Consider the following 144,179-nt stretch of genomic DNA (forward strand, 5'->3'; position numbering starts at 1 on the left):
CGGCTTCAAGCGCTCCCGTAGGTGGCCGATTGGACTGTCACTCGAGAAGTTTAAATACATAACCTCTTTGCATAGAAATGACGGCATGATTGTTAACATCACTGCTCTCCAGACTGATCTTGATGAGCTAACTCATTGGTGCGGTAGGGCAGATGGTAATTAACGCAGACACAACTATACATCTCAAGTTTACTTCCGCTGCTAAGACGATTCCTAATGCCCACACAGTTAATAATACTATCATTGAAACTTCAGCGGCGGTAAAATACCTCGGTGTAAATTTTAGCTCTTATTTATCCTGGAGCACTCATATTGAACTGATTACTACCAAAGACTTAAAAAAACTTTGTCTTCTTAAACGCCGACTACGCCAAGCCAACCAGGATACAAAACTACACGCATACAACGCGCTAATCAAGCCTGTGATAGAATACGCACCCGTGATCTGAAACCCTCATTATATCTATCTTGTTAACATGTTGAAATCTATACAAAACAAGGCTGCTCGATTCATCCTTTTCCGTTACTCTCGGTATCAAAGTGTAACGGTACTCAAAATATCGCTCCGTCTCCCACCTCTGGTCATGCGCAGAAAACTCAGCCGTTTATCTTTTTTCCATACTCTCTACCACAGCAACACACCATTCGCAAGTTCACATCTTCTCCCGGTGCCGCACACACCGGCTCGTCTAGATCACATGAAGAAGACTAAACCCATTTTCGCTCGGACAGAATGACACAAATACTCACCTCTGGTCCTGGCTATTGAAGAGTGGGATTCGCTTCCTTCTAGCATTGCGGCTATCGCTGGAACATCATCATTTCAAACAGCTCTTTGGTACCCCCCCCCATACTTAGAACATTCCACTGTACAATGATGTGCGCTTTTTTTTCGTTTTTCTTGTTTGCAGTGTGTGCATGTGGGCCGTAACGTTCCGTGGAATGTTAGATGGCATGTTTTGTAACTTCTGAAGGTGCGATTTTTGTTTTGTTTTGTGGGATTTGCTACATGTGCATTTTTTCAGCACCTGTTCCTAGCCACTTCTTCCCCTGTCAACTTGTACCTGGCTTATTAACTTGTTTATTCCTGTCTTCAGCCATTTATATTCTGTGTTGTATATTGTTAAATTTCTTTTATGAATCCCCCCCCCCCTACGTAATGCCCGCATTGGGCCTTTAGGGTATTGAAATCAAATAAATATTGTTGGCTTGGATATGTTTGGCACGAGGCCCAAGTCGGTACCCTGTCTTCTAACGCGTTCTTTATTTTTGTCTCTGTCTTGAAGGGACGCGCACCGTAACATGCTGCAATGGTGATTGCGTTGCGCGTATGTAAGGTGAGAAACGCGGTTCTAAAATGTCTGTTCACTAACTTGTGTAGTAAACCCATGTTTATAGTATTCGCGCAATAGTAAGAGTCACGAGTATGGCAACCGTAACCGCAAGCGGCACGTTATAGTCGTAAGTTGTCGTGACAGCGTAGTTGAAATCCACTGACCCTGCCACTAAGAAATACGTGGCGAGGTATGTCTGATGAATAATTAATTGCGAAGATTGGTTTTCAGTAAACGTTTGTTACCAAGAACGGCGGGTGCTTATACTACCGCAAATGACGGATGCTCGGCGGTGACTCCAATCATTTACTCGCCACATCACAGATCTACACTAGAATTCAACTGGTTTCACCAACTCTTGCTTATATTCTCTCGCCCCTAAACTGCGACTTCGCCTACCACCCGGCCTCCAGCTTTTCCTCTTTGTCCCCCGCTTCTTTCCCAATCTGCTGAGACGTGCTTCCACTGATGCTTGGTCTTATTTTTTCTCAATAAATGAAGGCATTCATTCATGCTTTCATCTGTTACTGCAAAAAATAGCGTGTCTTTATCTACATAACCACCCTGTCTCTCACCTGAAAGTTGCGGTGTTGCAAATGACTGGGCGTCACATATACAATTTTCTAGGAATGGCCAGTAGCACGGCGGGCAATTTTCGGTGGGTGACGAGACAGTATATAGAACACTTTCTCTGCAATATCCACACTCAGTGCTCTGCTTCGTGAGCTACTTTTAGCCGCTACTACGAAGTACGAAATGAAAGAAACCTAGCTGGGCTGGTCACGGACAGCTCTTTTTGTATTCGTGATGCGTCAATATAAAATATATATATTTCGTATATAATCCTAAATGACAGCGATATAAGCGAGGTGAGTTACGCTAGCTCGTTGGTTTTGACTAACGACACTCTTCATGCAGCACTTTCGTCTTATGCGTGTTTGCGAACGGGAATGAAAGACAGGAGGGTAACACGCCTTCCTGAAATTAAACATTCGGAATAGCTCCTTGTTTGACGGTTAGACATATGTTGAGGGCCCCGATACGAACCACCTGCAAGTCTGTATCAGCTTGCAAAGAGGAACTCAGATTAAACGTTGTCAAGAGGATAGGCTTTTAATTACCATAAAGATATCTTTATTGAAATTCCTTACCATGAGGTGAAAGCCGACTAATAAGCATTCATATTTTCTGTGTTATTAAAACGTCCTGTTAATAAAAGGTTGCTGTGTTCTACAGCCTCCTAAATTAGGGCATAACAAATAAATTGATGCGGGAAGTGTGTAAACGCAGACGCAAGAAAAGGCCGTGTCCGTTTCCAAGTATTCACTCAATGAAGAAGGAGCGCCTCTATACTCTCACATTGTAGGGATGTCAAGAACAAAACACTTCCAAAGAGTGAGTCACGAATATAAGTCATTATAAGGTGAGCTTGCGCGGGAAAAGAAAACGCTCAAAGCGCAACGATGGCTGCGCGCAAAGTGCTTGCTCTGATTCCGATCTACTGATCAAGGCGTCAGTTCGTCAGACTGAAGTGGTCGTACATTACAGCGCAATCTCGGGTCCTCAAATGTGACGGCGAATGTAGGCCCGTATTCGCTTCACACTCGCAATCTGATAAGATAACGCTCTTTCGCTATTGAATCCGTGACAACATACTGGATGTTAGAAACACATGCAGGCGCATCTTGAGCTAACTGATAACTCTGGAACTGTGGTTAGACGCTAAAAAAAAGCCCCCCCCCCCTAAAAAAAGAATACAGTTGCTTTCAATATTAGCTGAAAAATAGTGCTTGTCGTTTAAAAAGGGCCTCCAACACTGCACAGCGGCACTGACATACAGGAAATTCAAGCGCGAACTATCAAACCAGCGTATCGTGGTTCAATGTATCCCAATAGTTCAGGGGCCAGTTCCACCACGGGTACTGTATCGGAGCTCATATTTCATGTCAGCATTAATTGTCACAAAATCACAGTATTTTTTCTTTAGATCTTATCATTACACAGCTAAAATACATCCAGCGAAATCCTCATCTTAATATTTCAGTACTTTTCGTTCTAACGTGCACATCCGTGCTGATTCATATGTTACAAAGTACTGAAAATGTACCCTATGCTTTCCTCCAGGCAGCAGTTTTTATTCCATATGATGCCAGGAAACCGAGCCTGATGCCACCAACATTCAGGAACCTAATCGGGAGCGCGCACAATGTTCTCGCACACCTTGTGTGATGTACCGTAACGCTGAGGTGCGTCTTGTATAATATATGAGAATCGGCTGTAAAGGCAGTCGTGCAAGGTTTGACACATGCGCTTAAGCTCATGAAGTTGATTTGTGTCAAGATAACCTGTCCAAGCTTTCACACTCACTTTATAAGAAGTCTACAACACCATCAATATGCCGGCTGCTTTTAACTGTATGAAACAAAACTATTGAAATGATACAAACAATGTTAACATCATTTTATCATTCGAGTGTTCAGATTGGTAATCTCTAGATGCGGACTAAGTTGAGAAGTTTTTTGCGTAATTAACAAAGCTACGTTAATTAAATTTTCAGTAATGGTTCTTACGTGGCTAAAGAAAGTGAGCAGTTTGGAGCCCGTCCACTACATTATGCAGCCAATCGAAAAACTTTCGACTAAACATGCTTCTGTAAGAGCCATGCGAACAAAAATTTTCCAAGTAAACACTCTTGGAAGGCGTAACTGACGCAGAAAAGGAAAATCTGTAAAGCGACAGAAAGAACAGCAGTTCACGACGGGACACAAAACAGGAACCACACACAAACTGCGCTAACCTTAAGCGCTGTTCTTTATGTGATAATGAAGCAACTAGACCGTCAGTCATTCCTTCCAAACCTGTAAAGTCAACCTGACCACATCTAGCCTTTCGGGATGCTGTCATCAATAGTATTGCCCCGCGAACATATTCCCCGTGGCCTTATAGTCGCGTTCCATTTTTATTCATGCTGTTTTCTCGAAAGCAAGCATTTTAAGTTTTGGTGGCAATGCGGCATTGTACGTGTGCCGCAGAAAGCTTGCTTGGTCGCAGGAGTGATGCATGACGCAATGATGGTGCAGATTTAGCGCGTCGCTGGCGTCAAGACAATGCGCTGCCGCCGAGGGAAGGAAGATAACGAAAGTGAACAGCTTGGTAGCTGCTCACGGAGCCGTGCCGATGGGGACGGTGCCATCATGACGAAATCTGAGCCGGCGATATTGATGGCTGCAGCGTTCTTGTTTTCTTTTATGCTTTTTTTTACAGCGAAGTCGTTAAGAGGAAGCTTTAACACGGGCCCTACTCCGACTCGGCCTATTCAAATAGATGTAAAACGCCGAAACGCTTTTCTTAGATAACCCCTGGACCGATTTTAATGAAATTTGTTGGATTCGGGAGAGAAAAGTAAATTGTAGTGACTATTGGAAGCGGAATTTCTATTTAGGGCCTGAATTTTGGTAAAAGATATTCAACAATTCGAAAGTGCGAAAAGTACACAAGCACGAAGTTTACAAATGATTAACTCCACATGAAGAACTGATATCGCGGTTCTGTAAACAGCATCCATTAGACAATTCCAATATGCCGAGTTATATCTTACGTGAAGTCGTTACGTTGTGAACTAGGGTTGTGGAAAAGCTGTATTTCCATATTACTAAATTTTTTGAGATTCATGCGTAATATATCAATTTTGTCTGCTTTAGATGTGCTGTTAGATCCAATGTACATAATTTTGATATCAGTTTTCATTGCCGAAAGAGAGTTGTAAACTTGATGGTTTCGTTTTCTGAAAATGTGCAATTTTTGACAATTTTGAATAAACAAATGATGACCTAATTCAAGAATTCGAAACCAACAGACACTAGATTTTAAGTTTTTGTTTTAAATGCAACAAACCTTGTCAAATTAGATGCAGTGGCTTTCGAGAAAAAAGAATTCTCCTTTTACATTTATTTAGATAGGACCACCAGAGCTAAAGCTTCCTCTTAAAGGCTACTTTCCCCACTATCGCGTCCGCGTGTAGAGCCAAATCCCGAAGATAGCGTAATACCGGCCCGACCCACAGTGGTGGTGAAGCATGCGTTCAGCGCTCCTCATATGTGGGCTGATCCCGAATGTAACGCCATGCCGGGGAGAACCGCGGCGGAGATGAAGCAGGCGTTAAGCACTCCCCATACGTCGGCCGATCCCGAAGACAGTGCAATGCGGGGCCGACATACGGTGGAGGTGCAGTTCGCCATTAAGGGACCCACATACACAGCTTTGCAGGTCATGTTTCTCCACAGAGTGGAAGGGCACTGAGATTTTTTAGTTATCCGCGTTTACCCTGCATGCGTCTGCGATGAAAACAAGAAGCAGGTATGCCTGGAAAATCTAAGGTGGTGGAAGCAGGTGGTAGCGGAGAGGTTAGCATACTCAGCCCCTGCACGTACTTATATCTGCATTGACATGGGTTCATGGTAGTGATAGCGACCAACGCTCTACTTTTTCTTCGTACTCTAGTCATTGTGAAAATAAGGATGTGCTTAGCATCCTTACGAGTGGTGAAATGTGAGTGGCATCCTTACGAGTTACGAGTGGTGAAATCCCACTGGGGCTGATTGTGAAGAAAGCTTCCTTCCTCTGTCCACTCTCGCGATGGTGAAGCTAAAAATGAGGAGGAGGCCTGACGGACACAACGTTGATCGTCACCATAACAGAATGGATGGACGACCTGCGGAAAGGACAAGGCACACCAAGTTTTTAGCACTTAATTTGTCCTACAGTAAAGCGCTACAATGGCTAGTATGCCCTCATGGGAATGGTAGACCGAACTGCTGCTTACTGCTAACACTGGACTGATACTAAGAAGATACTCCGTCCGCAGGCACCACGCTACACTGAAACTAGTAAAACAATGTCAGTTTATAAACTGATATTGCCAATTATCTGGTGTCCTTCTTGTGTGTGTGGAGGGCATAGAGGTCCTGGCAATGAAATGGTATTATTTTCGTTTTTGCTGCAGTTGCACACAAACAAAATTCTTTGAAGTAATCCGACAGCGATCTACCGGTGGAGAAGACCAACCCACAAATTAAAAATAATTGCTGGTTTCAGATCTTCCAATTTATTTCGCGCTTAGCTACCATCTGTTATATTCTTCTTTTTGTGCTCTTATAAAGAAGAAAACTCCACATTACTACAATATCAACAACCGTACATAAAATAGACTGGCTTTGAAGCTGTGACCACGCACCGCACTTTTCTACATTTAGCACATGTAGTATTGGGGCAACACGTTTGAGCAAAATGATTAGGTTTTCGGTCAAAGCACTGTAACAGGCGGGAAAAACTCGTTGTCATGCCCGGTCGAAACAATACCATCTGAAATATTATTTATTTATATTGATTTTTGAAAAATCACTATAACCGTTTATACATTTGCTTCGTATGATTTATATACTAGCTTGCCTCGTCAATCTCAAAAATGTATTCTCTTTTCGGGAGACGGCCTTCGTGAAAAACGACGCAACACGACAGTAAAACATCCAGCAAGGCTCTATCCAATGATTGGCGAAATAGTGCACTGAGAGCGTGTCGACTAGCGTGCAATGGAAAGTTGAATTATGATCGTTGTAGGCTTGTGTTACGTCTAGCACGCGCGAGTAGTGTTAACAATGACATTGGTGTGAAAATGGTCAGCTCTATCTGCGATTTGTTCTTGTGGATCTCCACATTGAACGTCGCAGTCGTCACGATGAGAGCACTCCTGTGACATTATTAGCTCAGTGGGCTGGGAAGGCTCGAGTGGTAGCTAACTTTGAGGGGTATTGGCTAACAATTATTAATGTACGTACTTTGCGATGATGAAAAAGATGCAGAAACACCACTGGTGTTGTCTAACTATTCGTAAACAGGCCCCCAAATTTCAATTGGCCCACCCCAAACATTAAGTAGGCTCACCCCCGAATTTCAAGTTGGCACACCCTCAAATTTAAATTGGCCCACCCCCCTCAAATTTAAATTCGGCCACGCTTGATTTTCTTTTCGCCCAGCCTTAGAGGAAGCTTTAGCTCGAGTGCTCCTATCTAAATGCATGTATAAGGAGAATTCGTTTTTTTCGGCAACCACTGCACCAAATTTGACGAGGTTTGTTGCATTTAAAAGAAAAACTTAAAATCTAGTGACTGTTGGTTTCGAATTCTTGAGTTAGGTTGTCAATTTTTCGTTAAAAATTGCCGAAATCGAAAATTTTCAAAAAACGAAACTATGAACTTTACAACTCTGTAACTCAACCACTAAATATGATAATACAATTCTGTGAATTGCATCTAGTAGTACATCGAAAGCGGACAAAATTGATATGTTACACATGAATATAAAAAAATTAATCATAGGGAAATACAACTTTGGCACAACCGTCGTAACCAACGTAACAATTCATGTAAGATGTAAAATGACATATGGAATTTGTCCGCTTTGAATGATCTAATGGATGCCGTTTACAGAACCGCGATATGAATTATTTATGCAGAGCTATGAATTTGTAAACTTCGTGCTTCTATTTTTTTCAAACGGTCAAATATTTGAAAATCGTTTTAAGAAAATTCAAGCCCTAAATAGAAATTCCGCTACAACAGTCACTAGAATTTAACTTTCTCTTTCAAATGCAACAAATTTCATCAAAATCGGTCCAGGGGTTATCTCATAAAAACGTTTTAGCGTTTTACATGTATTTGAAAACGCCGCGTCGGAGTTGGGCCCGAGCTAAAGCTTCCTCTTAAACTCAAATCGCAATCCCAAATTTCAATTGGGCCACCTCTAATTTTCAAGTTGGTGCATGCACGCACGAATTTCCGTAAATCGACGTCCAAATTTCGAGTCGGCGCACCCCAAAATTTAGGCTTGTCCACCCCCATATCGCCCCCAAATTCAGATTGGCCGACCTCGAGATTGCCCCCATATTTAGGTAGGACCAACCCCATATCACCCCCGAATACAAATTGTGCTGCCTCCACCACACCACCAAATTTAGGTTGGCCCACTCCAATACCACCTGCAAATCGAGGTTGGCCCACCCCCATATCCGCCCCAAACTAGCGCTGGCCCACCCCTCGATCACCTCAAATTTATGATGGCCCACTGCAAATCACACACCAATTAAGGTTAGTCCACCCATATATCACGCCCCAATTCAGCTTGGCGCCGCCGCACATCACCGCCGTGGTCAGGTTAGCCGGTCCCAATGTCACCCCAAATTTAGGTTGGCCCACCCCCATATCATCCCCGAATCCAGGTTGGCCCACCCCCATATCAGCCCCAAACTTAGCCTGGCCCACCCCTGTATCACCTCAAATTTAGGATGGCCCACCGCAAATCAATCCCACATTTAGGTTAGCCCATCCCCATTACACCCCCGATTCAGCTTCGCCCAGCCCCATGTCACCCCCATGGTTAAGGTGTCCCACTACCCATATCCCACCAAATTTAGGTTCTCCCACCCCCGTATCATCCCCAAATCCAGGCTGGCCCACCCCCCATATTCCCCCAAACTTAGACTTACCCACCCATATATCACCTCAAATTTAAGTTGGGCCACCGCCATATCAGGCTCAAATTCAGTTTGACTCATTACCATTTCACCCCAAATTTAGGTTGGGCCACTCCCATATCACTACCAAATTCAGCTTGGCCCATCCCTGTATCACGCCCAAATTGATGCTGATGGCACTTCCAATTTCAAGTTGGCCACCCCAACCCTTTTTATGAAGACCTATGTATTCAAATGGGAAATGCGTCAAGTTTTTTTGGCGTTACAGACACGATTTTGCACGATTTTGCTACCAAATTGCTGGGGTACTCGCCAACGAATGCTGCGCATTAAAAGCAACTGCACCGAACGAGTGACGCCATGTGTTGATCCTAAATACTGACGGCTAGCCAAGCTAGCTTCTCTGTAGAGCGACCGCGGCAGCCACAACACGGGACATTTATTCAAATGGATTTTTTACGGGCACACCGACACATTCATACCACTTGGCTGTAGGCAACACATTAACAGTAGCTATTAATCCACACGCTGCACGTCTTCTCCTAGTTGGCGCATTTTTTATTTGAATGAATCTTTAGAAATAGTTAACGTTCGGGCAGCGACTCAGCTTATCAGGCCCTTTGTTCCGCACGAATGTTGCATAGGAATGGCACTGGCCACCGGGTGGCATTGTGGCCCAGGTGGACCTAATTCGCTCGGAGTATGTGCCATTAAGGACAGGCGAAAGTCGTGAAAACGGACCTTCCAGAAGAACGCAATAAGAATAGCCATTTTGTTCTCCCAGGTTCCACGCTACAAAGCACTAAAGAGTTTTTTTTTTTTGCATAACACAAAGCTATGCGCAAGCTTCTAGTTATGATGTCCAATGAATAAAATATTCATAAATGCGGTGACCTAACTAATGAACACAACACTGCTATGTTTTAGCAAGGAAAATAGAAAACAATATTTCAAGAGAACCACTGGAAAACTAGAACCGAAAGCAAACCATGAGCTTTGTGTTTCTGCCATCTGTTGGGAGACTGTAAAACTAAGTCCTATGCGGCTTCTAAAAAAAAAAAGAAACTGCAACGCTGCAAAACCAGAACCGAAAGCAAATATTGGATTTTGTGTTTCTGCCATCTAGTGACAGACTATAGAACTAGGCCCTATGCGGCTTAAAAAAACAAGTGCGAAGCGGGAATCGAACCGCGGCCACCGCGAAGGGAGACGAAAGGTGCGCGCGATTCTACCGCTCGGCCACGGCTTCTGTGGCTTCGCCCAGTGTTACGCTCATGTTTTTATAGATACCACGTAAAATTTCACGACAGTGTTTCAAAAAACGCTTTTGGGAACAATGTTGCGCCATGTGTGGAGAGTCGAGATAGGCATCAATCGAAAGCTGAGTCTCCGGACTACATACGCTGCACTGCGTATTACGATAGACGTCGTAGGTTAATTACAGGCACCGTTCGTGCCTCGAAAATCGAGTACAAATTTTCGTCGTTTCCATAGGCTCCCATTGCTAAACCTTTAACCGCTGTGGGAACAAAATTCTTACGTGCCATAGCGTGATCACTGCATTTGGCTCGTGTGGATTGTCTTCCAGAACACGTCTGTCGCCTGCGTTTTTCAATAATCGACCTGCAGCTTTTGTTATTCGCGAAAAACCCGCTCGTTCCATTGAAAACGCGCTAGCTTCGTGCCGGGGCCGCTTGGGGCGCTAGTTGGTACGTGTCCAGAAAAGCTGGATATGAGGCCACGCGACGTTCTCCTGAGGAGCAGGCAGCTTTCGATCAGCAACGCCGCGAGCTGAACCGGGAACGACCTCGTCTGCGCCGTGCCGATGATGAAGACCGGGCACAAGAACGAATTCGTGCAGCCGAGCGCAAGCAGCAACTGCATACCGAGGATCCAACAGCGCAGCGAGCCGTCGACTAATGAACTGTTAGGATTAACCGAGTGATAAAAACCGGGACCGCACGTTTCAGCTTCACTGGTTCACCATCTGTACGGAGTGCCTGGGCAGTGATTTTTTATTTTTTTGGCAAGCTTGGGTGCACTATGTATCGAACCTAAGAAGTTGCGCTGTAGGAGGACTCGTAAAAAAAGAATTTGATCGCACAAACTGTATAACCAACTTAGCCAATATTTTAATGAATGCTCTTCTCACAATGAAAGTGGACTAGTCAGTCAACACATTCACTTTTGCTTGTGATGGGTCTTGAAAATCCGGTTCACACTGAAACTCAGTTGGGTGTCGCTTGACAACACCCACATCTTCCAGAATGTCTCAAGGTGCCCCCAAGCCTATGGTGCTGCCGGTATTCTGATCACCTGAAAGGGCCGTGTCGGTCGATTCACCGGGATCTCCAAACTGGTTTAGGCCAAAGAGGCAACCAGGCTGCACCACATCCAAGCCCAAGGCAGCTATGTCGTCCATGGACTGGAAGTGCTCTATTTCCGGAATGTCCATATCAACAGTGCTTTCTACGTCCACATGTATGTTTTCACTGCTTCCTTTGCTTTCGGTGGCACTGAAAATGAAAATAATGTCTTTGGTCAGGTGGGAAAGAAATGGCGCCATGTGAAAATAGCGTCAGACAGGAGGCAATAAATAAAATCAACTTGAACCGGAACAGTAACCCTCGCCTTTTGGCAAAGTACACTAATAAAAGATATATCAAAAGGATGCAATTTTCGTAATACGTGTCAACGATCCATATGCTATTCTGTTAAAATCTGGTTCTTTTATCCTTTAGCTCTACCTGTGCCTGTGCACACTATGTCAGTGTGCACTTTCCAGTGGGCCAAGATAAGCATATTTAGTTGCTTTAAATGTGCTTTCCTAAGGGCTCACACTAGTCTTGGTAGCACAGCTAAGGCAGGGGCGAATGTTGGTGAAAGTTGACCGAAGCCGCGAGTTATCTAGTTAAACGAGTAATCTAGTTAAAACTAGTTATCCATTTCAAAGTGCCATTAGCCTCCTACAATTCTTTAGACACTGCAATTAGCACTTCATATCATGCTGCACCTTAATGTGGCGTGGCCACCAAACGGCTGGCATGAATTTCTGTCTTTTAACTTTGTACATTCAAAACGATTTGTGAAGCACATACTAAAAAGTGCTGCAGAAGTGTCGCTCTTCTAATCACCCCCCCCCCCATTCTCTTCCTATGCAAGGAATGGCACTACAAGAAGCACATCACTCGACACTTCTTGAAATTTCATTGTAATTCTTGTAATTTTCTTTAACTATTCTTGTTTGTCTATTATGGCCAAATACACTCCTGCTAACCTAACAGCCTTTTGGTAATGATGGGTCTACGCAGCAGGACCGAGTGCTCAAACAATTCAATGAAATTTGCATAATACATCAAAAAAAGTGCTCTGCACACTTTTCGCGTGGGTATTAAATCGGTTTAGTGTCCATGGTTTAAACGATGTACGTATGTTTTTTTATGAAAGAGACTTGTATGTAACGAATGGCATGTCATTAACTACTTGTACCTTTCTGGGTAGCTTTTAACTGATTGATTACTTTAACACTTTTTGCAATTCAGTGTACTCTATTGACCAGACAAGCTGTAACCGGTGACGCAGCTTTCAGCACTAGGTTTTGGTGAAAACTGCACTAGAATGACCGCGGCTGTGCCGATCAGCAACCTTGTGGATGCGCATAGTCAAAAAGTAAACCCCAAGTTCTTGGTATTTGTTTCTTCATCTTCACGCTGCGCCAAATGCTGGCCGAAGAACTGAACCGGCACTGCAATGGCTTTGTAACGAAGTCCACATTCAATGCTGATGTCATGAAACCACATATGTGCAATTTTTTCTGATCTTAATTGGCCCTACTGGCTAGGAGCGCTTTCCCAGGGCCCAAACAACAAATAAGTGCCACACTCCATAGTGTATCCAGATTCTGGCATCACAGTGTTGAAGGAACGACAGCCTTGTATGCAATGCCGAGGGCAGCAAAATGCACATATTCCAACGCTCTATCAGCACGTGTATTGAGGTACACCTGTACAGGTGTGCATGAACCTCGAACGCGCTCTGCTTAAAAGATTCGAGCTCTCGCGAGTAGTGCGAGGAACAAGCAACAATTTAGCAACATGTGTTTTAATCAAGACATCGCGATTGTTTAGTATTGCTGCAGAGCGCGCGCATCCGAGCAGCCCCGTTGCGCGCAGCACGGCGCGCTTACGCGAGAAATGTAAACAAGAGACGAGAGCTGGCTCGGCCCGATAGGCGGAGCAACGCCATGAGCAACGCCAACTTCCGGTCTCACTTGGCTTCACAAAGATTGACGTCAGGGCCTCTCCTGAGTTTCCTTCCACCATGGCATAGAACCATAACAAAGCCGCCATTGTGGTCCGAAAGGCGCAGCCACTATAGCAGAGAAATAAAAAAAACAGCAAAACAAAGGAGAACCTACTACGTCATTTCCTCCACACTTTTCTCCTAATGCGCGGAGGGTGTAGGGCACGGAGGAAGACATTTAGGTGAAACTCCCGTTAGCGCGAGCGAGCGCGGGCAATCAGATAACGTCACAATTGTATGCGCCGACGGGGCCTTATGCAGTGGCGGCGCCATGATGCGCGTCGTAGTAGAGTCACTGGAAAAAATTTCAGAGTACCGCAAAGGTCGGGATTTGACTGGCAACACTGAGCGACCACCCCTATATACCTTCCAAGCCGACTGCGTCGAGGGAAGGCCGCCGTGTTGGAAGAGCTTGATATTCGGTGACACATCGGGTTGAGTGTTTACTGAAGTACAAATATTTTGTGCCCGGTGATAATGGTTGCTAAGAACGAAAATAAAATGCTATTTTGTGCGAAAAAATGCAGCCGGTGGTTGTTTTGCACGCCGATCGTGTTTACTGCTGGAACTGTGCTACGATTGTGGGCAGCAGCTTAGCGCTGCTATCGGAAGCTTATGCACGCGTTCTTTTTTTTTTCGCTTCCGCGGACCGAGCTACGAAAGGAACATTTCGTCACTTCGAACCGGAATGAGGCAACCTTGTGCTTTTGGGCATGAACATCATGGACCGCCGTCGGCTTCTATTGAATGTTTCCAAGCAGGACGAAACTGACACCTGACAGTGTCGCAGGCACGTACGTTCACTGTATAATTTCACAAGCTAAATCGGATACATCTAATTTAGTTTGTAAACGGATACCACGCATTCTCGATTCTGCAGGACGACTTTGTCCGCCGTATACGCACGACACACTGCGACTGCCGTGTGCGCACCGGTGTTTGGCCGTGATCGTAAGACGATCTGTGCACAGCAGGCGTAAAAACCAACTTTGATGACCATTTCGCGCACTAAATCTTGTGGAAAGCCAATATGAGCCATTTGCGTGATTAAAGCAACGTATATGTACTTCTGTACACTATAATGTGCGAGAGTTTGCTACATTGGGATTTATGAACGCGGCTGTCTAGTGCGTTCATGAGCGGCTACTATTCTCAACTTATTTATGACTGTTTTCTTAGACTGCCAAGATTTACTGCCTGTGTAAAAAAAAGCAGGAACGCCCGCTGGGGACGCTGCACATTTTTTTTCTAAGTTACATAGGCGATGTATGAAATTCTTGTGCTTTTAGAGCGGCTTATGTAACATGCATAGTGACAGAGTGAAACTAAAGCTACTGGGTGTTCTGTTGTTTTGTATTTCTTGTTATGCATCAAGCACAACATTATTTGGGTATGCACCGTAGCATTTCAACATAAAACATAATATGAATGCTGGCTTCAGTTCATTGCATATGTGCTCGGCTTACAAGCTCAAAATTTGAAGCATGTGTTGTGAATATCACCTAGCCATTGGTTTCAAGCTCGAAATGCGTATGTATAAATGAGCAAAGGATAAGTGGAAGAAAGGAAGTATCATGGGCCTCGTATTGACCCTGTATTTATTGACTACGATCGTCACGATCTGCGAAAAACAAGTGCCATATGGGTCGAGTGACTCGAGGCGAGAGCGCGCTCACGTGCGCGGAGAAATCATGCGAGTACCTGGTGCGCGTGAGGGCGCGGAATTCTCGCGCGACAAGTGTGCCTTCGCGTGCCGCGAGCACGGAACAACCGCGTGTGTTGAGCAACAAACACGTACACGTGTACCCGCGTCAAGCGTGCAAGACGCGAACGATCCCTGCAATGAACTCCTATTTTCCTAGCATCGCTAACACCGCGAGCACTTCGCTTAAATATCTTCTAAAACAGTACCGAAAAGCGCAAGCAAGGTGTAGTTACACCTCGCACACGCGGGTGTTTTTTGTAGGCTTGAAGTTCTCCCGGCCGATTCTGTGTAACCCCGCAGAACGACGCTCTCGGTCATTTTTCCCGGTCGGAATCTAGAAAAAGATCTTTCCAGACTCAGTTCGGTTGCTGCATCCGAAGGCGCAGCAGCCAGGCATGATTTCCTTGCAGTCAAATGCGAGCGCCGACAATCGGAACGAACACACACACGCACGCACGCACACACGCACGCACACAAGCCTGCGCTGCCTGCGCTCTAACTCAGCCGGCTCGCCCGGCGCTTGGAAGGTATATGGCACCCCAGAGGTCACATGGTACGATTGGGCCAATGAACGCGTCGGCGGCACGGGCAAAACGCATGCGGTACTCTGAAATTTTTTCCAGTGGCTCTACGTCGTAGAAGCCGTAGCGAAAAAAAAAATGCAGCGCCCGGGCACGCGGCTCCGGCGCGCTCTCCGGCCACTTCCCCCGTGCCTTCAATAGAAGTCGGGCGCGCGCGGCCGAACAGGAGCAACACGCTCGACCGGTTGCCCTGGCAACCGAAACGGCCGCCAGGTGCCGCCAGCATGATAGTGGCTCCGCGGGCTCGTGGCCTTTTCTGGTCGCCGCAAACAGCGGAGTTTCTACTCCTAAATGTTTCTTGCTCCGTGGTGTAGGGCCTCTCCACAATTTCCTTCCTCCATGTACCCTAACCGAGAGCTATCGAAGCAGCGTGCGTTGCGAGCATTTCGTTACTGCTACTGTGTGTGGTTGAGCTCTTTGTCACCAGGTGGCTGCACCATGCAGACCATTCACATTTGTGCTTCTGTTCATCCCGTGAAACGACACAGTCAAACGGCCAGGCCCTGTCCCCTTGCCCTTGCATTTACCCTAATAGCGGACTCGCGAAACGCTTTTGCGTTAGTAATCTTCCGGTGTAAAGTGACTGCCGCAAACGCGCAAATCCTCGCGCCGATCGGATAGCGGGAGTCCGATGCGCTGCAGCCAGTCCGCTCGTCTGCTCCCTTGTAGAAGGACACGATGTCGCAGCTTGACATATTGACAGCTGCTACGTTTGCAGTCCACAACGCGACAAAGTTGAATCATTGTGCTCGCGAAAAGACTGAGACCGATTCTGACCACGGAGCTCTCGTCAAAATGGAGCACGTTGTAACACAAGCAGACGACGCTTGCTGTGTGCCGGCAGTGCTTAAGAGGAAGCTTTAGCTCGGGCCCAACTCCGACGCGGCCTATTCAAATACATGTAAAAACGCAAAAACGTTTTTCTGAGATAACCCCTGGACCGATTTTGATGAAATTTGTTGCATTTGAGAGAGTAAGATAAATTCTAGTGACTGTTGGAAGCAGAATTTTGATTTAGGGCTTGGATTTTGTTAGAAAGATTTTCAAAAATTCAGAAGTTTGAAAAAAATAGAAGCATGAAGTTTACAAACTAATAGCTCTGCATAAAGAACAGATATCGCGGTTCCGTAAACGGCATCCGTTAGATCATTCAAAGCGGACAAATATTATATGTCATTTTACATCTTACGTGAATTTGTTACATTGTTTACGAGGGTTCTGCAAAAGTTGTAATTACTTATTATTACATTTTTTAAGGTTCACGTGTAACATATCAAATTTGTCCCCTTTAGATGTGCTATCAGATACAATTCACAGAATTGCGATATCATTTTTTCTTGTTGAGTTACAGAGTTGTAAACTTGATAGTTTCGTTTTCTGAAAATTTGCAATTTTTGTCAATTTTTTTATAAAATATTGACGGCCTAACTCAAAAATTCGAAACCAACAGTCACTAGATTTTAAGTTTTTCTTTTAAATGCAGCAAACCCAGTCAAATTTAGTGCAGTGGTTGCCGAGAAAAACGAATTCTCCTTTTACATGTATTTAGATAGGAGCACCCGAGCTAAAGCTTCCTCTTAAGAGGAAGCTTTAGCTCCTCTTAAGATAGGATAGGAGGAGCACCCTCCTCTTAAGATAGGATAGATAGGAGCACCCGAGCTAAAGCTTCCTCTTAAGAGGAAGCTTTAGCTCGGGTGCTCCTATCTAAATACATGTAAAAGGAGAATTCGTTTTTCTCGGCAACCACTGCACTAAATTTGACTGGGTTTGCTGCATTTAAAAGAAAAACTTAAAATCTAGTGACTGTTGGTTTCGAATTTTTGAGGTAGGCCGTCAATATTTTATAAAAAATTGACAAAAATTGCAAATTTTCAGAAAACGAAACTATCAAGTTTACAACTCTGTAACTCAACAAGAAAAAATGATATCGCAATTCTGTGAATTGTATCTGATAGCACATCTAAAGGGGACAAATTTGATATGTTACACGTGAACCTTAAAAAATGTAATAATAAGTAATTACAACTTTTGCAGAACCCTCGTAAACAATGTAACAAATTCACGTAAGATGTAAAATGACATATAATATTTGTCCGCTTTGAATGATCTAACGGATGCCGTTTACGGAACCGCGATATCTGTTCTTTATGCAGAGCTATTAGTTTGTAAACTTCATGCTTCTATTTTTTTCAAACTTCTGAATTTTCGAAAATCTTTCTAACAAAATTCAAGCCCTAAATCAAAATTCTGCTTCCAACAGTCACTAGAATTTATCTTACTCTCTCAAATGCAACAAATTTCATCAAAATCGGTCCAGGGGTTATCTCAGAAAAACGTTTTTGCGTTTTTACATGTATTTGAATAGGCCGCGTCGGAGTTGGGCCCGAGCTAAAGCTTCCTCTTAAGCGTAGTGAGAAATTGTTCTTGTGCATTTTCTTTCTTTTTATAGAAACAAATTAACTAACATTGCAAATATTACAAACATCATTTGTTCACCATAAAGGTGGAAAAATTATCCATGACGCGCCCTGGGCAGCCAATCGAATAGCTCGCCCTACTGACGTGAATTGGGTGGGCTATATCATATGGGTATAGGCGGCTGAAAATTCCGCAGAGCAGTGTCCTGCGATCGGCAGCGTTGTCCATTTTCATAGCCTTATAATAAATTACACGCTTTACGCGGCGCACTTAGATACGTCAATTAATGATCAGGACTTACTCTAACGACTCAGTACGTTTGTTCAAAATCGTCAATATCATCTCAGGGTCCCTTTATGTGATAAGTGCTATAACGACCGCGCTTCGTAATGCTCAATTTCATTGAAGTACCTTACCTTACAACCTTCGCCGAAGGCTTCACACGCATTTTCATGAGTGAGAATTGGACTCACCTGCAGCCCAAGGCCGGGCTGGGCGCGGCGTGAATGAGGCAGACGTCGCGCGGGCTGCGGACCTTTAACATAATAGTGCTGCAAGGCAGGCCATTGTTGCTGTCACCATCGCAGCGCTCAAACAGCTGTTGTTTGCGGTCGTTAAGGATGTGTGAGCGGCAGAATGTCGACAAGGGAATGACACGCTTGCTGCACCCTGCATGGCTGCAAGTCACGGGGATGCCATCACTCGAGCACTTCTGCTTGCGCTTGAACCGAGCCCTGAGAACAGCTTCGGCACCGTAGGTGCGATGGTACCGGTAATAAGCGCGGTACCGCTTGTAGAGCGCCTCCTCATGAGGCGAGGCGAAATCCTTGGACATAGGCGCTGACGAGGCTTTGTTCCGAAGGTACTGCGCACGCTTTTGCGTCAGGATGTCGGTAAGTCTTTTAAAATGGTTCAAGTACAGTCTCTGCAACCGCACCAGCTTATCTCGAGTGATTGACGCGGCTTCCTCGACGGTGAACACGCCGGCGTGCCGGAGCGGATCGTCCAGGTCGTTGTCGAGACTGTCGGCATCACTGTCGCCTTCAGAATACGGTCGGAACTCTCCGACCGTAGGAGGCTCTTCGTCACTTTCAACATCGTAAAACTTCACCGTGTTTCTCGCGGTATCCGATTGGTCTATGGAATGCTGCGGGTCTCGGCAGTAGTGCTCCAACGTTTCGATCACTTTCTGCGGCGTCTCGACGAGCTGCTGCTTTTTTCCGGACGAATGACGCTGCTGGAGAGCCTTCTGCGCGTGGAACTGGCAGAGAGACTCCCGCGTATCAGTTATCGGCGCCGCGTTGGCGCACCGGCGCCCGCTCTTGGCGTGGGTGTATGCACACTGGCGAAAAGGAGCAGTTTCATCCTCGAGAATATGCCGCATGCAGTACTCGTAGCCTTCGATTCTGGCTTGGAGGCACACGCGGTGCATGTAGTTGCATAGCTTGCGATCCGGGACGGCGACCGTCGTCTTTGGTTTTCGTCTCGCCATGACTCGCCTGGTCACGCTCACTTGCTGGTATTTACACTTCGGGCCGTTAGCACTGGCAGTCAAATTCAGCGCGAACTTGCCTTTGTTAGACGGCACGAACTTCGAACGCATCACCAGGAGGGCAGGCAGCCATTCCGCTTTTCTTCGCAAACAACGGGAACTACGACTATGACCAATGGCTCCTTTCGTCTTTCGAATGTTTCGCATGCGACGCAGGTGCCATCTACGCGGAAAACAAAGCGCTTGCGCAGGCCACGTACAGGCAGCGTTTAAGATAGGGGCGCTAGCTGACGAAACAAAACCTAGACGAGAAGATCACAACTCAGTGTCAGCCTCCGAGATTTGCGATGCTGAAGTTTACTGAATTCTTTTAGAGTCCTCCACCTGCCTCTAAAGGAGAACAGCGCGAAAGGACGAAAGACAAGAAGGGAAATACAGGTGTATGTGCGTTCACCCTCTTGTGCTTCGTCTTTTCACGCCGTTCCCTTGTAGAGTATGAACAATAAAGCCGGTCGTGGTATGAACCGACTAGCCCAAGCCATCCCGGTGCTGCAGTTTATTTGCACAAAGTTTATTTTAGAGGCCGCACGCAGCGCGTTCTTCAAAAGGTGGTGTGTAAATTCACATTGCGTAGAGTGGCGCTTTTAGGACTTAAAGTGCGGATCTTAAAGGCCATGTTTTCACTGGTTGAATGCGGCGGACGCTGTTTTGGGAGCCGGAAACACGTAAAACGTTGTGTTTGACAGAAACCTCTCTTATACATGGAGTGGAACGTATTAATTGTAGGCACTGCCGCTACGGTAATTATTCTAGTTTATACCACTGCTTTCACCTGAGCTTCCTTACTTTTTGGTCCTAGTTCATTTATCAGCCTAACGGGAACCTCGTCTAGCCCTGTGGCTGTGCGCTTAGGAATTTTCTCTTCCGCTTTCTTCCAGTTTAAATTTGTCAGCACCAGCTCCTTTTCCACTTGGGTCTCTTTCATGCTCTTTTTTTCTTCAAATACAACCTCGCCATTGCATTGGAAAGATTCGGCTGTTATTTTCGGATGTAATTTATTGCCGCTTCTCTTTCCAGTCTGTTTTCATCTTCGTCTAGGATATATTCTTGTATTTCTGTTGACTTCCTGCCTAGTAATTTTATGTGGTTCCGAAATATTTTAGGTGCGGCCTTCTTTTTCTCACGTATTTCTGACAACCAACGTTCACTTTCACCTTTTATCTTTGCTTGCACCACTATTTGAATCATAGACATTTTCTCCCGGTATATTTCCCATTTATACTGGTTACATTATCCTGCGGCTACTGCGCCTTCTTTGCCAGCCTGTGCTCTCGAGATGCTTTCTGTCGTTCGGCGATCGCTTCTCGTATCTCCTTGTTCCACCAGCTTTTCGGTTTCTTTTTTCCTTTCCAACGAACGTTTTGTTTCTCTTTCTCTATTTCTGTCGTTATTACACTGAGAAGCTCATCATATTCCCACTCTTGGCCATTTGCCAAGTTCTTCCTCAACTCTAGTGGCTATTGGCCTCGAGCTCCACCACTGGAAAAGCTGGCGCCACCGTCGGCGTGACGTGCTAGGAGGGATCACGTGGACATAGCGGCCGCGTCGGCTGCTTCGGGCGCGCCGAAGCGAGCTGAAAACGAGTTTAAATTCCCTCGTACGCTGCGGTTTTCATTTAGTGGCGAAATTTTCCCGCTTCGAGTGTCTCCTTTACAACGCTTGAAAGCACTACAGTAGGTAGTGGCTGCCTTTGAAGGCGCGCGACATGGTAGGCTACTGCTCGGTGCCGCAGGGCCGGACGCACGTAACGGAGGCCGGTGTCAGCCTTATTCACACGTAGCCGCAGGACAAGAAGCTGCGTGAAGCTTGGCTCGCGAAACATAAAACCGGCAAATAGTCATCGGCTACAACTCGGGTATGCAGCAAGCACAGACGCGAGGAACATTTCTACTACGGCGCCCGGTCTGCGATGTTCTGAAAACACGCACCGAGACGCACGCCCGAGTCCGCTGCCCGACTAATGTCATGACGGTTTGGTCTATGAACTTGTCGATACTATAGATACTGCCAAGTTCAGTGGAGTGGAAAGGCAGCGGTAAGAAGCACATTTAAAGAAAGCATGGCATATGGTCATGTTTATGCTATGAATTAATGCACAGGATTACAAAAAAGGAGAAGCGGGAAATTGCACGCTGAGAACGCCGATAAACATACAGTGCGACGTAACTCGAGAAATAGTATCGAAAGATCAAAGAATTTAGAAGAAAAAAAAAGATTGAATCGTCGCGACGGCACATCACAGTCCCCGTAGGCGTCGAAGTCTCTACAATTAAATTATTTTTGAACAGCTCTGATGGCGCCCACGCAACAATGGTTGCTTGTTTACTGTCAAATGCTCATATTCTGCGGCCTAAAGCTCATGGCAGGGTACGAAAACGCGCGCGCGGAGAAAGCGAAACAGTGGGCGGACAAGCATGCAGACGCGCAGTCGGTCGCTGCGAATCTGCGCGATCGCTGCATTGAGGCTTCGTTACATTACGCTCCATTTAGTTATACAAACACTATAAGAACATATTTCACATGGTTTGCTCTCAGCGTTTACCTACCTTTCACGCAAGAAGCTGGTTCGGGAGACTCCATCGCGGCGACCGCGCGCAGTGGCGTTCACTGTACGTATCGAGATAGCGGCTGTAAACGATTGTGTGCTTTCAGTTTGCCCAAGAATATTATTTAGACTGTAAGAAACTTCTCTTGCTTCGAAAGTACTTACAGAAATGTCCGGGAGAGCTCGCGCGTGGTGTTTTCAGTGAGCGCTGACAGCAAAACCTATGAGGAGCGCGCCACGTGATCCCTCATACTACGCCAGCGAGGCGCTTCCGATAGAGGGCGACTCCGTAACTCCTCGCCGCCAATATTTGCTATTTGTTCTGCGTTCAAATTTGGACTGGCCATTTTGCTTTCCTTGCTCTCTTTCCCAACTACATATCCCATTGTCCATATGATGCGTTTATGGTCACTCCCTGTGCTGCTAAACCATTCCTCATCGATGACCATTTCTCTCAACTTATCATGTATTCCTTCTGTCATCAGACAGTAATCAATGGTCGAATGCCGGTTTCCCACTTCCCACGTGATCTGTCCTTCACACTTAGGCCCTGTATTTACGATAACGAGGTTATGTTGCTCACAAATGTCTAGCATTGACTTCCCGTTGTTGTCGGTACAGCCATCTAAATCCTGGATGTGGGCATTCATGTCACCTAATAGGACAATTTCAGCACCATTCCCGAAACCCTTAATATCAGCGCTTATGCATTCCACTAACTCTTTATTCTTCTCTGCGCAATTTTTTTCCGGTCCACAAATATGTAACGTCCAGCCAAGTTTCTTTCCCACTCATCGTACCTGATAACCAAAGATGCTCTTGACACTGTGAATTAACTCTTTTCCATTTGGCTCCCTGATGGATGAGCATTCCGACTCCCCCTCCCTTTCTTTCCGACCTAGTTTTGTTGCACCCTTCCCAAACATAATTCTCAATAACGGGCGGCTCTTCTGAGTCGCTAAGGTGCGCTTCTGTAACCGCATACACCCCTATTTGTTCTCTATGTAACAGCTCCTCAATCTCTGCCCACTTTTCCTTTCTTCTGCCGCCCTGCATGTTTATGTAGCCTATTGCATGGCGAGCGCTTTTTCTTGCTTTCCTCCTTTTTCTGTTATAGACTGTGGTGCTCTTCTGATGCTCCCCTAGGGGACCTTCTTCATTACTATCTACTCTGACCTCCTGAGCGCCCGCGGGCCCCCTAAGAAAGCAGCAGCGCGACCGCCAAGTCGCCAGCCCACTTCTCGTGCCAGCCTATAATTGAAGTGGATCCCGTCTCGTTTAAAACCACCACAACTTCTCACTTCCCTGTTTACTTCGACAACCTCGAAGCCTTTCACTAGGCTCATTTTCCATATTGCCTCATTAGCAGCCACTACAGCTTTTTGTACGTGACTGTCACGTACAGGCAACTCCAGCACCACGATCTGCACCTGAGGGGATAGTACGCGCAAGTCGTCCACCCCCTTCGGCAAGCGCTGGGCTAGTCCTGGCCATTTCCTGTTTAGGATGTCATTTAGCCCACCTGCTGCTATGACAAGGTTGCGCACGTGGGCATTCCCTGCGAGCTTTTCTTTTGCTCGCTCCATGACAGAATTAACCCAGTGTCCGCCCTGGCAATGCCCATACCGCCACTCTTTTGTCGCCTTTCACCCTCTCCACAATTGCTTTTGAGCCCCCAGCCAGGTGTGCGTCGCCGGCGAGAATCACCCTTTCACTCTCTCCTATCTCGCCCTGCTTCCTTTTGTGCTTTTCCGCGTGATTCGGACTCGACAAGGGGCATTCTCCCTTGGGCTCCTGTTTTTCCGCGTGGCGGTTTCAAGGTAGGTGCCGCTCTTTCCAGCTAACCCTTCATCATGCTACATGCATTCCACGTATTCCGCTGACACTCCCTCGCCTGTCGCGTCGGGGGTCTGCGTTCCATTGTCATGCACATTCTCGTTCACTATGGCGGCCCTTTTCAGCTTTTCCTCGGCTGCTTCAAGTCTCTTTTCAACTACCTTCCGTGCATCACGCTCCCTGTTTAGCTCATTTTTGAGCTCTTGCACCTGTTTGAGAAGCTCTTCCTGGAAAGCCTCCATTTTCTGCAGCCTATCGACATCACATTGTGTGCCGGTTGATTCGATGCCCTCTCCATGCTCATCCGTCTCCTCACCTGCCTTGAGGGACCCCCCACCCACTGCTTGCTTTCCCATCTTTCTCGCCATGTATTGCACGGCTTTTTGCAAATACTACAATAGTATAATAATGCTGCTACTGATGCAAATACTATATTACTATATCAATGCAGAGCGCGTGCCTAAAGACCGATACGCACAGGATCCAAATCCTCAAAATGTCGCAAGGCAACTTCACCACTGTTTCAAAAACAGTCAGTGCTGCGGAGACCGAAGGTATGAGACGCTCTCGCACGCGCTCAACCACGCGGCCACGCTCTCACTTTCCTACCAAAACACGCACAGTAAAAGCACTACTGATAGCTATTTGTCTTTCCACTTCCAAGCTACCATTTAAAGACTACAAACACTCAACGTCCCACCCGGCTGCACGTGTTGGAGCAGGTGGCACGAAAGGACGCTCTAACCATACTGCAAAACAAATGTACATGAAGCACACCCACACACCCGAAATGCGAGAGACAAAAGAAGGAAAGAAAAAGAAAATCACCCAATTACTATTTAAAGGCAAAAAAAATCGGCAAATAAAAAACAGAAGCAAGCTCAAAGCATGAAAGGTGACAGATCATCCCCACGTAATTACCGACCCATTTCGTTAACCAGTGTATGCTCTAAGATCATGGAACACGTCATTTACTCTAATGTTGCCACATTCCTAACATCGGCCGACTTTTTTCATCCAAACCAACACGGATTCCGGAAAGACCACTCATGCGAAACCCAATTAGCTTTGTTCCTGCATGACATTCATTCCTATCTTGACCGCAATATCCCAATTGATGCGCTATTTCTAGATTTCGAGAAAGCTTTCGATAAAGTACCCCATTCCCGCCTTTTGCTTAAAATGTCCTTGTTAAACATTCATCCTAGTGTCTTGAACTGGATTCGAAGCTTTTTGACTGACCGCATGCAATTTGTCTCCGCTAATGGCTTCTCATCATCCTACTCACACGTTCTTTCAGGAGTACCTCAAGGCACGGTTCTTGGCCCCTTGCTCTTTCTAATATACATTAACGACTTGCCTTCCACAGTAACATCTAGTATCCACCTATTCGCGGATGATTGCGTACTCTACCGCCCCATAACTAACGCCGAGGATGCTTACATCCTCCAAAATGACCTGGATAACATAGAGCGGTGGTGCACTAAATGGCTAATGTCCATAAATACTACAAAGACCGCACAAATTTCTTTTCACCGCCGCCGAAATTATACTCCGCCTACTTATAAAATTACTACTATTATTTCCACTAACTCTTTTAAGTATCTTGGCATTAACCTTGCTAGTGACCTAACATGGTCTTGCCACATTAACCACATAATAAATTCATCTAATCGAGCAGTTGGGTATCTCCGACGTAACCAGCGCATGACACCTCCTTCCTTAAAATTACTAGCTTATAAAACATTTGTACGACCTAAACTTGAATACGCTTGCGCAATATTTGACCCCCATCAGTCTAACCTTATCTCAGCCCTTGAATCTGCTCAGAATCGTGCCACTCGCTTTATTCTTTCAAACTACTCTCGATACTCTAGCATATCCGCCTTGAAATTGCAACTAAAACTTCCTTCTCTCGCTTCCCGTCGCCGAATTTCACGTCTCTGCCTTTATCACAGGTTTTTCCATTGCTCGCCCCGTGACAGCAACCTCATCCTACCAGTACGTCGAACACCCCGCACCGGCCATTCAAACAGCCTCATCCCGCATCGTTCCCGAACAACTACATTTCAGAAATCATTTTTTGTCCACACAGCTCGCGACTGGAATGACCTTCCCTGTCACTTAGCACAAATCCCTGATCCAGTCCATTTCAAGACTGCCATCGAGGAAGCCATGTCATCGTCATGATTCTCATGTAACATTCATTGTTAACCGCCGTTCTTGCACCCACCCCTCATGTAATGTCCCGCCAGGGACCCTTGAGATTCAAATAAATAAATAAAAATAAATGCACAAAAACATGATTTCGTCGCCGCCACGGAGCCCCGAAAACACGTGCATTCGCCACAAAATTGAAACGAGAACTCTTGGTACTCATGGTACTTGGTACGAATGGATGGATGGATGTTATGAGCGTCCCCTTTGGAACGAAGTGGTGGGTTGTGCCTCCAAAACTCTTGCTATTATTATCGGCGAGGAGTTACGGAGTCGCCATCTATCGGAAGCGCCTCGCTGGCGTAGTATGAGGGATCACGCGGCGCGCTCCTCATAGGTTTTGCTGTCAGCGCTCACTGAAAACACCACGCGCGAGCTCTCCTGGACATTTCCGTAAGTACTTTCGAAACGAGAGAAGTTTTTTACTGTCTAAATAATAATCTTGGGCAAACTGAAAGCACAGAACCGTTTACAGACGCTATCTCTTTACCGAATACGTACAAACGCCACTGCGCGCGGTCGCCGCGATGGAGTCTCCTGAACCGGCTTCTTGCGTGAAAGGTAGGTAAACGCTGAGAGCAAACCATGTGAAATATGTTCTTATAGTGCTTGTATAACTAAATGGAGCGTAATCGAATGAATCCTCAATGCAGCGATCGCACAGATTCTCAGCGACCGAGTGCGCGTCTGCATGCCTGTCCCCGCAGTGTTTCGCTTTCGCCGCGTGCGCGTTTTCGCGCCGTGCCATGAGCTTTTGGCAGCAGAATATGAGCATTTGACAGTATGCAAGCAACCGTTGTTGCGTGGCTGTTATCAGAGCTGTTCAAAAATAATTTCATTGTAAAGACTTCGACGCCTACGGGGACTGTGATGTGCCGTCGCGACGATTCAATCTTTCTTTTTTGTCTAAATTCTTGGACGTTTCAATAATATTTCTCTAGTTGCGTCGCACTGTGTGTTTATCGGTGTTCTCAGCGTGCGGTTTCCCGCAGCTTCTTTATTGTAATCCAGTGCATTAATTCATAACACAAACATGACCATATGCCATGATTTTTTTTAATGTGCGCCTTACCGCTCCCTTTGCACTCCAGTGAACTTGCCAGTATCTATAGCATCGACAAGTTCATAGACCAAACCGTCATGACATTAGACGGGCGAGTGTCTCAGTGCGCGTTTTCCGAACATCGCAGACACGGCGCCGTAGCAGAAATCTTCCTCGCGTCTGTGCTTGCTGCGTACCTGAGTTGTAGCCGATGGCTGTTTGCCGGTTTTATGTTTCGCGAGCCAAGCTTTACGCAGCTTCTTGTCCTGCGGCTACGTGTGAATAAGGCTGACACCGGGCTCCGTTGCGTACGTCCGGCACTGCGGCACCGAACAGTAGCCTACCATGTAGCGCGCCTTCAAAGGCAGCCACCTATTGTGGTGCTTTCAAGAGTTGTAAAAGAAACACTCGAAGCGGGAAAATCTCGCCACTAAATGAGGACCGCAACGTACGAGGGAATTTAAACTCCCGTTTTCAGCTCGCTTCGGCGCTCCCGAAGCAGCCGACGCGGCCGCTATGTCCGCGTGATCCCTAATAGCACGTCACGCCGACGGTGGCGCCAGCTTTTCCAGTGGTGGAGCTCGAGGCCACTACTACGGATGAATGGATGGATGGATGGAAGGTAAGAGCATCCCCTTTGAAACGGGGTGATGGCAGTTGCCACCATGCTCACATTTTTTTATTTTGCCTTTTATTTTTATTTTTATCTGTGTTGTGTGTTATTGAATTTCTCCATTTTCTTTAAATACATCTTCCTACCCTTTTAACCTTACGTCACCTCTCTGCTTTTGAGCCACCAATCCTCCAATCGCCTTTTGCTAATTTCCACCGCATATTTGTTTACATGACTATTATTATCTCTGAACCCTAGGGCCTCTGGAAGGGTGACTGTGACCGCATCGACATCGGGCTTGATACCATCACATTTAGTATGAGGTGTTCCGTTGTTTCTACATATTTACCACACACAGTACATGTGTCTTCTTCGTCGTTAAATTTCTTTTTATAGCTCCGCGTTCTAAGACATCCTGATCTAGCTTCAAAGAGTAAGGCACTGCCTCATGCGTTATCATAAAACGCTTCCTTCCTGATTTGCTGTTTCCAGTATCGATATAGTTCCACACTATGCTTCTTTTCCATTGAATTTATCCAATTTTTACCTTCCGCATTTTTAACCTGTCGTTTAATGCTCTGTCTTTCTTCGTCCTCGTGTCTGGCATACTTACTGGTTAGCTTCCTACTTCTTTTCCGCCATTGTGAGTCAACGCTCTTTCTTTATAGGTATTTAAACACCTTAGCTGCCCATCTGTTATCGTCCAATTTGCTCAGACGTTTTTCGTATAGGATTTTACTCTGAGCTTCCCGTGCTTCGAACGATGCCCAGCCCATATCTCCCTGTACTGCTTCGTTTATGGTTCTCCCGTGGGCACCTAGTGCTAACCTTCCCACAGCTCTCTGATTTACTTCTGGTCTTGACTGAACCTCTGCCCTTAAACACAGGACCGTATTCCCGAAAGTAAGCCTCGGCACCATTACTCCCTTCCAAATACATCTCAGTACCTCATACCTGTTGTACCCCCACAATGCCTTATGTTTCATTATCCCGGCATCTCTTCGCCCTTTTGCTATGAGAGACTGTTCGTGCTTTTCCATGTACATCTGCCTTTGTTTGTCCATACTCCGAGATATTTGTATTCGGCCACTCGGGGTATTTCATGGCCTTGTATTGTAAGCTCCTGATCAGTTGTATCGTTGAAAAACATCCCATCGGACCAGGCACGTACCCAGGGGGGGGGGGGGGCCCGGGCCCCCCCCGAAATCAAGTGGCATACCCCCCCCCCCCCTCCCCATGTGCACCCACGCCACCACTCCTCACACATTCCTAAAGCGCCGCCAGACCAATGTTGAGACTTGGCAGCTGTTCATCGGTCAGCATTACGCTGCCTTTTTCACTCCTTTTAGATGGTGGTAGTTATAGGCCTCTCTTGTAATGTGAAGGACAGTTTTCTCATAGATTCTGCGTCCGCGCGATTAACTCGAGACGCGTTCAGTTGTCAGCATCTATTCAACCGTCACGCGCATAGCTGTTGCTTTTATTAGTTCAACCTTCTTTGTCTAGGCTGATCCTGGGACCAGGAGAGGGATGCGGCTGTTACTAAGCTGGTCTGTACTCTCATGGAACGAGTTGCGGCCGGAGAAAACGTCAGTTGCGTTTAACTTTTCCCTTTGCTTCATTATTTCCTTGAGTTACAGCTCGCCGCGACGCTGGCAGATGCCCGAAACCATATACACGTGATATGGGTTAGATAAGGTGGGAAATAAAATAATGTGAAAGAGCGTCCATCATGAAACCCTGCAATAACCCTTAAACCCATAAGCAAGATGGCTGTCGCCCATTACCTCGTCTGTTTTTCCCTAATTGTATAGCACTTTTCGTGCAAAATTGACAACTGGAAACAAAAATCGCAAGGAGTTGAGAAATTAAGCGATCTACTAAGGGAGAGAGTCAAGGCAACAACCAAACTGCAAGCAAAAGCGAATAATAAAAATGTTAACCAGTGTTTATGAGAATATTTATGGATCAACATCTTTTTATTTAAAAAGGAAGTAGGGAAAACGACGCCGGAAGTGGAGAACAATTACTTGTTTTGAATGACGCTTCTACAGTTATCGGTGGAACCGCCTCACGTAGCCACTTCTCTGCTGTGCTTATGTGGGTGTTTTTCTAACCTTTCGCGGTGAGCGCAGTACGTCTAGAATTGCAGAGTCCTGCGCTCTACGCGGTTGTATGGGACTGGCGGCCGCGCAGCGTTACGCAATTCGCGGAACTGTCAAAACTGATCAACAAGGCCAAAATAACTGATATTCGAAACTATAACATGAGAAAGACTGAAGAAGCAGTAAGAAATGAACGCAGCCTGAAATCAGTAGAAAAGAAACCTGGCATAGGACAAACCATGATGTATGGACTAAAAGATAAGAAGGATAATATTATCAGCAATCTCGAAGATACAGTAAAAGCAGGGGAAAAATTCTAAGCGGACCTGTATACAGTAACCAGAGGAGTCACGATACTTCAATTAGAAACAGTAGTGAACAGGATACAGAAACTCTCCTACAACTAGCGATGAGGTCAAAAGGGCCCTGCAAGACATGAAACGATGAAGAGCGGGAGGAGAAGGTGGAATAACAGTTGATTTAATCAAAGATGGAGAAGACATATTGCTTGGAAAACTGGCGGATCTTTATAGGAAGTGTCTATCGACTGCAAATGTCCCAGAAAACTGGAAGAATGCAGACATTATACTAATCCACAAAAGAGGAGACGTTAAATAATTGAAAAAATTATGGGACCATTAGCTTGCTCCTAGTATTTTATAAAATATTTACCAAAATAATATCCAATAGAATAAGGGCAACACTAGGTTTTTGACAACCAAGGGAACAGGCTGGCTTCAGGAAGAGATACTTTACAATGGATCACATCCATGTCATCAATCAGGTTATCGCGAAATCTGCAGAGTACAATAAGCCTCTCTATGTGGCTTATATAGATTACGAAAATGCATTTGATTCAGTAGAGATACCAGCAATCATAGAGGCACTACGTTATCAAGGAGTACAGAACGCTTACGTAAAAAGCTTGGAAAATATTGCTGCATGCATGTGGTATTTGTTTGTTTAAACGAGGCGCGTAGGCGCCATCACCCCAGAAAAGAGGAGGAAGAACGAACTGGGCTCGCGCTGTGAATCTAACCGGTCAGCGCTGCAACCGTTGTTGTAAATATATTCTGTAAATAGTTTCTCGTCTTACTGACTCGTCCTTCGCGTAAGAATATCTACAGAGGTTCTACAGCTACCTTAATTCTACACAAGAAAAGCAGGGAGATACCTATAGAGAAAAGGGTCAGACAGGGAGACAATTTCTCCAAAGCTATTCACTGCGTGCTTAGAAGAATTCAAGCTATTAAACTGGAAAGGCTTGGGAGGAAAGATCAACGGCAGATATCTCAGCAACCTTCGGTTTGCCGATGGCATTGTTCTACTGAACAACAATGCAGACGAGTTACAACAAATGATTGGAGACCTAACAGAGAGAGTGTAAGAGTGGGGTTGAATATTAATATGCAGAAGATGAAGATAAAGATAAATAGCCGGGCAAAGAAACAAGAGATCAGGATAGCCAGTTGGCCACTAGAGACTGTGAAGGAATACGTTTACCTAGGTCAATTAATCACGGGGAACCCTGGCCATGAGAAGGAAATTCTCAGAAGAATAAAAATAGGTTGGATCGCATACGGCAGACATTGCCAGCTCCTGACTGGACGCTTACCATTATTATTAAAAAGTAAGGTGTGCAATCAGTGAATTTTGCCAGTGCTGACATATGGGGCAGAGACTTGAGAGGAAGGTAAGGACCGCGCAAAGAGCGATCGAACGAAGATTGCTAGGCATAACGTTAAGAGAGAGAAAGAGAGCGGTTTCGATCAGAGAGCGAACGGGTATAGACGATATTCTCATTGACATCAAGAGGAAAAAATGTAGCTGGGCAGGTCATGTAATGCGCTGGTTAGATAACCGTTGGACCATTAGGGTTACAGAATGGGTACCAACAGAAGGGAAACGCAGTCGAGGACGACAAAACATTAGGTGGAGCGATGAAATTAGGAAATTCGTGGGCGCTAGTTGGAATCGGTTGGCGCAGGACAGGGGTAATTGGAGATCGCAGGGAGAGGCCTTCGTCCTGCAGTGGAAATAAAACCGGATGATGATGATGATGATAATGATGGAGGTGGTGGGCCCCCCCCCCCGAAAAAAAATCCTGGGTACGTGCCTGCATCGGACTTAGCTGCACTAAAACTGAAAGCTAAACTGTGTAAACTAAACCAGAGTTTGCAAATCTTCCTGGCTATCTGCTAACAGTAGAATATCGTCCGCATACATTAAACCCGATAGTCGCTGCTCAACCTTTTCGCCTAATCTGTACGACAGATTATACCCTAGATTGCTTCGTTGTAATCTTCTTTCCATGCTTATCATATAAAACATGAACAGCAGCGGTGATAGAGGACAACCTTGCCTTAATCCTTTGTGAACCTCGACAGTTGTCGTACTCTTAATTCCTTCCGATGTTATTTCAACGTTATTTTCTCGATATAGTTCCTGTACAAAATCAATTACCTCATGACCGATACCTTCAGCTTTTAATATGTTCCACAGGAGTTCCCTGTTCACGTTGTCGTATGCACCACTTATGTCCAGGAAGGCTAAATACAGAGGTCTATTTTCCGCCTTAGCTATTTCTATGCACCGGTAAGCACGAACAGGCTATCTTCTAAGCGCCTACCACTTCTGAACCCGTTCTGAAGTTCCCCGAATATTCTATCACTTTCTACCCATGACTGCATTTTAATTTCACCGCCTGCATCGCCAGCCCATATATAACTGATGTTATCGTAATTGGTCGGAAGGATTTTATGTTCTTCTTATCACATTTCTCTTTATAAATCAAAACCATTTTACTCTGTTTCCAGCTGTGCGGAATTTGCTTATTTGTTATGACTGCCTCCAATGCTTTTATCAGCGTTTCCTTGCTTCTTGGGCCAAGTTCATTAATTGATTGGAATTTCGTCTATCCCCGCGGACGTGCATATTGGAACCTTTGCTTCCGCCTTTTTCCAGTTAAGATTGGTGAGTTCTAAGCTGTTTTATATTATGCTATTCTCTGTTGCTCCCTCACTTGCGGCGATTACCCTATCGTCTTTCCTAAATGACTCTGCTATAACTGAACCAATGTAGTTCACAGCGTCATGTTCCTCTAAACAATTTCCTACGGCATCGTGAATCTGTTCCTGTTTTCTGTGATTAGCGTTACCCAGCGAGCTTATATGGTTCCAGAATTTTCTTGACCCCCATTTAGTTGCATCGCGAACTTCAGCCAGCCAGCGATCAGAGGACTGCTTTATTTTAGCCTGGACGAGGACCTGCACTTGTTGTTTCTTTTGTCGATAATATTCCCATTTTTGGCCTATTTCCTCTTCAGATAACCGCGCCCTCTTTGCTTCTCTGTGTTCCCGAGACGCCTACCGTCGTTGTTCGATGGCCTCTCTAATTTCCTTATTCCACCAACTTCGTGGCTTCCTCTTTCCTCTCCAGCGGTTTACTGCTTTTACCTCTTTTATTTTTGTACTAATGAGTAGGTCTAACTGATTATAATCCCACCTTTCCATGGGATGTTTCTCTATTGCTTCCTCTATGCCAGCCGCTATTTGCGCTATTTGCGCGCCGTTTAATTTTGCGTACTTTTTTTTACTTCCCTGCATTTCTCTTTTGAGTAGGGCTCCCAACTGTAGACTAATACGCTTATGATCACTTCCGAGGCTGTACTTCCCCTCTTCGTCTATTTCCATTATTGCGAGCTTGCTATACAACCCCTGCGACATTAAGCAGTAGTCAATGGTCGTTCGTCTGTTACGGGACTCCCACGTGATTTGTCCCTGACACTTAGTTTCTCTATTCACTATAACTAGGTTGTGTCGCTCACAGAAGTCTAGCATCAACTCCCCATTGCAATCTGTGTATCCATCCAGATCCTCCATGTGGCCATTCATGTCACCCAGAAGACAAATATCGGCACCTTCTCCAAACTGCTTTATGTCGTCATCGAGACACTTCACTAGATCTTTGTTCTCTTGCCTGCATTTGTCCCCTGTCCCTAAATAAACTACTCCTAGCCATGCCTTTTTACCGGCAATTGTACCTGATACCCAGACATGTTCTTTGCCAGTTAACTTTATTCTTTGCCAATTTGTTCCTTGGTGTATGAGCATACCTACTCCTCCTCCCTTCCTCTCCGTTGTTGTTCTATTGCTCCCTTCCCAGACGTAGCCTTCAACAAACGGTGGGTCTTCTAGATCCCTGAGATCAGTTTCGCATAGCGCGTATACACCCACTTCTTCGTCCTTTAACTGCTGTTCTATTTCTAACCACCTCGCTCTCTTTCTACCGCCTTGCATGTTTATGTACCTGATCCTGGTGTTAAATTTCTTTGTAGTTTTCTTCCTGGACCTCCTAGTGGCCATTTTATTGGCGTCAGCCTCTATTGTTGCACTTTCTACACTGTTTTTACCTACCCCTACGCCCTGAGGCGCAGTGGACCCCCTAAAGAAGCTACTGCCCGACCTGCCAGGCGCCAGCCGATCTCGGCTCCTAGCCTTCCATTAAAGTGGATGCCATCTCGCGTAAAGCATCCATCAAAGCCTGCTCTATGCACTTCTTTGTTTATGTCTGCCACTTCAAATCCTTTCTCCTGGCTTAGCTTTCTTATCTCACGATTAAGAGCCACAACGTCCTTGGCAATTGCCCCGTTCCTTCCTTGCACCTCCGGCACTGTGCATACCACGATCTGGACTTGCTGTGCTATCGCCCTTAAATCGTCAACTCCCTCCGCTAATCTTTCCACTACTTTTGCAGCTTCACCATTCAAGACATCATTTAGCCCCGCCGCTACCGCTACCAAATTGAGCTCTGCAACATTCTCAGAAAGCTCGCTTTTTGTTTCCCTCAGTACTGCGTCCATTGTCCTGCCTGGGAACGTCCCGACTGCTACCCGCTTATCACCCTTTGCACGCTCCATTATAGCTCTTTTGCACCTCCTCATATTTGAATCACCACCGATAAGTACTAGGGCATTCTCTCCCTCCCTCCTAACTTCCAGGTTATGTTTATCATTGGCTATGAGCTCATTCCTTAGGGTTAGCTTGTTCCCCTCCTCTCCTCGCGCTCGCTGGCGCCCCTGTGGCTGCAGCGTCGCCCCACTCGGGGCGTGTTGCGCTGCCTAACTATAACTATTGTAAGATTAGGCAGTCGTAGCTGTAGGAAGGAGCTTGACTCTTCGTCAGGACTTAGGAGAGCAGGAGTCATTGGCAGTATTTACATTTTGAACAAAACATACATCGACAGTCTAGCGTGACTCCCATACGGAGCCCGCAAGACTAACACAGCAAACAGCTTACGAGCAAACAGCTCACTAGTACGTTTCTAGCATGACAACGAGCACTCAGCTCCCGACGACGAGCACACCCTAGCAACCGGCAACCGCTGCTTATAAGCACTTGGTCCCCTCCTTGATTCCAAGCGAACGGAAACGTTCGTCCAGTCATCGTTCGACGTCACCGAAGATGACCCGCCCTTTTGGAGGAAGCGGGCTCACATACTCGTGTTGCACACACACAGGTGTAAAGGTCCGGAGCCGACGTCAGAGGGCTTCGTAGAACTCTGCTTTGTCCCGGGTGGCGCGGCCGAGTACCACATTCCTGAGCTGACCCCGCGCCACGTGGCTGCCGGTTTATTCGCAGTTCTCTGAAATGCGCCCCGTCTGGTTGGATTGGAACACGTGCAGCGGGCTGAAAGCTGGCACGTTGTCACCTTGTACGGCCATTCCTAACACTATGCCGATTCACCGGCGGCGAGCCGACTCCCGCTTGCTCCGGCTCCCTGCCTCCCACTTCGCCTGTAGGGTCTACCCTACTTTCTGTGCTTTTGCTACCGGCTTGGTGTCCCGACCCATCATTCTCCGCTGCCCGCGTCTCAAGCGCATCGATCCACCTATGCAGTTCTGCTCAGCTTTCCCTCTCTTCTCCAAGCTCGGCCACGGTTCTTACTAATTGCGCGGCCTGGACCGCTTCCACCTTGACCAACTCGGCGACTTTCGCCTGCAAAGCTACCCGCGCTTCTCCCTCACGTCTGCTTTCGGCTCTTTGAACTTGGCCGTCCAATTTCCTTCCAGTTTTTTTATGCTTCCCTGACCCCTTCGCACAGCCTGCACGTAAAGCTAGACTCCTCCGCGTCTGCTAAGCTCTGGAAACTGGTTTCGTCGAGGGAGCGCCAGCACAGGCGCTCGTCGCACTTTATCATATACACGAATAGGTTATAAAAGCGACACCAACGGCCAATGGTTGAGCGAGAGTGGGCGCAAGTAGCTCGGGGAACCAGCGCTGGAGTTTTCACGGCGCCTGCAGCGCCGCCCTGGCGGTCAGAACGTGCAATGCAACCGCCCCGCGGACGAAAATTGCGTTGCGTGCCCTTAAAGTCGAAGGAAAACAAAAGGGCGCCGACGATACTGTTGCGTATACAAGTGTCACAACTAAGTCGGGATGAGGGAGGATGCATCCTTCTGCGTCTTTCCATCTAAACCCTACGAACAAGAACGGAGGCGGCGTTGGATCCAAGCAGTCAGGCGAGCGAAGTAAGTTCCCGTCTTGTCGCCAAGCGGCGTCGGGCTGGTTTCTAAATCAAATTTCGCGTGTTTCCTTGGTTTATTCGATAGTGAAGACGGTCAGCCATGGCAGACAGTACCAAACAGCAGAATCTGCAGTCGGTATTTCGTCGGAAACAAAATGAGCAGTAGCATGCACCATCCAGCACATGTACCATTTTTCCTTCGCAATCCCACCGCCAAGCCCCTTCCAACGCCACCGCACCAAGTGAACGATACGAAAGGTAAAAATTATCCATTCATTGCCAAGAATTATGTGGGAGGGAAGCTGCCTTGTAATACGAGTTGTATGCGCATAGTGCCGGCGCACGCGCGACTAAGCCACCTATGTGTTTATAAAAATGCGCATGCGGATGAGGACTCGACGCTGAAATTCATCCGGCAGATTTATGTAATTAGTGCTAAATGTAGCCAGGATTGTTACGGATCAAGCAGCGGAGCACTCAAACCTTTGCTTGCGCTAGTCAGCGATAAAGCTTTCTTCTCCATTGACTGCTGTGGCGAAGTAACATCAGAATTTTTTATGTCTAGCCAGAGAAATATGGAATATCTTCAGGCCAACTAATGGCATGGCATCGATACACGACGCAACCGTTAAAGAAACACACGGGCTCGCCGCGACGCACTGTGAAAAACATATAAAGCTTAAAAAGCTTCTTTCGTCGTTTCTTCACTTGATGGCGCTAGCTTCTTTACAAAAAAAAAAAAAAACTCCACTTGAAGCGGCGCGAAAACGGAAACATACGAACTGCGTATGTGTGTGTGTCGTCTGGTTGTGTGGCTGGACTATGCCGCGTTTCGTCGCCAGGGCGGCGTGCAACGCACTCTTGCGATCAGTAAGAGGCGATTGGAGGATTGGTGGAAGAAAAGTAGGGAAACGACAAAGGACGGAGACGTACAAAAGCACAGTTCGCAATAGGGTATCAGAAAATTTGGACGTGGTAGTTCATAGTGTGTTTTTTTTTTCTCATGGGTTAACCTAGGTAGGATATTAGGCAGCATAGTAGCAAGAGCTTGGTGGCGCAAGCCACCGCCCCGTTCCAAAGGGGACGCTCATAACATCCATCCATCCGTGCAACGTCCTAAACAGGAAGGCAGTGACTACAGTGACGGGGCCCGGCACTTTAAGATCTGCACTACAGTGACGGGGCCCGGTACTTTAACATCCACACTACGGTGACGGGGCCCGTCGCTTTAACAACAACACTACACCGACGGGGCCGTCACTATAACGATGTCGGTATTGGGGGCGAGGACGACTTACGGAGTCGCCATCTGTCGGAAGCGCCTCACATGCGTCGGCGTTAAACATACTATGCGGCAGCCCTCCTGAACATTTTTGCAAGTACTCTCGCAATGGCAGTATTTTATCTTTAAAATAATCATGTTGGACAAACAGAAAGCACAGAATGGTTTACAAACGCTATCTCTTTGCCTACTACGTACAGTTAGCTGGGACACTGCGAGCGGTCGCCGCGATCGATTCCACCGAACCGGTTTGCGTGAAACGTAAGCAATCGCTCAGAAAACTATGTGAAATATGTTCTTATAGTGGGATGGCTGTCTGTGTAACTAAATGTAGCATAACAGAATGAAGCTGCAATGCAGCGATCGCACGGGTTCGCGGTGACGGACTTCGCGTGCATGCATGTCCTCGCGCAATGTTTCGCTTTCGCTCCGAGCACGTTTTCGCACCGTGCCGTGAGCTTTATGCCGCAGCATATGAGCATTTGACAGTACGCAAGCAATCATTGTTGCATGGACACTATCGGAGCTGTTCAAAAATAATTTCGTTATAGCTAGGGTCTTCGACGCCTACAGCGACTTGTGATGTTCCGTCGCGATGATTCAGTCTTAATTTTTTTTCTTTTCTTCTAAAGTCTTGGAAGCTTCAATATCATTATTTCTCAAATTTCATCGAACTGCATGTTTATCGGTCTTCTAAGCGAGCAATTACCCGCTGCTTCTTTTTCTTAATTCAGTAGAATATTCATTGTCTGGTGCTGCACAAGCAGGAACATATGTGCCGTGCCTTTTTTAATGTGTTTTACCATTCCCCTTCCATTAGAGTGAACTTTCTTTCTTTATTATAATCATCATAGGTGTTACAGTGCATACGCAAAATATTGTACATTCGTGGACAAGTACCCATTGCGGTCGTTCGATCCGTATGTGTGCAATCAATGTATTCCGTTACTGCACGGAAGTTGCTGACATCGTGAAATTCACGTGGTGTTGTGGACAGTACTGGAATAAAATACCGCGGTCCGTGAAGTGCTCGGCATCCCCATAGGCGCCAGCACCGAGAAGCTCATGCAGCCGGGGGTCCACAACACCTTCGATGAGGTTGGGTCACAGAAGTTAGTCCAGGTTGTCAGGCTCATTTCCTCGCCTGCGGGGAGGCGGATCCTGGAGGCGCTGGACTTTAACCCGTCAGGGAAAGGCGGTGCGTGCTCGACGCGTGGTCGCGGGAGGCCGTCACGGTCTCGCCGTTCCCGCGCAACGTGCACCCGCAACGCAATGTAGGCACGCGCCGGGCCCGAGCGGCCGCACTTCTCGGATCCGTCGCCGACGATCCACGATCGGTCGCGTTCGTCGACGTCGCCCAATACGGTTCGTCCGACCGGTTCGCGGCGGCCGTGGTGGATCACAGGGGCAACCTAACGCCGCGTCCGTGCGGGGCAGGTGTCCGGATTGCGGAGATCCATTCTGCACTTTAGAACACATGCTCTGGCGGTGTCCCTCGTTACGGGACCACGGTCATCTCACCACGGAAGAAGAGTGGGAGGAGGCGGTCAGGCACGGCCTGCCCGTCCCAACGTCGGAACGGCTCGCGGCGGCCCCCTACCTCATAAGGGGGTTTCGGAGTCGCTCCTCAGGACCTTAATAAAGTTCACCGCCTGCCGTGAAGTGTTTGAAGTTGTTTGCATAGAATGTTTGAAAGAACTGCAGGGCAAAGGTTAAAACGCCGGGCCCCGTCACTGTAGTGTATATGTTAAAGTACCGGGCCCCGTCACTGTAGTACAGATGTTAAAGTGCCGGGCCCCGTCACTGTAGTGCATATGTTAAAGTACCGGGCCCCGTCACTGTAGTACAGATGTTAAAGTGCCGGGCCCCGTCACTGTAGTCACTACCTATTATACCAAACAGGAAAGGGCCAGGACTAGTTGTTATTTATTCTATGACTAGCCCAGCGCTTGGCGAAGGGGGTGGACGACTTGCGCGAGCTATCCCCTCAAGTGCAGATCGTGGTGTTGGTGTGCACGGTGCCGGAGGTGCCTGTGCGTGACAGTCACGTACAAAGAGCCGTAATGGCTGCCAATGAGGAAATATGGAAAATGAGCCGAGAGAAGGGCTTCGAGGTTGTCGAAGTAAACAGGGAAGTGAGAAGGTGTGGTGGTTTTAAACGAGATGGGATCCACCTCAATTACAGGTTAGCACGAGAAGTGGGCTGGCGACTTGGGGTCTCGCTGTAGCTTGTTTAGGGGGCCCGCGGGCGCTCAGGAGGTCAGAGTAGGTAGTAATGAAGAGGACCCCTAGGGGAACATCAGAAGAGCACCACCGTCTATAACAGAAAAAGTAGGAAAGCAAGAAAAATTGGAGGACGCTTAAGCTTCGCCTTCAAGAGTGGAACGCGACAGCGTTCCCGTCGACCCGCCAAGGGGTGTAAGACAGTGGGCTACAGGGCAGCCATCACTTACGAGGCGCCCCGCATCGGACGCGGTGAGCGCCGAGCCATATGGTCGAGCAACGCGGCGTTCGGCGCAGCAACGAAACGTGCACCTGAGCAAGCGGAACGAACCGAAGAACTCGGTATCTCGGAGGGGGAAATGATGCACGCCAGCCGAACGTCGTGATCGGCGCGGGCAGAGAGATAGACAGATAGCGATCTAAAGAAAGGAAGGACGCTTGATTCTGTAGAGGGAGCAAGGCGAAGCGTTGTCAGGGGAGAGGGAGTCGGGGCCGCGAACAGCCTCGCACCGGTCCTCGCAGCTCCAATGCGCGCGTGGCGCGCCATCTGTCGGGGCAGCGCCGTACATGGAGAGGAGGGGGTCCTCTGTGTTTGCCGCAAGATGGCTCTGCGTGTGCGGAAAGCGCAGAAGAAATGCAGCGGAAACGCACTTCGCTACTCGTGTATTTGCGACTTCTGTAAGTTACATGTTCATAATTACCGATATACACCGCAGTATAACTTTCCACGGCTCGTTTCGAAGGCAACACCGCATTCACTAGAGGCGCGTTTGTACCGCTTGGAATGTATTACTTAGGGCCTGAACGAGATGTTTTCAAGCGTGTCAATAATGTGCCTGTACGAGCTAACACAAAATCATTCTTTTTCAAACTGCATACCGGCACACTGCCTGTTAAGCCATGGCTAAGAAGCAAGGGCTTGTTTGTCCCATGGTCAGACAACTGTCTTATATGTAACAATTAAGGAAGAAACTGTCGAACATATTTTTCTTGACTGCCACGATGCCCGCTTTCTTTGGGACATCCTGCAAAGAACATTAAAAAAGGAGCTTCCTATCACTGCGTTCGGAATAAGGTTTTTGCCATGTGCTGAACCTGACGGTGTGCCGGTGGACATGTTGATGCTATTGTGTATGCAAAGTGTGTGGCGAACACGTATGGCTGTACGCAATGCTGATGTTGATGCATGGCCAGCAATGTATTATTTTACTGAGAATGTTAATTATACAAGCGAAGTGTTGAAACTGCTAAGTGATCCGCCAAATTGGCTTTCAGTGTTGGACAGTTTGGCTTCGATGAAGCCATTTTAACATGACACGTCAGTCTTAGTAACGACTAGACGTTTTAACATTCGGTTTTATTTGACAATATTTGTATGTACTTGCCAAGCCGGTAATAAAGAAAAAAAAACTCGTGGCTGAGTGGTAGCGTCTCCGTCTCACACTGCGGAGACCCTGGTTCGATTCCCAACCAGCACATCTTGGAAGTTGCTTTTTTATTTATGAAGTGCCTGCCATGATTTATCGCTCACGGTCAATGCCGCGGACGCCGACGACACCGGCTTTTCTGCGACACGAGCTCCTTAACGCTATCGCGTTAAAAAGCACTCACCATGCAATAGGCTACATAAACATGCAGGGCGGCAGAAGAAAGGAAAAGTGGGCAGAGATTGAGGAGCTGTTACATAGAGAACAAATAGGGGTGTATGCGGTTACAGAAACGCACCTTAGCGACTCAAAAGAGCCGCCCGCTATTGAGAATTATGTTTGCGAAGAGTGCAACAAAACTAGGTCGGAAAGAAAGGGAGGGTGAGTCGGAATGCTCATCCATCAGGGAGCCAAATGGAAAAGAGTTAATTCACAGTGTCAAGAGCATCTTTGGTTATCAGGTACGATGAGTGGGAAAGAAACTTGGCTGGACGTTACATATTTGTGGACCGGAAAAAATTGCGCAGAGAAGAATAAAGAGTTAGTGGAATGCATAAGCGCTGATATTAAGGGTTTCGGGAATGGTGCTGAAATTGTCCTATTAGGTGACATGAATGCCCACATACAGGATTTAGATGGCTGTACCGACAACAACGGGAAGTCAATGCTAGACATTTGTGAGCAACATAACCTCGTTATCGTGAATACAGGGCCTAAGTGTGAAGGACAGATCACGTGGGAAGTGGGAAACCGGCATTCGACCATTCATTACTGTCTGATGACAGAAGGAATACATGATAAGTTGAGAGAAATGGTCATCGATGAGGAATGGTTTAGCAGCATAGGGAGTGACCATAAACGCATCATATGGACAATGGGATATGTAGTTGGGGAAGAGAGCAAGGAAAGCAAAATGGCCAGTCCAAATTTGAACGCAGAACAAATAGCAAATATAGTCACTAGAGTTGAGGAAGAACTTGGCAAATGGCCAAGAGTGGGAATATGATGAGCTTCTCAGTGTAATAACGACAGAAATACAGAAAGAGAAACAAAACGTTCGTTGGAAAGGAAAAAAGAAACCGAAAAGCTGGTGGAACAAGAAGATACGAGAAGCGATCGCCGAACGACAGAAAGCATCTCGAGAGCACAGGCAGGCAAAGAAGGCGCAGTAGCCGCAGGATAATGTAACCAGTATAAATGGGAAATATACCGGGAGAAAATGTCTATGATTCAAATAGTGGTGCAAGCAAAGATAAAAGGTGAAAGTGAACGTTGGTTGTCAGAAATATGTGAGAAAAAGAAGGCCGCACCTAAAATATTTCGGAACCACATAAAATTCTTAGGCAGGAAGTCAGCAACAATACAACAACATATACTAGACGAAGATGAAAACAGACTGGAAGGAGAAGCGGCAATAAATTACATCCGAAACGCAACAGCCGAATCCTTCCAAGGCAATGACGAGGTTTTACTTGAGGAAAAAAATAGCATGAAAGATACCCAAGTGGAAAAGGAGCTGGTGCTGACAAATTTAAACTGGAAGAAAGCGGACGAGAAAATTCCTAAGCGCACAGCCACAGGGCTAGACGAGGTTCCCGTTAGGCTGATAAATGAACTGGGACCAAAAAGTAAGGAAGCTCTGGTGAAAGCAGTGGAAAAAATTTTAAGAGATAGACGAATGCCAGACAGTTGGCGACAAAGTAGAATGAATTTAATTTATAAAGGTAAGGGGGAGAAAGACAGAATTCACTCTTATAAACCGTTGACCATTACATCGGTAATATACAGGCTAGCAATGCAGGCAATCAAATTAAAGCTTCAAGCATGGACAGAGAATAATGGCATTTTGGGAGAGCTTCAGAATGGCTTTAGAATAGGTAGGCGTTTGGATGATAACTTGTTCTTACTCAGTGTATCGAAATATCAAAAGCAGAAAGCAGACCGTTGTATATGACCTTTTTGGACATTACAGGAGCATACGACAACGTAGACCGCAACATTTTGCGGGATATTCTGCAAGGGGAAGGCTTAGGTAACGATTGTCTACAGCTTTTGAGAGAGGTTTACCTAGAAAATACCGTTTGCGTTGAATGGGAAGGGATGAGAAGCGCGGAGAAAGTTCAAATCAACAAGGGACTGAGGCAGGGGTGCCCTTTATCCCCGCTGCTGTTTATGATGTACATGGTGAGGATGGAGAGGGAGCTAGAAGGAAGTAATATCGGGTTTAATCTCTCATACAAACAGGCAGGTACAGTAATAGAGCAGCAACTCCCAGGTTTATTTTATGCGGACGACATTGTTTTGCTAGCTAACAAGCAAAGTGATTTGCAACGTCTGCCTAATATCTGTGGACAGGAAGGCAACAATTTAGGTTAGAAAATCAGGTGTTATGGTATTCAATGAAAACAGTGAACAAACAGTGGAGATACAGGGCCAAGAAATACCTCGGGTAACAGAATATAAATACCTTGGTATATGGATAAACGAAGGCAATGGATATATGGAAGCACAGGAAAAAACCATAACAGTCAAGGGGAAGAGAAATGCAGCCATAATGAAGCACAGAGCGCTATGGGGATACAATAGGTACGAGGTCCTACGAGGTATGTGGAAAGGGGTAATGGTTCCAGGACTTACTTTTGGAAATGCGGTTGTTTGCTTTAAATCAGGGGTACAATCAGGGCTCGGCGGGAACCAAAGGTCAGTGGGTCGCCTCGCATTGGGCGCTCACGGGAAGACTACAAATGAAGCTGTGCAGGGGGATATGGGCTGGACTAGTTAAGTGAGGGAAGCTCGCAGTAAAATTGAGTATGAAGAACGGCTGAGGAATATGGAAGAAAGTAAATGGGCTGGGAGAGTGTTCAGGTATCTGTATAGGCAAAACATTGATTCACAGTGGAGGAAAAGAACTAGGAAGCTTACCAGCAAGTATGCGGCCTGTGGGGTGGGCAACACAGCAACAAAGAAGGTCAAGCGGAAAGTTAGAGAGGCTGAATTAATCTTATGGGTGGCGGCAATGGAAAAGAAACCGGCCATGAGTAACTACTTAAGAGGAAAAAACGAAATCAGGAAAGAAACCATTTATGATAACTCAAAGGGAAGCTCATTACATTTCGAAGCGAGATCGGGATGCCTTAGAACACGCACCTATAAAGCGAGATATAAGAAGGAAGAAGAAGCATGTGCTTGCTGCGGTAAAGCTAGGGAAACGACGGAGCATATTTTATTAGAATGTGAAGACGTCTACCCAGCGGTCGATTTAGGCACCACTGGCCTCCTTGACGCCCTTGGGTTCAGCGGGAGCAGTGGACATTAGTTAGAGGCGATTGGAGGATTGGTGGAAGAAAAGTAGGGAAACGACAAAAAACGGAGACGTACAAAAACACAGTTCGCAATAGGGGATCAGAAAATGTGGACGTGTTAGTTCATAGTGTTTTTTTCTTTTCTTTTTTCATTGGTTAAGAATATCAGGCAGCATAGCAAGGGCTTGGTGGCGCAACCTACCGCCCCGTTCCAAAGGGGACGCTCATAACATCCATCCATCCATCCATCGACGCGCCGATTATCCAGGGCTGGTACAGTGTACTAGATAGTATACACTGTAGCGCTGGTTCCCATTCGTGCAGGTCAGGAGCATAGCTGCCTGGAGTTCCAGTAGGGCGTACCCGTGTTATGACCCTACCCATGTTCGTAGGAAACTACGTGCATTGTCTCGTCATGTCTCGTGTTCGCCTGCGTTCGCGTCTCGCGCTGTGCGAAATAACTTTAAACGTGTGATTGGTTTTGTGCGTGGTGTAGAAAAACATGTGGCCCGTGCTTTGTGTATTACTCGTGCCCAACTTCAAAGCAAAACAAAGCGTTCGTACGCACTGGAAGACTGAGCCACCGAGGCTGGAACAAGCAGTTGCAACGTTCCCGGTGTTAGGGATCGGCAGTACTGTCATCATGGAAATTTTCAGGCAAGTGCCCGTTTGTTTGTTGGGTTACGTGTTATTGTTGGTTATAGAAGCATCTCGTTGTGATCTCGTAGCATAATTCACTGGGCAGCTGCGTTTATAGTAGGGCAAGTTAACTACCTCGGCCCCGTCCCGTGTTACTAAACTTCCTGTCGTACGTTACCTACGTGGTGCGCCTGCATAATTCCGCATTGTTTCTTAGCGCTTGAGCATTCAGAAATATGGGTCTCTTGTGAGTTCAGCTCGGTCTGTCGTAATACGGTCGTTCGCACTGAAATGAAATGTAGTCGACCACTTCTGCGTCGCGTAGAAAAAAAATGACTGGCTTTGCTACTTTTCGAAAGGACCGTCGCGCTACTGGTTCTCCCTGGCGCTGTCGCGTGCTGCTGTTGCTGCTTGCCGACGCTTTCATCACGTTTTCGGCTCGCTTTGTGTGTGTGTTTGCTTGCCTGTGTGCGCGTGCTCGCTTTTGTGTCTGCACTTTGTGAGTGCGATATGTGTGTGCGTGCGCGTATGCATTGCATAAGGTCGGCAGAGTTTTACTCGCTGTAAAACTATTCAGATTTGGTGCAGCGAGTGTTCCCGCCTGAAAGCCGAGTTTAGTTTCAAGCCACCCTGGACAACTGCTGTATGAGGCGCCGTTTCTCGGGAGGACCAGTGGGACGGCGTCAGGTGTAGCTTCCCCCTTTTCCCCTCCTCTGCCCTGGTGAATCCAAATCGTTGATTGTTATTGTGAAATGAACGTTACATCCAGAGCATAAATGATTAAGAAACCTGGTAGTGTGTTTCGCCATTTCACTAATTGTGATCTAAGGTCGTGGATTTCCCATTAGCCCACATTTCCGTTGAAGTAGACAGTCGCAGAAATTTGAATGTTACGTTATTTGAGACGTTCCACGTATATAGAAATTGGCTTAAGGGGGGATGCTAGGCTCAAGAGTCAACTTTTGAACTACTGCATCAATTTTTATGAAATTTTCAGCGACTGTTTATAATCTGCTCATTAGAATATATTCAAAGTTTCAATGCGCTAGCTCAGACAAAAAGTTATAGCTCTCATATTCAGCAATCATGTGTCTCAGCTTAGGAAAACTATCATTTCAAAAATAATGGAGATATATCAACTGTTTGTAATTAGATATCTTCTAGATGGTTCATAGTGCAAGATAAGACCGCTCGCATGCTTTTTATGCAATTTCTGTAAAAATGTCATCAATCTAAAAACAAAGTTCAATTTTTTTGTTGTCATTACATGTCAGACATCTCAAAATATTTTCTGTTAGAAACTATTTAGCACCCTAAAAAGTATCTTATCTTGTTCCTGAGAAAATTTCAGTCTAGAAACCACCTTGAAAGCATCTTTTGGCAATGTAGTTTAGAAATGATTGTTTTCCTAACGGTTTTGTTTCCCCAAAAAGTGCAAACTCAGAAAAATGAGTTCAAAGATTTGAGAACATGCTATTTTATTTTGTGGTAAGAAAAATTAATCAAAGTGCCCTGCTCCATAGGTCGGGCCCTCATCTTCAACGCGACGCTGTTCTGTGGCAATTGCTTCAAGCCTTCTTTTCTTTTTCTCAACTTTAGAGCTGTCCATCGCCCTTGCCTTCGCTCGGGCAATGCTTTGATGGGTTGCTTGTTGGACGTGCTTCATCGTCTGGACTCCATGTTCTAGTTCCAGCTTGTCAAATACTCTCTTGATGCCACGTGCACCCTCATGTTTGTGGTGCATGGGCATTGGCGCGTCCATACCCGCAAAAAAGTTTGCCATGGTTTTGTAGTTCATGCCGCAGCTACGGCTTGCAACCACGAGGCGCAATGAAAGCTCAGGCTGCCGACTGGACTTCACAGGTGGAGCATGCGCGGCCTTCTTGACTTCACCACACCATCTACACATCACGACAAACTCCAGATTCACACCCGCACCGATTTCTTCCAAGTCCAACGACTGTCCGTGACAATGCGGGCACAGAAGCGATGTTACCACCGCCTTGATGGCTGTAACTTTTACAAAACGGTAGCCGCTGGGCTCCGGCGTTTCCTCGCTTTCGTCGGCAGGACCCTGGCAAAGTAGCGCGACCTTCCTTTCAAATGTCGTCAATTGGCACTCACCACCATCAGCAGAACCAGTAGACATTTCCATAGGTGACGAACCACCATCGGAGCTTGTAGGGTTCGCATCAGCCGCCGGCAGCAGGCTTGGGCTTGGCGAACGCACAGGCAGACGCTCACTTGCTGGTGGTCGCCCAGTGCTGTTTAGGCCTCTCGCTTTCGTCGTGCGTTTTCGCTTCCCGAAGCTTTTCCGTGTCGAAGCCTTCGTCGCGGGCATCTTCGGGTCACACCACCGGCCACCCGATGATCGCAATAAGCTCACAGAAGGAAGATATAGCAACACATAGCAAGCGTCGAGCGCAACCAAAGCAGGAACGACTCCAAATGGCGCGAAAACAGCGTTGGGTGGTCACGTGGTACATTTTCGCCAATCCGAGCTTCTGTTTCGGTTTGCCGCCCACTGCTTCGGTTCGAGCTCCTGTTTCGGTTTCTGCGGCCAGTAATATGCCTTTCTTTTTTAGTTCTTCGATAGTTGCCTTGCATAGTCTCGATGGAAAGTATTCCGTCACTAAACAGCGCGAAAAACAAACTTTCTATCACAGGCATTCACTTCACGTTCGGTTTTTTGCCCGCACCACGGCCGCGTCTTGAAAAGAGCGTTCACAGACGCCTTCGACGGCAAATGCGCCCCACCGCGTCGTGAAAAAAATTCATTTTCTTCTTTTCCACTTCTCCGATAACAACCAAACCTGGTGAGAATATTCTTCATTAAACCAGCAATCCAAAACAACTCAAGCTTTAAAACACAGTTTTTTTCCGAAAATCGGTATTTTAGCCCCGCATCCCCCCTTAAGGAGCTTTATTCAATTTGAAAATTTGAAATTTTAAAGGTATCATATACACAAAGCTTTAGGTCTCTCTAGCATGCCGTTCGAGAGCTATCGCCTATAGCCCTATTGGAATTCGTAACTATAGTTTTGAGCACTGTGGCAACTGTGGGAGCGAGAAGGCTTGCCCTGGTTCTCGAGGAAGTGTTTAAGCAGCTGGAAGTGTAGGTTGAGAAGTTTGCAGTTCGTCACACAAAGGCTTTATTGTGCCTTATCAGTAGGAGTGTCAAAGGATAAAAAAAGTGCATGTGTGTCAAGCGTAGGAAGCTGCTCATGTGGTAGAGGCGTGTGTGTGCGTGAATTCGCTCCTCAAAAGGGAGTACGTGTGTAAGTGAGCTGCATCGTTGCTGGTGCTGTTTGCCAAGAATTCAAGAAAACACAGTAATCAATTTAACTTCAAATAATAAACTATGCAAAGCATACTGGCACAGTGGCGACAGCAGCATATGAGCATACAAACATGCAGGTGTGTGACTACTTTAACGCATGATTGCAATATCTGGAAGGAGGCTTGCTTGTTTTTCAGTAAGCAGCACAAAGTCCATATTTTGGCTTTTCTCGTGCAAACCAAAACGAGGCTCATTGCTGGTGATCCTTCCTTTTGTTCTAATAGCAGTTCTTTATCTTCAATTTAAAGCGTCGTCTCTCGCAGGTCATGCAGATGATGGCAGCAGTTTCACAATGTCCAGCCTTGGTGCCCTCCATCAAGAGCAAGTCACTTGCATTCGCCTTCAGACAGATGGTTGATGTCTTGTTCGACGCAGTTGTGAAGACAACATTGTAAGTAGGTATGGGCGTGTAGTTTAATATAAGTCAAGTTTTAATTTAAAACTCTGAGGTTCCTTGGCGCCCTAAGCTTGATATCATGTGCAGTTGTGTGTGGTTTTAAATATTGCCGATAGTACAGTGCACATTGCAGGTATGACTGCTGATCCAAAGTATACACTTGCATTTTCTTGATGGTCTTTCATGATGAGGATTTTCCTTTGTGCAAGAATATTCACAGATTGGGGCATTGCAGCATCATATTCTGTATTGTTCATTCAGTGCTACTTTCATATGCTACCAATTTATTTGCAGGAAAGGAATATTTGTTTACTCTCTGCAGTGAGCTTGTTATTTTCTCATTGCATTAAACTCTTCTACCTTTATTCCCATGTAATTCTCACAACCTTAATTTTATAAAATTTTGCATACAGTATCACATTCAGAATGCGCTGGAATGCAATCAAGACTGCAAGGGATTTCAAGAAACTACACGAAACTAGGACCTCTCGTGGCTGTTAAAATGTTTCAGCAGGCAATGCGCCTATTCCTTGTACAGAGCTAGCTGCTCATGAAAATTGGAAGCATATTTCATTTCACACAGTTCTGCAGCAAATAGCAGGCCTATCATTGTCTCCAAGCGCAACCTTTCCCCACTTGCATCGTGAAAATCTGTCTCCTGCTTAATTTGAGACAAGTCTTGAAAAATGAATGTTTCATAATTTTGAAACTATACAAAGTATCGGTTGGGGTTCGACAGTTTTCGGACTTGACTGTGTTGAACCTAGCCATTACAAGACAAGAGAAAAACAAAAAAAGGATGCACAGGAGCACTCATTCAGTCAAATGTAATGCTGTGGTCATTTTCCACGTGGCACAATGTGCTTTTAAGCGAGAGAGGGCGGGTAGCCAGTTGACAACCACTGCGACTCATGCGAGTAGTGGCAACACAGGATGAGAAATGGTTGTGGCTCTGCGGTCCATTGAATATGGGAACACTCATATACAATCCCTCCCCCCCCCCCCCCCAGTGAGGTGTAACCGTGCAATATGCTTTGGGCGGTGAAGATTATCGCTGTAGGAGACAAGAAATTTCAGGCTGTAGTTGAGAGACTACAGAATAAAGGACCATGTAAATAGTCGCAGACCAACATAAACTGCATAGGAGGGACATCACAGTTTAGGGCATGAAGTAGAAATTGGGAGAATCAGAAGTTTAAATAAGGCAATAGGCAATACTACTTGCCAGCATATTGCCAAGCTAACCCATTGGAAGAAGTGGGCGTGCTCTAAAGAAAGTGGTTAACAACACATGCTAAATTTTCTAGGAAAGTGTGCTGAAATGCCAATTCTTTCTAAATTAGTAAATAAGATATACACAATAAATTTTAGGATACAGAAAGAGCCTGATAAACTGCATTGGAGAGTTGGAGATCGTTGGGCTGGATGCTTGTATTGCAGGGCAAATGAGAATGCCAGTGGGTGTTTCCTCATTTTCATTTTGTGTGCACTCTCTCTGTAAAACAGTACTCTTTGTCTCCTAGTGTAATGTTGTCTTAAAAACAATTATTCTTCCATGTCTTGTGCATCTCAGTCTTAATATGCCATGTCCTGTAAAGTTGTGAGCTGCAGTGTTTATATAGTGTAATGCACAGATATATGGCAGATTTCATAATGTCAGTGTTATAGTAAGGTTACATACATGCTCCTGGACAAATGTCTGCTGTTGAGAGATGTCGTTGGTAGTGTCTTCAAATTTTATTTGCTCTTATTTTCTATGGTGAAAGGGCTACTGTGAATTTATTTGCTTTTGCTGCTGTATGTGCTATTTTGTATTCACAATGACAGTGGTTTAGTGTTCACAGTAACGTGCAGCTCCTAAATTCGCAAAATAGAATGTCCTCCTACCTTTCACTGGCCTTGCCCAGTTACCTAAGCTGTGCATTGTGCCCGGTCACATTAATTAAGATCGTTGTTTTCATGAGCTTGTTGCCTTATCAAATATTGCGCAGTGTACATGTGTAATTGCACAGACTGAACTCACATGGTTCTGTTCTTATTTTGCTAATGCAGGATGCAAGGCTCCAGCATAGCCATGAGCTGCATTTTCAAGATGCTCAGGGAATGGAGGCCCTGTACCTTGCGGTTAACAGTGAACAATATTTTTCTCATTTTGAAAGCTAAACGCCATTTGCTGCATCAGTTGCATTTTTGCAGCTCAAATGTGTACCATATCTATAATAATTATGAATAATTTAATATGCACTGTTCAGTATATTTATACTGTTTGATACAACCATTTCTTGATGGCAACTGTTAAGTGTGATATTTAACTTGAACTTATGCGTGATTGCCTGTGCCTGTGATCTTTTAGTAACCAGAGTGTGGCTGATTTAATCAATCATATTTGCTCATTTGCATACCCACATGCTACAGCAAGCCTTAATCTTGCATTACCGCATCTAAGTGCAAATAATTTAGAAATTTGCAATGTATGTTAAAACACCTCATCCACCTTTTGTGCTCAGCAAGATAGTTTAATCAACAGTGGTTTGATAGTGCACTTTGCACCCAAACAGTAGTAAATGTGGAAAATTGAGTCTTTTGTTTTATAGTAAGAAAAGAGCCCATTTTCAATCTAAATATTGTTTAACAGACCAGTGCCTTCGGGTTACAAAACAATAATTTAAAGAAACTGGAATTGTAATTAGAAAATCTGCTACACAGCACTTTTATCCCAGAGTACTCTCGTTTCATAAAAGAAAAAGCTATTTATGCACTAAAAAAATGTAGTCTTATTGGAAATGGAAAATTGGCAATAATGCTCCTGGCTTAAACCTTATTTAATGCACGTCTATGCTTGGAAAATATTGTTTCAATCTCAAAAATGTTGGCCAGGTATGCCTTACATCGACTTTCCAAACTTTTCATAATGCCTTGCCATGACATTGGTGTATAAAATAACAGGTGTGTTTCTTGTGTGTTTGCTCTGCATTTCATTTACTTCCCTATTTTACCTTTGCAATATCCCTTTTTTTTTTGTTTCAAGGCATCAAAACTTGAATTTTCGTTCATTGAAGCTTAATACTGAAAATTTATTCCTTTATGGTGGTCCAAAACACTGCGAGGTCAACTCGGGCTCTTTCAGTGCTGTTATACAGTCGCCGACCATTTATTCGGACCTCGCGGGGACTGTGAAAATGTCCGAATAAACAGGTGTCCGAAAAAGCAGATTAAGAAAAAAAAGAAGAAAGAAATCCTTAATTTCCACGCACTTATTTGGGCTCGGCTTGAAGAAATCGTGAATGCGCCTTTGCACGCTGTTCTGTTTATGCGCAATCAGATAAGCCTGAATCTCGGAGAGGGTCGTGCAGTCACTATAGGTGGCTGAAAGCACAGTCACTGCTTGTACACGTTCCGCATACGGCGGCAGTGTAGCACATGGTGCGCCATTTTCCGACTTGGAGTCATCGTCCGGCAGTGCAGCAGAAACCTGACGATTATCTCGCCGTCATTGAGTTCTGCACATATCAGTACAGCATGTCAGCATCTGTGAAACTGTCAAATGAGACGGTGTCCGGAATCGCAATGCAATCGCTGCGCAAGTCTCCACAGAACATTTTCGGCGTCAGTAGAGAGCACATCGGAAGGCGACAAATCCTAGGCCTCCCGGCACTCGCTTGCCGGCTTGCCCCAGCGCAGTCTGCGCGGGCACTGTCGGCTCCATTAGACACTTGACGCGATGTTTCCATATGGCGCATTGGATCACCGTAACCTCGACACAGCACACAAAGCAAACACCACCATGCCGTCACGCCGACAGTCGTACAAACGAAAAACGTAGCCTACTCGCAGCGTTGTGCACGAAGAAACAAACAAATCAGCTGCTGGATTGTCTTGACATGGCTTACTAAGCTGAGACCGGAACTGCTGTAGCTACGAACCAGGCAAAAAACAATGATGATGAGTGGGGATTTCCAGTAGCGCCACTTCGTGGGGCAGCAAGGAGGCTCCGTTCAAAACAAAAGTGGCGCTCAGCTAGTTGAACCATGCACCGGTCAAAGTCGGTGCATGGTGCTCTCGATTGAGTTGGCTCAAGGAGTGTCCGAAAAATCAGACAAGAGGTTGCAAGGTGTCCGAACTTTTGGCAGTTGTTATAACATTATGGTCTATGGGGAGAATGGCGGTGCCATGAAGCAGACCGAATAATCGAGCATGTCCGAATTTTTTAGTGGAGTCCAGAAAATCAGTTGGTGACTGTATATAGTTTCACCTCTAATAAGGACAGATTTGATCGATACATATATTTTTAAATACATTTATGGGAAATGTACGTGTTCTTGTACTTACCAATGTGTTTAGTGATTGTGCATGTTTAGATTTCATGCGATTTATGCATATCTTGTACTCTGTCTTGTGGCATGCAATAAGTATATTTACATTTTTCTTGAAAGTGCAGCATATGTCTTGCCAGTGTGTATTGCATGTTATACGGATCTGGACATCGTGATAACCGTTACTGTTGATATACATGCTCAAGTGTCGAATTCGCTAGCTTGTATTTGTGCAGCGAAGGCAGGTTTACACACCGTGAGTTACTAATATTTAATGTGATCCACACGTATAGGTATTGTGTATACCCATCGAAGCTTCAAGGCTGGCTGTTGAGTGGTGGGCTTGGTAGCCGAACTTGAACCTGCTGGCACACACGAGAGTTGCGCGTGGATTGCTGTACATAGTAGTAATTGAAGGCGTGTACTGCTGAACCTGCCTTCTATGCACACCAGAAATAAAAGGGTGTACGCCCTTGCATCACTCACGTAGATGGGTGTTAATGTGGACTAGCACCCTTACACCCTAAATTTATTTTGCTGGACACCCTTTATCTAAGGTGCCATAATTGCACCTCAATTGTAGGGTGTAGACAACAGCACCCTTAGGATGCCCGTCTGGCAACAAACTGATTTACAACCCTTAAGGGTGTTCAAATGTTTAGTACAGTCTCAACGTTACCTAGTAAGTGGACGGACCTGGACAACTGACCGGCATCAAATGCGTAGTAAAAACGAGTGCCCGAAAGCAATTAATTAAAAAGTGTGGGAGGAAACAACACATATTTTCTGACGTTTGCTATACCGTTAGTGATGCGTTTTCGAGTCAAGCATCATGTGCGCTGCTATCCCTAATAAACTCTGGGGTGTCCCATATTCGAGAAAGGAAGTGTAAGATATCGTTCAGACTGCACAACGAAATGTGGCCTTCGTTTTTTTCAAGGACATTACTTGGTTTGCGTAGGGCAAGCAAAGAGTCAGATATAACGCTGGTTACATATCCGTAATCCCCTCAGTCATTACAGGATGCCATTAGTCATTCCAACCTTGAAGCTGAAAAACTAGTCCATGCGAACAGTTTGAAATTTTGTTACGGTACTCTTCTTTGTCTTCCGCGGTTGCTTCTAGGTGTGCAGTCTGGCTTTTACTTGCCTGTTGTCTCACATTTCTCTGTTAGCCATTTTACGTGATATACACGGAGATTTGGACTCCAGGCTAGAACACCTCTGTTTTGGTGCAGATCTTCACAGTAGCGACCAGTTTTTGATAACATGTACACATGTATGCATATGTAGGTATGTAACGATAACTATTCCAATGCGTGGTTTAATTTTTGGTTTCTTACAGATTTGGCTGCCATCTCGCTTCGGCGCTTCACTACTGCCACCGCAACAATGTGCTGCACGTGGTCGTCAAGCCCAGCAGCGTGCTGGTTCACAATGGAGACTGCAAGCTGGCCTATTTCAGGAGCAGTGCGACCCGCAGTTCCCAGCCCAAGGTCAAAATTTTTGCTTCAACGTCTTACCGCGATGTTGGTGCAAATTCTACTACTTCTTTTTCTATTGAGTCCTCGCGCAGGACACGCTGATAACTCTTAACAATTTTGATTTAACGCTATGAAACAACCAGGAGTGTGCAATGTAACGGGTGCGAAACATCGTGCAAATTCAACAAAATTTTGTGCCTAGGGTAAAAACATTAAAAATATGCGTCCTATCTATGCCTCCCCCTCCCCCACCTCCAGCGGGATTTACGAATTGTAAAGTTTACAGGTTGGCGGGTATGCTGTTAGAGATCAACCAAAGAGACGTCTCTGAAGTTAGTATTGCCTTTGCGCTGTGGCCTAGTTTTGATTAGCAATAAGCAAGGCCGAACTCAGCCACCTATGCACACTTGGTTTTGGGAGTGGTGCCAGAGGCCCTCCTGCAGAAGCTAACGTGTACCAGGACATGATGAGCCGGCACGGCTCAGAAAAAAGCACAAGCCTAAAGTGATGTCGTCAGTTCATAAGACAACCCACAACCTTGAGAAGGTGCCGCCGAGCAGTGCTACTGGGTACACTGGGCTGTACTCCGTGTCGGGTAAAGACGCATTGGACGACAGCTTCATCTGTATCTGCAGTAAGAGGTCCAAAAGGACAGTCAACACGAATGCATCAATGTAAGCGAGCACGGCGACTCTGTAGTCAAGGCCTGAACGCTGGCCTCACGCCATAGTCTTTGTGCCTGAGGAATACTCAAGCAACCTCCGATTGCTCAACAGGCAAGAACTATCTGTTTTCTTGGAAGAGGTCGTGCCGAATAAAATTAACGACATCTGCACTAGTACACAAAGAAATGTCCTTGCAATCGATGCTTCCAACGGGAGTGTGCTGAGAAAAACAACAACAAATTGCTGAACTAGGAAGTATCTAAGTGCGTTCCTATATCCCGATGGAAGATTCAATCACAGTGGGTGCAATCTATGACATTGACGTCATTCCTAACGCGGTCTTGCCTATCCTCGTCAAACCAGCAAGTGATGGTGTTGTCGCGTATGTGAGTCGCCTTAGAACTTGACGCTGCGTCAGACTGTTTTTCGAAGGAGATTGCATGCCATCTCCCGTCAAAGTCGGTTACTTCCGACACCCTATTCGGCCACTTGTACGAAAGCCTCGTCAATTATATCAGTGCTTTATTTAGGCTTGGACATGTCAAAGAGGTCTGTGCAAACTCGTTACTGTGTCCCTGTTGCTCTGCCTCATGCGGAAGACACTTGCCGGGCGAGTGTTCTGAAGTGCGGCTACTATAATGGTTGTCTTGCTGCCTCGTGTAGACTACCATCGCATCAAGAACTTGCTGTTCTCAAGCAAATGGTGCGGGATAATTCATCACACAGGGAGGCCGCTGAAACAATCAGGCGTCGGCGATAGCTTCACCGAATGTCCTTAAAGGGACCCTGAAACGATTTTGACGATTTTCTACGAACGTACTGAGTCGTTAGAGTAGGTCCTTCTGATCATTAATTGACACATCTAAGTGCTCCGCATAACGCGTGCAATTTATTATAAGGTCTTTTATTTAAAAATGCACATCGCTGCTGATCGTAGCACGCTGCTCGGTAAATTTTAAGCCACACCTACCCATATGACGGAAATCGGCCATATGACGTCAGTGAGGTGAGCTATCCAGTTGGCTGACCAGGGCGCGTGACCGATAATTTTTCCAACTTTATGGTAAACAAATGACGTTCGTAATAGTTGGAATGTAGGTAATTTGTTTTTATAAAGAGAAAGTAACATAAAGAAAATGCACAACAACAATTTTTCAGTACACTTAAGCACTTCTGGCACACAGCAAATGTCGTCTGCTTGTGTTACAGCGTGCGCCGTCTTTGACGAGAGCTCCGCTGTCAGTGTCGGTCTGTCTTTCCGCGAGCGCTATGATTCGACTTTGTTGCGTTGTGGACTGCAAACGTAGTGACTAGCAATATGTCCAGCTGCGACATGGTGTCCCTCTGCAAGCCAGTAGATGAGCGGACTGGCTGCAGCGCATCAGGCTGTCGCTATCCGATCGGCGCCAGGACTTGAGATTGCGGCCGTCACTTTACACTAGAAGATTACTAACGCATTAGCGTTTCGCGAGTCCGGTATTAGGGTAAACGCAAGCGCAAGGAGACAAGGCCTGGCCGTGTCCCCTTGCGTGTCGTTTCAGGGGGATGAACAGAAGCGCAAATGTCCATGGTCTGCGCGGTGCAGCCACCTGGTGGCATAGAGCTCAACCACGCACAGTAGCAGTTACAAAATGTATTCTTCTTTGCTGCTGGTGTAAATTTTTCGCAGGAGTGCAATTGTTAACACGTTGTTTTTATAAATGTTTAAAATGTCTTACACTCATTTAGAGCAATATTAGCTCTTTCTTAGGCTGGTTAAGCTCTGCGCCAACGGGTGGCTGGACTATGGAGACTGATCAGGCAGCTCACGTACGTCTATGCTTAAGTTCCTTCATCAGCTTGAGTTTATGCCTCCTCTGTTCCGTCAAAAAGTTCGGCTATGTGTGATTACCGGAATAGCAGACATGTTCGGCGCTACGACAAAATGCCCGCAACGCAAGCTGCTTAGATATCTCTCGCTTGGGTCAACGGCCAAGCGGCTAGCGGAGAGATTTCGCGTGGGTGGGGGCGGGCTCCAAAACAACCGGAAGTGGACGATGTGACGTCGCGTCGTGACGCAGAACCATGAAGGCAGAGCTTAGCCCCAATGGCTCGGCGAACGAGTTGAGGAGGAAAAGCATGGCTAGTGAGGAGGGTAACTTGTAATCGCTTGTAGCTCCATTAATACGTAACGCTTCACTTAAATTGTTGTCCGAATGTTCTTCTTAAACTGTACCCTACTCGTCTACAAAATTTGTCCGAACAGTTTCAGGGGCCCTTTAAAAAAGGCAGCGGCACGAAACAACAGTGGTCCTTTCATTGTGTCACACTCATTTTGCAGTCAGTCCAAAAAAGGGCATTCATTTACAGTGGGTGTAATCAATGACATTGATGTCATTCCTAACGCGGACTTGCCTATCCTCGTCAAACCAGCAAGTGACGGTGTTGTCATCACGTATGTGAGCTGCCTTGGAACTTCACGCTGCGTCATACTGATTCTCGAAGGAGATTGCATACCATCTCCCGTCAAGGTCGGTTATTTCCGACACCCTATTCGGCCACTTGTACAAAAGCCTCGTCAATTATATCAGTGCTTTAGGCTTGGACATGTCAAAGAGGTCTGTGCAAACTTGTTACTGTGTCCCCGTTGCTCTGTCTTATGGGGAAGACACTTGCCTCCTGTGGAAGACACTGGGTGGTGCGAGAGTGGCGACTGCAGCGTAGTGAAATTTTCACTTGGGACGGAAAGTGAGGAATTTCCCACGTGCCGAAGTCTGGACGCTTTCCGAAGCTGCAGGCCAAGCTTGTGGCATAGGCCACTGAAATGCATGATCAGCCCCTGCCAGTGAAATGTGACATGGTCATGAAACAAGCCCGGATCTTCGCTTTTTAAGCACCAGCTCTGCCGTGAGTACAACGAGTGGCTGGCGGCAGAAGTCTACGAACTTACGCCAATCAGACCTATCAAAAGAGCCTCCCCGACGGCTGCGTGTGGTTGGGTGCATTCGGTGTGGGCTGCTGTTGCACAATATGTCGTGGTGTGGTCGTTTGCCAAATGTGGAATTTCGCTGGACGACGTTGTGCTGTTGGACCATAGCAGCGCTGACGATGGTAGCACTAATTAAGACAAGTAGTCCAGTGACCATGTCAGCTACTAATAAATTTGCGTTATCGAATGCGCCCTCAGGTATGCTCTTCTTTTTTTTTTTCCTGTCACACACTATGGGGGGGGGGGGGTCAACTTACATTCAAGTATACTTACAATTGTGTAAATACGGTATCAATGTACGCAGACCACATAATGTGTATAGACTTCAGGTGTGACACATCCTCAGATATGTGCAAGACTTCAAAAAGGTGCTACTCTAACAGTTGTATACCTTCGCAACCAATGTCTTGAAATCTCGTCAGAAAAGTGGGCACTGGTGGCATTCACTTGCAAACCAATGACACTATCATCATCATCATCAGCCTGGTTACGCCCACTGCAGGGCAAAGGCCTCTCCCATACTTCTCCAACTACCCCGGCCATGTAATAATTGCGGCCATGTTGTCTCTGCAAACTTCTTAATCTCATCCACCCACCTAACTTTCTGCCGCCCCCTGCTACGCTTCCCTTCCCTTGGAATCCAGTCCGTAACGCTTAATGACCATCGGTTATCTTCCCTCCTCATTACATGTCCTGCCCATGCCCATTTCTTTTTCTTGATTTCAACTAAGATGTCATTAAGAAGTTTGTTCCCTCACCCAATCTGCTCTTATCCCTTAACATTAAACCCATCATTCTTCTTTCCATAGCTCGTTGCGTCGTCCTCAATTTAAGTGAAACCCTTTTTGTAAGCCTCCAGGTTTCTGCCCTGTACGTGAGTACTGGTAAGACACAGCTGTTATACACTTTTCTCTTGAGGGATAATGGCAGCCTGCTGTTCGTGATCTGAGAATGCCTGCCAAAGGCACCCCAGCCCATTCTTATTCTTCTGATTTTTTCATTCTCATGATCCGGATCTGCAGTCACTACCGGTCCTAAGTAGATGTATTCCCTTACCACTTCCAGTGCCTCGCTACCTATCGTAAACTGCTGTTCTCTTCTGAGACTATTAAACATTACTTTAGTTTTCTGCAGATTAATTTTTAGACCCACCTTTCTGTTTTGTCTCTCCAGGTCAGTGAGCGTGCATTGCAATTGGTCCCCTGAGTTACTAGGCAAGGCAATATCATCAGCGAATCGCAAGTTACTAAGGTATTCTCCATTAACGCTTATCCCCAATTCTTCCCAATCCAGGTCTCTGAATACCTCCTGAATCTACAGTTGCCGACCGTTTATTCGGACCTCACGGGGACTGCGAAAATGTCAGAATAAACAGGTGTCCGAAAAAGGAGATTAAGAAAAAAAAAATTAAATCCTTTATTTCCACGCACTTATTCGGGCTCGGCAGTAGGCTTGGAAGAAATCGTGAATGCGCCGTTGCACGCTGTTCTGTTTACGCGCAATCAGATAAGCCTGAATCTCGGAGAGGGTTGTACGGTCACTATTAGCGGCTGAAAGCACAGTCACTTCTTGTACACGCTCTGCATGCCATGGCAGCGCAGCACATGGTGCGTCATCTTCCGACTCGGTCATCGTCCGGCGGTCTAGCAGAAACCTAACGAATGATCTCGCCGTCGTCGAGTTCTGCGCATGTCAGTACAGCAGTGTCAACATCTGTGAAACTGTCAAATGAGACGATGTCCGGAATCGCAATGCAACCACTGCGCAAGTCTCGGCAGAACATTTTCCGCGTCAGTAGGGAGCACATCGGAAGGCGACAAGTCTTAGGCCTCCCGGCACCTGCTTGCCGGCATTCCCCAGCGCAGTCTGCGCGGGCACTGTCGGCGCCATTAGACCCTTGACGCGATGTTTTTGTATGCCGCGTTGGATCACCGAAACCTTGACACAGCACACAAAGCAAACACCACCGTGCCGACACCAGTCGCACAAATGAAAAACGCGGCCTGCTCGCAGCGTCTTGCGCGAAGAAACAAATCAGCTGCTGAATTGTCTTGACATGGCTTACTAAGCTGAAACCGGAACTGCTGCAGAGCCACTCTATCTAACCAGGCAGAAACGATGATGATGAGCGGGGATTTCCAGTAGCGCCACTTCGTGGGGCAGCAAGGAAGCGCCGTTCAAAACAAAAATGGCGTTCAGCAAGTTGAACCATGCACCGGTCAGAGTCGGTGCATGGTGCTCTCGACCGAGTTGGCCCAAGGAGTGTCCGAAAAATCATACGAGAGGTTGCAAGGTGTCCAAACTTTCGGCAGTTGTTATAGACCGTTTCATCGGGCGAGGAGGATGGGGCGCGCGGAGAGCCTTTCCTCCTCTCTGGCTTGGGCGATCCGGCGCGGCGCTGCTTGAAAGTATTGCTGTCGCGTGGTGCGGAACGATTTCTTGATGTCTTTGATCGTACTCTGTGAAATTTACGCCGTGTCCATTCATATAAGGTCGTCAGGGAAGCCTTTCGGTGCATCGGTAACTACAGTAGGCGGAAATATCTCTTGGGGGCGCAAAAATGTGACGCGTTTTATCAGCCGCGGTGTACGCACATTATCAGTCGCAGTGTGCGTATGTGTTGTGAACTATTTTGCTTATATCGGTTTTAATTCAACAAAGAAAACCGGTGTCTCTGTATTAGCAGCATCAAATAGTAAATCTGCTCAATATCTAATCGCTTGGCGTAGGGAGTAAAACATAAAGCATAAGAGCGCATGCTCGTGCACGGCCAACCTAAGGCAACCACGAAACATCTAAGCGGCAGGCGCAATCAAATATTTGTGATGCACCGGCATCGTTCTCGCTCATTTCAAGTCTAGTAGGCTTGAAATTACCATATGTCTACGCTAGCCTTCCTGCATGAGGCCGATGGCGCTGCTCAACACAACGATCACATCGGTTGGTGAGGCCAGCACGATACAAATGTAAGCTGTGTGCTTCGGCATTGCCTTTTTGGCCTGTATACAGCCATAATATGTGAAAGGGATCGCATAAAAAGAATGCGATGGCTATTTTTGAGGTCAAAATTTCCGTAATACGTGTGAGTGTGTCGTAGATAACGGAACGAACACAACCGAAAAAAAAAAAAATTCAGTTTTCCTCTTTCTGGAAAAAGCAAGAGAAAACGGGCTAACGCAGCAATAGGACCTCGCATAGTCACGCCGCACAGCGTTTATAAATATATAACCGCTGATGCCGTATGCTTGGACCATGCGGTATATAGAACAAAGATATATGTAATCCAGCACCCACTGCTTAGGACGCTCGCGCAGTTCGTAAACAGTCCCTTCGCTGGACAAGCGTAACTCAGACTGTAAGGTATGCTGCTATTACTTGCCAAAACTATTTTATTCAGGGGCGGAAACCTCATCCATCGAACCAAGTTGTCACGCAATGTAACCTGTAGCGAACAGTTTGAACGTATAACATCACAGCTCCTATATCGTAGCAGAACGGTACCCGCGCTCACGCTGTTACGATCGTCGCGTATGTTTTATGGCTCATAAAGCGCAGCTTAAAAATAAAGGATAATACTGCAATAAGGCCACATTAGTGATTGGAACATTCAGAAATACACTATTTATCTCCGAGGCTGATTGTCGGCTCAAATACGCGCGCACACATCGCGCTGCGTGTTCCATGCACCTCAACGCCAGCAGAAATTCTGGCCATGACGCCTTAAACCACTTCAGCACGTCTCACAGAACCGTTTACCACGTACAAGACGCACGTCATACTAAACAGACCGCACGACCGCGAAAACAAACGCCAGAACCTACCGCCGAGCGTATACCTGCCATGCAAAAGACCGCTTTCACCCAAGCCAGTATGGCGCTGCTCATAGGCGGCGCCACTGCGCTCACAATATGGCGGCGCCTACGAAAAAACGGTCTATACATTATGGTCTATGGGGAGAATGGCGGTGCCGCGAAGCTGACCGAATAATCGGGCATGTCCGAATTTTTGGAGTCCGGAAAATTGGTCGGTGACTGTATACAGTATACCCCCATCACTGACACTATACCCCATCTCTATTATTGGTCAAATAATTTTTTGGAGACTCGCACATTTCTTGGCCTAAAAATTGATAGGGATCTCTCGTGGATCCCGTACCTGACCTACTTGAAACAGCGCCTGATAGCAATCTCCCAGCTCTTCAAGTTTTGGGCGGAAAGACTTGGGGAATGTCAGTGATGGGGGCGAAATGAGAAAATACCCGTTTACTTAGATTTAGGTGCACACAAAAGAGCCCCAGGTGGTCCCAATTATTCTGGAGTCCCTCACTACGGCGTGCTTCATAATCAGATCGTAGTTTTGGCACGTAAAACCCCACCATTTTGGGGAATGTCAGTGCATGCAATGTTGGAATTGTACACTGCTCTCTTTCTGGGCTTCTTGAGATAGTTTCCCGTACTGTCCAACACTTGCAGGACAAATCTTCGTGCTCTACAGGCTATTCAAGCTCGGGCTCCAAGAGTTTGTTTTGGTTTGCCAAAATGCACATCAACAGTGGCAACTATTGCAATCGTCCGGGAACAACCAATACAAATACACATTGCGGTGGAAATACTGAGAGTGCAAATTAGGCATTTTGCTCGATCCTGTTCCCTTCATCTTGCAACACTACCGTCAGAAAGGCCACAGGCATCAGTTTGTGTTAAGGCTTCGAACTATTGCACTCGCCTTCGATTAGGCTTCATCCCCGCAACTAAGCCAGCGATTCCGCCATGCTGTTTGGCTCAATCTGCAGTGCATCTCGCCGTACAAGGAATCGGAAAAAAATCTGAGCTATCATTACCTGCTCTTAAACAACTAACTCTACTCCTTTTGCACGAGAGGTACGCCGACCACATACGTATTTGTACTGATGTATCAGCAAGTCCCCGGTGTTGCTCTGGAGCCGTGGCTTTCCCAGCGAGATCCACCACCATCAGTTTCAAAACGTGTCGCCCAGTGATATCGACGGCTGCGGAACTTGTAGCTCTTAGCACTGCGCTTCGTCTTGCCATCCAAGAACAACCTCGAAGATGGCCAATATTCAGTGACTCGTAGGCAGCACTGCAGTCTTTGCTATCAGCCCTGCAGCGTGGATCACACGAACAAATTGTATTCGAGATTAGAGAACTAATCCATACCAAGGATCCAGATTGAGAAAGGACACCACGTGACATTTCAGTGGCTTCCCAGTCACATCGGCATCATAGGTAACGAGGACGCCGAAAACGCTTCTAGGTCGGCTCTTCAAGGCGACAAAAAGGAGTCAATACCGTTATTGTGCACATATGCCGCTAGAAAACTTCGAATAGTCAACAGGGATATCACATTCTCCATCTGGAACAGGTGAAGGTTTCGAAGCAACCGGCTGCACTGCCTAGATAGACTCTCCTCTCTGCCTTCGCATCCCAGCTGGACTCTGCCGACGTGAAGCTACCCTGCTTTGTCGAATATAGCTAAGAGTGACCTTTACGAAGTCTTTCACATTCCACATCGGTTGGGCCGGCGATGCCTCATGTAATGACTGTGGCAGCGAGGAAACTGAACACCTTCTCTATGACAGTCCTCACTACAATTTAGGGACGATTGTCCGCAATCGCTGTAGCATGCTTTGACCATAGGCCTTTACCAAAGGAAATATTTTAGAATACCGATATCACAAGCCAACGCAGTGGAGGACGACGAGGGCACTGTTACAATTTTTAAGGACAACAGACTTGGACAAGCCGCTGTAGCATGAACTGGTGTTAATAGTGCTACTGTCAGGATGCCTACCAACCGGGAAAACCGGGAATTTTCAGAGAATTTGAATAGTCTGGAAATACTCGGGGAAAAGTCAGGGAATTTGTGCTTCTATCAGGAAAAATTAGCTGCAACTTTATTGAAAGGGAACGAAAGTGGTGTTAATGCTGGCTTCAATAACAGACGAATCGCAAAGAATTGTCATTGATGCTCTGTCATCGGCACAATGTATTGCCAGATTAGTTGCCGACCGATTTTCCAGATGCCCGATTTTTCTAACATGCCTGATAATTCAAACGGCTTTGTGGCACCGCCACATACTCCATATAGTCAGTGTATATTGCCCTGACTGCAGGTCTGAAATGGCATTAATCAAAGCCACCACCGCCGCCATTTTGATTATCTCGCCGCCTCGAACCGGCATTCTCGCACGCAGATCCGCTGGCAGCCGTAGCCACCACCGCGGCAACGTTGAGCCTAGCTGCTTCTACGTTCGCTTTTAAGCTTCTTGCCGTGCAATGCCATGCTTTTCATTGAAATAATTCGCCGCTGTCAGCAATGGCACCGACTCTGTCTTTGTAATCCTCGCGATTGGCTTCGAAGCTCGCAGAGCACAGCGCATTGCGCAATGCCAGTCTCCGAAAGTTAGCTTCGCCTCAGTACAGCAGTGTGAGGCGATGAAGCATAACAAGCGTGGGAAGGGGCAATTGTCACGGGACACAGTATGTATTCCTTAATTACACACGCTTGCGCCCTCGTCTCCTGTCACAGTACGAGCACCAATATGCCTAATAAATGTACTGGTAGGCCTTAAGGGCGTATGGTAGGGTAAACCCCCAAAAATCGAATTTGCTATTTTGGCACAGAAAAATCGACTGCACTATGAGGAACAAACCTGTGGAAGCGCGACCTTGAGCGCCCGCTCAAAGCGTTTCAAATGTCGCGCCGAAGTGTGCCATGCGTCCTGCCATTTAAAAATGGCGGGCAGAGGCTGGTTTGTTTATTGTTGCCCTTCGTGGTTTTCTTCGTTATGGCATGGTTTATTTTTTGTTTGTGTGTGTGTGTGTGTGTGTGTGTGTGTGGTAAATACATGATTTGTACTAAAAAATTATATATTAATGAAAGAAAATGAGACATCCACCCAGTCGTAGCAGCTGCCACAAAGGAATCCCTAATGGGTTCCTCGAAAGAAAAGCATTGCATTTGATGAAAAATTTGTCCTGGTCTGGGGCTCGAACCTGGGACCACTGCCTTTCTGGGGCAGCCGCTCTACCCGCTGAGCTTACCAGGCAGCTAGCAGATGGCAGGGCGAAGTCAAATTTGTTGATAACTCAAAGCAAGAGTTTGACGTAATAACCCTTTGTAGAAAATAACTGTTACGTCACGCTCTTGCTCTTGCTTACTTGGTCGTGGTCGCCTCTGTTTTGAGTTTCAAACATATTACTTGTCCAGAAGATGGCACGATCTTCCAGCAAATGAAGCAGAAAGAGAACTTTCAAAGGTAATCCGTTTTCTGAGCAAATGTATTCATGGAAGGACACAGAGCACCAATGAGTCGCTCAACCAACTCATCTGGTTCCGCTGCCCTAAGAAAACTTTGTCAGTGCTTAAACATTGAAGGCAGCAACTAACAATGCTGTAGCCAACTACAATGACGGTAATTCTGCACGAAAAGCTGTTCTGGAGGCCCTTGGAATTCTTGCAGGTCTGTTTTGTAATCTTGCCCTCGACAGGATGGACAAAGGGCCTGGTGACAGGGCGGAATTCTATGACTCTGCCAAGAGCAAGGAAGGATGACTGATAAAAAGGAACACTTAAGAAAGGTTTTGGAGATGCCTGCAAGAAAGTCAGCAGTGAAATGTATTCTCCTGGGGCATTTTGAGCATCCACATGCAGTATTCAAACAGAAAACTTCATTTTTCTCAAATTGCATTTTGTATGATTTTTTCAAATTCAATGTACCTTTTCTCAGGAAGTATTCATCTCATTCCAGTGAAACTTTGTACACATTACTACAACCAGTCATAAATATTCTGAACTAAAGAAATCTGTAATAGAATGTCAACACTGGAAAATTTTACACTGCAAGAAACCCCCTTCTCGCATTGCGCAAGTAGAGATTTTTTTTTGGGGGGGTGCGAACACCAAAGTGGATGTGATATCTAATTAGTTCAGATATAACCTACTGGTATTTAGAATAACACTGTGTAATAATATCATCACATTCCTCTGTGTTCTTGTAGAGAAAAGGAACATCAAATAATTACACACCTGAAATTTTGGGAGTGGGCCACAGGAAAATCAAACCATCTAGACTTAAACAAAGTGTCTCATGTTGTACCCAAGAGCAACTTTTGTAAGCACGCGAAATTTGATGTGAATATCTGCAGGCGCTTCTAAAATAATATTGTAACGAACAATTAAGGGAGTCCAGACACAACTATTTAGTGTGGGTAACTTGTGCCCTGGGGGTAAATAAAAAGGACTGCCGCGTTCTGAAGAGGAGATCAAGAATGCTTTCTTCTTCTCTCTCGAGCGTCGCTTCACCTCTTCTTCTTCTTGTAGACGCTGACAACGGCCATCTGCGATGCAAGTGCGTGCGGCGAAAAACACGTGCCATCATTTCGTCGTCTTTTCTCCGATACGCCTTTGTCCTCTTGAGGGAGCGCATGAACCTGCGCGTGTTGTTTAAATATGTTTCTGCCTTGTGTCAATATGTCAAAACTAACATGTACTATTTACCGTACCATACCTCCTTAAGAGCTTTTTCGGGCGTGCCTGTGGCAATTTTAGCCCTTAAGGGCAGTTAAAGACATGCATTCATTTTTTTCGGACTGCCAGATTTTTCGGATGCTTTTGCCCCTAGGGAGTAGGGTAGCAAACCAGATCTTCCTCTCTGCTTTACTTCCCTGCCTTTCCCCTTTATTCTCTCTCTCTCTATATCTGTTGAGAAGGCACCAGCCCGGTTTGGTATCATTGCTGTGCTTTCCTCATGCAGCAAGGTGGCTAGATGATATCCACGCGTCCCATGCGTCAATAAAAAAGTGCATTAGATGTTTTTCAGGGACTATTGATGGGAAGGCATATGTAAGCCACAGGACTGCGCATTTTATTCAGCATGGGAGTGCGGTATTCTGTGGAAGACAAATTGAAATCAGTGCTTGTGAATGCCACACTCGCTGAAATTGTAAACCAGTTTCATTCAACTGTGATTCTCAGTAGAAACGATGCAATGGTAAGAGAACTAGCTATTGGAAGCACTTATTCCAAGAGAACAGGCGCAGATTGCACCAGATGCACACCAGCATGCCTTATAAGAACTACAGTGCCCCTTGCTTTTCAGAGTAAAGGAAATGAACTCGAGATAGCTTAGGGTAACGCACACTTCCTAAGGTAAAGGTTTAGACAAGCACTTTACAACATCTTTCTACTGTATTATGATGTGTAGAGACAGCCTATTCACTTGCATACCTCTGACAAATGTTTCAGGTTTGTTATGCGTCCAACAAGGACTCTGGCAGGACAAACACAGAATGCTGCCTTTTAGCTGATAGCTTTCTAAATCTTAGAATGCAAGGTTCGTCCTTTGTGTAACGCACTCAATGTGACGTGTTTCATTGCCTCGTCGCACGTCCGTTTAACTTCATAACATACTCCTACTCATCCACCAGTTAGATAGAACTACTTCTGTGCCTGCATTTTCTGCAATAAAGGAAGAAAACAATTTGTTGTGGTTTGCTGGGATATCATCTGGCTCGCAGCAGAAATATCGCCTGTTCTAACATCCCCCCTTACCCTCCGGAAATAAGATCTTTTCCGCTTACTGTCGTCCTTTCATAAAAGATAGGACGATCGAATAAAGAAATCGTGCAAAGCCCTGTCTGTGATTTGTACAGTCGTTATCGCTATTAACACTCATTTCATTCTTTGATACTTTGCGAGTTTTAATGCCGAGCAGATGCACGCGTGTTCATGCTCTTCGTATTTATATACTCTCATCGACGAATGAAGAATGGTTCAGGTGTAGCATCACTACTGCACGTCAGTCTTCGTGTACTGCCCTACCTTTGCGCTACTACGTATTCACTGTGTTATCTGTCGTAGATGTTACAAGATCTCCGGGGTGGCTCAATCGCTATGGCATCCTGTTACTGAGCACATGTACTGCGTTCGATTCCCGGCTGCAGCGGCCGCATACCGATGAGGACTAAGTGCAAAGACGCTCGTGTACTAAGATTTGGCTGCCAGTTAAAAAATCTTATGGCGGTCGAAATTAATCTGCAGCCATTTCCTAAGGCGTCTCTCATATCCATGCTGTTATATTGGGAAGGGAAACCTCATGAATCAGTCAATCAGCTGTCAGATGAAGATCTCGATTAGCTTTTTTGCCATTCTGCCTATTGTATAGAGCTTTATTTCTCTCTACTCTTATCTGTAGTTATTATACTACTCTGTTAAAGCCAAGGGTGACAAGGCTGCATTTGACAAAGATAGGTCTACCTAATGAAATATCGGCCCGACTGTCTGAGGCACTTTGCCCCCGTCAATAAACATTTATATGGCAGTGTGTTTCCATCTGTTGGCCTCCATTTTGACTTTTCAGTCACTGCTTGTAACACTACTTTCCTACATTGTCATGAGCAGGCTGTGAGTGAACCACTGTTTGCCTATCGATGAAAAATAGTGGAAAGTGCGCACCAACGCGAACTGGCACGCTGCATTGTTATAGCCTGTGGCGCAAAGCTTTTCGATTAAGATGTGTGGGCTATCGTTGTTTGCCATCAAAGTCCTAATCCCATCTGCTTTTGTCGAGGTGCCCAGAAACAAAGCTGCGGCTCTATTTCGCATAACGATTCATTTGTTTTCCCTTCTTATTTTGATATCACCAGCGCACCGAATGATCAATACTAGTAGACAAAAGCTGCGCAGCTATGTCCGAGCAAATAGTGAAGGGCGAAAAGAGTAGCGAAAAGAACTCATTACAAAACAGGTTGCCAGTCTTTTTGATATTCCTCAAAAGTTGATCCCCAAGCCTACTGAATTTCTCCAAATTCACGACGTCTAAAGTTGAATGGGACATTGCCGATTTGAGTCGAGGTTTGTTACCTACGACAGAGAAAGGCTGCCTTTGGTAGAAACTCGGTACCCTCATCAAGACTGCAAGAGAATCTTTTATCCTAAACAGTACATCACTTGCTGGCTACGAATATTTGACAGCTCTTCACTTAGCGCCTACCTCGTGTGAGTTAAACATCTGCGCAGTATGCTGAGTGTAACTTAGGAAGACTGAAACATGAGAAAGTTGGCAGCGGTTCATGTGAAATGGAGGCGTGCAAACACGGACACATCTAGGAGCGAAAGAGAATGTTTGTGTTGTCCTTGTTCCTACGTGCCTCCGTGCTAGCACGCTTTCCATTCAGGGAAGTGAATTAAGTGTCGACACACATTCACGTTCTTGTCCCAGCTCATTAAAAATTTACCGTTTAGCTCACATAAGCACTCTGTAACTTCATTTTTTTTTCCTTTTTGCAGCCAGGTTTGCAGTACAGTGCAGTACATGGCTCCAGAAGTTCTCTTGGGCCAGCAGCCGGAGTTTAGCGCCGACGTCTACTCGCTAGGCGTTGTCCTCTGGCAGATGCAGTTCGGCGTGAGGCCCTTCGATGGCCTTCATCAGCACGCTGTTATGTTTCAGGTCTGTGGGACGCCAATCAGTAGTGAATATCGCGACACCTGTGCATCTTGCGTCTCATTTGTAATTCCACGGCAATGGGCAAACTTCTGTAACAGCACTTGATCTTTACATTTACTAAAGAGGAATCCAGGAAGAGAGAAATGCATATGCCAACCGCGGCTACATTACGCATCTTTCACTATCCTTTGATCATTTTGTTGTTGGTTAAAGTTTGTCTGTTGCACTTTGGCACGAACCACGAGTGCTCTGTTACCCAAGCCGGTTTTGGGCGCTTGCGTTTTATTAATGTAGTGGTGCTTTCCAGTTGCTGTGCCTTTTTATTGCAATAGCAAATATGTGAGCACTGAAGCCGCATTTTTGCCATTGCCGTTGCTGTGATGTTCCGGGTGAAGTTGATGGGCGATAACACCGTCGCCGCGCTGTCAGACTATAAGTGCAGTCAACCTCTATTCCAGCAAGCTGTGGGAAAAAGAACTTTTCAAATGGCATTTTGTTTTCCTAAGAGCTTGGCGTCCCCTTCGTTTTAAGCTGAATAAGATGGTTCTTAAGATCTGAAGATATTGTGGCATCAACATAAGTCTGAAAACGGGAGCTGCGGAGGCCATTTTAAGCCAACACAACACATTCAGAAGCTTTGTAGCAGACTGTAAAAGCATGTAATGACACAAAGCGCACAAGCTTTATGTGTAAGTACATCTCTAAGCACAGATGAGAAAAAGTTGGTGCTGATGACATTTTTTCTTTTCCTGTGAAATGTAAAAATGCTAAAAAATAGTGCCTTTCCGACAAAATGACACTCACTGCTATAATTTTTGATACACAAATAACGGCACATGTTTACAGCAAAAAAAGAAGAAAAAAAAGTTAAAAGTGATACAGATACAAAAAATTAAATTATGGGGTTTTACGTGCCAAAACCACTTTCTGATTATGAGGCACGCCGTAGTGGAGGACTCCGGAAATTTCGACCATCTGGGGTTCTTTAACGTGCACCTAAATCTAAGTACACGGGTGTTTTCGCATTTCGCCCCCATCGAAATGCGGCCGCCGTGGCCGGGATTCGATCCCGCGACCTCGTGCTCAGCAGCCTAACACCATAGCCACTGAGCAACCACGGCGGGTGATACAGATACAGTAAGACCTCGTTAATCCGTACCCGCTTAAGTAGTAGCTTCGTTTTAAAAGTAGTATACTTTTCCCCGACTCAGCGGCCATTGAACATAATGTGTTTTGTATCCGCATAAACCGTACCAACCTATTCCATACGGTTAACACGTAGTGTTTCCACTTTTCGTCATGCAAATACAGTGGTGTGTCTTCTCCATCGGGCGGTCCGGCAGAACAACAAGCCTCAGAAATCGGCGCAAGACCTCTGAGCCCCCTGTGTGTTTTTGCGTTAAGCCACATCAACATCATTTCGGCGCCGTGCCAGGGAGCGTTACGGCGTCGTGCAAGCGAGAACTCGCGTTATGCCGAAACTTGGATATAAAAGACGCGGGGGGCTTAGCTTAGAAGAAAAATTAGAAATCGTTCGTGCTATCGAATGTGACGCGAAAAGTTGGCGCTGGCACACGACATGGGTCTACTGTTGACTATGATGTGTGGCATTTGGAATGCGAAGAACCTCGGCAGCACTGCTGCGACTGCAAAGACCGGCTACGAAGTTCGACTTTTCGCCATTGTTGCCTCTGTTGTTGCCGAAGTGTCGCCTAGTGACAGTGATAAGGACGACACGGAAAGCGACAGCACAGGCAATTCAGGCCTGACAGTGGCAGAAGCTGCGCGTTACGTCAGCCTCATAAATGCAATCGTCACGACGAGAACAGCACCCCGGAATGAAAAGGTGCCCCGCGATTTCTGCAACACTACCGCGCCTGTGCACCGAGAATATGCAATGCCAATGCGGAATCTGTCATGCAAGTGTTTGCCGAGAAGAGGGGGCTGGCTAAAAAGCTGGCTCACAGCTTCAGCGAGTTAGAGGCTGCTGTCATCAGTGCTAGGCCGCCGTAGCATCAAACGAAAATAACATGTTTGTCGCGCGAAGTAAATAAATGCTGCATGTTTTTATGCGTTGCATATTGCAATCACTCAGTTCAGCCTTTGGGCGCGGCCGGGCAGCCACCATTGACCTTTAGCGCAACCACGTGACGTGACGTCACGACAGCCGGAGGAAAAGGTGGCCCCCAACTCGCGCAATATGCAATGCATTCTTGGCTTAACCAAGCTAAGCCTGGCCATTTTTTTACCCTTTCATAGCACTCTCTCCAAGTTCCGTTTTTGACAAGTACGTGGGCGATTTCATGCTATTTTGGTTAAGCAGTACTACCGCTTAGTGCGCACTTTTTCCGAGCTCCGGCCAATTACAGTTGAACGAGGTTTCACTGTAGTGATGTCCCTATGCTTTATATGAGAAAAAACCAGCTAACTTAGGACTTTTGAAGCAAGGAACAAAAAAAATTATGTAAATCCCACGCACCCTGGTTGACGTTCTGAATAGCATTTTGCAAGTATGGCTATTTGCACCTGCGGAAACCAGTAAGGTGGGGTAAGAGTCCTGATTGTCGTCCAACAGACTGTGCAACTACCCTGGAAAGGCATTTCTCCTTAGTGTGAGCCACATACTATAAAGAATTTTTCTTCAAGTGCGAAACCTTCCTTCTGAGAAACTCCTATTGGGATTCCTTTGTGGCTTCGCGCTACAGCAGAATGAACGACAATTTTCCTCGCCATTTTATAAGTATATCTGGTTATCCAACAAGGTACCATCCCACCATCATACACTTGAGAAACCTTTTTATTGAAGCCCGAAACGAGGCGAGAGAGGAACCTACCTATCGCAAAGTGACTTGAATTTAACGATATAATGCATTGCCTTAAAAGTGCCTCAATCTGCGACTAAAACACCCACTTGTCATCAAAGCGCAATGCACTCGCTTCATGCAGTGGAGGTGAAGCCTAGCAGCCAGCTGTGAAGTAGTGCGCTGCAATGAGTTTCCATTGAAATAATGTAATGAGGTAGGGAGCATTCATGCTGGAGCCATTTTAGAGATGCAGGGACTATACTAGCAAGCCGAGGAGAATGTTACCACACTTAAAGGGGCCCACAAAGGATTTCTATACTTAAAGAAAAATAACATTGCCCATGTGTTATTGAGGCTCCTGTGAACATCCGAGCCCGATATAGCTGTACTGTATGCAGCAGGGAATTCGCGATCTCGTGTCAAAAGCAGTGAACAGAAATTTGCTCTCCCATCCACAACATTCTCATTGAAATCTGATCGAAGCAGTCGGCTGACCAACGCTAATGACTGATCTCAGTAATACATGATTGCTAATTTTGAATTTTATAAATGAAAACCATCTATGTCTGCGATCCCAAGAAGTCAAAAAAATAATTTCATTTTTGCACTGCGCACTGTTGCGTCTTCTGCTCCGGGCCTACAAGATGGCAGGCGCGTGCTGCATAGCGTAGTCTACCACGGCCACCACAAGGTGCTGAGATGAGACAAAGGGCCGCCGACACAACTTTTGGTTGGGGCTTTGCTCTCTTGGCTTCTCACTCTGAAGCTTCCAGCACGTTAGCAGAAATGCAACGAGAGAGAAATGCAGGCGTCGCTGCGATTACTCCACTTACAGTTGAAGGCTAGGAAAAAAATTTGCGCCATGAGATTTGTCATGCTATGCACATTAATAGTGTGACCATTCTATGATTAGGCAAAAAAGTCACCGTTTCACCTGAAAGGCGAAGCATCGATTGGGAGAGCACATTAGTAGACAGCCATAATAAGTAAGGATAGTAGTTTTACCAGCTGTAGAACTTGTAAACACTCGCCTACTAAATAAATTAAACAAGCCTGGTGTCATGGCACATAGGCAAACATGCACACATCCCACTCGGTGACCGCGGACACTCGCTGTTAAACGCTGGTGCGAGAAAGTGCAGCATCAGCAGCGGGCGAAGGGACTTTTGTGCTGCCTATCGCTTGAAGGCAAATTGAGAGGTGAGAAAACACTTCCAAAGATGGGAGCCGTCGACCCACCTAGACTCTGCTCCAAAGCAGATCGCTTCCAAGATAAAACCCGCGTGACAGCGTATTTCTGTCAAAGTACATGGCTGCCCCTACCTCCCCGCCCCCCGGTTCCTTGAGCGCGATGCAAGATGACATGAAGCCGCGACCGTCTGCTCACCCTCGTGCGCTTTCAGTCGCCCATACAGAATGAGGCGCGCGGCAGCGGTGTTATCGCCCCCAGAGTTTGCAGGGACCATCACGACAACACCGACGATGACGGAAAAAATGCGCCTAGAACGTCCATATATTTGCTATCACAGTAAAAAGCGTTCCAGGGCCCCATTAAAAAGGACACAGTCAAACAGGACACACGAGACTGCACAGCTACTCGTGTGTGAGCAGTGTGCCCACTAGATATCTTAATTTTATTTTACTTTTCTTACTTTTGTACACTTATACCAAGGCTGCCTACAACACTTAGCTACAAGGCTGAACAATGACGCCTACTGTATTTACTCGATTGTAACGCGCCTTGATTGTAACGTGCACCTATTTTCCACGACAACAAACAAAGTACAATACCGCTCACCTCATGCTTTCATATAGAAATACTATTTTCTCTCATTTAGAAAAAAAACAGATTTATTCCGAATACACTAAAGTTGCAATGAATAAAAACACAAATGGAAGCGTCGTACATTGCCGCCAAGATTTTCACTGCGCCGGTACGAGTTGCATGGGGCAATAGATATCACTCCTCATCGCTATCAGACAACTCCTTATTGCTGTCAACAGACCAAAGCATTTCATCCTCAGTGCCGTCCACGGTATTCGAAATCCCGCACATTTTAAAGGCCTTGTTGACCATGGCAGACAGGATCGTGCACCATGCACCTTTCACCCATCCAGTCAAGTCCTGCTGCGAGGCACGCGTCATTTTACTGGCGGGCATGAATTCGTGGCAGCCACTGACAAGCCATTCGGTTTAGAGCGCCCGTATTCTGTCTTTCACTGGCTTGGTCAAACAAACATTGAGTGCCGGGAGCTGCGATGTCATGCCACCGGTTATCACGACAAGGTCGGTGTTGCATGCAGCCAGCTTGTCTTTGATGCGCTGGTCAAGGTGGCACCTGAACACGTCGAGCACAAGCATACCACCCAGACCGAAACTGCCACCGGGTTTCTTACTCCAAACATCAATCCAGTCAGTGACAAGTCCGTGGTCATTTTCATTTGCGCGCACAATCGCACCACTCGGAAACACGATTCCTTTCGGAAGCATCTTCCGTCTGAAGATAAAATATGGGGGCAGCATGTCCCCATCTGCAGTGCAATAAAGCATTGCGGTGACTGAAGGTTTTTCGTTGCCGTAATACAAAACACGCACTTGCGTTGCCCCTTTGTTTTCAACTATTTTGGTGGTGGGCATGTCAAAGTAGAGCAGCGTCTGATCAGAATTTCCAATCTGTCCGAAGTGGTAGCCGTTTCTATGGCGCAACTTCAAAACGTACCGCTGAATACTGTGCAATTTCTCTTCATATTCTTCAGGCAATCTTTAGCATATCCCTGTCTGCCTTCAAAAAGAAAAGCCTTTTATTTTCATAAAATTTGATAGCCAGCACCTGCTCACTTTGAAGTCACTCTGCCTTAGCCCTTTCTGTAGGGCTAACTGCATCACCCTTACTTTGAGCAGATCGGTTGTCACAGGGCGCTGTACCATTCCCTGCTTAAGTTTACATGTATTCCGCGTGCAGCTCTTCTATTTCGGCGAAGTGGCCCTGCTTCAGTCCACTGAAACCCTTCCTTGTTGCTTTGGTGGTGAAAATATTCTTCTGTTTGCGCGAGTCCCTCATGCAAGTTTCGGTGGCCAGATTTCCGTCCGTATCCGTGCACATAACTGTCCTTTTAAATGTGGCACCATGGTGGACTCGGCGTGTCTTCGCAGTTGGCGCTTCCATGTTGATTGAATAAACGTAGAAAATGGGAAGACAGGCAGTAGACTAGGTTACACCAGCACGTGTTTACACGTACAACATGCAGGTATGCACATGGAGGAAGCTACAGCAGCTAGGCTAGAAGTGCGTACGAGGTGGCCATTTTATGCATGCCGATGGCGATATGGCAATGCGGATTTAGGGTCTTACTCGATTCTAACGCGCATGCAATTTTCGGACCCATTTTACCGGAAAAAAGGTACACGTTAGATTCGAGTAAATACGGTATTACGGAAGTTACTGGAACAGGCTCCTGTGCTCCAGGAATGGCATTATTTAAAGGAGCGCTGCATCGTCTCACGCCCACTTAGTCATTGATTTTTTTTTCCCTAGCTGATCATTTAAAATAAATTCTGGGTGGGTTGCATTAAGGCATTGTACTAGAATATTTATGTAAATGCCTGTAACCAGGCATCTCACAGGAATTCTAGTGATTCCTGATGGCATTTCAGACGAGGAGCCACCCGTGCGGTGCTTGTGAACAATTGGTCAGTAATGAGACAATTGCCCTTCGTATTTATTTATTTTTTATACTGCTATCACACAGGTTTCATTTAAAATAATCTTATATTACGCGCCACGGCCATTGCTACTAGTCACGGCTAGGTGGCATGTGCTGCCACCCAATTGAAGGTGTTCATCCTTATACATTCATCTCTCCATCCTTCCAGTGGTATAGCAAACACCTCGACATTAGAAAAAAAGGCTCCAGACTACTACGAGGACGCTTTAATGCCATTTTATCTTACAGGCCCCTTCCCCGCCCTAGTTGAGGTAAAAAAACAGAAGGCTCCTTCCATTTTTTTCTCCTTGGTTTCACTCTTTCTGTTAATTGAATTACTGCTAACATGTTATGTAGCCTCGACTTTTCGATACTATTAATATCCGGCGACCAGCCTCTGGTACGACTGCAAAAAAAAAAAGCTTTCAAGGAATCCCAGTGTCACTTAACTGTATCCCGGCAGATTTTGTCTATATTGTTACGAACGGCCTGCAAGGGTACCGACCTACAAAATTTTTCCAGCCAGCCGCAGCTGCGAGCGGGGCGAGCTTCCCAGAAGTGACCGTGGAAGTCTTCCCCACCTGCCGCGGCGACTCGTTTTGTAGGGATGACGGTGCGCCGCATTAACACCCCCTCCGCACTGCTATGACTAAACAAGGTTGGCGGTCCAAGTATTGTTTGTGGATTCCCCGTGGCCACCACAGGCTGTTTGAAGCAGGGGAGCCCCTGGAAGATATGTTGCGCTGCTGTCTCGTGCAGCTTAGAAGTCATGGACAGACGCAGCGGCCATTGTCTGCAGAGTTAACACTGGGATTAAGAGGCGCCTGCTCGGGTCAAGCACCGTGTCTGCGAAAACCCACTCACCTCGGCGTGGTCAGTGAAACCTGTGCGGAAGTGTGTGTAAACCCTCCCCTCAAAGGCGGGTCGGCTATGATGACTTTGAACGCTCCGAATTGGTAGCAGGTTGAACGGCCGTTTTTCCCTCACCAAGGTAGGGATCTAGGGAGGACAGTGTTTATAAGCAGCTGTTGTGCGGCTGATCAGTGTGTTTTCCTCTTTCAGTCATGTTATACTGATGAACGGTAACATTCTTATGTAAATGCTATAAATAAACCCATATTCCTTGTTCTCTATGAGAACCAGTCTCTCCCGTCAACAACGTCCTCAGCCTGGATAAGTTGGATGACGGCCTGGGCCAGCTACCATCTATTTCGTGCCCGATTCCAACCATTACAATATATGGATACAAAACCGAAATCACCTGCCATGGTTGCTCAGTGGCTATGGTGCTGGGCTGCTGAGCATGAGGTCGCGGGATCGAATCCCGGCCACGGCAGCCGCATTTTGATGGGGGTGAAATGCGAAAACACCCGTGTACTTAGATTTAGGTGCACGTTAAAGAACCCCAGGTGGTCGTAATTTTTGGAGTCCTCCACTACGGCGTGCCTCATAATCAGAAAGTGGTTTTGGCACATAAAACCCCATAATTTAATTTTGTTATCTTAAAACTGAGATCAAACACTTGCTCATTAGTAATAAAGTATTGCGAGTTCCTCTTCTTAATTTAGTATCTTAATACTATTCATTCTTTTCTATGCGAAGAAGGCATATAGAATTGGGCAGGTTATACATGATACCCTCTTATTAACCTTCCTGTCAGCGGTGGTTCGTCAGTCCAGGGGCAATGTAAATGCAATGGCGAAATGACACCTGCACTACTACCTTCTTCCCTCAATCAAAAAGGCTACAGGGAAATACTGTGTTCTGGCAAGAAGTGTGCGTGTGAGAACCTGTTTTCAGACTTATTGTGCTGTCATAAAATGAGCAAGTGTTAGTAAATGTTTGACTACTGGACCAATCGTTTACGGCTACACCTTTACATGCCACCGACCCAGTGACGTAAGAGGCCACTTTGTGGCTTCAGTACGAAGTGTCCGATGATTTTAAATGATTTTTGATGAATTCTTCTGGACGAAACGTTTCGTCTAGTGAAATGTCGCAGGAAAAGCTTTGCGACCTGTTACAGTCGCCGACCGCTTATTCGAACCTCACGGGGACTGCCAAAATGTCCCAATAAACAGGTGTCCGAAAAAGCAGATTAAGGGGGAAAAAATGAAATCCCTAATTTCCACGCACTTATTCGGGCTCGGCAGTAGGCTTGAATAAATCGTGAATGCGCCGTTGCACGCAATTCTGTTTATGCGCAATCAGATAAGCCTGAATCTCGGAGAGGGTCATACGGTCACTATAGGCGGCTGAAAGCACAGTCACTGCTTGTACACGCTCCACATGCGACGGCGGCGTACGGACGGACGGAAAAAACTTTAATGGAAAAAGGACCTGCGAGGTTGCCAGCCCGGGCTCAGGCCACCCGGGCATTGTGTGCGGTGAGGCATAGCCTTTCCACCGCTGCCCGGGCCCGCTGGATAGCCCATAATTGGTCGTGATGTTCTGAGCTGGTCAAAGTGCTTAGCCATCGCTCCTCGAGAAGGTCCGGTTCTATCTTGTCCTCTACGTATACTGAACTGATCTGTGTGCACTTCCACAAGATGTGTGCCATGTCTGCGTGTTCGTATTTGCAGAGCTTGCAGCTTGCGTCTGGATATTGTGTTGAATTTATTCTGTTTAAGTGTACTGGGTTCCGGAACCTTCTGGTTTGCAATCTTCTCCAATCTGTTTCTTGAGACCTGTCGAGTTGTTTGTGGGGTTGTGGGTATGCTTCTCTTTGTTTCATGTAGTGTGTCAGTATGTCGTGGTACGTGACCAGTCTGTCCCTGTCTTTTATCGCTTCTTCGTCGTCGTTGCCTCCTCCATCTTCTCCATCGCCTCCACCGCAGTCCTTCCCCCTTCCCTGGAGGTTGCGGTGTGTTGGGCCGTCACTGTCCGTGCCACGGTGGGTTAGTTTTCGCGCGACTCGGTGAGCCTTCTCGTTGAGGTTGGGAGGGGCATTCATGGTAACTTCTCCCATATGTGCCGGGATCCTTTTGAGGTATTTGGGCAGTTTGAGGACGGCAGCGTAGCACATGGTGCGTCACCTTCCGACTCGGTCATCGTCCGGCGGTCTAGCAGAAACCTAACGAATGATCTTGCCGTCGTCGAGTTCTGCGCATGTCAGTACAGCAGTGTCAGCATCTGTGAAACTGTCAAATGAGACGGTGTCCGGAATCGCAATGCAACCACTGCGCAAGTCTCGGCAGAACATTTTCCGTGTTGGTAGGGAGCACATCAGAAGGCGACAAATCTTAGGCCTCACGGCACCTGCTTGCCGGCATTCCCCAGCGCAGTCTGCACGGGCACTGTCGGCGCCATTAGACACTTGACGCGATGTTTCCGTATGCCGCATTGGATCACCGGAACCTCGACACAGCACACAAAGCAAACACCACCATGCCGACACCAGTCGCACAAATGAAAAACGTGGCCTACTCGCAGCGTCGTGCACGAAGAAACAAATCAGCTGCTGGATTGTCTTGACATGGCTTACTAAGCTGAAACCGGAACTGCTGTAGAACCGCTCTATCAAACCAGGCAGAAACGATGATGATGAGCGGGGATTTGCAGTAGCGCCACTTGTGGGGCAGCAAGGAAGCTCCATTCAAAACAAAATTGGCGTTCAGCAAGTCAAACCATGCACCGGTCAGAGTCGGTGCATGGTGCTCTCGATAGAGTTGGCTCAAGGAGTGTTCGAAAAATCAGATGAGAGGTTGCAAGGTGTCCGAACTTTCGGCAGTTATGCATTATGACCTATGGGGAGAATGGCGGTATCGCGAAGCAGACCGAATAATCGAGCATGTCCGAATTTTTGGAGTCTGGAAAATCAGTCGGCGACTGTACATTGCATCTGTAGAAATGGCATGGCAGCAAATGCTGAGTGGGTTTTATGCATCGTAGATGAGCGACGAGCTATGCATCTGTTTGAGCTACGTATGGCATGCATGAGGCAATGACGCTGGCTTCCACCATAGCCACGCGTTAGGATCTTCACTGCCCACAAATAGCCTGTAGGCCAGTTTTGCGCGTGATACTTCTCGTGGAAACATTGTATGCAGTTTTATGGGGGTGCCCTTCGTGCGAGTCTCCTGCACTGCACGCTAGTGCTAGTGGGAAAGGACGGGGCTGCCGAGCTTGAGGATCTCGTGAAACGCTGGCTGGAGCCACGAGTGCGAGGGGTGTCCCAGCGTGGGCGCTGTGCTTTTGGAGCTGAGCCCGCTTCACAAAGTGGCACTCAAGAGCCACTCTCGGCTCTAATGACCAGTGCTGAACCTTTCCCAACCACTGCTTCGCCGACCCACTTCTCTCAAAACAATGCGGCAGTATTGAGGCACACCACTGAGACAAACTGCGTCGAAGAGGTCAACATGCTGCTCGGTGAAGCAGCTTATGTCGTCGCATCTGAATGCCTGTCAAGCACAAAAGTGTTGAGCAAACTGCATTTCCTGCTACTCGTCGCCTGACGTTGAACTTGTTTGGTGGCGTTTAAAAATCCACTGTAAACCTGTAGCTTTGACGCGCAGTTTGTTGGTGTAGCCATGGAATTGACAGGTGCATTGCTTATCGCTGAAAAAAAAAGAAAGCAGCATATCCTGCATGCGCGATGTACGGAATACATTTCAGCCTCACTGGCAGTGACATTTCACGAGGCTAACAAGGCTTGAGCTGATGTGCTCCCTGATTCTGATTCGTTAGAAGCTAAAGCTTTTTCTTACTCTGTAGAAAAATGGGAACACTCCTTCCTAATGTCCGCAGATATTTTCACTGAAATAAGAGAGAAATATTTACATCGAATCAATACAAAGCTGTACTGTGCGTAGTTTAACCACACAATAAGTGATTACGCTAGTACTGCGCTTTGTTTCTTTGGTGAAAAAATTAAGCGAATCCATACTGCCAACCGTGCCTTGTTGTTAACTTATAACTGCCCAAAATTGGTCACAGCTGCGAGTAGACAGCTTACATTACAAAACAGTGCCAGCAGCCTCAATGCACGGTGGACAAATGCCTATGTGTATCCGCCGCGCGGTTTTTAATTCTTGAACGCGATAAATGGATGCCGAATATCATAGTCATATTTTACATTGACTTTTTTTCGCTTCATCGCAACGTTCATCAGGCTTTTAATTTAGGACACCTTTCTTGGACTCTACATATGATGTCCCATGTTGGTATTAATATATGGATTATCACGCGCGTCACTTGATGCACCTGCCCTCTCTGCCAGCACACTCACGCATGAACTCTTTCGCTGCAAATCACGAAGCTGTGGTGGAGTTTGCTGCAACGGTGTGCACCTCGTATTTCTACTCATCCGCTGGTGTGTCGCTTTCATTTCGTAATGGCATGTGCATGAACACTTGCCAAGTTGCGATTTTGTTGTGCGTTGCATGAGCGTGTTGATAAATACTGTTGCCCGTGTTACTAACTGTGAGAAACTACACTGCACGTGTTTTTAGTCTTGACACATGTCGTGAATAAATTCTGTACCTGCACCCAACCAGTTGTTATATTTGCTGTGGTGTGCCGAACAAATGTATGCGATGCAGATATTTAACATTCCTCCTGTATTTGGTCACTTCAACCAAGAGGTGACAAACTTGGCTCCGATGCTTGGAAACGTAAAGAAGCCTGCCAGAGGAAACCCTTACAGAGTGCGCAATCTTCTCTATAGCGTGCTTTCCTTCGCTATTTTGATGCATTGCCAAATCTTCGTTTCCTTGACCGTGGAATGTGCGCGCTATTGTAAGATCTGACCATTCAATAGCCTGCTGTTGGCTGTTGATGTTGACTGTTAAATGCCTGCTAGAAGCGTGCGTTGAGCTTTTGGGTGTAGCTAGACCAATGGCAATTTTTGATTTAGCTTACATTCTTAGCCTTGCAGATCACAGAGTAACTTAGTAGCAGCTTGCAGCGCTTCAGATTTTTTAGAATTTCGGTCCCGCTCTGCTACCTCCTAGGCTCTTGACTAACTTATTAAGTCTGAAAGCAGGAGGGGAGAATCTTCTACCCCGCACGCATTGACTTCTCAATTGATCTGCATTCGGTTTTAGGTGTGAAGCTCTCGTAGGCAGCGTTCGAAAAGCATCAAAATACCTTGGCTGGTTTTCACAGAGGCTGGCCAACCTTGCCAACCTATATTACACTGCAGTAATAATTCTCTGAGAACACCGCAACCACTTGTTGTGTAGGTAATGGAGACCAGCTGATCTCAGGGCATAAGCAAAAAAAAAAAAAAAGACACGTCATTGCGTTTCCAATTTCTCAAGATGCACAGTGATATGGTCACATCTTCGACACTTAAAGAGGGATTCAATAAACATTCCTGTTTGCAATGTCTAGAAACTCTCCAGTTAGATATGAGCGACACTGTTGAGAGGGGCTTCGAATTTATGTCGACCAGCTGGGGTTCTTTAACGTGCACCCAAAGCAAGGTACACAGGAGTTTTTGCATTCCTGCCCCATTAGGAATGGTCTCGCTGCGGCTGGAAATTAAACCGGCAACCAGTGAGATGCAAAGACCTTACGGCTGTGTTCACTTCACGTATTTCTAAACAGTTTATTTTTCTTTTCTTTTCTTTTTTTTGAGCAGCCAATGATAGAACTTTACGTCTGATGATGTATGTTGTGTAGACGATAGTAATCACGAGGCAGAATTCTTGCTGAGGATTTTGTCGGTATACATGTGTCGTTGGAAATTTTTGATGTACGTGGTAACATTGACCGCTGCAGAGTTTTAATTGAAGAAGCAAGACTCTGTAGACCACAAAGATAAATGCTATAGTGGGGTCCATAAACTTCCGACACCGACCTGATATTTTCTACTGTGCAATTGAAGAGAAATAGGTGGGGAGATTAAATTCGGACATTTTCCAGGTGCAAGTTGGAATCAGCCAGCGCAAGACAGGGATCATTGCATGGAAATTGCTGGGAGAGGCCTTTATGATGGCGGTGGACATAAAAATAGGCTGCTGCTGCTGCCGATGATGATACGTCTCCATTTACTGAACATATACTTGAAAGCATGCAGAATAGGAAATAAGGTTATGTTTATGGCCCTAGGTGCACAATTGCCTCTTATACAAGAACAACTCTGAAAGCGGCATCTGAAATTTTCTCTTTCGAGTGTCGCAAGGGGTGTGTGGTGATAGGTGATACTATTATACAGCAATTGGATGTCGCTAGGAATGCCCTATCAGGAGTCGGGTATAAATGTTCATAGAAGTAAATGTGCTTCTACAGATTTCTAGAAAATAAAATAAAGTAACTTTCGACTACCACTAAAATAACATGGCGTGAATTGACTACACTGAGTACCATTCTGCGCTTCTACACGGTTGTATGGGACTGGCGGCCGCACAGCGTTACGCAATTCGCGGAACTGTCAAAACTGATCCACAAGGCGAAAATAACTGATATTCGAAACTATAACATGTGAAAGACTGAAGAAGCCGTAAAAAAATGAACTGAGCCTGAAATCAGTAAAAAAGAAACCTGGCATAGGACAAACCATGATGTATGCAGTAAAAGATAAGAGGGGTAATATCATAAGCAATCTCGAAGATACAGTAAAAGCAGCTGAAAAATTCTACGCTGACCTGTATACAGTACCCAGAGGAGTCACGATACCTCACTTAGAAACAGTAATGTACAGGAGACAGAAACTCTCCTATAACTAGCGATGAGGTCAGAAGGGCGCTGCACGACATGAAACGATGAAGAGCGGGAGGAGAAGGTGGAATAACAGTCCATTTAATCAAAGATGGAGGAGACATAATGCTTAGAAAACTGGCTGCTCTTTATACGAAGTTTATATCGACTACAAGGGTCCCAGAAAACTGGAAGAATGCAGACATTATACTAATCGACAAAAAAGGAGACGTTAAAGAATTGAAAAATTATAGGACCATTAGCTTGCTCCCAGTATTATATAAGATATTTACCAAAATAATCTCCAATAGAATAAGGGAAACACTGGATTTTGTCAACCAAGGGAACAGGCTGGCTTCAGGAAGAGATACCTTACAATAGATCACATCCATGTCATCAATCGGGTTATTGCGAAATCTGCAGAGTACAATAAGCCTCTCTATGTGGCTTATATAGATTGCGAAAATGCATTTGATTCAGTAGAGATACCAGCAGTCTAGAGGCACTCCGTAATCAAGGACTACAGAACGCTTACGTTTAAAAGCTCGAAAAATATTGCTACATGCGTGAGGTATTTGTTTGTTTGAACGAGGTGCGTGGGCACCATCACTCCAGAAAAGAGGAGGAAGAACGAACTGGGCTCGCGCTGTAAATCTAACCGGTCAGCGCTGCAACCGTTGTTGTAAATATAATCTATAAATAGTTTCTCGTCTTACTGGCTCGTCCTTCGCGTAAGAATATATACAGAGGTTCTACAGCTACCTTAATTCTACACAAGAAAAGCAGGGAGATACCTAAAAAGAAATGGGTCAGACAGGGAGACACAATTTCTCCAAAGCTATTCACTGCGTGCTTAGAAGTCAACCTATTAAACTGGGAAGGCTTAGGAGTAAAGATCGACGGCAAATGTCTCAGCAACCTTCGGTTTGCCGATGACATTGTTCTATTCAACAACAATGCAAGCGAGTTACAACAAATGATTGGAGACCTTAACAGAGAGACTGTAGGAGTGGGGTTGAATATTAATATGCAGAAGATGACGATAATGATAGATAGCCGGGCAAAGGAACAAGAGATCAGGATCGCCAGTCGGCTACTAGAGACTATGAAGGAGTTCGTTTACCTTATTCACAGGGAACCCTGATCATGAGAAGGAAATTCACAGAAGAATAAAAATAGGTTGGATCGCATACGGCAGACATTGCCAGCTCCTGACTGGAAGCTTACCATTATTATTGAAAAGTAAGGTTTGTAATTAGTGCATTTTGCCAGTGCTGACATATGGGGCAGAGACTTGAGAATGAGTTAAGGACTGCGCAAAGAGCGAACGAACGAAGATTGCTAGGCATATCCTTAGAGAGAGAAAGAGAGCGGTTTGGATCAGAGAGCGAACGGGTATAGACGATATTCTAATTGACATCAAGAGGACAAAATGTAGCTGGGCAGGTCATGTAATGCGCCGGTTAGATAACCGTTGGACCATTAGGGTTACAGAATGGGTACCAAGAGAAGGAAAACGCAATCGAGGACGACAAAACACTAAGTGGAGCGGTGAAATTAGGAAATTCGGGGGCGCTAGTTGGAATCTGTTGGCGCAAGACAGGGGTAAATGGAGATCGCAGGGAGAGGGCTTCGTCCTGCAGTGGACATAAAACATGATGATGATGATAATGATTACGATGATGATGATGGAGGTGGTGCCCCCCCCCCCTCGAAAAAAAACCTGGGTACGTGCTTGGTCTGGGTATTGATGTTTGCACTCCCATAGCATGGGGGGGAGCGTTGCTGATTCAGTTTTACAGACCTTGCACCTCTGGCTCGGGTATGCATTTGATATTATACGATGAACCACTCGTCGTGAGCAATCCTGTTTTAGCGGATTAAAATCAAGGTAACTCGTAGAAGTCATATGTAGCCAGCATTTGTGACATACATGTTACACCGCGGCAGGTATGGTATCATAACTGGATTCTTATGTGCTGTGATGTTGTGGTTGTCGATCCGCGCATGAAAAACCCGCAATGGGCTGGTCTGCTCTCCGTCGGTTGTCCCTGTAGCATTGCCTTTGAGACCTGCATTGTCGTCTAAGAAATGATCTCTTTGTATAAACTTTGCTGAACGAAGACGTTGTAAAAACATATTTGAGACGACCGCCATAAGTATACAAGCAGAGGGAACGAGGGTGAACAAATGAAAACACTGCAGAAAGCACCTGGACACGACCTGAACTGTAGCAGGCGACAGGCGACAGCAGACAACGAGTCTGTGCCCTAACGTCACGCGAGCGGCGCTCGCAGCGCCCGTGTAGTTCGTTCTCGGGGCTAATAGTAGTGGGCACATATTTCCAGAACATTGCGTGAAGCAAATCTTGCTGTTGAGAAACTTTGACACATTTTGGGTTTTGTTTTTGACACAGCAAGAGAGCTTCATCTGTCAGCCTTTAGTACATTTGCCTGAGCACTGGCAAAATTGGGAGAATGAGCTAGTGCCAATTCAGCCAGGGCCATTGCTTGCTTGTACTTGCAACAGGAAAGCTCATCATCTAGGCAAAACCCTTCGTCATGATCCTCATCAGTGGAGCATAAATGGAAAAATCAAGCCCCTACAGCTACCATGCCTCAATTAGAAACATTTCTTGCAGTTTCTTGGTTGGAGAAATGCCTTGATTTTTTTTTAAATGAAAATAGGATGTTGGAGCCTAATACAGTGTTTCAACCCTCATCTCCCCTTAAGTGATATTTGCTATGTCTTTGGCTTTCAGGTCAGTCACCAGACAGCAGTCGGTGGTCACAGCAGTCAGCATCAGGCATAGACCATTGCCTGAAAGATGCATCCTGGAGCGGGTCGAAAATCATGGAAAATGGAAAATCATGGAAAAATGGATGTCATCACATTTTGCTGAAGTCCCCATCAAGGCTTTGCAAGGTGTCTCCCATTCCCTCTAAGATCTGTTGCGGCCCCCGCAGCACAAGTGGCAGGGTCAAGCACTCTCAGCGTAATGGTGACTCACAAATTCAGTTCGGAAAGGTACCTGAAAAGCAGTTATCGGTCAGCAGTCCAGATCTGAGGACACTTCAATCTAGAGGCAGGAACCGACAGCTCCCATGGGAAATAGGCGCATGCAAAAGTGATGGAAATTTTCTTATTCCTCAAAAATACAAGCCCACTATGAACGACGCTCAATTGCCAGCCAGGGAGCAGTTTGGCCATTCCAGAAGCACTCCCAAGAACCCTGCAAGCCAGTTCGGCACAGCTGGCAGAACCCAAGCACCTTCATATGGCCGGATGTTCTCAGACTCGCAGTCAGTGCCAGCACTGCCAAGTATGGGAAGCCTTTGTACTTCATCTGGCACTGCCAAAGTGGTTAGAGGTAATAATGTCTATCTATGAGTATAAATTAGCTCAGGTAATAGAATTGTGCTACATGCCACGGGTAGTTTTAAAGAATTTCGTGAACAATAAAATCCAGCCCCTGGTATACCATAAAAGAGCGGAATATAGGTTGATCTTTTTCTTTCAAGAACCGTGGCAAGAAGCTGACCCACATCCTATATGCCAGTCACTTTTTACCAGTTTATGGCATTTTTTCTTTGGTTAGGAAAACTTTAATACTTTGTTATAATGAGAATGTAATTATAGTCAAGTTCATTGTATCAAGGTTTAACTGTATTAGATTTATCGGCCGTTTAAACTTGTAAACAGTCGCTTAGTAATTAGATTAACAAGTGGGATGTCACGTGCGCACAAACATGAGCACATCTCCTCGATGACTGCATAGACTCGCTGTCAAAGTGCTGGAGTGAGAAAGTGCGCCAGCTGCAGCGAACAAATTGACCATGAGCTGCCTCTCCCTTCAGCGCGATCTAAGCGGCAAGAACACTTCGCGCACGAAGCTGTCAGCACTCGGCGCACTTTGTCCCCATCGCAAATCGGTTTCAACATAGGGCCCACGCGGCCACCTTATACACAGCAGCTGCTGAAGTAGAACCCTCTCCTTTCTCCCATCCCCTGGTGCCTTGCATACGACAGAAGATGGTGTGCTTGCTCTCTGCTTTGTTCCTTTGCGTGCGTGAGATTGCGCCATCATCATTGGCTCACCCTCGCATGCTTTCACGCACACATATAGCATACGGTGCGCGGTGATGGTTTTATCGTCGTCGGACTTATACAGAACATCACGATGATTGCAACAGCAGATATGCACCTGGAGTGTCCATATAATTGCTATCGCAATAAAAACAAGCTGCTGAAGTACTTGTGTGCCGTAAATATGTAAAAGGGCCAGTTGCATGAAAAACATCTCTTGTAGCGTAATTATAAAAGTTCTACATTTCTGGATTGCCAAAAACACTAAATGACAGAGTTCAAGAAAAACTAACAAGTTGTCATGTAGGCTCCCACCATGAAACTGAAAACAAAACTTGCATTATCTATTTTGTTGCTGTATTCCTTAGAAAACTTTTTTCATTGTTTCACTTCAGATAGTTTCCAATAATTTGTTTAAGCAGACGGAGAACAGTAGCAATACTTTAACAATTAGTTGTGAAATATTTGGTTAGTTTCAAGTATTTTAATATACTAAATATAGTTCCTATTGAAGTATGGATACTTAGTGTGCAATACTATCTGATGCGTACTCGCAACTTTAGATATTCGCCCACCATTGACTGTAATACGTTTTATTTTCTTTCTTTTTCTTCTTTTCGTATCTGATGCAGACCTGCTGCTTCCAGTGGTCTTTGGTGAGCATTCAAGGATAGACCTTGGTACAACTTGTGCTGGAGCTCCGTGGAATGTTGCACTTGCGTTGGTAAATCCAACAGGAAAAAACTGGTGCTTCTGAATCCAACAGCTTCGCTCAAGCATTGATTGGCGCGAACCCAAGCACTTTGAAATTGTCATCGCACAATTTTCAGGCCGGCACACTGTGGCTGGTGGCTGTGTTGCTAAAATTCAGGTATTTATTGCTAACAATAATGCAGGGTTTGTAGTGGACCTTGATAATTGAAACGTCGTGTCAATGCCTTGAAAATCCTGAAATAAAATTAGGTGCTTAAATATCCATGAGTATTAATTTGCAACAAAGCTTGGCAGTCTTAAACACCTTGCAACAACATTAGTGTAATCTAAATGTGTACCCCCGTCAGATGGGCAAATTTACTGGTACTCTGGGTGAGTGAACTTCGCTGTTTGTGTCATTCCCAGACTGTCAGATGGAACAGTTCAGTGACACTTGCTCAGGGTGTGTATCAACCAGGAGAACCGGGAATTCTCAGGGATTTTGAATAGTCTGGGAATACTCAGGAAATTTGTGCTTCTATCAGAGAAAATGAGCAGTAATTTTATTTGAAAGGGAACGAAAGTCGTGGTAATGCTGGCTCGAGTACTAGAGGAATCGTAACGATCCCTATTTGACGCCGCGTAATCTGCTGGAGGAGTTGCCAATATTCCGTCTACGACAGACTTTACTGACGCCTGATAATTCGGACGACTTCGCGGCACCACCACGTCCCCCACAGAGTCAATGTATCAGAACGTCTGAAATTTCGGACGCGAGAACCCTTCACCGTCCGAGTTCTCGGACTTTTTGTCGTGACCGCCCGTCCGAAAAAGCACCTTCGCCGCCATTTTGATTACCTTGTCTCCTCGAACCGGCGCTCTCGCACGCAGATCTGCTGGCAGCCGTAGCCACAACAGCGGTAACGCTAGGCCTAGCTGCTTCGACGTTCGCTATTAGGCTTCTTGTCGTTCTGTGCCGCGTTTTTCATTTGAAAAAATTCGCCATTGTCAGCAACGGCACCCATCTGCGTTCGCGGTCCTCGCGATTTGTTTCGAAGCTCGGAAAGCAAGGCGCGTTGCACAATGACGGGTCCCGAAAGTCAGCTTCGCCTTAGTACATAAGTGTTACGTGGTGAAGCATTCGCGAAAGTATCGCGGTGAAGCATAACGAGTGTCGTGTGGGGGCAATTGCCATGGGGCACAGTATGTATTCCTTAATTATACACATGTGCGCCCGCCATCTCCTGTTACAGTACGAGCACCGATATGCCTAATTAGTGTACTGGTAGACCTTCTTAGCTTTTCTGGATGTGCCTGCAGCGATTGAACAATTCGTTCCGGACCAGGACGAATTTTTCTTCAACTATGAGGCTTTTCTTTCGAGGATCCCGTATGGGTTTCCTTTGTAGCAATTGCTATGAACGGGTGAATGTCTGATTTTCTCTTTATTATTAACATTATGCATGTTACTAACCCCTCCCTTCTGTTTTCTTTTTGAGTAAAATAAGCACTACCCCTTACTGTTCAAACCGGATTAAGTTCTTTATTTTTTAACATGCTTACTAGAGAATGAAAGCATTGGGCGATGTGATGTAGGGAGCCTGTCTTGACATAAAACAAAGTTCTGTGTCACTCAGGGAATATTGCAAAAGCACTCGGGGAAAACCTGGAAAACTCAGGGAATTTGGAAATGTCAACTTGGTAGACACCCTATTGACCTTGGAGAGCAGCCACAAAGTTCTGTTGTGGGCACAAACCCACAACATGGCATCTGAGTAAGACACACTACAGGATTAGAGCATTTTCAGTTTTTTTGTGTGCATGTTTCCTTACCTGAACTAAATGTCATACTTGCATAAATGTAACTCGAGCTGCTATGTAATTTTTCTTTCTCATTCTTAGTGTTTGAAAATGCAATGTGAGCTCAGCCACAAGGCAGCAGGTGGGGTATTGTGAATAGTGGGGGTGCAACTCAAAGCACAGAAGAATATAGGCAATGGCACTAGGGGTTCCACCTACTATTTTAAGAAAGATTCTTTACTGACCTTAGGTTCGATGGATTGATCCACAAGTGTAACGAACATTTAGCATGGTTTTACTGTTGTTCAGCTGCTGCAGCATGCATGTATCTGGCCCATAGAGGCAGCACATTGTACTCGTGTTGAAATGTTTCAACATAGCATGGTGGGCAGTTGTTATAGCATTGTGGGCAGCTCACTGCTAATCGTGCAGCCACTCAGTGTGTGCATGCACAGTAATCACTTATGTTGATAAAGTCTTGCTACGAAGCGTTGCTTAGCGGCCGTCAAAAATCGGCAGTAGCTGGCACCTCTTCAGTAGCATTCACGTCGTTGCTACTTGACCAGTTCCCAGTTCCCTCCTGCTCTCCCCCTTTTCGCTCTCTTGCTTTTGTGTGTCTATCCTCTGGGTTCTGCCTCTGAACCTGAAAAAAAAATTGAGCAGATCCCACGTGTATGTGGGAACTGGCGTTAAAATGAAATTTTAGTTTGGGCGAAGTCTAATTTTTCTATTCAGATACGGTCGACTTCCGTTAATTCGACCCTAACAGGACAAATCATCTGGCGGGTCGTATTAAACAAAAGACAAAAAAGAAACACTCCAAAACGCACCGTCGATTCACTTAGCAGTACTCCCTCTAGAGAACATGTGGTCGATCACTCCACCACTTCTTAACGTCTGCTGTGATGACTGGCTAGTTTGACTAATCAGAAAGAGTACAGTGAAGATGTCTTCCATGAGCGTTTTTAATCATCCGTTTTCTGGATTTCATATGTTTAAGCTCAATTTTCTTTTGTGAGGGCCAGAGGCATCAAGTTGTCGTAAATGTTGCAGCCAAGAATACAGTGCGTCTAAAGACAGGCAATTGTTGCAAGGTTAGCTACATTTTTGTGATCATTTCTTTCCTGCAGGACAAAGACTCTGAAGATTGGGAACCCAAATTCAGAAGGCACTGCTTACGCATCATGGCGTCATTGTGTGCTGTACACATTTTAAGAGTTATATATGAGATATATTATTAAGCGATATATGGCGTATGAATAAACGTTTATTGATCAAGCAATCTATAAACAATGGTACAAATTGTGTGAACCTAATTGATCGTCTGCGCATCTCGGCGCTGGTGTTTCATACCTTCCGCATCTGTATGCTGAAATGAGTTTACTTCGCTCTTACACTTGAAAGGTGACGCTACTTCTCCGTATCAATCACACTGATTAGGAGTAATTTTAATTCCCGTTTTCCCAACGCGAAATCGTGCAAGCCAGGATTTTAAAAAAATTGAAGCAACAAAGCTTGAACATTTCCCCCAATTTTATTAAGGACAAGATATACTCTCCAGGGTCGTTTAGGGAGGTTCCATAAAGCCACTTTGTTTTTCGAGGCACATATATAGAGGGCTACCTGATAAATAAATATCATGCTGACATTGCTCTGCTACCTCTGGTACATAGTTATAAAATAAGAACATTTCAGAGACGTTTTCAGTGGACTTATATTGGCACATTATAGTTTATTAAAACTTCACACACTTTCAGAGGCCTTCCTTTTCACTTCATTTACCATTCACACGGGCTTTGCTTTATGTTCCCCCGGAGCTCTAGTGCCACTGTCGTTCTCCTGGCTCTTCTTTTGGGTAAAAAAATGCATTCGTGTGACCAAATAGAAGTGTACAATCTGTGCTGTAAAATCACTGCTATGTTCTGGGCAACTGATACAGTTTCCTGTCTTGCTAATTAAGGGCATCTAAAACCCTCCAGAAAAGGTCTCCAAAGGCTTCTTTTTTTTATGCTTGCACAACGGTCTCGTCTATGCTTTTCACGCAGCTTAACAGTTTCCTTGAAGGACAAACAAGGCTGGCAGTCACAAACTCGCATTCTATCACAAGCATTGCTTCGGGAGGTAGATAGTCTTGTGAAGCCATTGTATCCCTTTTGCACTTCATGTAGGAGGTCCCATTCATCATTTTAAGTGATTGCCATATCCATGGGCACGTCGGCACCAGTTTTTCACGGGCAGATACTACGTAGCTCATGTCATTGCGAACTACGACACTCTTCAATATTGTGTGTACCACTCCCTCCATTTCTGCCTCATAAAAAACAATGTGATCGCTGTCCATTTTCGTCTTCAAGCGCTGCCGATCTCAACTATCGAGGCAATTGACTGCAAAGACTCCACCAGCTCATTAACATTCAAACAGCTGATTTGCACGGGCTCTGTTTGCTCTTGTTCTCTGCAGCGTCGCTCTGAGTTGCCCCTGCGTTTGCTGCGACAATTGCTCTCTTTTTCGGAGATTTTCTCTGCTTACGATTTGAGGATAAGTACTGTCTGAGATTGGGAAATATGGTAGGAACTGCATCAACGAGCTCCTGAGAGACCATACTCTGCGCTCGATTTCAATCACTTTTCCGTTGATTATATGTTTATACGACTTCACAATGTCCCCTTCTCAGAAGTGAGTGTCGCACACTTTGGATGTTTTCCCCAACATTTTGTCTGCACGGGGTATCGCTCTCTACCACTTTGCAAGGAAAAGCAGATTGGTCGGCAGAGTCAAGTGCCTCTTTGTGGCACTTCTCTGGTACCCGCTGGTACATCCCGACCTGCCGGGATGTACCAGCGGGTATCGTTGGCCTGTTGGCATTTGGTTGCCCAGTCCTAGCACATTGTAACGAAGATAAATCACACACACCACCCACCTTCTGACAGCCAAAAATAAAAATGTCTGGCATTCAAGAGTGGCAGCCCAGGCTGTAGACACTTGCTGCATACTTGCAGGCCCCAAGGGCAACATCAGCATCACCGAAAGATGCTGAAGCGCAACTTGCGCACTACTCACGATAATGCACACACATAGTGAAATATTTTGCACGCACAATCAACAAGGACACAGTGAAGGGGGACACGCGAGCGCTCACTCACAATTGTTTATTTTTGGAAATACACAGAGCATATGTACACCCCAGCTATCAGTACTAAGCATGGGCAACAAGAGTCATCAGTATAAACAGAAACAGATTAGAAACAGATAAAAAAGGTTCAAGCAGTATTTAAAAAAGCAAATTCTTTGTCAGTGATTGCAACTGATGGTTGGCTTGTGCATTTTTCAGCACTCTTTGATGTGAAACGCTTCTGTGATTTCACATGTTTATATGAAAACAGAATGTCAGTGTCAGAAAAATGCCAGATCACAATGACATTGATTGCAGTGGTTGGACAAGTGCGAATAGTTTTCTTTACCGAGAGAATGTTCATGTTCTCTTAGACGGGTGTTTATGCACCGACCGGTTTGTCCTAATGTACATGTTGCCACAGGTTAAGGGAAGCCGGTACACAACACTTATTCTGCATTTTGTGAATTTTTGATTCCCAAATTTATTCACAGTCTCTGCGATTGCTACCCGACCACAGGTGCTGGATATACAGCCCCAGATCAAAAAAGCCCGTATTGCAGTACAAATCAGGACATTCGAAGATTGTAAAAAGTGGAATTGCGGTGTCAAGCCTTCGGGCTGCTTTAGTAAAATCTTGTTGCCACCGAATAAAAGAAAGCTTTCCCAATCAGGTAACAAGACTAGCTTCAGTGGGATTCCCGGAACACATTATAGTCAGAGCGACCGAAAACGTAATAAAAATAGCAAAGGGTGTACAACCCACAGATTCAAGCAACACACTTGGCACGAACAGAAAGTGCCTTGCGGTTGTACCTTACGTCCATTATTTTTCCCATGGGTTTAAGAATGTTGCCAGCCGGTGTGGTGTTGAACTGGTTTTCAGTGCTCCTAACCAGGTGCAAAAACTGTGCAAAGCTATTTCAAATAAATTTGACAATAAGGTAAAAAATTGCAGCTGCAGTCTTAAAGAAGATAAAAAAATATACAAATGTCAATTGTGCGCGCAAAATATTTCACTATGAATTCCTACCAATTCGCCCAACTCTCAGTTCTAATGCACACAAACACAAAGGGAAAAAATCGGGACCACTCGACAAGAAAACGCGACGCAAATGCTCACGGCTACTGCAGCGTCAGCAGCGTCGCTGCACGGCAGCGTGGTTAGTGTAACGCAAAGTTCGACCGCAGCGCCATCTTTGTGCCTGGGCGCAAAAACGTGCCCGCTTTGGGAGGAGCAGTTGCGAAACTAAAAAAGCTTCATAAATGGTGTCCAGAGCCGTATATTTTTGATCGCGATTGTACATCTAATCCACGCAAAACCTGAATACACTGCATCAGCTTAGGACATAAGCCATAAAGCTTAATATATTAGAAATGATACAGAACAACCCTGGTCATTCCAGCTTATCTAACCATAACTACCAGCATAAGCAGAATGAGATCTAGACTTGACTTATCATCATCAGCATATCGTATAATCATTGATCTCTCCCTTTTTCAACACGTACTTGCAGCATGTCTATATACACTTTGACCCACATAATTTCAGCCATAGCTTTAAGGATGAAAGACGCTAGGGACACTAGTAGAACCGAATGCACAATGTGGCGCGCTGGCTTGGTATTACTCAAGCTATTTTTCATTTTTCTCTTAACAGATTAGTTATGTTCAATTATTCGACTTTTTAAGTATTGGCAGCTAACACCAAGCGTGATATGCACAGTGGCAGACCACCTTGAGAAACTTCTCAGAAAATTCTTTTCGGCACGATATATCTCAGGTGGTCCCTTTTCCTCGTTCGAGAAGACAATCTCAATTTGAGGATTATGTGGAGTTAACGTGAGACGAACAGCCTTATTTCCGATGAGCTGCAACGGATCTATATTTCACATTGAGACCTGTTGTGAAATTCAGAAGGCGTTCTATCGCCATTACTAGACACTGGCACTAAAGAATCGCAAGAAATTGATGCCATACCAAATACATTCGTTTTCAAGTATGCAGAATGGTGCTCCCACACATACAAGGTTGTTCATAAGTAGGAAAAAATGTAGTCTCACGAGGTTGCGGTTAAGTCCGGAGTGTGGTGACACGTAGAGTCCTTGACGTGAAACGCTTGTTCGTCGAGTGAAGTATGTGGGACCCACTCTCCCAATCAAGTACACTAACTCTACCACCGGTAAAAAGCGGCCATTTAGATATTGCACTAAAAAAAAATGATTTTTTTTAATGCGAGGGTAAATGCCTCAGGGCATACAGGGGTATGGGATGGGGGTGAATAAGGATGATTAAATGAATGAAAAAAGATTTGCTGATCTTATGAAGTCCAAGAGGGATCGATAATGTGGTCCCTGCGTCCAAGCAGTGTAATCGCTCGGATTATGCGGCGAAAGTCTCGCTGCTGTGTGGTGCCGGAGCCTCGTCGGTTTCAGTGCAGGGCAGACCCACAGCAGGGGGTGGATGCCGGCTTCAGCATTCCGCAACTTGCAGAGTGGACACTCGGGGCTAGGATATAACGGGCGAAAGTGCGGCCACTTCTGAGTCACGGCAGGAGTGAGGGCAACTCCGACCCGGATCCTCCGGAGCGCAACCTCCTGTGCACGGGTAAGACCACGGAGGAGGTTTATTGCACACGGAGGTATGAGAGCACGTGTGCGGCGCCGGAGGTGCTCTTGTTAAAAGGAGGGTGACATCATCTAGGTGAAAGAGCTGAGGCAGTGACGATGGAGAGGTCGCTAGACGGGTCACAGAATCCGCATGGCTTTGGAAGCTTAAAAGGTCGCGTGGGATCCACTCGAGAGATATTGGCTGCGGGATGCGTGCCGCCAGAAGATGGATCTGTTGACATATTTCAGGGCTGCGACTGACGCGTCGCAGCAGCCGCGTCGCCTGGATGGCATCAAGTGCAGATGACGATGCCAGCCGTGGGGACCATGGGAAAGGCGGCCACATGGCACAACGCATCTCGGTCAACAAGGAGCTCAGCACAAAAGGAGGAAGGAGGCTTTTGGATTTGAAACCGGGTCGTCTTATTAAGGGCAGGTGCGCAAGGGCAATAAATTGCAGTGGTTATTTCACAGTCCTAAATGCTTGCATCAACGTAAAGCACGATGGAGCCAACCGGCAGGTCAGCATCTCGAGCTATAATTCGATCACAAAGCGATGACGCCGCGTGAATTGATGTCGGGCGACGTATATCAGTTGGCTTGTTATCGCTCAGCTGTACAAAACTCCAGGGAGGAAGAACTGGTAATGGTGGTGGTGGTGGTAGAAAGGAGTGTGAGAAAGCGTAAGCCCTGAGATCACGTTGCGTGTGAAAGGCTGGCCTTAAGCCTGCGAGCATCACGTCGCTGCTGCACCCCCTCATCTAGTGTGTTCAATTGTGCATTTCCTTGGAGAGCCATGGTCGGGGTGTTGCGGGGAAGGCAAGTACCAGCTCATCTAGTGTGTTCAGCTGTGCATTTTCTTGGAGAGCCACGATCGGGGTGATGCAACGAAGGCAAGTGATGACCCTCATTGCCTCGCGATGAACAGCTTCGAAGCGATTCCATTGTGCCCTCGTCAAATGCTGGAATTGGGCTTAATGAACAAGGCGTGGTTGCACTACCGCCTTCAACTGTCGCGCAACATATGAGAGGGCGCCGCCCGTTTTAGGAACAATGCACCTAATCAAACCTAACGTCTGAATTGCCTGCTTTTTAGCACTTGCGATTCCCGAGTCGTGTACCGCCAGACCCAGAATATTTAAAGTTGAACATTGTTGAAGTGGGATTCCGGATAGATGAAGACGAATGGGTGTCGCAGAGAGTTTACGCCAGCCCCAGCGATTGGCGGCTGACATGTATGCAGATTTGCTGACGGAAAGCCTAAGGCTGACTAAAGAAGCGTGTGACATTTAAAGCTGATTGAAGGGCAGCGGCTTGAGTCTGCAGGTCATGATGAGTACTCCATACCCAGATGTCATCAGCGTACAACAAGAACATTATGTCGGGTAAATCGTGTAAGTGCTATGCAAGCAGGATGAAAGCAATATTGAATAACGTGGGTGACAATACCGATACCTGGGGTACGCCACGAAGAGGGACAAATGAGCCAACGGCGTCACCACTGAGGCGAATTGCAAAATGTCGGTCTTCAAGGAAAGATTTGACAAAATTCCGTGCTCTAGAGGGAAAATGCAGCATTTCAATTGAAGCCAAGATGGCAGCATGATTGATGTTACCATATGTCTTTTCGACGTCCATAGCGAGGACAGTACGGTCACTGTGTCTACGAGTTGACGATAAAACTGAGGATGCCAAGACAGCCAGCCCATCTTCAGTACCTATGGATGGACGGAAGCCAATTTGAGCAGGGTGGTAGAAACTATGGTGCACTAGCCACCAAGACAGTCGTGTGGCTAGTATTTGCTCAGCAAGCTTGCACAACATTGACACTAGGGAAATGGGTCGGAAGTTGCCAAGGTTGGTCGGCGACCTGCTTGGTTTCAGGATCACAATAGCCGATTTCCAGCCTGGAGTGACAAGGCCGTCTAGCCATACCTTGTTAATGGTGTCGATGAGTAGAGGCAGCACAGCGCAACTCAGGTTTTTGTAAGCCTCATAAGTAATAGAGTTTGAACCGGGTGCTGTCTTGCGACTGATACTATCTATCGCTGCAAGCAACTCGGGCATAGTGAAAGAGCTTGCAATCCCCTCGGAGTCTGCTGCAGATGGTAACTTGTCGATATGTTCTGTAATGCCTGCCAAGGAAGCACCATTGCCTGTTTGAGGCAACACGTCTACTGAGAGAAAAACTTCCGGGCTGCTTCTCTGGCAAAATCATCCGGCGACAAGCCAGCAGCGAAGCAGGCTGTGGCCGCCGCATCTGGACGGCAGCAACCGTGTTCCGTGGCACGGAACGTTCACCAGAGAGAAGCATTCAATGTCTTGGATGAAAACCGCTCACACCACGTATGCCTGTGCCACCGCGAGAGGTCGCGTTCATATTTTCGGGCCTTAGCAATAAGGAAATTCAGTCTTGTACGTGCTTGTGCAGTAGTGAGGTCTCGGGATGTTGCCAGCTCAGCTTGTCTGCGAGCAGCCCACAAGTTGAGCAGGCCGGTATCCGGTGCCGGTCGGTCGACGTCTATCCAGATGATAGTTGTAGCTTCATTGAGCGCGCTTTGTATGCGGTCAACAAGTAGTGGTGACGAGTCCACAGTGGTATCTTGGAGAACGGAGCGAAAGGTGTCCCAGTTGACTACAGTACACTTGCGGCGCAATCCGCTGGCCTGCGATGGATGAAGGCCGATGATGATAGGGTGGTGGTCACTACCCCAGCAGTCGGGCTCCAGGTGCCAAGTGGTAGTGCCGGGACCCGACCACCACGTAAGATCTGGTGCGTCTGTTGTACGTCGAGCTTGAGGCACAGCCCGCGTTGCTGAATCGGGATGGTTCAGTAGTACAAACAACGCATCCACGAAGGCGCCCCGTACACGCCTACCTCGGAGCCTAGAAGTAGGGTATCCCCAATCTGGCTGAGGGGTGTTGAAATCACCACCAACTAAAATAGGACACGCTGGGTATCGGCGGCGGACGTTCAATAACCAGCCCAGATTAATCCTTGAAGAGCCACCGGCTGGTCTTACGTAGTATGATATTACCACAACAGTTGCCTTGGGTAACTTCACCGCTCCTGCCACTACCTCCTGATGAGTTACACCAGTTTTCAAGAGAAAGGCAGACCTGAGGATAGCGCGTATCAACATACATTGTTGCCTTTCTTGGAGGGGCAGCTGTGTGCACGCGACGGTCACTCATCGAAGGAGACACATATCCACTGAAGCCAAAGAATGGCTCGCAAGGCGTTGGTCTCCTGTAGTAACAGGGCCCACACCTGCAGCTTGTTCATACGTAGACGGGATTTAAGCTCCCCACTTTCGTGGAGAGACATCTAATGTTCATTGCAGCACGCCACAAACACCCGTATCCGCCATTCGGATTACAAGTCCAGGCGTTGTAAATTCACAAGTGTCAGGTTGGACATCTGGCTGACCATGAACCAAAAAGGGGATGTTGTACAGTTATCCGGCAATGGAGCAGAAGACTTGGTAGACTCTGCGAACGATACAGCATTTCCGCTTCCTGTTTAAGTAGCGCCATCTGTCGGGCCCCCCGCTAAGTTCCATACGCTGCCGCTTCTTATTTTCGTACCACTGTGGAAGGTACTATCGGCCAAAAAAGTAAACGGACCACGGCGTAGGTGGTCGGAGCGGCTGCGGGGGTCACACCGAGGCGCTGCTATCTGCCTTCGCGTGCTGACGACGAGAGTTCCCCGAGTGATGCCAGACTTCGGCCTCACTCTCACTCGTAGCCTCGTCGCGCTTGATAAATTTCTAGTGCACCGTTCGGTTGCTCTGCTGCTGATGGTCGCGACGAAGGGGACCGTGCATCGCCGGTAGTCCAGCACATGGCGCTGTCGTACAGCAGCGGGTGGCGGCAGGGCATCAAACCGCGGCACTGAGAAGGAACGAAGACCCGCTCTTATTGTTGTTTTGCTTATGGTCTCTTCAATTTGGCTTGCACTGGCTGCACTAGTTCTGAAAAGTGCCGCAGTGGTGCCATGGTGGTGCCGAGCGGGTGCAGCACCTGCAGCGCCGGTTCAGCAAGTGCAGCTGGAGCCGCACTAGCGCACGACTGCAAAACGAGGACGGAAGTGCAGGCCTAGCAGAGGCATAGCTTTGTTTACTTGTTTTACGTACACGTTGTGTATCGCTGGCACCGCTTGCCACGTAAAATGGCCCTCTTTGAAATTGCCATGGAGCTATTGGACTCGGAAAGCGACGACGACTGCGACTACAGTGACATCCACGTTGACTCCGACGACGAGTTCGACGACGAGTTCGACGATGTGTGTGTTTCGGTAGCCTGTGCGTTGGTACGAAGAGATGCAAATCGTGTGCCGGGGTACGAGAACGTGATAACCAGGTATCATGACCATGAGTTTAAAAGATTGTTCAGGCTCTCTAGAGAAACATTTGACTGGCTAAGTGGTCAATTCAGAGCTTCGACCTTCTACCCAAACGCGCTTCAAGGGCGTCAAAAAATATCCGCTGAAAAGACATGCCTAATTGCTCTTGTGTATGTCGGCTCGCAAATGTCGATGTACGCCATAGGAGACAAGTTTGACGTGGCAGAGTCGTCAGTGCATGCATGCGTGACGCGGTTCGTCCACTTTTTGCACTCACTTAGCGGTGATGTTATATGCTGGCCCAGCAGTGCAGAAATGAATCGCATCAAGGCAGGTTTCCTCGCCAAGAGTGGAGGCAAAGGCCCACGGAATGCCATCGGCTGCATCGACGGTTCGCACATCCAGATCCTGACTCCAAGCGAATCGACGCAGTCGTATTTCAGTCGCAAGAAGTGGCCATCTATTATTTTACAAGGGATCTGCGATGATAGGAATCGCTTTCTGAATGTTTTCATTGGGTTCCCTGGATCTGTCCACGATGCCCGCGTTTTGAAGGAGAGCCCATTCTTCGCACGTGCGCCATTGGAATGTGGTGAAAACTACATTCTGGGGGATAGTGCGTATCCTCTGATGCCTTGGCTGATGACTCCATTCAGGGACAATGAAGCCTCATTTCCGTCTTGAAAAAGACAGTTTAATAAGCGACACAGCCAGCAGAGGGTGTCCATCGAGAACACCTTCGGCATGCTTAAACAGCGTTTCAGGAGGTTGTACCTTGTGGATGCCAAAACTGTTGTGCAGTCCTGCTATATAGTCATGGCAGCGTGTGTGCTCCACAACCTGTGCAACAACGAGAGGGACTTCTTCCAGGAGCTGACATCTTTACCACAAGAGGAAGATGTGGGTAATGACGACACTGAAGGGGATTTTGACTGCAGCCTGCCAGGCTACAGTCAGTCCCTACGAGAGTTCATTGCAAAGGAGCAGTGCTAGGAACATGTCGCATCTCTGTGAATGCCATGCCAATGTGGAAAAGTGTTTTGTAAAATTATTTGTCTCGTATATGAGGAATGTTTTCATTTGAAATAAATTGAACATGCAGTGGTAGTGCAAGACAACTTTATTCTCCCTGTTGTGACCCTTGTTGCTTTGCAATCAAGTCTAGCAGGCGATCAAATCTCTCCATGCGGTCTGCATGCCGCTTCGCCCGCTCTTCCTCCCACTTTTTTCTTTCTTTTTGTTCCTCAGCTCTCGCTTCGGCTTGCTTCTCTCTTGCTTGCCCCATTTTTTCCAGCACCTCCAAAAGGGGAGTAAGCTGTGACTTGCTGTGGCGTTTCCTTTTAGAGGCCGGGCTGTCCTCAACTGTTGCAGACAGTCTGTCCTCGACTGGCACAGGCAAAAGCTCGGCGGATGCTTCTGTGGTGCTTGTCCTGTAGAAAATATACACACAGATGCCACACCAATTCCAGGTTTTCCACAAAAACTGTCGTTCGCTTACCCTGAGCATCCGCTGGGGAGGATTGCCTTTCCAGGCTCCAAAAGCACTCTTGGGTTGATACTGTGTTGCTTTTCAAGTATCTCCGACAGTTCTCTGTGTAATGCGTGATGCACAAATGAAAAACCCATTGAATACCATAGTAAATAAGCACACTTACTCTTCATATTCGCAGGTCACGCGGTGGTGACCAGATGAACTGTTCTCCTTTTTGCTCCTCTTGTATGCTCGGTCAAGTGACTTCCACTTATTTTCAATCTGTGTGCTGGTCATGTTGCACAAAAATTCCTTGTTTATCAGCTCGGTGAGTCTCACCCACAGAAGCTTCCTTGTGCTAAAATAAAAGCATACCATAGTTAAATACAAAACAAACTGCTACATGTGACTGAAATTTTGCGGTACCTTTAGTACTTAATTAAGTGTCGTGCTTTCTGGTACTCTGAAATCATAATATTTGCATACTGGCTGCCACACATTTCAAACACTCTTGAGATGAGAATTGATGTACTAAGCTTAAACAAATCCTGCGAAGTATGCATGAAAACATTCCATTAACATTGTTGGAAGTATAAATTTGAGAAACGACAGTACACTTTATTGTTGCTCATAATATTGGTGGCAACATAAAATGAAACGTAAAAGGCAACGTACCGGAGTTCTCTGCTCTTTCCAACTAAGTCCTTCATCTCCGTGTACTTGGAGATGAAGAACTTGGTTTTGCGAGTACTCCATATGTCCGCTGCTTCATCAGCGGACGCGGATGCCGTTGGACAGGCGCCTGGCCCCACTTCATCGAAGCCGTCACTGGCGCCGGCCGGTGTCGGTGGTCGTGTTACAGGGGGAATATTTTCCACCTGTGAATCTTGGGCCACGAACCTGAGTGTCACGCGCTGGCCGTCTGCGAAGACATAACATAATATTTGGAATGTGCACACAGCACAGCACGATATCTCAGAAATTCTAAATGGATCTAAATCAATGCCGCAATTAGACGGGGACCTATGCGTTGATCGCGGCCAACCGCTACACGTGGCCACGAGTACGAATAAAGCACAAACTGCCCGCTAACCACGCTTTCATCGAAAACATGCAGCAACACTTGCCTGATGCCTCGTATATATATCCATTTGCGTTTGCGTCCTCCAGTGGTGAGCCGTCGGGTTTGTAGACAAGCCTTACTTCTTTCTGGACGCCGTGGACGACAACATGCAGCGTCGTCTGCTCTTGGCTGGGCGGCAAGTACGCCATGCTGCACTTTTCTCTGCACTTGCTCTGGAGCGCGTGCAAGCCGGCCGAGAACTCGTGCAGCACTTGGCCAGCACTTTGACAAAACGAGGAGAAAAGTGTAGAGGGCGCGCGCTGCACCAGAAAAACGAGGATGGCGGTGCTGCACCCACTGAACTAGTGCAGCCGGTGCAGCCAAATCGAAGAGACCTTTATATTCACATTATCTTTCATATTAGTGCATGTCGCCGGCGTCCACCGCGGCTCGATTTTAGGCAACATCGCGCAATAACCGCAACGGTGGATACGGTGACGCGCGCTCTTTCACGTCGGCGCGATAAGTTAGAGAGCGGGAAGCGCTGCGCGGACGTCCGAACTATTGGGGCTGAGCTCCACCACTGGAAAAGCTGGCGCACCGTCGGTGTGACGTGGCATGAAGGATCACGTGGGCACAGTGGCCGCGTCGGAAACGCCGAAGCGAGCTGAAAACTGCGAGCGAAATCATAAGTTTTTGTGCATGCTTTGAGCTTGCTTCTGTTTTTGATTTGCTGATTTCTCGCCTTTAAATAGAAATTGGGTGGTTTTTCTTTTTCTTTCCTTTTTTTATCTCGTATTTCGGGTGCGCGGGTGTGCTTCGTGTACATTTGTTTTGCAGGATGATTAGAGCGCCCTTTCGTGCCAGTGTTCCAACACGTGCAGCCGGTTGGGACGTTGAGTGTTTGTAGTCTTTACATGCTAGCTTGCAAGTGGCAAGACAAATAGCTGTTAGTGGTTTTACTGTGCATTCAAAAAGATGGAACAGGACTATCCGGCGCGAACTAGCCAGACTCAACAAAGAAATAGAAATATATGCGATTAAGCTCAACGAGCAGAATTGGTACAGCAAGTGCGATGAGGTGGAAGCTAATATGAGTCTCTCCAAAACATGGAGCCTTCTCAGACATCTAATCGACCCTAGTAAATAAAAAAATGCAAGCTACTAAAAATCAGGTGTGAGCGAGGCATGGCTTTGTTGGCACAGATGACGAGCTCTAAGAGACATATCGTGGAAAAGCAGAGAGCGAGGTGTTTAGGGACTACGAGGGACCTCCCAATCCAGATCTCGATGCCCCCATCACCACGACAGAGGTTAGAGCAGAGATTAATAACCTCAGAAAGAGATCGGCCCCTGGTCCGAACGGGATAACAAACACAGCGCTCAGGAATCTAGACGACGAGTCGATCATTGCATTAACCAAATTCATGAACCAGGTGTGGGAGAAAGAACTCCCAAAAACATGGAAACAGGCGGACGTAGTCTTCATTCCCAAGCGAACACGGCTTGAACAACATACGACCAATCTCCCTCACTGTGTGTAGGGAATTGATGAAGCATGTTGCTCAAACGAGACTGACCAGGTACATGGAGGAGAATGACCTCTGGCCGCATGAAATGGTTGGATTCAGGCCAGGGCTCAGTACACAAGATGTCATGCTCAGACTTAAGCATGATATGCTAGACCGATACGACTCAACTGACACCAGGGCGATCCTTGGTCTCGACCTCACCAAGGCATTTGACAACGTTAGCCATAAGGCTATCTTGGTAGGCCTCGAAGAGGTAAGTGTGGTACACAGGGTATATGCATACGTCAGACTTTCTGTCACAGAGGGAGGCGAATATAAAATTTCTGGATGTAAAATCCCCTCCCATCACACTTGTGAGCAAGGGAACCCCGCAAGGGTCGGTGCTATCACCCTTCCTATTCAACATAGCGATGAGGGGTCTCCCGGCGGAACTCAATAAGATTAAATCGATTAAATTTAGCATGTACGCGGATGATATCAACATCTGGGTTAACAATGGGAGTGACGCAGCCATCGAGCTTAAACTACAGATAGCGGCGAATATGGTGGAAGAGTATGCGGCCAGCAGAGGCTTGGCGTGCTCGCCACAGAAATCGGAGCTGTTTATCATTGAGCCAAAACATCAAAGGGGACACGCTGGGAGCAGCGACCCATCAATGTTTTCGTAAACGGAAATGAGGTTCCCAAGGTGATGGAAATAAGAATTCTGGGCATGTATCTCCAGAGAAATAGATGCAACCTCACGACAATCCAAAAGCTAGAAGGATATGCGGCGCAGGTCACGGGGATCTTTAGGAGAATTTCACTCAAAGGCAGGGGCCTCAAAGATAACAGCCTCCTCAGACTAATGCAAGCCTTCATTACCAGCCGTATACCGTATGCCACACCGTATCTTGTGTTTAAACGAGAAGAAAAGGAGAAAATAGATGCGATCATTAGGAAGAGCGTTAAGGGAGCCATAGGGCTCCCAGACTCGACCTCGACAGACCTCCTCCTCAAAATGGGGGCTCACAACACGCTAGTTGAACTCACTGAGGCAGTACGAGTGTCTCAGTAGGAAAGATGAGGCCAGTCTAAAACAGGGAGAAAAATCATGGAATGGGTAGGAATCCATTGCGATAGGGATGCCCCGACTGACAAGAAAGACATTCCGTTGGACGTGCGTAAACGCTTCCGAATCGCCCCACTACCTAAAAATATGCATCCTATCTACAACAAAAAGAGGAGAGCTCACAGGGCTAAGGGTCTAGTAAATAATCTTAAAAACACACCGGCGCATAACGTAGCGTACGTGGACGCCACATGCGGCAGAGACGTGGCTGCGGTATCGACGGTGGTTGATGGCGACGGGTGCGTTAAGATAGCGTGCTCCACGTGCACGAGGGACACCTGTACAGCCGAGGAGGTTGCAGTAGCGCTCGCTTGTGCGGGTACAAAAGCGGGGGTGATATTATGCGATAACAAATTAGCTTTTTGAAATTTTAACAAAGGGAGAATCTCGCAAGAAGCCCTCCACATTCTACTCAAAAATCCTCCCAGGAGGGACATATCCTTTATTTGGGTACTGGCCCATGAAGTCCCAGGCAACGAAGCCGCTCACGAGCTCGCCCGAGCACTCTACCACCGGGCAACTCTAGAGCAGCCAGTTCTAGGGATAAAAGACAGCATGATCACGTACAGGGAAATTGTTGATCAATACAAAGCCGAAAGAAGAATATTTCCGCCTCCGAATCGGTCTCTCTCTGGAGGACGCTCGCATTTGGTGACACCTCCAGGGAAACAAATATACATCACCACATTGGATCTACTTAACACAGACGAGGGGTTATAACGACGCCCTCTGCAAAATTTGTAAGCAAAAAGGTACGCTAGACCATATAATATGGGAGTGTCCTGGCTCCCGAGGGGCCGAGGAAAATATTGATAGTAGAGAAGCCTGGGAGGCGTTGCTACAAGCGAGGCTGAAGAAGACCAGCGTCGAGCAATCCGCCTGGCCGTAGAGGCCGTGAAAACTCACCGTCCTCAACGCGCGGGGTCAGCTTCGTCCTCCCCCCCTACCTAAGTGTAGATTAAGAGGCGGGCCCCCCAGCTCGGTGGAATAATAAAGTTTTCAATCAATCAATCAATTACTGTGCATGTTTTGGTAGAAAAGCGAGAGCGTGGCCGCGTGGCTGAGCGCGTGCGTGAGCGTGTCATACCTTCGGTCTCCGCGGCATTGATTGTTTTCGAAACAGTGGTGACAGTGGCTTTGCGGCATTTTGAGGATTTGGATCCTGTGCGTATCGGTTTTTGCTAAAAGGCACGTGCTCTGCATTGATATAGTATTATAGTATTTGCATCAGTAGTAGCGTTAGTACAGTATTATAGTATTTGCAAAAAGCCGTGCAATACATGGCGAGAAAGCCGGTAAAACAGGCAGTACGTGGGGGGTCCCTCAAGGCAGATGAGACGGATGAGAATGGAGAGGGCGTCGAATAAACCGGCACACAATGTGATGTTGATACTATGCTGCAGAAAATGGAGGCTTTCCAGGAAGAGCTTCTCAAACAGGTGCAAGAGCTCAAAAATGAGCTAAACAACGAGCGTGATGCACGGAATGTAGTTGAAAAGAGACTTGAATCAGCCGAGGAAAAGCTGAGCAGGGCCGCCATTGTGAACGAGAATGTGCACGACAATGGAACGCAGACCCCCGACGCGACAGGGGAGGGGGTGTCAGCGAAATACGTGGAATGCATGCAGCATGATGGAGGTTAGCTGGAAAGAGCGGCACCGTCCTTGCGGCCGCCACGCGGAAAAAGCAGTAGCCCAGGGGACAATGCCCCTTGTCAAGTCCGAATCACGCGGAAAAGGACAAAGGGAAGCAGGGAGAAGTAGGAGAGAGTGAAATGGTGATTATCGCTGGTGACTCAAACCTGCCTGGGTGCTCAAAAGGAATTGTGGAAAGGGTGAAAGGCGACAAAAGAGTGGTGGTAGGGACATTTCCAGGGCGCACACTGGGTTCTGTCACGGAGCGAGCAAAAGAAAAGCTCGCGGAATATGCCCACGTGCGCAACCTCGTGATTGTAGCAGGTGGGCTAAATGACGTCCTAAACAGGACAGGGCCGGGACTAGCCCAGTGCTTGGCGAAGGGGGTGGACGACTTGCGTGAGCAGGGTTGCCAGTTCCGCTTAATATAAGCGAATGTGGGCTTCTTTTTTCACCGAGTCGCTTGTAAATTTTTACAGTCGCTTGTCGCGTTTTTTGGGGCTTACTCGCGCTTTTCCTGCAAATATTGTTATTTTAATGCCCGTAGGCTTCCTCCCAACATTCATCTTTGGAATTCCATGAAATCATTCTCGCCCGAGAACATACTGAGCCAGGTGAAACTGCCCCTTCAGGATGTGCCTCTCCTCAAACTGTTCAAGGGTGATGTAGGACTCCTGGATACTCAGTATAGACGGCTGTACCTCCTTCCTTGGAAAAATGTAAACAACAAGGACGGCGCTTCTTTCTGGGTAGAAGTGCTAGATTTCAAGGATGCAAGCGGCGAAAGTTGTTTCAAGGAAATAGCAGACTTCGCTCCATCGTTGTTGGCCATGTCTCTTAGCAATGCTGATGTCGAGCGCGTGCTCTCGCACATGAACCTGGTGAAGTCGCACCATCGAAACATAATGGAGAATCCTATGTTGAGCGGCATCCTGCACGTACGTTATGGCCTAAAGTTTCGAGGTCTTTGCTGCCGGGACTTTCAACCGACATTAAAAATGTTGCAGCTACTCAACTCTAAGAACATGTATGGTTCCGAAGTGGACGCGGAGGGTTTTCCTGATGTGTCGAACACATCCGATGATGACTGTATGTAGTTGAACCGTGAAATCAAACATTGATTGGAGGAGTCAACAAGTAACTTCATTCATGTACTGGCAAACGCGCAATGAAGAGGGTGCAGACTACCCTGGGGACAATGTTAAAAAGTGCATGAGTGTTTTCGCTCATTCTTGCTCATATTGTTGCTGTTCAAAATAATTAAAGTGATTTGTTTTCCTTCCCTTCGTATTTGTACGATTTTTAAATACTATAATTAAACGATTTGCAAGAACGAGAAAATTTGTTATCGTCCGCTTCTTTTGGGCTTCTTAGCAAAAGTCGCGCCGCTTTTTTCGGGCTTGTTTTGGGGTGGTTATTTGCTTATTTGCTCGGCAGCATCTGGCAACTCTGTGCGTGAGCTATCTCAGGTGCAGATCGTGGTGTGCACGGTGCCGGAGGTGCCTGTACGTGACAGTCACGTACAAAGAGCCGTAGTGGCTGCTAATGAGGCAATATGGAAAATGAGCCGAGCGAAAGGCTTCGAGGTTGTCAAAGTAAACAGGGAAGTGAGAAGTTGTGGTGGTTTTAAACGAGACGGGATCTACTTACAGGCTGGAACGAGAAGTGGCCTGGCGACTTGGTGGTCGCGCTGTTGCTTTTTTAGGGGGCCCGCGGGCGCTCAGGAGGTCAGAGTGGATAAAGAAGGTCCCCTAGGGGAACATCAGAAGAGCATTGCCGTCGATAACAGAAAAAGGAGGAAAGCAAGAAAAAGAGCTCGCCATGCAGTAGGCTACATAAACATGCAGGGCGGCAGAAGAAAGGAAAAGTGGGCAGAGATTGAGGAGCAGTTACATAAAAGAAGAAATAGAGGTGTACGCGGTTACAGAAACGCACCTTAGAGACTCAGAAGAGCCGCAAGTTATTGAAAATTATGTTTGGGAAGGGTGCTAAGTCGGAAAGAAAGGGAGGGGAGTCGTAACGCTCATCCATCAGGGAGCCAAATGGAAAAGAATAAATTCACAGTGTCAAGAGCATCTTTGGTTATCAGGTACAATGAGTGGGAAAGAAACTTGGCTGGGCGTTACGTATTTCTGGACCGGAAGAAACTGCACAGAGACGAATAAAGAGGTAGTGGAATGCATAAGCGCTGATATTAAGGGTTTCGGGAATGGTGCTGAAATTGTCCTATCAGGTGACATGAATGCCTACATACAGGATTTAGAAGGGTATACCGACAATAACGGGAAGACAATGCTAGACCTTTTTGAGCAACATTACCTCGTGATCGTGAATACAGGGCCTAAGTGTGAAGGACAGACCACGTGGGAAGTGGGAAACCGGCAATCGACCATTCGACAAACAGGCCTGGAGTGCGGCCTGATCCCGGTGACGAGAACCGGTAACGCACTCTCTCACCAGAGCAGGATTGGCCACCCTGGTGCAGTACTTGGCCACAACCATTTTTGATTGATTGTTGTATATGAATACAACAATCAAACCCCGGCCCTCAGTCCCCAGCAGCCGCGAAGCAACTGACCACGGCGGCGGTCAGATCTGTGACGCTGCAGAGCGTGCTAAGAATACCTGGCTCCGGACAGGCCGCCATTGGAATCTGAACCTGGCAACGTTTAACGTTAGAACGCTATCTAGTGAGGCGAGTCTAGCAGTGTTATTGGAGGAATTAGAGGGTAGTAAATGGGATATAATAGGGCTCAGTGAGGTTAGGAGGACAAAAGAAGCATATACAGTGCTAAAAAGCGGGCACGTACTGTGCTACCGGGGCTTAGCGGAGAGATGAGAACTAGGAGTCGGATTCCTGATTAATAAGGAAATAGCTGGTAACATACAGGAATTCTATAGCATTAACGAGAGGGTGGCAGGTTTTGTTGTGAAACTTAATAAGAGGTACAAATTGAAGGTGGTACAAGTCAATGCCCCTACATGCAGTCATGACGACCAGGAAGTCGAAAGCTTTTATGAAGACGTGGAATCGGCGATGGGTAAAGTCAAAACAAAATACACTATACTGATGGGCGACTTCAATGCCAGGGTAGGCAAGAAGCAGGATGGAGACAAGTCAGTGGGGGAATATGGCATAGGCTCTAGGAATAGCAGAGGAGAATTATTAGTAGAGTTTGCAGAACAGAATAATATGCGGATAATGAATACCTTTTTCCGCAAGCGGGTTATTCGAAAGTGGACGTGGAGGAGCCCGAATGGTGAGACTAGAAATGAAATCGACTTCATACTCTGCGCGAACCCTGGCATCATACAAGATGTAGACGTGCTCGGCAAGGTACGCTGCAGTGACCATATGATGGTAAGAACTCGAATTAGCCTAGACTTGAGGAGGGAACGGAAGAAACTGGTACACAAGAAGCCAATCAATGGGTTAGCGGTAAGAGGGAAACTAGAGGAATTCCGGATGAAGCTACAGAACAGGTATTCGGCTTTAACTCATGAACAGGACCTTAGTGTTGAAGCAATGAACGACAATCTCATGGGCATCATTAAGGAGTGCGCAATAGACGTCGGTGGTAACGCCGTTAGACAGGAAACCAGTAAGCTATCGCAGGAGACGAAAGATCTGATCAAGAAACGCCAATGTATGAAAGCCTCTAACCCTACAGCTAGAATAGAACTGGCAGAACTTTCTAAGCTGATCAACATGCGTAAGACTGCGGACATCAGGAACTATAATGTGGATAGAATTGAACAGGCTCTCAGGAACAGTGGAAGCCTAAAAACAGTGAAGAAGAAACTAGGAATAGGCAAGAATCAGATGCGTGCGTTAAGAGACAAAGCTGGCAATATCGTTACTAATATGGATGAGATAGTTCAAGTGGATGAGGAGTTCTATAGAGATTTATACAGTACCAGTGGCACCCACGACGATAGTGGAAGAGAGAATAGCCTAGAGGAATTCGAAATCCCACAGGTAACGCCAGAAGAAGTAAAGAAAGCCTTAGGAGCTATGCAAAGGGGGAAGGCAGCTGGGGAGGATCAGGTAACAGCAGATTTGTTGAAGTATGGTGGTCAGATTGTTCTAGAGAAACTGGCCACCCTGTATACGCAATGCCTCATAACCTCGAGCGTACCGGAATCTTGGAAGAACGCTAACATAATCCTAATCCATAAGAAAGGGGACGCCAAAGACTTGAAAAGTTATAGACCGATGAGCTTACTGTCCGTTGAATTACACCGGAGTCCCCCACTACGGCGTGCCTCCAATCATATCGTGGTTTTGGCACGTAAAACTCCAGAGTTATTGTTGCTGTATATGCTAGAGTTAGTTATGGTAGTCGGCGATATCCAGTCTCGTTGCAATAAGTGGCGTCTGGGCGCGCACGTATACAACCGGCTTCTCACGGCTCGCACTTGTGCAGTAAACATGGCTTGTTTTACGTACTGTGCACAAAACTAATTGCCGGTGGTCTGACATAACACTTCACCAACGCACGATCGGATTATACATTTCTTCGACGATTCCGTTGTTGAAATCTTAATTCTGGCAGCTAAAACCAAGAGCGCGAAAACGTGTGTTCAAATGTGTGTTTCTGTTGTTTTCGCGTTCTTATTTTAGCAACTTAACTATGCCACCTCTTATTAGGTGTTATGTGTAGCTTTTACGAAAGCATTCTGATTACGCATTGCGATGCCGGACACGCACATTTATTATTCGTGCAGCTGTGAGGAGACAGTCGAAGACGTATTGTGTTTTTGTAATCATTGTGACGTTAAACGCGACATCCGTTGCACTATGTTAAACCGTTTAGAGAGAGAAATAGAAATAAGTCATAAGGGAACGGTAGGGAGGTTAACCAGGATGAGCCCGGTAAGCTACCCTTTAAACCGGTTAAGTTTAAGACCATTTTCCGACACAAAGGTAAATCACATCACAGCACGCTAGACAAGGGACGACCGCAGAAACAAAGCACACAAAGCCCTGTCTTTTGTCTAATGCGCTGTGATTTACTTGTTATGCAAGACCAACTAGCCTGAATTTCCCCTTTATGCGACACAAAGGTTCCTAGACCATGGTCTCATGCGTCGCGGGCTCACAATAGAAGCAGGGTTTGGGTGAGGACTGGTTGATGTTCCTTTGCAAACATCACATTTCAGCGCGTACGTAGAGGGACCGAAAGAACGACGAGAGCAAGCGCTGACTTCCAACTAATTTTTATCTTGAGTAACACGCATATATACGAAGACACCTCCAAAGCACAATACCGGCATGAGTATGCATTCAAAATTCAAAGGAACCATGACCGCCTCTTAACATGAACGAGCGTGCATGCACGACCTCAGAAAAGCAAGTTCTTTATTCGTTAATGCAATTGACGGCTTACTAACCGAGTCACCTTCAGCGATTGCTGCTGCTTCGGTGATAAGTCTATAGACTATCTATAGACTTGCCTATAGGATGCGTAGCTAAGATACTGGTTTTTTCAAACTGTTTTTCAGCGCTTGTCTTCTTCGTTCTTTCGGTCCCTTTGTCTATGTATGCGCTGTAAGTGATGTTTGCATCACAATGGAACTCGGGTAAAAATTACAGTTTATGAAAGTGACTCCCCTCGGTGACCGACTGTCATTGTGAAAGAGCAGCCCCAGTTGTTCACACTGACTGATGTGCCTCCCTCCTTCCACCCTTCCCTCCCTCCCTATCGTTTCACACTTTAACCCCATGCGTAATCTCACAAACCGGTCGCATGTATAGTTGACCGCCATACATGTATGCCTTGACTGGAAATTGTCAGCTGACTGCTTACAGTCGAGTACAAGCGACTTCGTTGCTAAAGGTTGTAGAAAATTACATGCGGTAAAAAACTGAGATTCTAACACGCCAGATTTGTGAAATGCCTCTTATCTAAACCCGTGTCCAACATATTTTGGAGAAGGGCTTCGTCGTTTGAGACCCTACGAAAGTCGCCCTTTTCACCATTCCGGAGGTAATACAAATCCGGAGGGTCATTTTTGGATAGTATATATACGACGGTAAAAACATACGCATGCCAATCAAAAGTGACCTCCATTGGGAATCGCTTTTTTTTTTCGTCGAAATAAACTAAATCTGAAGCTTTTATTCTCAATGTACCGCGTTTAAACTGCAGTTTCCAAAGAAACCTATCTTAAATAACCTCATTGTTTCTCCAGGCGCAATGTTCAGGATTTCGAAAATTGTAGAGTACCAGATTGGGTGGAACAAATACTAGTGTTCTTCTTTTTGTATTTTTCTGTCCGACCAGTAAAACGGAGAAACACATTTAATGAGCGACGAGGTCGTTCTCTAGATAAGGATGTGTCGTATACAACACTAAGTTCCCTGCTCTAACGGCGTCGGGCGTTATGCGGTAACTTCTAAAGAAATAATAAAGGAATCAAGGAGGCAAACCAGTTTAACAATTTGTGTCAACAATGTTCAGAACGCAGCCCTACCGAATGTATGGAGGAGCACACACCTATTGCCATGCACGGTGAATTATCGTGTCTTTATTGTATAAGCTGGTGCCTCCAGTAGCATTTATTTATTTATTTATTTAGCTCTTCTTAGTCTTTCTTTATTTGAATTGGAGAGTTCGGTCAAATTTTTGCGACAATTTAAGCATCTGGTTGATTCCATGCAGTGTTTAGTAATCACCGCAGGAAGCAACAGACCATCTATGGCCATTTTCACAACACCGCTGAACTTTAGCACTCTATTTCGCATGTTCTCATCACGAGGGTGGTATGCATGTACAGCAGTTATGAATGCGAAAGAAAAAAAACGACAACATGAACACCCATGGCCTTTGCATGGTGTGCGGTGGCTAGAGAAATCGCGTCGTTTCATCGCAATGACGTCGCTCGACCGCACCTTTTTTTTTTTTCCTACTGTAAACTGCGGATCCTGTCGTCGCAGGACGCAGCTATTGTATTTTGATGGAATCGGAAGGCGAAAGCGTACGTGTAGTGGGATTTTGGTGCATGTTGAAAAGTACCAAGTGGGCAGAATCAGTCCTTTCACTACGTTCTGTATAACGCGGTACATAGTGGATGTTAAACCCAGCCGATACAATCAAATGGCGTCCTCCAAAGCACAAGCTGCATTAGATATAACTATACTGCCTTTACTTACTGATTGGAAATTAATGACTGAACTGATTGAACCTACTGTTCGACTACCGGGCAGACTGAACTGACCTCGCCAGCCCCGATCCGTCCGACGCGGAGTTGACGGGTTTCAACAGATAGAAAATTTCTGTAGACCCGTGCAGTGTCTCGGGTTCACTACGTGTAAATTCGGATGAGTCATCATAACCCGGCTAAATTGGAATGTACAAGTACATTCTTACCGGACAACAGAGCACAACCTAACCTTTCATCAAAGCCTTGTGTGAAATAGCTTCGCTTTGCAGCTTCTGATGACGCGAAACGCTCAAGCTGTGTCGTTCATCGGCTAATAGAGGAAAAGAACGCCAATATCTACGTCCATACCATCACGGTGCGTGACGCGCTATATAGAATCGCATTTAAATTTTCGTTACGGGTCTCAGCTTAAGTATCGCTGCGAGCCTCAGGGTACAACTCAGAGCGGTCACATTGTGAGCAGCTGGAGCGGCGTCATCGGCTTTGTCGTCGCCCACACGGCCACAGTGGTAAAGAAATGGTTGCTTGCTCATATGTAGTGGTTACCTGCACTAGCCATCTATAGTAGGTGTCAGTATAACTACGCACAAGAAGTGCTATATTTCGATATTAATCAGAGAGGATGCGTAATTTTGACGTCGTATGTAGTCATTCGACAGAAAAGAAAGGAAGGAAAAAAAAAATACGTCGGCATGTCACCATGTACGACTCGTAAAAACAATGCTCTACGCACAGACAGAGAAGTATGTATTATGAAAGAAAAGCTGAGAAGTCGGCCTGAATCAACGTTCTGACGTGTTACTCGGCGTTGGGGGAAGGATAAAGGTTGTAGAGAGAAAGACTAGAGAAGGCGTTGATTTTGTAACGAGGGTGAGCACTGCGAGAGGCTCACGCGGTTACATCCATTTCAGGTGTAAAAAAATGCAGTAACCTCTCCAATACTGACCCTTTAACGGCTGTCGTAACATGCGGGACAAGCCGGCCAAATAAGGGTCTGCAGAATGCGTAAAAGCGCGGCTATAAAGGCATTTTCTTCGCGTTAAGCACACAATTCAGTTTTTCTTAACGAGCCCACAAATTTCACCCACAAGTAGCAAATGGTGCGAAACTGATTTACGATGCATGTTCTCACCTAAATATTTTTCCAAGTGCAATGATACCATAACAAGTTGAATGCTATATCAAGGGAAATGAAAGAAATGAGCATTATAAGGTCGCAAAGCGCACGCATGAACGTGAAGTAGCAGGTAGTTCTACTACAGTGCAGCAATTAATGCACCGCACTAGAACGTAATGCGCAGGATGTGCGTTCGGTCCCCACCTGCGGCAGGTTATTTTTACAGCGAAGCTGTATATGGCTAGGGTTCCATGTATTTTACGTGTCCGTGCGTCAACAATAAAAAAAAAAAAAAGGTGAGCGTGGGCGGTTACCGGAGATAGTGAAATGCCGGGCCGTCCTGCGGCGGAGGTGAAGCAGGTTTCAAAGCCCTTTGCCCCTAATATTAATAAATATTAATAAAATAAATTAAATGAATAAGTCAAGCTGCATTTCTTCAAGTCGATTGATATACTGGTATCGTCTGTGAAAAGCACATGCGCTCAACGAGCGGGAAGTGTTGCGACACACACAAAGGACAAAAGGTATGTACTATCCTACACCCTTGACTCGCAAAAGGAAAATGCCAGCGACTGTAGGGGTGGTCGTCTGTGCCGTACAAAGGAAAGACAATATTGTTATATCCATTGTCTATATTTCTCCAGGCAGACCCAAGTATGATAGAGAAAAGTTCATGACCATGGGCTTTGCATGGGCTAGTCGTGATTACACTACCTCTGTGATGACCGTTGGAGACTTCAATGTGGGCATTTCAAAACCAAACAAGAAATGGTCACTCAGTCTGTGCTAGAAGAGTTTGGTTTGAGGCGCCACGCCAATCCAAGTCGCTCAACTGCTCAACAACGGTCGTGTATAAATTTAACTTCGGCGAGGAATCCGTCCAAGGCTGTAACCGAACCAATCAGTGTATATCACAATAATCACAAAGCTATCGTCACTGCCTTCACGAAATGGTGAAAATAAATACATGTACTCTTGCTTAACCCTTGTATGATATGCTACAACTTTGCTGGTCATCCACCTTCAGAGAGTGGAATGACTCCTCAATTTCTTATCTATTTTCATTTCCCTTTGGGTTGCTAATTGTAAATTTCAATTAAACAAAATAATTACCTTCCCCTTTGTTTTCTATGGCGTCATTGTCGGCTACGTCGAGCGTGAAGCTCTCCAGACAGCGTTTAACAGGCTGGACTTCCGGAAATCGAGATTCTTGTACTATGGCCGTACGCATCGATGGCACAGAAAGCCACGAAAGCGTCGTTAAGTCGGCAGGTCTTGGCGATCATGTGTAAACGCGATGCGAACCTTTAAAACTGCGCGCACGAAACTGTGCTCTCTCTCATCACTATACCCTTTCCTAAAATGCAGGGTAGGAAACCGGACGCGCGTCTGGTTAATCTCCGTGCCGTTCCTCTACTATTTCTATTTCTCTTGTCTGTTACTTCGCATGGTTGTGATCATAAGTATATATATATATATATATATATATATATATATATATATATATATATATATATATATATATATATATATATATATATATATATATATATATATATATATATATATTACCACAGGCTACGCTTTCCTTTTTTTTATTTTAGTGCCGTTTCGCAAAGACATTCTATAGGGATTGCGCCGGATTTGGCGACAAATACGCGCATGGTTTGCTCAAGCCGATTGGATATCAAGCCTTCGCAAGAAATCGCGAGCTGCTGAATTTATTCAGAAACAAATCCCCCCCAGCGTCAGCGGCGAGGTTCGCACTTTCAGGACTGCAACCACTTCGGCATTTTCATTTTTCCAAAGAGAGCGATCAGCAAAATGAGAAAGTACAAAAGGGGGAAAAAAATGGCTGTGGCTTAGGTAAGGTTAAGCCCAGGATGCGAAGCATACTAGCCTTTATTTTAGTTGTTGAACCACTGTTTAGCCTGGTGAACTGCTGTTGCTTGGCTGTATTTGGTTCGGCTAGACGAAGAAACAACTCATGCATTACTGCTTCGCCTTCAAGAGTGGAACGCGACAGCGTTCCCGTCGACCCGCCAAGGGTTGTAAGACAATGGGCTACAGGGCAGCGACTACGCGCCCCGCATTGGACGCGGTGAGCGTCGAGCAAAGCAGCCTTCGGCGCGGCAACGAAATGTGCGCCTGAGCAAGAGACGCACGCCTTAGAAACAGCTCGTTTCTAAGGCAACACCGCATTCACTAGAGGCGCTTTTGTACCGCTTTGAAGCATCGTACTCGTGGCTCAGTGGTAGCGTCTCCGTCCCACACTCCGGAGACCCTGGTTCGATTCCCACCCAGCCCGCCTTGCAAGAGTTGAGCCAAAGCCACTTCTCCTCTGTCGTGACGTCACGGTGTCACGTGGTTTCAAGGCGACACCGCCGCGCCTGAGGAGCTGGGTTGAGCTCTCGTAATATGCTTCGCATAAAAAGCATGACAGGCGAACCCGGCTAAGCAAGCGAGATGTGGTGACACCGAGGACGGAATGAAATTGCAATTTGAAAGCGTATAGGCCGGAAAGACGCGGCGCTGCGCGCCGGCGACAGCGGCAGCTGCCAGCATAGAGTTAGTAGAACAACTCTAGAGGAAAAGCTGGGCCGGAAAAGTGGGAACCTCTAGGGCGCCGCCCTGTTGCTACTGGTCATTGTGGCCAGCGCAATTACTATTGAAAGAGCTGAGAACAAGTACAGGTCACCTTATGCTTTGTCACCTAAAAACGCATACCTGATGGCTTTATAAAGGTGGTGCGTTAATATTAAGTTTACAGAAAGCGATCGCTAAGTCCGTGACTTATGTAAATCACGATGTACGCATTCATGCAATAAAGGATGACGCGAATTTCGGTTTCGAATCTGTTTTTTGGATGCGTAGTAGTTTCGTTTGACATGCGATCGCGCGTCGACATCGGACGCTATTACACACTCGTGCCTTATGTGCCACCGAAGCCCCAAAGTGGTCTGGCATATACCTTCACATGTAAGTAAACGAATGTATCTCCTTGTTGAGAATATCACGCGAGTAGGCAGCTCTTGTGGTACATCACAATCGTTCGAGAAGCGTCACAGTAGAGCATTTTTGTGCATGCGGAGCGGTGTTTTTATTTGCAGGTTTCCCTTCAGTAGGAAATTGCTGGACAGGCGGACCAGCGCACCGGAATTGTATTGGCGAAGCCACAAGCAACTCAAAGAATCTGTTTAATTGTTGCACTTTGAACAATCATACTTCTACAAAGGCCACAGCAGAAAAACAGCCTGATGACCGAGTATTTCTGTGCCACGAAGTAATCAAGAGGCGAGTGCCTAATGCTGACGAAATAGAGTGCATGGAGACTTAGAACGACAGAAAGCTGAGCTAGTTCGTAAGAATTCATTAAGCAAAACAGAGGTGAGGCGTGCAGACAGGACACAAGAGTAGAGAAGTGGGCGGCGCGCGTGTTGTTTGCTTGTAAATACTCTACTCTTGTTTCCTGTCTGCACGCCTCACCTCCGTTTTGCATAACGAGTGCATCAACCCACATATTAATAGCTTAGGCGTTTTATTAACTGTGGAATATTTTCAACACTTCCTTGCATGCCATTTCATGTCACAAATTTGTGCAGCGAATCTATTTGCATGATCGACTCCGGGCCTGTGGGACCGTTCACTTGCACTTGATGCTGAGTCTTTTACATGTATCCATAAACTGCAGATATGCACATCAGATCCCTGCGAGCACTTTCAAAATTCAATTATTTTCGACAACAGGCACATATGCAATACTGACATAATCTGGAATACCACTAAGCAGCTGGGACACATTTTTGTTGACCATACTCGCAGGTAAAATAAGTACATCATGTGGACAGCTCCAGCTCATTTTCCTTAAGTCAGTGTGTACAAGGGTTATGAAAAAATAATTTTTTTCTCGCGCACCGATTATTTTGCTGTATAAGCAAGAGAACCCACCACGTTAGTGTAATGTATCTTGTGCATCACACTAATATGTGCTTTCATTTACCAAGTGAGATGAGTTACTTTTATGGCTCATTCAGTCATATCACACTGCAAGCTGCATTCATCAATCTTTAATGGGATTTTGCAAATGTTTAATGAAACATGTTTCCCTTTTATGCAGATATGCAATGGCAAGCCCTTCCGTGTGTTCCAAAGGTAAAATTTAAGCTCTAAATTAAAGAAGACATTTCTAGTCAGAAACAAGCAAAAATAGTGAATGCAGAGTATCAGAAGCCCAAGGTACAGAAATTATGAGAAGTGTCGAATGATTTTAAGGAAAAAGTCGTATTTAAAAATGCAAGACCCTTTAGTGGAGGTCAAGCAAGTCAATATAGGTAGAATACTCTGCAAAATTATGCGAGTGAGGGGATGTCAAACAATGGGTCAGGAAATGCATTGTTTTTCTTCAAAACAAAAGCTGATTGCCATTACATAAGTCACTTTAGCATCATGATAAATTCAGAAATAAACCAAAAAACAAGACACGCAAAAATAAACAAAACATTTAATGATATTTCAGCAGAACTTTTTGTTGGGCTAGTTGGTGCATATTACTGAAGTACTATAGCGCCAAACAGACGACACAAGAAGAAGAGACACGGACATACCGCGTCTCTTCTTGTGTCGTCTGTTTGACGATATAGTACTTCAGCCATTTAATGATGCTCTCTCCACACTGGGATAAATAAAAACAAACACATCACATCTAATGTGGACATATCAGATGCCTTGTGAAACACTAAAGGAACAATTCAGTTTCGAGCTATGGCACTTGCCGCATAGATGTGGGGGGGCCTTGCACCAATAGTGATAGTTACCACTGCATTTAGAAATTGAAAGCATTCGTGCAGACAAGGATGATTCTTTATATTTTTGGCTACCACTTCAAATGCCTCCACCAAGTGTTACAATGCTGCATGCAGCTATACTAAGGATCTCGCAACAACACCTGCAGGTAAAAAGCAGAAGCAGTCAAAGTGCTGGTGTGTTCTAGACACTATGTTTGAAAACTTTTAGGCAAGAAGAGTGCAAGAAGCAGACATAACTGCATTTATTTCCATAATTTCCCATTTAAATGGCCTTTTCTTTTTGCTTAGACAATGCCTACGCCTAGCCACAGCAGCTCCCTCATACAGACTCCACAAACCAAGAGGCCGTGGAGGCAAATGCAAGTAAGAGACAATAAAAAATAGCACTGGTATCGACATTCATCTAATTTCTTTTTATTTCATTTAGGCAGCCAGCACACCTCGAACAGCCACCTTGACTGCGGGTGTGTCACCCTAGTCGCCAAGGAAACATTTGAGGGAAAGTGACAGGCAATGTGAACAGCCACTTCTCCATGTAAACAATACTCTTTCTCTCGGATGACTCCTACGCCTCACCACGCCAGCACACTTGTGCACAAAGATGCCGCAGAGGCACGTGCAGGTCAGAAGCAAGAAGCAGTGGCACTGGTGTCGACATTTACCCAATTTCTTTTTCTTACACTGAGGCAGCCAGCACACCTCGAACAGCCACCTTGACTGCGGGTGTGTTAGTTGATTCCTGTTGTACATATGCTCATAATAAACTTCAGTAAACTTGAACTTCATAATAAACTTGAAGGCAAATGGGACATTGATGCATTGTATTTTTGAACATTTATTGTACACATACAATATGTTATACTTTGCAGTGCTACAGAGCGTATTTTGAAGCTTCCCCCTATATTTTGCACCTTTAATTACGTATGTGTTGTGTGGCCCTCAATGCAGTTCATGTTGTAGCAGCTGCTTTGTCTGTGTATCGCACATTGGCTTAAGCTCGTGATATCCACATACTTCTCTCACATATACAAAATAAAGTTCTATGTAGTCCTCAGTGTTACAACAAAAAATGAAAGTAAACAATCCGATCGTGGAATTATGTTTATTACAGTGATTCCTACGACAGTTACTGACAAGTTGACAACTTGAACTGGTCAATCGGTCCATAGCCGCCTCTATTTTTCAAAAATAAAGGAGGCTATGATCCGTCATGGCAAGGAATTGTATGTATACATAAAAAAAGGGGGTATGTGTGTGTTTGTAGTGGGGGTATAGGATAAGGGCGGTACGAAAAAATGTACCAACACCGTCCTCTAGACCCATTCTGTTGAGGTACCGTAACAAAACGTATTATGCATAAAGTTCCTACAACCAACTCTGATATTACTACAGACGCCAGGCGACGCGAGCTACATTTGTCATGATGCATTCGCGACTGCACCGGATGCCCTCCACATTATTCTCGTTAATCGTGCTCACTGCGCCGAGGCAAAAGAAAGACCATGGGCGCAGGTGCCTTTAAAGTATCTCGACCTTGCAAGGCACGGCTGCGCGTGCCAGGGGAGCTGTCCGTGCGAACACTCCCTGGCACACACCTGCCTCGGCGGCCCCAACCTACGTACCGTTCTGCTTCGAGCTTTGATCCCCCCACTGTCCCTCGGGTGCCCTGGAGTTCCTGCGCCGCCTGCTCTACTACCATCTCAGGTGCTCTCCTGAGACTTCCGTTTGTCGGTTACATGTGCCCTACAGCTGGATCATTACTTATAATAATAAAAAATCCGATCTATCGTCACGACGATAGATCGCGAAAGCGGCTTTTGCAACATACCGCGCCCGTGCGAAGATAATTACGGAACGCCAACGAGGAATCTGACCACAGCTTCGAGCTCGTAACGTCGTCGAGTGACACTCCTGCAACAGGCGTGACCGCTGAAAACCGCATACCGCCAGAAGCTTGAACAGGATCATCCCTCGGTTGCATAACTGCCAGCTCTACGGCCAACATGGACCACACCCACACCATCCCGCAACATAGAATAAAGAACCGACTTATGAAGCCCAAACACACGGCTGCACGCACACATCACAACACTTCAAGCGAGACGCCATGCTGCTACGCTGCTACTGTTGCCGGATTAAAACTGACTACTGTCACCAAGTCTAGCAAGCGTCTCAGGAGCTGGCAACCTCGGCGCGTAGCAACATGGCGGCGCTCTTGAGGTTCCCGATTTTAATGCATGTGCCCTATGGGTAGCTTGTCCTCTAGAGTCAGTATAGTAACTCTATGGCTGCCAGAGGTGGAGGGCGGTTCGCGACGCCAGCTTTTTTTGTTCATTTGCGAATGGCGAGTCAGCCGCCGCAGTGCCGCTTGCGTCGCAGCGAATGGGCAACGTGGTGTGCCCCAGGCACGCCGACTGCGGAAAAAAATGTGAGCGCAGGAAACGTGTGGGCGGAGGGGGGATGCTGCGGCTGATCGATGCTTGGTGGCTGATATATAGCGGGTGGAAACGTAAGATGCAAGAGAGCGGCGCTAGCGCGCTCGAAAAGCAAAGTAGGAAGTTAGTACCGTGAGCCCCGGCTTCGTCCCGTCTCATCCTGTATAGCCGTGCGCCTCGAATGGCAGCGCGCGCGACCGAAGCCACGTGGGCGGTGGGGTGACTGCGAGCGTTGAATGCGGATTTGGAGACCAGAACGAGACGCCCTGTGGCACAGCATCAACGTTGCCCCTCTTGCTCTCCTTCCAGACCGGTCACAGCGTTCAGTGTCCGTACTGCGTTACGTGCAAGAAACTGTCCGTTTTCCGGAGTTAGGAACGAGGAGAGAGAGAGAGGAAAGACAGGGAGGTTAACCAGACGCGAGTTTCCAGTTTGCTACCCTGCACTGGGGTGGGGAATATCGGGGTTGTAGCGAAAATGCTTCCAAAAATATTTCCGCGCAAAGGAAGGAAGCTAGGAAATGGGGAACGGAAGCTCGCTGAAAAAGCTTATTTCGTCTTTATGTGGCCGTTCTCTTCCTGTATTCCCTTTACATTTGTTGCGCGCAACAGTGGGTGTCTTGTTTCGTGCATTATTGTTAATTTGCTGGCGTTGGCAATAGCAAACGCACGAAAAAGAGGGATGGAATATTGATTCAGGCAGCTAATGGAGTGCATTAAATCTCTCTCAGTCCATACATCAAAGACGCGGAAACAGATTTTGGTTTTCCTATTCCGGCTAGATGAAAAAATTTACCAGAAGACAAGCTCTCGGCACTATACAGGTTGTTTCACGTAACTTGAACCAATGATTTAAAATGTGGTTAAGCACGTTTTGAATCAACCGCAGTTGGGTCAAACCAACGACATGCGGTTTGCCATCATGTGATGCTCCTAGAAATATGTTTTTTTATATTCCAGCTTAATTAGTTGATTACCCGATATCGATTATTCCAAATTTCTAATATTCACATTAGAGCCAAGTGCATTTCGTAAAGTTGTAGAGGGGGCTTCAGAAGCGACCGATCCATTTTTTTTTTTTTGGCAACGCACGTGCTGCGTTGGCTGCGTGGCGAGATTTTTTTTCGCTGTTGAAAGAAAGCGCGAGAAAGAGGAAATAAAGCCACGTGGCTGAGCTCATGCACTATCGTATTGCAGCGTTTTCAACTGCGCATCGAGCCTATCGCTGATCAAGGACGACGGCGCTTCCTTTCCGTTGGCGCTCCCAATTAGCCATGCTTCCATACCAACTCGCCCATTTTTAACGCGACAGCGTTAAGGGCACCGTGTCGCAGCAAATCCCGCGTCCCGCATCGACCATCATTTCGGCAAAAATTATTTCGAGCCGCGCATACCCAACCGCGCAGACCCTCCATGTGGCGCAAGGAAGTTACTGAACTAATTGAATTTCTTAAGGTAAAATGCGTCAGAAAGATCGTAAGGTACGACTTACGCACAACCATAGAGATTCTAAATAAATACCCTAGAGGGAAATGTGGCGCTAGTGTCTATGGGGGTTCTCATGGGCGTTGCCTCAATCTACATGGGAATGATGGGAAGTACAGGCTTCGGATTGACTTCGATATTTAGACTAGTGGCGTTTGCTTCTGGCGCAGTTAACAAAGCTATACTCAAATATTATCGCGTAAAATCTAATTCTATTTCTGCAGTATGTTATGTAATGTACAACACGCTACATAAACTTTGTATGAACTTGAGATGAAAGCACGGTTTACTATGGTTTGTCACCAGGACACACCAGGGTATGCATACTTGTGCGATTCTGTTCTCAATTTAACGCCAAAGAATAATTATTTATTCATTTTTGTAACAGCAAAACAACCGTGCATGTACTTATATAAAAATACTCACCAAGTATTTCTGGAAATAAAAATGTTGTATTGTGACAAAGCGTTGCGCCCTTGAGCGGAATGCTAAAAGTGTCGTCTGCTACGACGCCTGCTCGCTGCAAACGCGAGACTTTTCTCGCAGACGACAGGCACTTGCGAACTCTCTCGCTCTTTCGAAAGGTTGCGTCGGCTGTCACGATTGCTGAACGTCTTCAAGTACTTTTAAGCACATCTGCTGCAGTGCTAGCTAGGACGCTAGTGGCCTCCTACGAGTATGCTTCATCATATTTTATATTGGCGTACCGCCTCCGAAGCGTTACAGCGTGGCTTTGCGGGTACCCATTGTGCGACACTAGACTACAGCTCGGAAGCAGCTATCTTTCCTACCACAAGTAAGTTTGTGTTCTCAAAGTCCTAAAACACGCATGTCAATGAGCACACGAACGAGCACATAATGAAGCCCTCAATAAAATTTGATTTTCAAGCCACTAGAAGTACAACTGTATATGTCTTGTATGTCTTGTATCAGTAGTGCCTTCTTTCTCCTATTCTGCAGTTTCATAAAGCACGTAACGCTATAGTGTCAACCTAACACACTTAACCAACCAAGGTCCAAACGCTCAAAACATGTTCTTTCAACGTTTATGATGCCGCCGCTTTCTCGTCACGGCTTCGACGCCACACCGCGACACAAGCATCGTCCCAGTCGCTGGCCCAGCGCTCTATCGCCACTCCGAGCAACATAACAAAGGCAGAGAGCTTTGCGTTGCACATTCCCACTGCAGGTTATAGCAATTGCGCTTGGAGCGAAACCAAAACTGCCAAAAAAAAAATACTTGTAGACTAGTTCGCCAGTCAATAGAATGCCAATCCGAAGCCTGTACTTCCCATCATTCCCATGATGGTTGAACGATCGCAGCGCCAGATTTGCCTCTAGGTATACTAATATGAAACTCTATGTGCACAACCTACAGACATGATATCGTCGGATTGTAATTTGAATCTACGAAAAAAACATAGTTGTGTTACGCAGAAACTCAAAACACAAACCCCTTTTCCAGCGTTTCTATGATTCATAGAGCGGCCATGACCTCCGAGATCTCAAATCTCAAAGGTCATAAAGCGGCGCGCCCAGTTCCTTGCGACACCTCCAGATGGCGCTCGCCTCCGCATGGAAGATAGGTGGAAGAAAAGTAGGGAAACGACAAACAAGGGAGGCGTACAAAAACAAAGTTCACAATAGGGGTTCAGAAACTTTCGGTATGGGAATTCATTGTGGGTCTTTTTCTTTCCTTTTTTTTCTTCTTTAACATAGGTAGGACATTAGGCAATGAAATAACAAGTGCTTGGTGGTGCAACCCACCGCCCCATTCAAAAGGGGACGCTAAGATCCATCCTTCCATCGCGGCCCACGCAAGAGGCCGCGTTTCTACCACAAAGCTCTCCTTCGTGCATAGCGTTCGCCGCCAGCGTTTCCCAGAAAACTTTACGATCACATAAGCTGCAGTTTCCGGGAAGCGTGAGAAGCAGTCGGGGAACTTTGAATGCTATCACGTTCCACTTTTAAGGTGAAGCTGTAGTGGATCCGATTCCGCCGCCGCCACCGCCGTGAGCGTCTGCACAACGAGCGGATGTTTATGTTCGCGGCGCCGGCCTCCTCCCCGGCGTGGAGGTCACGTACAATAAAGTTTCAGTTTCAACGGCGCTCGGCTGCTCGCCGGTCGCTCTCAAAGTTCGTTCTCTTCTCTCTGCGCGCGTCTGTCTATAGCGGACGCATTTCGCGCCCCTATAGCTAGGTGACCCAGACGTAGCAAGCTCACGCAATGGAAGACGAAATGAACACTACAGTACTCAGCAACGACGCCCCGGCTCTTCAGCCCCAATCAACAGTGCCAGGCGTCATCCCTGCCCCCAGCGCTGCCATGGACGCCATTTCCAATGCCCAGCTGCGGCTGCCGCCGTTTTGGCCGAAGAATCCCGCCGTGTGGTTCAGGCAAGTAGAAGCCCTCTTCGATCTGCGGCGCATCACATCGCAACGTGTGATGTACCTGCATGTCGTCTCAGCACTTTCCTCCGAGGTATCTGATGAGTTCGACGACGTCATGAGAGCCCCACATCCGGCCGCGCCCTACGACCATTTCAAGGCCATAGTGCTCACACGCAAAACCGTGTCCGAGAGAAGCCGCTTGCAGCAACTCCTCAACACGGAAGAACTCGGCGATCGCCGACCCTCGCAGCTATTACATCGGATGCGACAGCTACTCGGCGACCGTACCCAAGACTCCGAGAGTCCACTATTGCGCGAGCTATTTCTACAACGCTTGCCTCAGACACTTGTCGTTGTTTTGGCAGCTGCGGATGACATGCCTCTTGACAAACTGGCAGAGCTCGCGGACCGCGTGAACGACTACTCCGGCGCAAGCTCCGCTGTGTCCTCGACCACTGTCACATCAGGCCTCGAGGCCCGGCAATCTCGCCTCGAGGAGAAAATTGACAGGCTGATGGACACCATGGCAGCAATGCAGATGGACACGCCTCGTCGCTCTCCACTGGCGAAAGGTGGCTCACGTTCGCGTTCCCGTTCCCGCCCAAGACACACTTCTGATGGCTTCTGCTGGTACCACACCAGGTTCGGCGCCAGCGCTGCAAAATGTCGACAGCCTTGTCGCTGGCCGGGAAACATGGAAGCGAGTCACTAATGGCGGCGCGTGACTCAACCGCTACGGGAAGCCGCCTATTCTACGTCACAGACAGGATCGCAGGCCATCGCTTTCTTGTGGACACTGGTGCAGAGGTAAGCGTCATTCCTGCCTCTCGCCAGGACCGACACCGTTGTCCGAGGACTGCGCCTTTGCAAGCTGTAAATACATCCACAATCGCAACATATGGCCAACGCTCCCTCACCATTGACCTGGGCCTGCGTCGCATATTTCGGTGGATTTTTATCCTCGCCGACGTGCGCTTCGCCATATTAGGTGCGGACTTTCTTACCCATTTCGGTTTGACCGTAAATCTCCGTTCCGGTCAACTTGTGGACTGTACGACCAATCTCACCGTGCAAGGTATCCTCGCACCGCTGTCTGCCTCTACGCAACCAGCTCCGCATTCGCCATCATCAGAATTTGCCTCTATCCTCAGTGAATTTCCTGAACTTACCAAACCTACCAATTTGGAACTTCCAGTGCGGCACACTGTGACGCACCACATCGTCACCACGGGTCCTCCAGCGTTCTGCAAGCCACGACGTCTTGCTGGAGACCGCCTCGCCACAGCTCGCAGAGAATTTGATCACATGCTGCAGTTAGGCATAATCCGCCCATCGTCAAGCAGCTGGTCATCTGCGCTGCACATGGTGCCCAAGCGTGACCCCGGAGATTGGCGCCCTTGTGGAGACTATCGTGCATTGAATGCCCGCACCGCTCCCGACCGGTACCCGCTCCCGCACATTCACGACTTTGCTACCACTCTTGCTGGAACAACCATATTTAGCAAGATTGGCCTTGTCAAATCATACCATCAAATTCCTGTGGAACCAGCGGACATACCGAAGACTGCCATCACAACACCTTTTGGCCTATTCGAGTACGTCCGCATGCCTTTCGGGTTACGGAACGCAGGCCAAACTTTCCAACGCTTCATCAACGAAGTCATACGTGGTCTGCACTTCGTCATCCTATCTTGATGATCTGCTGGTGGCAAGTTCTTCACCAGAGCAGCACGCTGACCATCTGCGGTTGCTGTTTTCGCGACTGCAGGAACATGGCTTAACTATCAACACAGCCAAATGTGTCTTTGGTGTTGACAACGTCGAATTTCTTGGACACCTTGTCACACCTGAAGGAATCAAGCCATTGGGCAGGAAGGTTCAAGCTCTGCGGGATTTTCCACGTCCAACGTCACTTCGCAAGCTCCGCGAATTTCTCGGGCTTCTGAACTTCCATCGTCGGTTCCTGCCGAACATAGCGCACATCATTCTACCTCTGACCGACATGCTGAAGGCTCCAAAGGCACCATCTGCGATCTTGGAGTGGACATCCGAAGCAGACGCCGCCTTCCAAGAAGCCAAGAATGCCCTGGCACAAGCCACCCTCCTAGTGCATCCCCTAACTGACGCGCCCATGCGGCTCATCACCGACGCCTCCTCCAGTGCCGTTGGTCCAGTTTTACAACAATTCCAGCACAATCTGTGGTGCCCACTCGGTTTCTTTTCGCAGAAGATGAAGCCGGCAGAAACTCGATACAGCACTTTCGACCGCGAACTCCTCGCTGTCTACCTTGGCATTCGCCACTTTCGCCACCTTCTCGAAGGTACCGTGTTCCACGTACTGACGGATCATAAGCCACTGACATTCGCTTTCCGTGGAAACCATAGCACACACACGTCCCGGCAAATTCGGCACCTGCATTTTATTTCCGAATTCACGACCGACCTACGGTACATCGAAGGACCCGTTAATGCGGCTGCCGATGCCCTGTCACGTGTCGACGCGCTTTCCACTGCTGCTGTGGATTTCGACATCATCGCAGAGGCACAACATTCTGACAACGAGCTGCGTGACCTGCGTGCAGGGTCCACATCTCTCTCGTTTGCTGAGGTGCCACTGCCGTTCTCCTCCGGTACGATCGTCTGCGACATGTCAACAGGCTGTGCTCGTCCATTTGTGCCTTCCTCGCACCGTCGTCAACTTTTTGGCAAGCTACACGACTTGAGCCATCCTGGTGTTCGCGCCACTCAGCGCCTCATCACCTCCCGTTATGTGTGGCCCGGCATCAACGCAGATGTCCGCCGCTGGGCTCGAGAATGTCAACGCTGCCAACGTGCAAAAACGACCCGCCACACCAAGTCACCACTTCAACCCTTCCGTCCGCCTGACTCTCGCTTTGACCACGTTCACATTGACATTGTCGGTCCGCTGCCTTCATCGCGCGGTAAACGATACATCCTCACCTGCGTTGACCGCTACACACGCTGCCCTGAAGCGTTTCCCGTACACGATATTACGGCGCCAACCGTGGCGTCCGTTTTCGTGGCCGGTTGGATATCTCGTTTCGGCTGCCCCAGCGTGGTAACAACCGACCGCGGACGACAATTTGAAAGTGAGCTCTTCGGAGCGTTAACAAGCATCCTCGGTATCCGCCACATCCACACAACTGCATACCATCCGTCAGCAAATGGAATGGTGGAAAGGCTTCACCGCCAGTTGAAAGCCGCCCTCATCGCCCGCGACGCTCGAACTTCATGGGTCGACGACCTGCCGCTAGTTCTACTAGGTATTCGGTCGGCCATAAAAGAGGACCTCGGGTGTACAGCTGCCGAAATGGTCTACGGGACGACACTACGTCTACCCGGCGAATTCTTCGCACCACCTGCGGCCCCCAACCTCTCGCCTCCTGCCTACGTTGAGCAACTTCGGTCGCTCTTTGAGCGCTTGCGACCTACATCACCTCGACAGCCCTCCACTTACGACGTTTTCGTAAGCAAAGACCTAGCTGCCTCAACTCACGTTTTCGTGCGCCGCGAAGGCATCCGACCCGCCCTCACTGCACCGTACGACGGCCCGTTCGAAGTGCTACAGCGCGGAGAAAAGACTTTTACTGTTTCTGTGAACAGCCGTGAAAACGTGATTTCAATCGACCGTGTGAAGCCTGCGTACATGGCAAACTTGTGCGTTTCTCTTGCACTCCCCACTCGTTCCCCGCCCGATTCTCCCCCATCCGTACCCTGCCCCGTGAGCAAGCACGTGTCCTGGGCATCAGCGCGACAGCAGCGACCTTTGTATCTACGGGGGGGAGCCCTGTAGTGGATCCGATTCCGCCGCCGCCACCGCCGTGAGCGTCTGCACAACGAGCGGATGTTTATGTTCGCGGCGCCGGCCTCCTCCCCGGCGTGGAGGTCACGTACAATAAAGTTTCAGTTTCAACGGCGCTCGGCTGCTCGCCGGTCGCTCTCAAAGTTCGTTCTCTTCTCTCTGCGCGCATCTGTCTATAGCGGACGCATTTCGCGCCCCTATAAAGCTTAAGCATCTTCCAAATGTTTCGCTTCTGATTAGCAATGGTGGTTGTGGTGATGGTGTCATACTGTAGGCAAACCCCTACGAGAATGTTTATGCGGGTTGCGTCGGAAAGGCGATCATCCGAGACGAGGGCCTTTGTTGCCTGTAGGAATTAAATAGAAGAAACACTGTTGCGGCTTAGGGTGGCGTTAGGGCAAGGAATCCACCAAGCACATCGACTGCTACGTCAGGTTGTAGGAAATGAAGGAAAAAGGGTTGATTAGCTTAGTTACACGGCTCCAGTTACGGAAGCCCACTCCATGCAGGAGCAATAAGTTAAACGTCTGAGTTCACATCAGGACTCTGTGTCCTCTGCTCGAAAAGTCACCGCTTTTAATACCATAATCTTCCTTAGGCGAGTCGACCAGGGAATCTGGAGACTGTCCAGCAGCAAATCAATCGTCGACTCCGTTGTAATATTACGCCCATGCTCGCAACAATCCGCAGTAACTCCGCCTCCGAAGCCCCATGGTATGAATATACTGTAGGATCGCAATCTGCGAATCCAGGGTCACCTTCGCTGTTTGGTAGCATTGTATTGGGCCCCCTTTTCATCCTTAATTTAGGCTGACAGGTAATGGTGGGGTTAATGGCGTTTTCTGAACCCGTCCAGAGTCGGTGTCCACGCCGCGTTGACCTCTGGATAGGTGCTTATGGATGGGTGGTGGTTTGCTCGTGGCAAACGTCTGATTAACTGCGAATGCCAGGTCACCTTCGTTGTTTGGTAGCATTAGATGCCCCTCCTCCCCATTTTCCATCCTTAGCTCAGGCTGCCAGGTAATGGGGAGGTTGTGGCCTTTTTTGGGACCAGTCAATAGTCCACGCTGCATTGGGGTCTGGATAGGCACTGATGGATGGGCCGGTGTTTGCCTTGTGGCAAACATCCGTGAGTTGTGAGTGGAACCGCCTTCCCCCCTCCATCGCCTACATCGAGGAGGCATCATCTTACAAGATTATCATAACTGATTATGTTTTGAGTTTATCGCCTAAATACTAATAATTGTTTGAACGTGTTGTATTTTTATTACTGTACCCACCCCTTCTGTAACGCCCTTCTGGGTCCTGAGAGTACTGTAAATAAATAAATAAACGTCCAATTAACGCCTTTGTGGTGTTGAGACGTAACAAGACATATTGGTAAGTACGAAGGAAGATGTTAATAAAAGTGATGTGAATGCCATGGAAAAAGAGAAAATGACTAAATAATTTAAACACAGAATTACCAACGTCCGCAAAGCCCAACGTCTCGTGGAAAGTCTATAGTAATCAACTGAGACCTGGGGGGTATTCTTTAAGTGTACACTTAGTAGACATGTCCATTCTGCCTGCTGCTGAAGTTCTGATTGGTTGGGCTGAGATACACGTCAGAAAGAGAAAGGCGCACCCACCCAATCAGCACTTGAGCTGCTGATGAAATGGACATTTCCTCTAGGTGAACAATAACAGAATACACCCTCTCCCCTCCCCAGTTTGGATAGCTCGACGTCTAGCTTTAATGGACACTACCAATCCTGCTATATATATATACATGTACATGTAGTGTAAAGACGAAGTGAACTTGGCCTCGGGCGCTTACAAGGCGGGCGCTGTAAAGGAAGACGACGAGCCAGAGAATAAAACAGCCGGCCCTGTGAACGTGTGTTGTTCATATATTCTCAATGTTTCAATATATATATATATATATATATATATATATATATATATATATATATATATATATATATATATATATATATATATATATATATATATATATATATATATATATATATATATATAAGCCAGACCAAATTTCTGAAACAAAGTCATTAATGCTCTGCTCATTGAAACTATATGTCGGTATGTGCAGCCTTTCAACAGGTGCTTTCTATTCTGCTGGATATATAGCAGAGTCCATTAGGAAACCAGCCGAGGACAGGGCGCTCGCGGGTATTTCAGTAGGTGCTTGATTCGGGTTCTGGTGTTACAAAGAGCTTGCTCCAGGGTCCTCGTAAGCATTATGCGGTCGACGTTAGTGCACCTATTGGAGGTAGTCACATTCCTTACTTTTGATATTTGCAATTTTTGCTCGTTAAACTGCTGAAGGATGAAACCGAGAACCTTAAAAAGAGATGAAAGAGCATAAAGTAGGAGATAGAAACGAAAAAGGGAAGGTAGTGAGGTTGGTGAGGGATAAAGTGTAAAGGTTGCGTTCAAACGCATATCTATGATATCCATTGTTGCTCTGTATAGTTTATTCCTTTTGCCACGCTTTACTTCTAGGAGGGGGGGGAGGGAGGTGTATAGGACCGTTACGACAAAACAAGCCCTGCAGGGTTGTTCCGGGTGCCTAAAGACAACAGGTGAGCGCTCAGACTCAAGGACATCAGAAGGCGCATGTACACGAACACAGCCCTGTCCATTTGTGTACTCCATGAGGCTCCGGACGTCGTTGCACCTTGATTGTGCTACACTTGCTTCTTCCCGGTAGAGAAAGCTGACAAATAGATGTTCCTCCTCATTGTCACCTGGTCTGTGACTTGTGTTTTTCTGTGCCACGTCTCATTCTGCAACTTCAGTAACTTGCCCAGCTTTCCATACCACCCTCACTGCTTTTTCTGTGTGTCACGTTCTACAAACCTTGTAAGAGCTGAAAAATTACTGTTAGTGTTTGTGTACTATCTCAGTAACCCCCGATGGGAAAACCGCGCGAACAACCTTCATGGGTGGGCATGATACGCTTTTCATTTTGTTCTGGAAAGCATGAGCATTGCAATTGTCCTACATGCAGATTTTTGCAGTTCGTGTTTATTATACAAAGGAGAGCCCAGTAGGTACGACTTAGTGCCTTAAGTGACGTAATTTTATTGCTAAGCATTGCATTCGCGTCGAAAGAAAAGTTGTGCTGTTGGCTTATTTTACCTGGTCTTTCATTGAGGAATAAGCCTTTCTTTCTGCGAATGTTTTCTATGTGCTGCTGCAAAAGCCGACTTCCTTCTGTTCCCCTTGCCACCGTTACTCAAGCTGTGGCCAAGTGCAAGATAATGTGATAATGATAATGTGTGTTTCAGTTTTTAGTACAATGCTATTTTTTTTCTGCCATGTTTTTTTAATTTGTTCAGCAGTAATGAACAGGTCATGCATTTCATATACTTTCGTGCAGATTTATAAGTAAGCTTTCTTTTGGTATGGCTCTCAATCAAACAATGCTAGCATTTTATTCTATTTTCAGGTATTTTGCGTGTCATTGTTTTTGCCATTACCAGTGAGTTTTCCCTTGTTATAGTTGTCATGACTATGTCATACACGTCGTCCAATATTGTGCTATATCTTAGTGCATATATCAGGAGCTCGTCTACATTTCGGTCTTGAGGACGTTATACAAAAATCTTTTTTTATGTGTGTATATGAAAGGGCCTTCGCGTTTTCTAGCGCTTTCTTTTGTTATTTCACCATCTGTGAACTTTTGTCTTTAGTACCCTTGTATATGTCATGCACCTTTCAATTTGGTCATTTTTTGAGCGTGTATCACACCACTTGTAAGAAAAATCTGTTTTCGGAAATGAAGTCAATAAAGCGAGACTAAACATCTGTTGTGTTGGAAGTGTAATTTTTTTTATGCCCCGGCACATGCTGGTATAATATAAGTATGGGCAAGACTGCGTGCATGCCAACGCATAGCCCACGGCGCACCACGCGCCAGCTCGCAAGCAATGCCAATGCGCTGCGTAGCGCGCGCATTGCTTGCGAGCTGGCGCGTGGCGCACCGTAACAAGCGCGCTATAAAAAAAAAAGCGCCCCGCTTACGGGTAAAAACAAAAAAAAGTAAGTGGCGAGCGCGGCATGGGGGAAAGGGGGATAGGGAGTGGAGCGGGTAGGCATAATGAAAACAAAAAGGAAAGAAAAACGTTTGGCAGAGGAGGTGCCGCGCGGCTGCTGTCGCTGTTGCCATGACAACGTAAACAACCATGTGCGCCGCCATTTTGCTTTTGCTGCGTCGCCCATTGGCTAGGGCCCTAACTGAAGGGGACCTTGGCGCTAGCGTCGAAAGAGCGTCTGCTCGAAAACGGCCAATGGGAGCCATTCGGAGTGTCCCCCCTCCCCCCCCCTGGTGCAGCACGTGCGCTGTCGCGCAGTAGCGGGCGGCCGCAGCGTCTCAAAGCGCGGGACTCAGAAGGAACGAAGACCCGTTCTGATTGTTGTTTTGCTTATGTTCACCTTGGGTGCTATTCTTGACACGCATGGCGGCTGCACGGCCGCCATTATCCGCCATGTTTACTCTCCGATTGGCTGTGGAGAGCTCACGTGCGTTGAAATTTGTGCCGGGAAACGTAAGTTTTGCGAAATGTCATTTTGCGTTTTCCTCAAGATGACGAAACGTGACGAGGAGCTGCAAATATTATGGACTAATACATTTTTTTGGTCCTTGGCATATATATTGTGATCTTAGCGCTTCAAAAAGAACGTGAGCGGTAGCGTGCAGAAGCCAGTGCAATGCATCTGTAATTGCGCGAATATGTGGTGGCAATCCAAGATATGCGCCATGCCAGCTTGCTGATTGGCTGAAGGAATATCTCGTAAGGAGCGTCACAGGAAGGGCTGTTTCGTAAACGTCATTTTGACGATGCGTGACGTTGCGCCGGGCCGCCATTGCTGAGATTTTCCGCCATAATTTTTGCCGCGACGAGTTGCGCGAATTATGCTAATGAGCAGCCATATGCAATGGCAGCCGAGAGGAATGCGTATCGCCACATTTTCCCCGTAGTTTGGCGCCACGAAAATCTTTTGTTCATTACTCCTGCTCAAGTATTTGCATCGCTCTCGGGTGGTGTTGGCATTTGTGTTTGGGGCGATCATTCTTTAAAAGAACGCGTTTATACGAAATAATATTGGTTGAACATAGCAAACTTTCGGCAATGTTGTCCACTTTTCACTGCTGCATTCGTATTGTAATCAAGATTAATGCCTTTTCGCACAATCAAAAGTGATGACAACGGCCTCTTTCTAATTTATAAAAAGAAATGTACGCAAGGCGGCGCCTTGAAGTTTCCTCCCGCGTTGCGAGTAACCAGCGAAATGAACAAGAGATGGCAGCGCCGGTGCTTGCGTCGCGCTAGTGGATATCTCTGGCGCGCGCAACGCTATCGGTGATATTCGGCCGTTTCTCAGCCAGCCGAGTCAGGCTGAGTCACTTGCGTTTCACGAAATAGCGATAACGTGTCCTAGAACGTGCGCGCATCACCACTGGTAGGTCGCGTATGTTGTCTCAAGCAAGAAAACAAGCGCGTTGGCACCAACGTGCGATGACTCATTCCATTTTCCGGGGACACGCATCCTAGCTATTGAAGCAGATGATTGACTATAGGCAGCAGACGACGGACGCGAGAAGCGTTTTCGACGGAATAATCGTACGCTTTGAGATAGCTGCTTTATTTTTACTGTGGAGGAAAACTGTTTTGCTTTACCGATAACGCTACATTCAGTGCCTTCATTTCAGTTTCCTAGGCAAAACGTCAAGTTGGCGTCACGTTACGTAAGCAAAACGGGGCCACCAGCGCCATTTTGTTTGCGTCGCGCCTACGTCACGCATCGAAGAAAATGGCGGAATGTCCAGAATAGCGCCCCATGTCCCATAACCACCGTTCCTGATGTCGGTGACAATTTGTTCTGAACCACTTTTCGCCTGAAGCTACGCGTCCTGTTAGTACTGTAAGTACTGTACTGTAAGTACAGTACTGTAAGTACTGTAAGACCTGTTACTACCTTAAGTAGTACTTTCATGCGCCTGAAAGTGTCGCGTTTCAGTTGTTATTTTCACTAGTTGGTTGTATAAGGAATTGGGTATAGTGTTTGGAATCTGCTCAATAAGGTTGTGTCATTTCAGGAGCGTTATATTTTTCTCCAGTAATTAGACAGTCTAGTTAAAACACACGCGCCGACATATACAGATTTATCTCCACCATTGAAATTAGACATCGAAAAAACACCGGTTCAAATGCGACAGAAATAAACACTGATTAATTACCCCCGAATTCGAAGAAAAACGAATCACGAAAGCACCGTACACTATTTATCAGGGACGCAATAATGAGGCGTATCTAGGAATTAATTTTGACAATCTGAGTGTATTCAACGTGCGCCCGAAGCACGGTACACGAACGTGTTTGCCTTCAACCCCGATCGGAATGCGGCCTCTACGGTCGGGAATATAACCCGCGATCAGCAGCGTGACGCCAACGCCACTTAGCTACCGCGGGGCTTCATTCGATACGTGTGGCACGAGCAGTTTGGTAGAACTGACCCTTGAGACGCCCGTGGCCCATGGCCTAGCCAGCCAAACAAGCGAGCTATAAAGCACCTGAATGATCAGTACATTTAGGACTCTGGTCTGACCGTACTACACGCGGCCGAGAGGCTTCCTTGCCTGATCGTCTTACAAGAACGTCCTCACAGTTGGCCAAGAATGAAGAGTCCGGAAACAAAAATTAGAATAATAAGAGGAAGTGAGCACAGAATCCTGAGGAGTGCTGGGAATCAAACGATGCAGCGACCGCTTGCTCAGCACCAGTCCACCATAGCCACGACCCACCATGGCGGCGGCCTTATCAGCGCTGTCACACCATTGTGCCACGTGTAATGGTGACTAAACTATTGGCACGTTCCTCATGATGCCTGGAAAAAGCATGCCATTATAAAACTCACCCTGTCGAGGCTGACGTGCGTAAGCAGCTCCGTTTGGTCGAGCAACCGAACCAGTGGGCGCACCTCGAACGGAATCTCGATTCCCTCGACGCCGGTCAGGTGGGCCGTGACGATCCGCTTGGAGAACGTGATGTGTTTCAGGAACTGCACCGGGCGAAAGCGTTCCAGCACTGACACGTTCAGGCTGACGCCCGAGAAACAGCGGTGCTCGCGCAGAAACCACAATGTAGCCAAGAAGAGTACCGCAGCTTTTGGGTCGTACGGAGCCATGGGATCGTCATGGATCATGTTGAAGTCTAGGCTGCCTTCGCGCAGTTCGTCAAAGTCAATGCCGAAGGGGTTCAGGAGCTCGTTCAACTCTTCCTGCATCGCGCGCAATGGCAATAAAGTTCGTAAGAGCTGCTTCCTGAAACGAAATGAACTGCATGGCTCGCTTCACGGCTTGAACTCGTACAAGGTGTGTCGGAATATGTAAAGTGTCGTATATGCACAGTCCTCATTGTCCTACCTGCCTTGTCCCTTAGCTACTCTGGGAGCTGTTCTATGCAGTAGCCTTTTATCCTATTTATATGTGCGTAAATTGTTGTGTGTTATTTATATATATATAATTTAAAATTTATAATTTTTATATTCTTGATACGTGTGCAATATTCCTTTTCTCACTGGCCTGCACAGACAACGAGCAGAAGAACGTCATCTGCTGTCTTAGTGGCAGAAAGCACTGCGAAAAGCGCCTGTGTGGTTACCTTAACGTAAATTGCAAACACTAAGACCCTGGGGTTGTAGCCAGCGTGCGCTGTGTGTGATGCACACGCTTCACTTTTCTGCGTGGACGTGGTTGAAGTGTCGGAATGAGTTACCGCATGAGTCAACATCCAGCAGCGGGCACCTGCTTTGTTTCGCTGCGTACATGGGTCAAGCAGTAAAGGCATCTTCAGTACATCTCGGGCGACAAAGGCGGCCCTCTCGAGCAACTCGAGGTCGTCCTCGAACTGCTCTTCGGCAAACTTCCGGAACCTGACTACCTCCACGTCCATGACCTGGAAAGTGTCAGAGATATTGGAGCAACATAGTGGCTAGAGCCTAAAACACCAGCAACGTTTAGAGCCTAATCCAAGAGCAGAATTATCCAGCACGAAATTATTAGTCGGTCGACATTTCCCGTGAGATTATCGAGGTATGTGATGCGTTCTTATCTCTCTCTCACTGATTCCCAGCGTCAAACAGAGAACAAAATTTGGGCAAAAATTGTCAAAGATGGCTGTCCAAGTATGCGAATAGCTGATACGCCTCATGTATTACGTGTGTGCTGCGGCAGCGCTCTTGTCTCGCGCTTCCCTCTCGACACACTGCGCCATCTGGAGGTGCCGCTGTGAAGCACGAGCATACCCTGTGGCACATGTACATTCAGCCAAGTTGCCGTCAAAGAGGTTCATTGAAGAGGGACACATACCCATGTGAACGGAATAGATCTTAGACTGTACAACCTTCGGCATCATGTATTTGGTGGCATAGCTGGGTAGCCGGAAGGACAACTGGTCTGACAATGACTGACCGGTCTGACGAATGCTATTTCCATTTACATAAAACCCACGAGTTTGGTACTTAAGCACTGATCTACGTGTGGTATAGGTCTAGTGCCACAGGCAGGGCTTTTGTAAGTTGGAATAGATTAGTCGATTGAGTTTGACGCCTCAAAAAAACAACCCTTGAGTCATGTGCTGACGGCTCAACCCCAATATTTTAATGTGCCCCTAAATGTAACTGCGAGAGCGTTTTTGCATTCCACTCCCATCGTAACGCTGCCGTCGAGGCGGGGGTATCGAACTCGCGACCTCGCGCAGAACGCCATATGTAGTCACTGAACCACTGCTGTGGTGTGGCACGGACCGTGAAGATTCTATTGAATTAGAAGAAGCATGGAGGGTCTTTAATAAAGGATGGCGTGTTTTATTCAACTTAAGCGAGAGTAACAGTAGGGAACATTTAACTTGAATCCACGCTCTTCCAAGCAGCAACAGGCGTAAAAGCTTGTCTCGGCAAGAACATGAAATACAAATAATGCAAGCATGTTGTATTTTCAGTGATGGAAGCGGCACTTGGTTTTTTGAAGCAGCTTTCAGGGCAGGAAAATCGCAGTTTGGAGCATAAATTTATGCTTCAGGAGCAGAAAATTTTGCTGTTTGGAGCAAGAAAAGAATGCTTTGGAGCGCTAATTTACTATTCTGGAGCAAAGAGAAGCTCTGTATAGGTTAGTACTTTCTGAAACATTGCATGCAATGTCTTATACTAAGATGCAAGTATTATACATACTTGCATCTTATACTTGATGCATTGCATGCAATAAGAATAAAATGGCACTCCTGCTCCATTTTATTCTTATTTTATAAGGAGATGAGGATAAGCGCCTACTTAATCCTAAAATACAGCTAATTCAGCATTCCAATAAAGAATTTAACAATTTAAAAGTCTGTAATAGCCACCAGCGGTTGAGCCCACCGTCAGCGCAGGGCACGGTCTCTCAGCACGAGCGGTGTTCTTCGAGAACAGCGCTAAAGAGAGTGACCCACGAGAAAGCACTGGATTGAATGGGCCACTCTAGTGTTCCTCTTCTGCGCTACAATTACCCTCGGGAACGAAAAGGGAGTCGTCCAGCAAGCTGACACCTGCTCACTATGAGTGGATGATAGTACGGCTTCAGGCGTTTGACGTTGACAATGTCTCATCCACGACGGTGCATGTCCGAACACAGTTCAATGGGTTCGATTACGCAGTTAAGGGGGAATGCGCGCTCAATGATAGAGTATGGCCCTTCATACTTGGTAAGATTTGAAGAGAGCCCAGGTGCAGCGGAGGCAATGGAAAGCCAGACATGCGCTCCAGGATGGAAGGTGGGTTCAGAGGTGGTGTCACCGCGAGTGCTCTTTTGGCGCTCGTGGTCATTGGAGGTAAAGGCCCGTGGGAGAGCGTGGCACTCGTTAGCATGTCTTGCCGTGGCAGAAATAGGTGCACATTCAGATGCACCAGCCGGTATGGTAGAATTGGGTCGATGGGGTGTGACAGGTACCTACCGTACAGTAGGAAAAGGGGTGAAAAGCCGGGTGGTGCTCTGAGTAGCGGTGTTCTACGCATAGGTAACGAAGGGCAGAATGACGTCGCAATTTGTGTGGTCGGAGGCGAGGTATCTTGCAAGCATGTTGCCGAGCGTACGGTTCAGGCGTTCTGTGAGATCAATGGTTTGAGGACGGCACGCCGTAGTTGTGCGATGAACAACGTGGCCCTATTTAAGAATGGCTTCATCTACTTTGAATAGGACGACACGTCCGCGATCGCTGAGCAGTTCCTCAGGTGGTTCATGATGCAGGATGAATCGATGAAGCAAGAAGGAGGCAACATCGCGCGCTGTAGCTTCTGGGAGGGCGGCAGTTTCGGCGTATCGCATGAGGTTGTCAACCGCCACAATATGGCCCAGCGGTTTCCAGTCGATGTCAGGAAAAGGGGCCCATACAAATTGACGCTGACGCGTCCAAATGGCCAGGTAGGACAAGTTAAATGTTGCAGAGAGGCTGGTGAGAGGAGGAGTGCGGATTTGCGGCGCTGACAATTGGGGCAAGAGCGAACGAACTGCTGAACGTAGCTGTACATGCCACGCAAGAAGTACCACTTTCTAAAGCTGTGATCAGTTTTAAAAATGCCCGAGTGTGCACACAGTGGACCGGCGTAGAAAGGTGCGCATATGTCGAAACGGAGACTGCGAGTTACTACTAGTAACCACTGGTGCCCGTCGGGATTATAATTGCGTCGTTGAAGCAGGTTGTTGCGATCGGCGAAATGGTGGGCTTGACGACGCAACATGCGAGTGGATAGTGGTGCTGATGAACCAGAAAGCATGTCTATACGACAGGTAATCCGATAGTCCTTGCGCTGCTCAGACGCAATGGTGGCGAAGTCAAGCGAAGAAACTGCAAAGTGGGATAGCGAGCTGCAGGCATAGTCATCAGAGAAGGGCAAGCGCAAATGGGCGTCGACGTCAGAATGCTGGCGTCCGCTGCGGTACAGCACGCGCATATCGTAGTCCCGCCGCCCAAGTACCCATAGGGCAAGACGGGCTGAGGAATATTTCAAGGATGACAGCAAACAGTGCATGGTGGTCCGTGACCACATCAAATGGACGGCCTTACAAATTAGGCCAGAACTTGGTGAGAGCCCAGTTGATGGCTAGGCATTCCTTTTTCTGTCACAGCGTAATTGGACTCAGCTTTCGTAAGCGTACGACTTGCATAACCCGCGACAAATACAGGAAACCCCTGCTTGCGCTTGGCAAGAACAGCGAACCGAACGAACACATCAGAAGAACCGAACAGAAGAAGAACACAGAAGAACCGAACACATCACTGGGCGATAGGTAAGACGTAGAAACAGCACTGAGCGCACTGGAATTAGCACAATAAATGTTACTGGGCACGTTCATAACTTGCACGTCTTTTATCGCTTCTATATATCCAAGACGTTCCCCTCGGAGCAGCAACACGGGGTATGGAAACGGATTGCAAACGAAAACGGTGATGTAGCACTATGTGATGTCCACTGTCTCAAAATGCAGCAGCAGACGTTTCCGAGTGAGAAAGTGGTGACATGGAGACAGTAGTGCAACAGCGTCTGAGATTCCGTTGCAGGACATGGGCACGTAGCTTTGGCATAGAGTGATTATGTCTGTCATGGACTGAGGATTCTTGGCAAGTACCATGTTGAAATCATCGTCCTCTATCCCTTTGAAGACATTTATGATTTCGTAGATCTCCGATATCGCCGCATTGACTTGCTTTTGCGCAAGTTGAGTATATCTTCAATGTAGCTGGTAAATTATTCTCCCAGATGCTGTGCATGTTCTCGCAAACGCGATTCCGCTCGCAGCATGTGCACGGCAAGGCGACCAAGCACAGCCAGTTAAGAGGCCTTGAACGAGGACTCACTTCGGAAAGTCAGTCTCATGGTTGTACCAGAGACTGGCGACACTGGCGAGATAGAGCACGTTGCTCAGTCTTGCGGGATCGTCCCCGTTTGTTGTGGGCGCTTACCCTTTCATACGTTGTCAGCTAGCTCTCGACGTTGGTGTAGTCCGCGACGCTGAAAAAGGCGGGGCCCCTGTGGCGAGGCACACCAGAGCACAGGACCGAATTAGGAGGCGTTTGCTGGGATGCATCTTCAGACATAATTTAGCGTACGGTACGGGATCCTAGTTCCAGGGTTGACGTTGTAGGCCGAAGCCACCTACACCACTTGTAAAGGTGTTTATTAGACACCAGCGGTTGGACCCACTGTCTGCGCAGGGCACGGACTGTGAGCACGAGGAGCGTTTTCCGAGAACAGCGCTGGAGAGCTTGACTCACCAGAAAGCGCTGGAGAGGATGTCCCAGTATAGTGCTCCTCTTCTTCGTTACAATAATAATTTATTTTCATTTCAAGGAATTGAGCCACTTGCAGTGTAATTTATATGCTCACGTACACCCGTGAGCACCTGGTACGCGCGTTATCAGCATAGAACAGTTTACACCCTTTGGAGGGCCCCTTCCGATAACGCGGTTGCCGTTCGTTACTGAAAGTTCCGGGCTCGCAGCGTTAAAGAAAGGAAACCCATCAAGGCAGATGACGATTATTGTTGTGTGGCAGAAGGGGCACGCCAAAGGGTGTAAACTGTTCTTAGAGTGCATAGTAGCGTCAGCAACTCAGTTCTACTTCTTAACGCGACGGCGGACACCAATTGCAATACCTTGCTTCTACCTGCGGCAGCAAACACTGGAACAGTTCGAGATAATACAACGCCGCAGAAAGCCATTTTGCGCGAGTCATCTAAAGACGTCAGAGAAGGCAGTGCGGCGCGCGATAATCCCCCCAAAGAAAGAATGAAAACGAAGCACGGCGGACGCGCGTGCCAGCCCAGCCGCTGCGTAAAACAATGGCCCAGACGCGACGGAGCAGACAAAACGACGCCCAGTGGACGTTTAGTCTACGAGCACGGTAGCCCCGTCAGGCAAGGCTAGATGTCAGGCCCGCAGATATGATGCGACGCGCATGCGCACCGCTGCTCAAGCGGCCCTCTCGACAGCAGGCACCGCGTCGGTAGACGGCGCGTCGATGCAGTTTGGCACGCGCTCCCGTGGTCCGTATACTTTTGCTCATGGGTGTACGTACGCAGGCAGCACGGTCACAGCTACATAAATTACAGCGTTTATGTCATCAAAGCGCCTATACGTGTTAATGAATTTCCGTGCGCGAAATCAAATGTACAGTTGGTACAGAGTTGGAGTGATTGGATGGCCAAGGTCAACAGCTAAGATTGCATCGCTGTAGGTCCGGTACCTCGCCGGTCCTATATCACCCAGCCCAGGCAATCGCTTCTATTGGCACTCACGGCGACACAGAAATGCGATACAATTTGTTTTTCACATGAAGTAGTACTTAATAAAAGAGCAGTTGATCAACTATGTGAGTGTTTCGTAAAGCAGCACCTAGCGCTAAACCACTGGCATGATCGCCACAACGACCCGATGGCGTTTCGTGTCACAAACGGAAAGCAAACGCCTATCAGCGAATCCGCTCGGGTGGCTTGCCTGCAC

General features: G+C 46.7%; 2 protein-coding genes and 1 pseudogene across 8 annotated transcripts; 2 read left to right on the plus strand and 1 right to left on the minus strand.

Annotated features, from left to right (window-relative positions):
- Window positions 1-10,974: 10,974 nt before the first annotated feature.
- On the minus strand, window positions 10,975-19,588 carry LOC139051815 (KAT8 regulatory NSL complex subunit 2-like). Its single transcript, XM_070528826.1, has 2 exons — window positions 18,342-19,588; window positions 10,975-11,378 (listed from the first exon to the last, which is right to left on the minus strand). Exons 1-2 carry the CDS (start codon window positions 19,565-19,567, stop codon window positions 11,135-11,137), a joined length of 1,470 nt encoding a protein of 489 aa, XP_070384927.1. The 5' UTR covers window positions 19,568-19,588; the 3' UTR covers window positions 10,975-11,134.
- Window positions 19,589-36,163: 16,575 nt separating this feature from the next.
- LOC139051818 (serine/threonine-protein kinase mos-like) lies at window positions 36,164-91,820 on the plus strand. Of its 7 annotated transcripts, none has more exons than XM_070528830.1 (8): window positions 36,164-36,307; window positions 48,780-48,907; window positions 50,966-51,037; window positions 54,571-54,721; window positions 69,657-69,812; window positions 86,721-87,329; window positions 88,678-88,916; window positions 91,669-91,820. In XM_070528830.1, exons 2-6 carry the CDS (start codon window positions 48,783-48,785, stop codon window positions 86,769-86,771), a joined length of 555 nt encoding a protein of 184 aa, XP_070384931.1. In that variant the 5' UTR covers window positions 36,164-36,307; window positions 48,780-48,782; the 3' UTR covers window positions 86,772-87,329; window positions 88,678-88,916; window positions 91,669-91,820. The 7 variants fall into 7 exon arrangements, 5 of the variants coding, with proteins under 5 accessions (XP_070384931.1, XP_070384929.1, XP_070384930.1 ...); XM_070528828.1 differs by lacking the exon at window positions 36,164-36,307 and adding an exon at window positions 44,849-45,194; XM_070528829.1 differs by lacking the exon at window positions 36,164-36,307 and adding an exon at window positions 44,849-45,194 and having other exon boundaries at window positions 86,721-86,884.
- An 8,611-nt stretch (window positions 91,821-100,431) lies between these two features.
- LOC139051786 (uncharacterized) lies at window positions 100,432-101,598 on the plus strand (annotated as a pseudogene).
- The last annotated feature ends 42,581 nt before the right edge of the window (window positions 101,599-144,179 follow it).

Source organism: Dermacentor albipictus, unplaced genomic scaffold, assembly GCF_038994185.2.
Source record: "Dermacentor albipictus isolate Rhodes 1998 colony unplaced genomic scaffold, USDA_Dalb.pri_finalv2 scaffold_14, whole genome shotgun sequence".
Lineage (NCBI taxonomy): Eukaryota > Metazoa > Arthropoda > Arachnida > Ixodida > Ixodidae > Dermacentor > Dermacentor albipictus.

What these genes read in the sequence shown, in the direction of transcription:
- LOC139051818 (XM_070528830.1), top strand. Translation starts at nt 48,783, where the DNA reads ATGCAGATGATGGCAGCAGTTTCACAATGTCCAGCCTTGGTGCCCTCC. An exon ending in TGGAGGCCCTGTACCTTGCG is followed by an intron (nt 51,038 to 54,570) that starts GTTAACAGTGAA and finishes GGTTTCTTACAG; the next exon opens with ATTTGGCTGCCATCTCGCTT. An exon ending in CCCGCAGTTCCCAGCCCAAG is followed by an intron (nt 54,722 to 69,656) that starts GTCAAAATTTTT and finishes TTTTGCAGCCAG; the next exon opens with GTTTGCAGTACAGTGCAGTA.
- LOC139051815 (XM_070528826.1), bottom strand. Translation starts at nt 19,567, where the DNA reads ATGCGAAACATTCGAAAGACGAAAGGAGCCATTGGTCATAGTCGTAGT. An exon ending in AGCCCGGCCTTGGGCTGCAG is followed by an intron (nt 11,379 to 18,341) that starts GTGAGTCCAATT and finishes TTTCATTTTCAG; the next exon opens with TGCCACCGAAAGCAAAGGAA.